Source organism: Solea solea, chromosome 18, assembly GCF_958295425.1.
Source record: "Solea solea chromosome 18, fSolSol10.1, whole genome shotgun sequence".
NCBI lineage: Eukaryota > Metazoa > Chordata > Actinopteri > Pleuronectiformes > Soleidae > Solea > Solea solea.
This window is the reverse complement of record NC_081151.1, coordinates 20,764,443-20,887,818: the sequence shown is the minus strand read 5'-3', so window position 1 is coordinate 20,887,818 and position 123,376 is coordinate 20,764,443. Positions and strand designations below refer to the sequence as shown.

General features: G+C 41.7%; 10 protein-coding genes across 22 annotated transcripts; 5 read left to right on the top strand and 5 right to left on the bottom strand.

Moving 5' to 3' along the window:
* Positions 1 to 2,165: 2,165 nt before the first annotated feature.
* Positions 2,166 to 13,131, bottom strand: tonsl (tonsoku-like, DNA repair protein). Its single transcript, XM_058616292.1, has 28 exons — positions 12,772 to 13,131; positions 12,572 to 12,667; positions 11,772 to 11,914; positions 11,485 to 11,668; positions 11,264 to 11,393; positions 10,589 to 10,760; positions 10,380 to 10,494; positions 10,134 to 10,285; positions 9,898 to 10,050; positions 9,569 to 9,694; positions 9,256 to 9,457; positions 8,282 to 8,337; positions 8,089 to 8,178; positions 7,867 to 7,939; positions 7,560 to 7,723; positions 7,259 to 7,382; positions 6,914 to 7,155; positions 6,363 to 6,819; positions 6,071 to 6,282; positions 5,495 to 5,604; positions 5,245 to 5,401; positions 5,087 to 5,165; positions 4,690 to 4,997; positions 3,977 to 4,148; positions 3,495 to 3,670; positions 3,327 to 3,400; positions 2,781 to 2,914; positions 2,166 to 2,650 (listed from the first exon to the last, which is right to left on the bottom strand). Exons 1-28 carry the CDS (start codon positions 12,794 to 12,796, stop codon positions 2,433 to 2,435), a joined length of 4,344 nt encoding a protein of 1,447 aa, XP_058472275.1. The 5' UTR covers positions 12,797 to 13,131; the 3' UTR covers positions 2,166 to 2,432.
* A 716-nt stretch (positions 13,132 to 13,847) lies between these two features.
* Positions 13,848 to 27,235, top strand: LOC131445262 (gamma-aminobutyric acid receptor subunit rho-1-like). The gene is made up of 10 exons (XM_058616213.1): positions 13,848 to 15,861; positions 19,703 to 19,750; positions 19,968 to 20,074; positions 20,793 to 20,860; positions 21,031 to 21,254; positions 21,681 to 21,763; positions 22,661 to 22,801; positions 23,555 to 23,707; positions 25,061 to 25,257; positions 26,578 to 27,235. Exons 1-10 carry the CDS (start codon positions 15,755 to 15,757, stop codon positions 26,878 to 26,880), a joined length of 1,431 nt encoding a protein of 476 aa, XP_058472196.1. The 5' UTR covers positions 13,848 to 15,754; the 3' UTR covers positions 26,881 to 27,235.
* Positions 27,236 to 28,201: 966 nt separating this feature from the next.
* LOC131445264 (peptidase M20 domain-containing protein 2-like) lies at positions 28,202 to 54,648 on the bottom strand. Its single transcript, XM_058616216.1, has 9 exons — positions 54,539 to 54,648; positions 52,610 to 52,680; positions 33,015 to 33,490; positions 32,176 to 32,324; positions 31,962 to 32,104; positions 30,101 to 30,255; positions 29,632 to 29,758; positions 29,429 to 29,536; positions 28,202 to 29,268 (listed from the first exon to the last, which is right to left on the bottom strand). The coding sequence occupies exons 3-9, from the start codon at positions 33,462 to 33,464 to the stop codon at positions 29,129 to 29,131; spliced, it is 1,272 nt and encodes a 423-aa protein (XP_058472199.1). The 5' UTR covers positions 33,465 to 33,490; positions 52,610 to 52,680; positions 54,539 to 54,648; the 3' UTR covers positions 28,202 to 29,128.
* Positions 51,313 to 58,295, top strand: LOC131445263 (cannabinoid receptor type 1B-like). 2 transcript variants are annotated; one of them, XM_058616215.1, is made up of 2 exons: positions 51,313 to 51,724; positions 56,025 to 58,295. In XM_058616215.1, exon 2 carries the CDS (start codon positions 56,100 to 56,102, stop codon positions 57,528 to 57,530), a length of 1,431 nt encoding a protein of 476 aa, XP_058472198.1. In that variant the 5' UTR covers positions 51,313 to 51,724; positions 56,025 to 56,099; the 3' UTR covers positions 57,531 to 58,295. The 2 variants fall into 2 exon arrangements, with proteins under 2 accessions (XP_058472198.1, XP_058472197.1); XM_058616214.1 differs by lacking the exon at positions 51,313 to 51,724 and adding an exon at positions 55,112 to 55,385.
* A 563-nt stretch (positions 58,296 to 58,858) lies between these two features.
* LOC131445265 (akirin-2-like) lies at positions 58,859 to 62,162 on the top strand. The gene is made up of 6 exons (XM_058616217.1): positions 58,859 to 59,039; positions 59,298 to 59,513; positions 60,520 to 60,663; positions 60,775 to 60,924; positions 61,327 to 61,398; positions 61,517 to 62,162. Exons 2-6 carry the CDS (start codon positions 59,342 to 59,344, stop codon positions 61,525 to 61,527), a joined length of 549 nt encoding a protein of 182 aa, XP_058472200.1. The 5' UTR covers positions 58,859 to 59,039; positions 59,298 to 59,341; the 3' UTR covers positions 61,528 to 62,162.
* A 214-nt stretch (positions 62,163 to 62,376) lies between these two features.
* orc3 (origin recognition complex, subunit 3) lies at positions 62,377 to 70,613 on the bottom strand. Of its 3 annotated transcripts, XM_058616210.1 has the most exons (21): positions 70,450 to 70,613; positions 70,284 to 70,335; positions 70,063 to 70,160; positions 69,272 to 69,410; positions 69,032 to 69,136; positions 68,772 to 68,926; positions 67,980 to 68,119; positions 67,349 to 67,508; positions 67,103 to 67,216; positions 66,199 to 66,332; positions 65,939 to 66,002; positions 65,749 to 65,865; positions 65,568 to 65,647; positions 65,267 to 65,400; positions 64,626 to 64,726; positions 64,417 to 64,514; positions 64,184 to 64,325; positions 63,971 to 64,087; positions 63,697 to 63,776; positions 62,944 to 63,052; positions 62,377 to 62,457 (listed from the first exon to the last, which is right to left on the bottom strand). In XM_058616210.1, the coding sequence occupies exons 1-20, from the start codon at positions 70,471 to 70,473 to the stop codon at positions 62,947 to 62,949; spliced, it is 2,160 nt and encodes a 719-aa protein (XP_058472193.1). In that variant the 5' UTR covers positions 70,474 to 70,613; the 3' UTR covers positions 62,377 to 62,457; positions 62,944 to 62,946. The 3 variants fall into 3 exon arrangements, with proteins under 3 accessions (XP_058472193.1, XP_058472192.1, XP_058472194.1); XM_058616209.1 differs by lacking the exon at positions 62,377 to 62,457 and having other exon boundaries at positions 62,877 to 63,052; XM_058616211.1 differs by lacking the exon at positions 62,377 to 62,457 and having other exon boundaries at positions 62,877 to 63,052; positions 64,626 to 64,723.
* A 647-nt stretch (positions 70,614 to 71,260) lies between these two features.
* Positions 71,261 to 83,076, bottom strand: znf292a (zinc finger protein 292a). Its single transcript, XM_058615120.1, has 8 exons — positions 82,890 to 83,076; positions 80,060 to 80,214; positions 79,337 to 79,415; positions 78,999 to 79,134; positions 78,695 to 78,897; positions 78,440 to 78,576; positions 77,928 to 78,069; positions 71,261 to 77,821 (listed from the first exon to the last, which is right to left on the bottom strand). The coding sequence occupies exons 1-8, from the start codon at positions 83,037 to 83,039 to the stop codon at positions 71,696 to 71,698; spliced, it is 7,128 nt and encodes a 2,375-aa protein (XP_058471103.1). The 5' UTR covers positions 83,040 to 83,076; the 3' UTR covers positions 71,261 to 71,695.
* Positions 83,077 to 84,477: 1,401 nt separating this feature from the next.
* cga (glycoprotein hormones, alpha polypeptide) lies at positions 84,478 to 87,160 on the bottom strand. Its single transcript, XM_058615605.1, has 4 exons — positions 87,088 to 87,160; positions 86,896 to 87,007; positions 86,608 to 86,792; positions 84,478 to 84,817 (listed from the first exon to the last, which is right to left on the bottom strand). The coding sequence occupies exons 1-4, from the start codon at positions 87,112 to 87,114 to the stop codon at positions 84,743 to 84,745; spliced, it is 399 nt and encodes a 132-aa protein (XP_058471588.1). The 5' UTR covers positions 87,115 to 87,160; the 3' UTR covers positions 84,478 to 84,742.
* A 4,266-nt stretch (positions 87,161 to 91,426) lies between these two features.
* On the top strand, positions 91,427 to 99,309 carry LOC131444389 (heterogeneous nuclear ribonucleoprotein Q). Of its 4 annotated transcripts, none has more exons than XM_058614655.1 (12): positions 91,427 to 91,585; positions 93,291 to 93,450; positions 94,410 to 94,528; positions 94,711 to 94,818; positions 94,935 to 95,048; positions 95,382 to 95,558; positions 95,740 to 95,875; positions 96,086 to 96,291; positions 96,406 to 96,555; positions 96,663 to 96,784; positions 96,899 to 97,227; positions 97,789 to 99,309. In XM_058614655.1, exons 2-12 carry the CDS (start codon positions 93,303 to 93,305, stop codon positions 97,812 to 97,814), a joined length of 1,635 nt encoding a protein of 544 aa, XP_058470638.1. In that variant the 5' UTR covers positions 91,427 to 91,585; positions 93,291 to 93,302; the 3' UTR covers positions 97,815 to 99,309. The 4 variants fall into 4 exon arrangements, with proteins under 4 accessions (XP_058470638.1, XP_058470636.1, XP_058470640.1 ...); XM_058614653.1 differs by having other exon boundaries at positions 97,786 to 99,309; XM_058614654.1 differs by lacking the exon at positions 91,427 to 91,585 and adding an exon at positions 92,610 to 92,771 and having other exon boundaries at positions 97,786 to 99,309.
* A 233-nt stretch (positions 99,310 to 99,542) lies between these two features.
* LOC131444387 (sorting nexin-14-like) lies at positions 99,543 to 113,447 on the top strand. Of its 7 annotated transcripts, none has more exons than XM_058614647.1 (30): positions 99,543 to 100,468; positions 100,563 to 100,683; positions 101,246 to 101,319; positions 101,709 to 101,787; positions 101,875 to 101,918; positions 102,016 to 102,103; positions 102,190 to 102,274; positions 102,414 to 102,570; positions 102,768 to 102,843; positions 102,972 to 103,016; positions 103,106 to 103,186; positions 103,368 to 103,482; positions 103,581 to 103,736; positions 103,849 to 103,973; positions 104,578 to 104,636; positions 105,065 to 105,091; positions 106,188 to 106,337; positions 106,969 to 107,101; positions 107,857 to 108,043; positions 108,574 to 108,657; positions 109,537 to 109,637; positions 109,920 to 110,031; positions 110,229 to 110,269; positions 111,209 to 111,328; positions 111,419 to 111,542; positions 111,844 to 112,008; positions 112,734 to 112,829; positions 112,937 to 113,028; positions 113,125 to 113,181; positions 113,285 to 113,447. In XM_058614647.1, the coding sequence occupies exons 1-30, from the start codon at positions 100,332 to 100,334 to the stop codon at positions 113,321 to 113,323; spliced, it is 2,970 nt and encodes a 989-aa protein (XP_058470630.1). In that variant the 5' UTR covers positions 99,543 to 100,331; the 3' UTR covers positions 113,324 to 113,447. The 7 variants fall into 7 exon arrangements, with proteins under 7 accessions (XP_058470630.1, XP_058470629.1, XP_058470632.1 ...); XM_058614646.1 differs by having other exon boundaries at positions 113,267 to 113,447; XM_058614649.1 differs by having other exon boundaries at positions 113,125 to 113,201.
* Positions 113,448 to 123,376: the final 9,929 nt, after the last annotated feature.

The following is a 123,376-nucleotide window of genomic DNA, read 5'->3' as shown; positions in this document are numbered from 1 at the left end:
GTGACGTGTTGTGCCCTTCACAGTGTGGTCGGTCCACGGGAGAAGCTTGGAGATCAGCATCGACAACGAGCAGGATGATGGGGAGGTCACCGTGGGGGTCGGCAAGGTAACCAGACTGCTTTTCTCTCAAGAATCCAGATTCAGCACTCAAATATCCCTGCTTTTTGCTATATATACATATATATATGTATATATATGTATATATATATATATATATATATATATATATACATATATATGTATATATACATACTTATACAGATATTTGCAGTAACTTTAGGTGTTTAGGTTTAAAATTACAGTTAATTAACTTAGATTCTCTTAACTAAGATTAAATTAATATTATGTTTTTTTATGACAATTTATTGAATTTTTTTTTACATACAATTTTCTGCATATTTTTCTGTATTTTAAGGCAAAGTAATAACAGCAAATTTACAGATACTAGCAGTAGTTATTTACATGTAATTAACCTAAAATGTGATGTAGTTTCCATAAAATTGCAGGTCATTAAGCATGTATGGTTAATATTTTTATTATTATTATTATGTATTAAAATGTATTATTTTTAGAAGTAATAAGTAGCATTTTACAGACACACAAGTAATTTAGTGTACATTACGGTATAAAGACAATTTAAAATATATTATTTTACAAAAAAAGTGCACTGCAAATTTTTACAGAAAGCAGTAATTCATTAATGAATTTAGTTGGTTTTTTTTACCATTTTGATGGTATTGTGTTAGTGGACACTGTGGAAATAGAACACTATTCAAACATTAATAATTTTTCCCCTGTTACACATTTGCATACATAGATACTACAGTTAATAGAGTTTAAATATGGTCATTATTTCATTGTTAACTGCACCGTAATTCACAGGAGGAATAAAATAATGGAAAGGCATTGTATTCTGTCAAAAACAAGTGTTAAAAGTACACATTGTGCAGGTTCCAGGTTTGTGCTGGGTGTGTAAGTGGACTTTAAACAAGGCGAAGAAAGTCATCGGAGCCAACGCGACCGCAGAGGTGAAACACGACGTCTGCAAGTCTGAACACTTTGAAATCTGGAGCAATAATTTTAATAATGTTGCTTTTTTTGTTCGTCTTACAGGGTGTGAAAGCCAAATTATTAAGCATCTGCAATGAAATTGGCATCCTCAAACCCCTGTGCCGCAAATTCGTCAAAGGCCACCTCGGAGAATTAGTCGTGGAGCTCACGACCACCGACGACGTGAGGACGATCTGTGTGAACGTCAAAGCCTGCAAGTGAGTTCCTCGCACCCGACTCACAGCCGAGATTATAGGAAAAAACAAAGTATTTATAAACTCCAGTTTTCTATTACAATAAAGGACAAGTAATCCAAATAGATGTGCCTCAACCTTTAGTATGAAAAGAGCCATTTTTGTTCTCTCTCCCCCCAAATCAGTTGTATCTGGAGCTGCAAAATCTATCATAAAGATACATTTTACAATGTTTTTTACACAGAGTGTTGCATTTAGGAAATTTAAAATACATTTCAATGCTTTTTTATACCCAAACTCTTATAAATTGGAGAGAAAAACTACCTAAAATGAATAAAACTAAAAGCAGCCCTACTATGAAATAAATAAGACAATATTTGGATTTTATGTATTTTTATAAAACATTATTATATTGGTATATTACAGACATTTTTGCATGATAAGTACTTAAGATTATTAACGTTGTCATTCTCTATTGTCACCCACTGCTTTTTTCTTTCAGCTAATTGTTTTCTTCTCTGGTGTTTTCTCTTTTAGGCCAAAGGAGGAGGCGGAGCTCGTCGTCCGTGCTGAACGTCAAGAATCACAGACAGAAGTAGAGATTAATTTCTTCTGATATTGTATAGATTAAAAAGAAAATCTGGTTACATCTGTAAGAAAATAAGGATTCAGCCAGGAAGTATGATTGCTTTGTGGACGTCAGTGACGATAAATAAAACTGCATCTAGAAAGATTTCATTTGTTTTTTTTGGTCACATTTATTCTCCACTTAAAATATAAATATATATATATATATATATATATATGCTGTATATATATAAAATATTTATATAATATATATAAATATACACAAATGTATACATATACACAATTTGTATGTTAAAACAGATATTTTTTCCTTAAAAGATCAGAAAGGCAAAAGCACTTTAATACTTTATTTAATCAAATCATACACAATAATCCAACGTGTCGAGCACAAAGACGATAAATAATGTACAAAAGACACAAAACATACGATGGATTCACATTTACCATCAGCGTCTATACATGCACATGACGTGTGTCACTGACATTTAAGGGAGCAGCCTTTAAGTCACCTTTAAGTGAACATTTAAAGGAAGAAGCAGTGTCTTTGGGACTTTGGTAAAAGCCGGCGCAGCAGATTTTTCCTTTCCTTTGCCTCCATCTTCACGAGGAGGAGGAGGCCACAACAGAGAGCAGGCACTTGGCCCTCCGGTCAACGACGTGTCCGCGCGACCGCCCTCCGTCGCTGCCGTCGCCCCAGCTCTGCTTTAAAGCCTGTCTGTCCAGTTTGTTCAGTCCCTGCGAGCAAAGACGGAGGTCTTTGACCAGCTCTGACAAACCGTCCAGACCTGCGCTGTCCCACGGGCCCCACACCTGGCAACCTGAGGACAAAATCCACACGCCCAACAGTTCTCATGTGATCATGGTTCTCTGTGAATATCTACCATAAAAATCCCTTTATGAACAAAACTCTCGAGTACATTTCACTAAGGCTTGCAGCACAGTGCATACCTTGAAGGTTCAGCAGCGTCAGAGGCCGAGAAGCCTCCCTGAGAGAGTGCAGGACGCTGTCAAGTCCAGCCGACGTGACCGACGGGTTTCCTGACAAGTTTAAACTCAGCAGAGAGGGACACGCAGGGAGGCACCTGGAGGAAAATCAACAACAACAACAAAACAATCGCACAGAGAACCAGAGGGAAATAATGCCGCTTTTCCACTACATGGTCCCAGCAAGACTCGCTTTGGAACGGCACGTTTTTCCATTAGCGATAGTACCTTTTTTTTTTTTAAGTACCTGCTCAGGTGAGGTTACTATCACGTCAGATTCCGAAAACGTGCGTTAATCTCCAACATTTAGCAAAGGAAATGTCTAAAATCTCAATATTTAACAGAGGAGTCTGGTGTATTTAGCGTCAGAAGTACTGAACGAATCCTTTTTCATGCACCGATTCTAACGATTCATTTACACCGAAAACACCCACTAGTTTGCGCGTCCCGTGTATAAATCGGAGTCAGCGATGACTCCGCCCCCAGCAACACACACACACACACACCTACCTGGCCAAGGTGGCTACACTGCTGTCCGTTAGTCCGTTTGCTGCCAGACTCAGGTGGGTCAGCGAACAGTCGTCCTGCAAATTCAAGATAATCCCAACATAATCCTAAATTCCATGTAAACCACAATGATGACATCATAATGAATAATGTGTGTGTGTGTGTGTGTACCTGGGACAGGGCTTTGGTGAGGTGGTCCAGTGCTGGACAGTCAGCAGAACCTCTGTGGACGGCAGACAGGTCCAAGTGTGTGAGGCAGTGGAGAGGGAGGGTCTTCAACACCAGCTCAAAGCCCGTGGAGCCCAGTGCATTGTGGGCCAAACACACGGATTTGAGGTGGCCTGTGCCTTTAACATCAAAAATAAAAACTTTCAAAAGATATACTACTATACCGTTAATAAATGTTCATTAACAGGTCAATAATACAAAAAGTTTGTATTATACTGTTTAAAGGGCTGTTTCGCCCATTTTTGTGAAGAAAAAACTTAAAATAATGATGTTTGCTTAATTTACATTCTATTACTTAATTGTTTCTGTCAATTATAATACATTCATTGACAGAAACACGATGAAGGAAGTGACTTTGATGTCATTTTTTTACAACACAGAGTGAAGAGCCCAGTGACCACAGAGCTCGTCAGGAAACCCGTTACCCGTCAGAGCGCCGGCCAGCAGCAGTCGATGCTGCTGCAGGAAGCGCGCGGTGAGACCACAGGCCTGCAGAGACAGCTTGGCCAACAGGGGACAGCAGGACAGCAGGCAGGACAGAGACTCGGACACGCCGTCGCCCAGCGGGTTCATGCCGAGGTCCAGCTCCTCCAGGCTCTGCGAGAGGAGAAGCAGCACGGCAGATGTTCTCAATCACAAGACGTGTGCATTTCGGGGAAGGACAAATGTGGTTTTCACATCATCGAACTCATGAGCTGCAACAACGAGACGTGTGAAAAGAGCAACGGTCTTCCGAGTAACTGGTGAGGAACAAGAAGTTCCAACCATAGCTTACGGCTAACCTCAGAAAGAACCAAGATTTCCACAAAACATTCAAATGCTCTTTCATGTCTCCTGAATTTAACACTAAATAAAGCCCCGAAACTGTTGAGACGCCTCAGTTACATCATCTCCTCTGCTCACAGTCATGCAGACGGCCCAAAAAACCTCAACCGCATTCTGCACGAAACCATTTTTGATCTCGTCTTGGTGTCGTAACCAAATCGAAGCCACGCAGGAATTAAAAAACGAGCAAAAATCGGCTTTGGACATCGTCTGTTTTGGAGGAACTGCTCATACTGCACATTTAAAAACAGTATAATGTTATTACACATATTTCTAAAGTGCTATAATGTCAATAAATGTGTGCAGATTTTACCGGAAACGCAGCGTGGCTCTGTCCCTTCAAGGAATCCACCGCCTTCCCCAGCCCCTCCCCCGTTACGCGATTGGCCGAAATGTCCAGCAGGCGCAGGCGCGGCATCGTGACGACCGTGGCGACCAGCTCGGGGAGGAGGTCGTCGCCGAGGCGGTTGCCGGAGAGTCTCAGCTCGGTGAGGCTGGCCTGAAGCTTCAGGGCGCGCAGCAGCGGGTTGAGGGAGGACGGCGGCAAACTGAGGCCGCACACCGACACCGACGAGCTGCCGTCCTGCACCTCGCACAGCCGGCTCACGCGCTTGTTCTCGTCTGCGGGGACACAAAGGAACCGTCACCTCTCCTCACACACACACACACACAACTACTGACGCGACTGTGTCGTCGAGCGTGTCGCTCACCCGCTGCCAGGCTGTCGCAGGCCTTCTTGTATCGCTCGGGGAGCGGAGGAAGATCCCAGGAGCACACCTCGGCCAACACCTGCAACACACACCTCTCATTTAAAAGCTGCAGGTACGGGAAAAGGGGCAAGAGGGCGTGTCCTCAACACCGGCCTCACCTCCTCGTTGGTGTGCAGGACGGCCAGCAGCAGGTCCTGCGGGCAGAGGAGAGCGCCCTCCTTCTGCAGCGAGAGGCGAGGCAGGAGGCCGCGCTTCTGATAGTAGCGCTGAGCCGCCTGCTCGCACAGCCACGACACGGTGCGCGAGTCTGCCGCGCTGAAACACAGAGGAGAGGATGAGAAGATACAGGGGTTACCTCCCTTACACTTACGGAACACGGCGACTAAAATCGCTTCATTCTAAACAAACCTTTGCGGAACTGGAATTAGGAAAACGTCCTCCTGAACTCTGACCCGCATTCTGATGGGCGGAGGCAGCGGCGTTGACACGGGGGCGGCGGCCAAGGTTTGAGAAGGAGCCTGAAATATGGGAGTTAAAAATGAAAATCACTTAAAGTCACTGCTCAAGTGCCTGAAGTCACTCACGGAAAACACATTTGCAAATCAAATAAACAAAAATACAGCCGTGAAGTTCCATGACGCAGAGATGTCGTATCAAACCGCAACGACTTTGACTACTTGTGTCTAATAATGACAAAATATCCCTCCCAAACCATTAAAAACTGAGATTAAAATGCAGATTTGGAACATTATAGCGTGCAGCGTGACTAATGCCCTTTAGGATTTAAAAAAAAAAGGAAAGAAAAACTGCTTAAAATGGCACCACGTCGTCTCGATCAGTTCCAGCCTCATTAATAACCGTCTCACAGCAGTCGGTGCCGTCCTTTATAATAAACTCGGAATGTAATCTGTCAGATCTTTAACTCTTTAACGACTTTGAATTCATCAATTTTCAGTGCTTTTCACGCTCTATACATAATCTGACCTGCACGTGTATGCGAGGATGAGGATGAGGAGGCGTCGCCGGTCTCATGTCATCATCATCATCTGTGACGTTGGGACTGTGTGACCTGTTGACCTCTCGCCTGCCCAGCCTCACCATCCCGGGCATCTGAGTCATTTTGACCTGGTGCGGCTTCAGAGCGCCGTTCTTTTTCAGAGAGTGACTCCTGCTGGAGGAGGAGGGAACTGCGAGAGCTAAACAGAAAAGGGAAAAACAATTAGTCAGAAGATAAATTTGAATGATTATATGATATAATATAATAGAAAACACAGACCTCGAGAGGTTGCGTCAGAGTTTGAGCTTCTGTTTTGACTCCAGGCCGCTTCCATCCCATTCTGCTCAACCCGAAGCCTCCTCTTCTTCTTGGGCTGAACTTCCCCTAAATCGTCCTCCAACCAGTCGTCGGCCACGAACTCCTCCTCGGGAACCAGAGCCGCTCTGCTGCTGGACGACACGGCGGGCGTGCTGGAGAACTGGGGCTGCGACAGACCCTGGAGGAGCGTCTTGGAGCTGCCCAAGCCTCGGATGGCGCTGTGGTACTCCTCCCGCGCGAAGACGGACGGCGCGGGGTCTTCTCTGACACTGGCCGAGGCGGGGACGGCGCTCGCCTCTCTGCTTGGTGGAACGTCCTTCTGAGTCGGGGCCGATGAGAAACTGTGCCTGGGCCGGACTGGACGCAGAGGACTGACAGGGCCGTCGGAGTCACTCTCCTCTGAGCAGCTGTTGTTATTCTGAGGGGAAACAACATAAATAATGCACTCTGATTTAAGATTTAGTTTGTGTAACCTCAATAAATCAAAATTGAAAGTATTCATCAGTCAGTACCCCATACAGAACAGCAGAATCCGTTCCCCTGGTTCGATGACGCCGCGTGAAACCGTTGCTCTGCCGCCGTTTCGGGCTGGCCGGCAGCGCCTTTGCTTCGGAGGTTCTGCTCAGCTGAGGCCACTCTTGACCGGAGGAGAGGCCCCCGCCGGAGGACACCAGCGGCTGCGAGTTCTCCGCATCAAACAGCTGGCTGTCCTGCAGGGCGTCGAAAGGCTTGGCTGGAGCTGGAGCGGCGGGCACTGAAGCATCAGACACAGATAACAAGAAAAAAACCAGCGTTTAAGAGGATTTTCCCTCAAAAAAAAAAAAAGGGGAGAAAACATGACGAGAGCCTCGCCTCACCTCCGCCTGCAAGTACTTTCCTCAGTAGTCTCTCAGTAGTGACACACTCCTTTTTGGCCTCGTGGTCCAGCTCTCTGTTGTACGTCCTCTGCCACTGACGCAGCGTGTCCATCGCCATCTCGCCCTGAGGCGCAAACAGAAAACCACGCAGTGAGGGGATTTCTACACAAATTCAGACGTGGACGGTTCACAAAAGTCCAAATTATGATTATTTAAATGTTAAATAGTGTGAAATAAAGTAGAGATATTCATACAAAAGCAGGGAATAGGGGAATATTCTGTTAAAAACACACACACACACCTTGGAGTTGCGCAGCGTGACCGACGCCCCTCGTTCCATCAGGAGCCGTGCAACGTGAAAATTGCCACAGGCGAGGGCATCGTGAAGAGGAGTCACGCCGTCACATAAGGGACCGCCGGGGTCGTTGATGTTGGCGCCGCGCTCCAGCAGCACGGCTACAACGTCTGCACAAGAGACACAAAAAAAAAAAAGGTACGAAAATGGAAGAGAATCTTTTTCCGTCTTGTCGTATATAAACATTTGCATCATTAAAAATTAAACATGTTTGCATGAAACAAGCTTTAAACTCCAATCCTAAAACAGTTACCATGGTGACCGTGGTTGCAGGCCTCGTGCAGAGGAGTCCAGCCACAGTAGTCCCTGGGGTTCACTGGGTGACCCTGACATACAGAGAACAATCGTAATCACACACTGTTTTGACATTTTTTATTCATGAACGTGGATTTTTTTGGTGCAGTAAATATTTGGAAGAAGCTCTAAAAGTGCAGCGCGTCGTCTGTTTTCATTATCGACCGCGTTTCCCCCTCACCTGTTCCACCAGGTACTGGACTTGCTTCAGGTTCCCGTCGATGCACGCTCTGTGCAGCGATGTCTCGCCCTTCTCGTTCCTCTTGTTCCACTGAAGCAAGGAGGCGACAGGAAACATGAAGAGGTCAGAGGGTGAAACAGTTGAGTGTGTGAGGTGTGTGCAAAGTAAACCGAGTCACTGATGAATGCCTCACCCTTCCAGCCTTTCTCCGCCCTGACACCATTTTGTCATAACCCTCCAAATCATCATCTGGAAAACACGATACGATACGGTATCAGCACAAATCATACATACTTTAATGACTTATTTTATAGGCTTGATCAAGTGATATTACTTAAACAGAGAACAATAGTCAGCAACAGTAGGTCTGAGAAAAACTGACCCATTTATTATTAACCAATGGGTTACATCAATTTTAACCTTCAACATAAGAATATTCCATTTTTTGCCATGTTAATTTCATACAGTCTATGGTTAATTTCATCAGGAGGAAAGTACCAAGTGCTAATGGGGGTGTTTTCAGAGCACCCGTGTTTCACAGGTAACAGCGTGTCTTCAGCGAACACCCCCCTTGTTTTTACTATTTTGGATTAGCCCAACCCACACAGGGTGAGTGAGGTAAAACCCGCAGGTAAAACCCGGATAGAAGTGCTGGAGCGGAGTGGACTGCTTGTATCGGAGCGCTTATATTTAGATTTTTAAGGCAGTCTGATATAATCCGATACTTGTTTTTTGGCTGATATCAGACAGATATCTAATATCGGACCTTTATCCGATATAAATATCGGACCGATATCCGATATCAATATCGGACCGATATCCGATATCAATATCTGATCGGGACATCCCTAGTAAAACATCTATGTTGGTGCCAGTATCTCGACAGAGATACCTACCTGAATTGATATCCGATATCAATATCAGACTGATATCTGTTTCAATATCGGACCGATATCCGATATCAATATCGGATCGGGACATCCCTAGTAAAACATCTATGTTGGTGCCAGTATCTCGACAGAGACACCTACCTGAATTGATATCCGATATCAATATCAGACTGATATCTGATATCAATATCAGACCGATATCCGATATTAATATCGGATCGGGACATCCCTAGTAATACATCTATGTCGGTGCCAGAATCTCGACAGAGCGGCCTACCTGAATCGGAGAGGACGACGTCGCTGTCATCCAGAGCTTCGCTGTTGTCCATCTCCTCCTCTTCTTCGTCTTCCTCGCCGTCACTCCCATCTGGACTCCAGCCCTCCGCGGCGCAGAGTTCCCGTAGCCTCGCCTCGGTGTCCTCCGCACCGGACGCTCCGCTTCGCCTCTGCGACGCCAGCCACAGCCTCAACACGCGTTTCTGCGCGATGGAACGAGAGGACGAGCTCAAACAGGAACCACAGTGCTATTTCATTTCTACCTTTAGGTAATAAATGTATAGCATTTATTAAAGACGCTCGTTTGACTTCACCTGGAGCCGGGCCTGTCCAGACTTCTGAGCGCAGCGGAAAGCCGTACTGTAGCTGTCGCTGATGTCCTCGCAGGCACTGCCGCTTTCCTCCTGAGCTACTGCGATGTTTGTCCATGTGCTGCACTCCTGACAGACACGGATGCAGGAATTAGAGTCCGAAGTAAACTAATCAGGAGTTTAGAAATGTGAGATTTACAAAAGATTTATTCCATTAGGAGAAAACGAGAAATCCTCTCCCGTTTATTTTGGCAAGTTTAAGCACAATAAACTGATTCCAAGTCTTACTCTCTTATTTAAAGACATAATCATGGAGTGTTGGTCATCTATACCTCAGAAGAGTTGCCCTGTCTTAAGGCCAGCTCTTGTCTGTAGTGATCCACTGCCTTGCCGTGTTGTCTCAGGTCAGTGTAGGTCGCCGCCAGCGACACGTGGATCACCGCCAGCTCCCGCGCAGGCTTCCCCAGAGCCTCAGCGCCCTTCAGCTGCACCAGGGTGACATTAATTCAACGGTCTAACCATCACCATTCACATTAATAATGTGTGCGCGTCTTTTAACGTCTCTCACTTGTGCTTGATAGGCGTCCAGAGCTTTGCTGTAGCAGCCGACCTTGCAGCAGAGGTCGCCGAGCTGCTCCGACAGCTCCACAGTCTGATGGGAGCTGAGTTTTTTGCCCTGATCTTCCCCCAGCTCTTCCTCCAATTTACAGCCCTTGTCCGCTGCGAGAGTGGAGGAATCCGATCATGACTCATCACCTCATAAACCATTAAAAACACACACACTGTATAATCGACACGACTTTTGATGCATCACCATATTTGAAAACCTTCTTCACCGCCTGCCGGTCAAGCGGCTGCTGGGAACCGAGCAAGACGGCTTTCTTCAGAGATCGTCTGGCTGCTACAAAATCGCCCAGAGACAGCTGCACCTGTGGAGTCACGCCGCAGACACACAAACTCACTCTTACTGCAAAGAGGGAGGAGGAGAACAAGGAGAGCCCCGGGGGTCGAGTTCGTCCGTACCTTGCCGATGCAGTGAAAGCACTCACTCTCGCCGAATTTGTCCTTAATCTTGCGGGCACACTCTTTGGCTTGCTCCAGGCAGCGCACAGAGTTCGAGCGCTGACCATTACGGAAGTAGATGTTGCCCAGGTTGAAGTTTGCACGGTAGAGATCCTCCAGCAACTGGCTCTTCCTTCAGAGGATTAAATACAGATCAATTATAACACTCTGTGTTAAGCATTTTAAACAGATACAGTGAGATTGAGGTTTTCCATTACAATAGAGTAGAGCTACAACTAGCGATTATTTTTCATCGCTTAATCTGTCGATTATTTTCTCGATTAACCGTTTGGTCCAAAATGATTCACTTTTAATGATTTCTTTGTTATTCATCTTCAAACCGAGGAATGGATTTTCATAATAAAATGGATTCATTTAGTAAATTGATTAATAATCGATTCATTGTTTCAGCTCTACAATATAGTACTTCCCAAAAGTTGGCGGAGTCATCACAGCACGGCTGCCTGAAATTGCCGTGACTTCATTTTATATGTGACAAACACAAACTAGTGACTTGTAAAGCAGTTTTTTTCGATGTAATGAATCATTAGAATCAGTTAATTAGTGACGGCACTCTGTCGGGCTAGTGGAAACACACCATCGGACATATGAACGTATAGTTTAGGGTCTTCATACTCAGCGATAAAGACACTTCTCCGGATGAACTCGCTGCAGCGTTTGGGCTCCCCCAGGTGATCGCAGACCAGGCCAAGATTGAGGAACAGGCGAGCCTTCATCTCGTTAATTTCTCGCTGCGGCACTGACCCTTTAGTTAAGACGGGTAGAAAAATGTTAATAAAATTTTTTTTTTTAAATATGAAGAAAGAACACTCTCCCCATGAACACTCAACACACACCTTCTAGACGATCATCTACAACAGACAGGCTCTTCCTGAAAGCATCCTCAGCTTTCTCTAAACTGCTCCTCGACTGGTCCGATTCATAACGGAAGAGGTAGGTTCGACCGATCGTGGCCAGCGCCCTTTGCTCCTCGGCGTAATCTCGAACAGAACGAGCCAAGTCCAGGTGGCACTTCTGGTGCTGAAAAAACAATAAAATAAACACTCATGTGGTGCTGCATTCCCTACAGGCCCAGATTTGAAGAGAGTGCTTTAACGGCCATAAGGTACACCAGTTGACTTACTTTCAACGCAGCCTCGATATTTCCCATCTCCGCGCAGCACTCGCCTATCTTACGGTGGGCCACGGCCCGTCCGATCACGTCGTTCAGCACCTCGGACAGCGCCAACTCCTGCTGATGTTCTCTGATGGCAGCCTCATAATCACCTGAGAACCCAGAAGCTCAGACTGAACATAGTGGCCGGACAAGCGGTCAGAACGAGGGCAATTAAGTCACATTAACCCACAAGAAAAGCAGCGAACATGGAGCATGCACAACAATTAGTGTTGTTATAAGATAAGATAAGCCTTCATTTATACAAAGAGAGGGGAAGGTATATACATATACATGAAGAAAATCTGCTTTTTCATATGGAGATATTTCACAAATCTGAGGCACAATATCCTTAGCAGGTAAACATGGATAGATAGATAAGCTTCATTGTCTGTCCCCAATCTCTCAAGAAACTGACAGGATAATAAACAGTGTTTATAATAAAAAAAGGTTTAAACAGATAAACTCTTAGGAATGATGCAGCTGCAACTACTTATTTCATTTCTATATCACTATTGGTGTTCAAAACAACAGTAACATTCAATCAGACCTCTACATATTTCTCATTCCAAAAATGAATATCAAGATATTTTGGCATTAAATTGATGCCCCAGTCCCAATATTTACATTATAAATGCACACACACACTCACTCATGTCTCATATAAGCCCCAAAAGAGAAACTAATACTAGACCGATGGCATTAATTGAGCACGCATGCGCGCTTGTGTGTTGTTGTATCATCATGGACGCTAATAAAGACGCACGTACCATTTCTGGACAGCAGCTCTCCGAGCTGATTGCAGATGTTCGCCTCCTCTCTCAAGTTGCTGCTGCTCTGCGCTTTGCTCTTCGCCTTCTGCAGCTCTGTAGACGTGATCGCCACACGCTTAATATGTATCTGACATTGTTTAAGTCGCACAAACACGGCCTGCAGTAAACAAACAAACAAACAAACAAACAGTACTTACGCTTTATCTCGCGCGAGGAGCTCATCTTGATTCGGCTCCGCGGACGCTCGCGCTGTTACAGACGAACACTTTACGGACGAGCTTGAAAGTGACACAGTTAACCACCTTCTTCACTTCATGTTCACTCGTACGACTCAGTGTCCTTGTTGTCTTCACTCGATCGCGGCCAGAGTCTCGCTAATGAAAGCGCTTCAAATCAGACATGTCCAGTCTTCGCAAAACCCCGCCATTACTCGTGAGCCAATGACTTCGCTGCTTCTCACGGGTGTCCATTTTTGCCCTCAGTGAAGCTCTCAGGCACAACTTCCGCCTTTATTTGATGAGAATTTAAGAGGTCGTTTGTGGTAACGTCTTACTACGGCTGTACTACTAACAATTAAACATATTTTAGTAAAACGACGACATGGCAAATACTCCCAATAACCATGACGTTGCTTGTCTTGCCTGACAGACCAACAACCGGGTTAAAAAAATAATAAAGCGTTGTGTCGGCGAGACCGTTCATTGGCTAATAATACTGACGTCAGACCATAAGCACGGAAGTACCTCCTCCACAACAACAGCAGCAACAAGCAGTAGTTTCTGAGTAGTTTTATCGGAAAATTACAAAACAACACACATTTATTATCTGACTTATACTATAGTATAGTATAGTACAGTATATACTATATACTATAGTATAGTATAGTGCAGTATAGTATAGTATAGTATAGTATAGTCTAGTAGTGGAAAGAGTACTCAAATATTTTACTCAAGTAAAAGTACCACTATTTTGATAACATTTTACTTAAGTACAAGTAAAAGTACTGGTTTTAAAAATGTACTCAAGTTAAAGTAAAAAGGTAGCTTGTTTAAAATGTACTTAGATACATTTTTAATTAAGGCAAACCTTTACAGATTAAAGTGCTGACAAAATAAAATACCTATCAGTCAAAATGGGTCAAAGGTCACAAATGCTTTAGCTTTCTCACTCACTGAGGGACTTTAATTAATGCCAGTTCATCTATCCTCATCATTCCCTGAAAAGAAGAGAATAGAGGTAGGACCGGATAAGCATGTGCTTCATCCTACTCCTTTTTGAACAATATTATTTTATTTTTTATTATGATATTCTAAATAAACACGCATTCATTCATTCATTCAATATCACTTAAATAAATAATTATTGACATAATAGAGGGTTACAAAACAAACACATCACCTAAAATGTCCAATCCCATCTAAAGTAAAGGACATACAGTTACAATGCTTATACAGCTGCCGAAACCTTACAGAAAATATGACATTTTGAAGCAGATAATTGTGGATTTTATCCTGAAAACACTGAAGCTACTTCAGTTTTGTTAGGATACTTGCATTTCATGCACCATTCCATTGATATGTTTCAAAAAAGCATTATTTTCTGTAGGGTAAAATGTCAATATTTTCATATTTCTGGGGAGATATTGTCATAAAAGCACATGGAAACCCTGTCTGTCCTGTTTTAATGGTGAATTAAAGTCCCATGCCAATCTTGCAAAACATCATCAATATTCCAGGTGGTGGTGCTGCAGCAACTATTTTAATTCAATACACTGACAACTTATAATAAGAAATCATTTTACATGATGCAGCTTTGCAACTTTCCCTAGAAAACAACTGCAAATTATGAATTATTCAATTTGTTTTACGACAAATTAAGCACCAGCGCATCAAACATGTTTGACTGTCAACAGAAACTATAAATTCTTAAATAAATAAAGGCTTAAATAGGCTTTGTGTGTGTGTAAAATTATATTCAGTGTCAGTATTCTGTTGTTAGTTTTAAATCTTCTTCTTTTTTCATAATTCACTTGTCTGCTGTCCGCGCTGGGAAACATCCACAAATGTCAAAACACGAGCGCTGCTTCGTTTCCAGACTGACGTCCGCGTGGATGTAACCCAAATTCTGTGATCTTATAATCCAACTGTTCAGCTCGCTGGAAAAAATAAGGGCAGGGGACGGAAGGTGACGTCAGCGCGGAGACACTTTTTGATTGGCTTATTCACACGGGTGGCATGTGTTGACGGACAAATAGTGGCGCAGCCCTCGGTGCGGTGCTTTATTAAGAAAACACACCCATTATTTGCCCTCTTTGAGGTTTCTTTTGTGAGGGCAGGCGGAGCGGTGTGTGGAGATTAGACAATAAGACTCTCTCTCGCTGCCTATTGTGTGCAGATGCCTTTTTGGTCTTTAATTTAAACATCATTTGACAAAAAAAAGAGGGACAATAATCTCATGCTCTATTGGTTTAATCTACATATATACAGTAGATATGCTATGTTATATTTTCCTCAGTTATTTAGACTTGAAAATGGGCAGTTTATTCTTAGTTTGTTAAAAAATAAAGCCCCCAAATCTGTGTCAGAAAGAAATTTTACATGAGCAAATCACAAGTTTTAATGCTGGAAACATTTTTTTATTTAATGCCAGATGCACGGCTGCAGCATCAGGAGGAGCTGCCTTTGTTTCACACACACAGCCTCCTCTCAGCCTGTGGGAGTGTGTGTGTGTGTGTGTGTGTGTGTGTAGCTCTAAACCGTTGACCTTACAAATGAGCATGCTGCTGCATCACTGTGAGAATTGGTGTTTCTGGGCGGTGCAAAGTGGAGTAGAGCGCATCAGAGTGCAGGATGTGTGAGCACAGCAGCGCACAGAGAGGCAGACACACTCACTGCTGGAGGGATCAAATCTGCACCATCTGACGCTCAAGGATTTATGGGTTTAGTCAAAATTGCTTTTCCCCACTGTGGAGATTAAGCACCGTAGGATGTTTTCCACTCAGGCCGTAGAATAGCTGCTGCTGCCGCTGCCGCTGCTACTGTTGCTGTGTTTTCTTCCCCCTCTTATCAGCTCCAGTGATGGAGAAGGGAACGACTGAGGAAGGTAACGTGCTTCAAGCCCCGGTGGCTAGAAGATTCTGAGTGACAGGAGAGGAGGTGCGTCCTCTGGGGAATGTAAACCATGCAGGTGGACGCTGCTCTTGTGCTCGCCTGTGTCTGGCTCATGGGGGCGACGGGGACGGTGGCCCGAACAAGGGGTCACAAGCTCGAGACCTACAAACAAACGAGGTAAAGGCAAAGAAGTCGTTATTAACGTGTGAGAGGTGAACACTTAGACATCCTGTCTTTGCAAAAATCTTAATTATTTTACATGTTAAAGCTCTTTTTTTTCTGATTTTCTAATAAACATTTCCCTAGACTTCCACATCTTTTAAAAGTGAATACTGCTTAGTATGATGATGCAGAATGTAAAACTTTCATTATTCTGTTACAGATGTTTTTTTTACAGCTTACACAATGTTGATCTGTGTTTCCTGTGTCACCTGTGTTGCTCCCTCCCCCCCAAAAAAACGGGACTTATTCAGACAGCAGATTGGAGAGCAGAGAGGGAGACCTAAATCCCCACATCTATTTATGTACTACTGGTGAATACTGTGTTCTTCCCCCCCCCCACACACACACAGCTGCTGCGGGGCCAGCTAGAGGCTGTTTTTTTGCAAAGGCAACAGTTGTCATCAATGTCATTGTGGCATTTTCAGACCATTATTCAGGCTAATTGCTGCCTTGTTAATGCATCCCCGGGATTTAACTGATTTAAATGGAAGTGAAATGTGAGGGAATCATTAAAGTCCACTTCTTTTGCGTTGAACACCAGAGGTGAATTAGACGGGATTGCATTAGATTAAATGCCTCTGGCATTGCTGCTTAAGTATTTAAACGGGCAATCTAATGCACGGTAATGATTCTTCTGACACGCCAAAGCACTTTGTGCGCCTGATCTTTTTTTTATAGGAATTGTGATATCTCTTAAACATACGACGAGTATTAATATACGCAGCAAATCAGTTAAATAAATAAGTCTAATTTGAAATAGAATCATGGCGTGGTTAAATGTCATGTTTGATTCAACTCACAGTCCATCACCACAAAGTACTCAAATGCACCATCACCCCTCGCCTTTAGATGTCATTTCTCATGGTGTAACTGCTGTTATTCATAGATCAGAGACGGCGTCTAGCCGCACCAGTCTGCTCACTATTAAGATTCTCACTCAGTTTACTGGACGTGTTAACATGTGCATGACACGCCTGCAGCTGCCTGTACGTCAAGGGAAACATGTGAGGAGTCTGCTCGCACTGAGGGGCTCGTGTGTCGAATTACTCGTCATCTTAAGTGATCTCATCTCACCCCTAATGGGATTAATATGATGACTGACGATAAGAGGAGCACAATAGTGATCATCTGTGGGAAATCTGCAAAGGACAATTCAGCACAAGTGGCTGAAGGCTGTGATTTCTAAAATCCCATTGTCAACTTCTTACCAAAAACCCGCGCTCTTCCCTCCCCAAGTCGTTAAAAATCCTCACACATCACTCGTCTCCGTGCTGACACACACAGCCTGTGAATACAAATCAAGTGCAAATCTCTGATTCCTCTTCCAGCAGGGGGGGGGGGGAATCTCATGTACTTAAAAGTGAGACTCATCTCCTCGCTGTTGCCTCCACATCACTCCACTCCTCCTCCGCTCGCTGCTGCTGCTGCTGCTGCCTTGCAGTGTGAAATTGCAGAAGTGGCTGGATGTTGTCAGTGTGGGCTGCGGGAGTTTGCTCTATATTTAAATGATTTTTTCACTCACTGCCTTCGGGAGCGAGAGTGGAGCGGCGGTGGATTTGTGCGAGACTGCACAGTCCCACACAAGAATAAACATCTAAAGGAAAGGAATCGTTTTTTGGAAGTTGCTGCTTTTTGATGATAAATCTAAATCTCTGCTTGTATTTATCTCCTTGGCTTTTTCGATAACACATAAATATCAACAGGCATACAAATCTGGGTCTGACGTAAGAAGAATGCTGAATATCGTTGCGACAAAACAAGAAACTAAACCAAAATAATTAAAATGAATTGGAGGTGTGATGCATTTATGTTTGGTGAACAGTGAAAGTCCATCCATGGGTTGTTACGACATTTTGGGGGGGTTCTCAAACAGTGGTACGCGAGTGTGTAGAAAATTAGAGTCACCTTATCTCTTGCTCCATCTTAATCTAATTTCACTGTACCAGTGTGTGAAGTATATGTGAGGAAGAGGAGGATAAAAAGAGAGCAAATGATCTTATTGTGAATAAATGACCTATTTACACCTCTGTATTTTAACAATGGCCGATAATGGTGTTATAATTTGAGAGCTCAATATTTTCTAAAGGTGGTTCTTACTGTACTGAACTACATAAATCACAAAAAGCTAACTTGGTCTGCTATTCTCCTCTCACAGTTATGTTGTTGAAATATATTTGTTTTTTAACATTAACTACAGCGTTACAGTGTAATTTAATTAATTATAATCTTCAGCATGGCTACAGCTAAATCCAGACAAAGAGAATAGTATGAAACACATTTGAAAGCTACTGCTCATTGCGCTAGCCTAGCTTAGCAGAGTAGCTCCAAGTATCCATCAATTTTGACTCACGTGGAGACAATTTTCTCTTTAATTGCATCTTAAAATGTGCTTACGTGCGGTCCACCTGTTATGTCAACGTATATTGTGAGCCTGTATCAAGTTTAAACACTGTTTTTCACTTTTGTGGCAAACGTTAGACGAGATGCAGCCATGTAACTAGCCTAGCTTAGCAAACTAGCTCTAAGTATCCATCAATTTTGACTCATGTGGAGACAATTTTCTCTTTAATTGCGTCTTAAAATGTGCTTACGTGCGGTCCACCTGTTATGTCAACGTATATTGTGAGCCTGTATCAAGGTTAAACACTGTTTCTCACTTTTGTGGCAAACGTTAGGCGAGATGCAGCCATGTAACTAGCCTAGCTTAGCAAACTAGCTCTAAGTATCCATCAATTTTGACTCATGTGGAGACAATTTTCTCTTTAATTGCATCTTAAAATGTGCTTATGTGCGGTCCACCAACGTATATTGTGAGCCTGTATCAAGGTTAATCACCTTTTCTCTCAACTTTTGTGGCAAACGTTAGGCGAGATGCAGCCATGTAACTAGCCTAGCTTAGCAAACTAGCTCTAAGTATCCATCAATTTTGACTCACGTGGAGACAATTTTCTCTTTAATTGCGTCTTAAAATGTGCTTACGTGCGGTCCACCTGTTATGTCAACGTATATTGTGAGCCTGTATCAAGTTTAAACACTTTTTCTTTCAACTTTTGTGGCAAACGTTAGGCCAGACGCAGCCGCTGCAGCGATACAGACACAAAGCAGCAGAAACACACATCAGGCCACCAAGAGCAGAACAGTGTGCAGACAAGCAGTCGGCTGTGTGGTGTCGTCAGGCAGAGAGTGGATTGGAGAGGCCTTTCTGCCAAGAGGATTAGGAACCAGCTGCTGGATGGTTGCAGATGAGTAGCACTCATCGCAGCACTACAGCGAGCATCCAGAGAAACCTGCCTCTCTCCCACTGTTTGATTTTGTTCTTTTTTTTTTCCCCTCTTTCTGTTTTTGGATCAGTCCCTTCATCTTGCCCTCTTTCCCACTTCCTCCCGGGTATTGACTTAATGCTTGTCTGTGGCTGTCACAGGGATTTGGCCTCGTCCGTCACATCAGGCTCGACTTGTGCGGCTTTTGGCATCGTCTCCTGCTGCTTGTGGACTCACAGTGGTGCTAGAAAAGACATGAACGTGTGCAGAGGCACGTCTTAAAAAGAGCAGACTTGCTACAAACGGCATGCGATGAGGAAAAGCTATGTTGTCCTTTGTGGAGAGAAAATGGTATAAATCATGAATCACAACTGACTATGAATGAAACTGAAATTTCTTTTTTAAGCACACTGGATTGCATCACATAAAATTAAAATGGGAAAAGGACATAACTGCATTGACGAGGTTACCTGTATGCAATGTCATATATGAGTTATTTATTTATTTATGTTGTTTGTATCTATTTTAATTACTAGATCGAGAAGAGAGACCAAAGTGGAGGGTGGAGGTCACAAACCCGGAAGGTACATTTTAATACACATCGGTGCAGTGTGTAGGATTTAGCAATATCTGTTGATGATTTTATATTCAGTTTTTTCCAAATGGATAATTTAACCGAGATCCTACACACTGGACCTTTAATAGAAATGATGCCCCGATTAAAGGCGACATTAATCAGCTTGTTAAACATGCACACAAAGGCTCATTGATTGATTTTGTTGTTGTTTTTGAATCCCACAGCCCCATTTACAAAAGAAGTCCAGACATGACAAAATCCCTGATGACAAAATCCGAGCAACTCCTGAGAATAGATGACCACGATTTCACAATGAGGCCTGCATTTGGAGGTGAGCAAAATCTGTTGTCTTTCATTAACTCACAGTAAACTGTGACATGCTGGTCAAATCAGTGGGATAAGATCTATGAGCCTTAAGCTCCCGGAGACACTTAATGACTCCAGCCAGACAAGCTGTGCTGGAGTTTCCAATCGCAGCTCAGTGTATTGAAATCACAGGAGTGTGAATACATCACTGCACGTATGTATATTAGAGGGATTTGAACTGCAGGATTATGCAGCGATAAAGACACACACGCTTTTGTTTTCAAGATTATGATGCAAAATATACTGTATTTATAATAGTTTTGGCCATCTTTAACCCTTTACATTAAAATATTAGTGTTTTGGAAGATATAACAAGACTTTTTTTGCTTTGGTTACATTTTTCAAAGGAAATCAAGGCCCCTGAAGGTACCATATATGGTTCCTTGCCTGTATAAGTATAAGAAAATACAAGAAAAACATTATTTTACAACATTATAGAACGTTTTAGAACAGTGTTTCCTAATCCTGGTTCTTGGGGACCCCTGCACTGCATTTTTTAAATAATAAGTTGCTGATTTCCATCATTTGTCTTTCAGATTTTATCATAGGAAGTTACCAAATATAGTTATTTACACAGTAAAGGGTTAAGAACTAGAGCAGGATTTTATCCACCGCCGCATCAAAAGTAGAGACATAGACTCAGTTTCTGAGTTAATGCATTAATATGACATCATTTTTCTCAGGTCCGCCAATTCCTGTTGGAGTAGATGTTCAGGTAGAAAGTCTGGACACCATCTCTGAAGTGGACATGGTGAGTATTTCCTCCGTAGGTCATAAAACAAGACGCACCAACAACACCAAAACACTGTCACACAGGATTATTATACTTCACAGCCACTAATATACGATTGTACTTTTGCCAAAGTAGGATTTTTGGTCATGAAGCATCGTTGTATTGCTGTTCTTGGCTCCTTCCTGCAGGACTTTACCATGACGCTGTACCTGCGTCACTACTGGAAGGACGAGCGGCTGTCGTTCCCGAGCACCAACAACCAGAGCATGACCTTTGACAGTCGGCTGGTGAAGAAGATCTGGGTCCCTGACATGTTCTTCGTCCATTCAAAGCGCTCTTTCATTCACGACACCACCACGGACAACGTCATGCTGAGGGTGTATCCCGACGGCAACGTCCTCTACAGTCTTAGGTAAACACATGGCCACACAGCCAAGATCTAGTCATTTATCAACAAAAACAAAAAACCACATAGCAGAACCTCTGGGGAGCCAAAGGTCACCACTGATTTGCAGTGCGTCAGTTTCACAGTAGGCGAAAGGTGCGTGGAACAATATTTAATAAGCATAATCAGTGTAGCATACAAATGTGAAGGCTAATCAGAGAATTCCTGCCACTTGCCACCCTGACGTGTGCCAGTTTACCGCGGGGAGCTTTTAAAACATCCATTTAATCAGGGAAGTCATTTATATTCACAAAGACGGCATGACATTAGATCACCGCAGGGAAGTATTGACGGCATCGCTTTACTTCTCCTCATTTGTTTTACTCAAGTGTTTCCATACAGTTGTGGATTTGTCCTCGCAGAAGTTAACTCGACGCGCTGATTTCCCTGCAGAGTCACCGTCACTGCGATGTGCAATATGGACCTGAGCCGCTTCCCGCTGGACACCCAAACCTGCTCGCTGGAGATTGAGAGCTGTGAGTACATTTTATTATTTAGGAATATTGTGTTGCAACCGTTTCGGCCAGACAGGCCCATTTTCTCGACCTCGGCTGGAAAACACGTCGACTCATCCATCCATGACGGCTGTGAAGTGCTTTGAGTAACTGCTCTAGTAATCGGTTGGTCCATAAAGTGTCAGAAAAGGTTAAATGTTGGAAATGACGACGTTCTCGAATGTCTTGTTTCGTCCGCAAACCAAAATGATTCCGTTTTTCAATTATTTCTTTGTTCTATGGAGCAAAGAAACCAGATTATATTCACATTTAAGAAGCTGAAACAATCAGAAATCTTGTTTTAATCATGAAAAAATCTTCCAACCGATTAATCGATTACCAAAATAGTTGTAATGCACATGTAGGCCTAATATTTTTTGAAATTGCAGTATGGAGTATAGGTTATTATGCTATAATTTTACTGGTCCGGCCCACTTGAGATGAAATTATTATGCTGTTTGTGACCCCTGAACACCTCTGCTCTAGACTCTATAAAGCAACACGTGTATATTGTTATCCTGTTCCTAGACTGACACTAATGCAAAGAATATTCAATTTATTGTGCTATGGTTAGGGCCAAAGTATGCGTCTTAAAATCCTCAAACACATCATAGCGTGGGAGAACATTCTTCAAAGAATAAAAATCTCAAATTTTAATCTCCCTTTCCTCTCAACTTCACTCACGGTGAGCCTCTAAAAAAACCTTCAGAGACATATTGTGCCGTGAACATGGGCGTCTCGGGGATTGCTACCGGGAGCGTTGTTATATTTGATCTTTGTTTTCCGCCCACACACACACACACACACGCAGCGTTGTTCAAACTCAATCTCACCCTGAATTGGTTTGTTACAGACTTACTTTTTACTTTTTCCTACCAGACGCGTACACTGACGACGACCTGATGTTGTACTGGAAGAAAGGAAACGAATCCCTGAACACCGACGACAGGATATCGCTGTCCCAGTTCCTCATCCAGAAATTTCACACCACCACAAAGCTGGCTTTCTACAGCAGCACAGGTACTGCCGTCCACAACGCCACCACTTGTTGTCAAAGTATAGCATAGTATGTTGTCAAAAACTATAAAATAAAACTTCATAGTATATTGTCAAAAACTATAAAATAAAAGGTCATAGTATAGTATGTCGTCAAAAACTATAAAATAAAACTTCATAGTATATTGTCAAAAACTATAAAATAAAAGGTCATAGTATAGTATGTCGTCAAAAACTATAAAATAAAACTTCATAGTATAGTATGTTGTCAAAAACTCTAAAATAAAACTTCATAGTACAGTATATTGTCAAAAACTCTGAAATAAAAGGTCATAGTATAGTATGTTGTCAAAAACTCTGAAATAAAAGGTCATAGTATAGTATGTTGTCAAAAACTCTAAAATAAAACTTCATAGTATAGTATGTTGTCAAAAACTCTAAAATAAAACTTCATAGTATATTGTCAAAAACTATAAAATAAAAGGTCATAGTATAGTATATTATCAAAAACTCTAAAATAAAACTTCATAGTATAGTATGTTGTCAAAAACTATAAAATAAAACTTCATAGTATAGTATACTGTCAAAAACTAGTTCCTCAAGACTGTGCTCATATTTAATCCTTAAAGTGAAAGAAAACAAATCAAACTATTGTCAACCATTTGGCCTCGGCTGCCAACTCCAGACCACATGTCACTCATGTCACTCATGTCACAGGATTGTGCGTCTCTGCCATAATAGCATTGTGTGTGACAGTGCTATTTCCTCTCCCTACAGGCTGGTACAACCGTTTGTACATCCACTTCACCCTGCGGCGACACATCTTCTTTTTCCTGCTGCAGACCTACTTCCCCGCCACTCTGATGGTCATGCTGTCCTGGGTGTCCTTCTGGATCGATCGCAGAGCCGTCCCAGCCAGGGTGCCGCTGGGTGAGCTGAGATTGTGGAAACCTGACGATACTATAGGACGATTGTATTGATTGTTTGTATATAGTGTGAGCTCAATGTAAAAGGCAGGGAAGTGCAGCCGAGCAGTATGATTCGTTCTACATGTCCTTTTTCATTTCATCAGACCTCTTTTTAAGACGAGGCTGCACCAATGTCCTAAAACACTGACTAAGATTATATTAACATGCATTATTGTTGACAAAGAAAAAGAAAAAAAGACGAGACCAAAATGTTTTGCATGGAATAAAAACTCTCTTTTTTTTTCGTCAACAAAATGTGGAGACAGATATCCAGCTGTTACGCCTGCTAAATATTCAGAATGAGTTCATGTGCAGCTTGATTTTCGGTACGTGCTGTTGTCCTTCTGCCAGAGCCACGGCTTTTGAATTGTTGGAATTGGTTGAAAATAGAAAAACTACACTCAAGTCAGAAATAGTTCCTCACTTGTAAATGTGTCTCTCAAATGATTTCTAAAAAGCAACTAAGATACCTTGAGTTCTTGTTTAAAAGTTACTTAGTAACTTTTTTAAATCTCATCATTCACCTGTCCGTCCTCATCAGTCACCTGTCTGTCCTCATCATTCACCTGTCTGTCCTCTTCATTTACCCATCTGTCCTTTTCATTCACCTGTCTGTCCTCTTCATTTACCCATCTGTCCTCTTTGTTCACCTGTCTGTCCTCTTCATTTACCCATCTGTCCTCTTCATTCACCTGTCCGTCCTCTTCATTCACCTGTCTGTCCTCATCATTCACCTGTGTGTCCTCATCATTCACCTGTCTGTCCTCACCATTCACCTGTCTGTCCTCATAATTCACCCGTCTGTCCTCTTTATTCACCTGTGTCCTCACCATTCACCTGTCTGTCCTCATAATTCACCTGTCTGTCCTCTTTTTTCACCTGTGTCCTCACCATTCACCTGTCTGTCCTCATAATTCACCCGTCTGTCCTCTTTATTCACCTGTGTGTCCTCATAATTCACCCGTCTGTCCTCTTCATTCACCTGTGTGTCCTCACCATTCCCCTGTCTGTCCTCATCATTCTATGCCAAAGTTTCCGGTTACATTTAAAACATAGTAAAGCACAGTACTTAAAGAAAAAACATACTTACAAAACATATATACAATTTTAAAAATGACACAAAAAACCTACTCAATTACAGTAACGCGAGTAAATGTAACTCGTTACTTTGCACCTCTGTATATAACAGTGTAATATTTTCTCTGGTGGTTCTTAGTATAAACATTTGAGAGCCATGCACTGTCCTAGTTTAATTCTGGAAACGCTGGTGTCCTTTTATACAACTGTCTTTGTTATTTAACACCCCGCCCTTCAGGCATCACCACAGTGCTGACCATGTCCACCATCATCACTGGGGTCAACGCCTCCATGCCGCGGGTCTCCTACATCAAGGCAGTGGACATTTACCTCTGGGTCAGTTTTGTCTTTGTCTTCCTGTCGGTGATAGAGTACGCGGCGGTCAACTATCTCTCCACGGTACAGGAGAGGAAAGAGAGGAAGCTGAGAGAGAGAGTAAGTAATGCTGTGTTTCCTGTCTACCTTTTTTACATCGACTGCAATTAAAAAGCTAAAAGTTCATTTAGATGATGTTGAGCTCTTGATGATTCAGTTTTGATTCCATATATTGTTCCAAAGAACAAAAGAAGTTGATTTCCATTTCAGTTTAGACGACATATTACATAAGAGGGAAACTGTGGCTGGCCTTTGTTAAATATAAATAATCCGCTGCTAAACGACCTGAATATTCCTACACTATGTCATTTTGGGGTCTGCTAATGATGCTTTGATGTTTTTGCATCAATAATTAAAGAAAAACTATACTTTTCAATACTCGGGATTTAAAATTAATGTGACATGATTTGCTGTTGTGACATAAAATTATTACATTCTATACTTTCTAATTATAAGTGAGAAGTATAGGGCCAGTATAAGTTAAGGCATATTACAAGAAAAAAGTCAATTTTATGAGAATATAGTCCTAATATTATGAGAATAAAGTCATAATATTTTAAAAAAAAGACATAATATTACAAGAAAAAAGTAAATTTTATGAGAATATAGTCCTAATATTATGAGAATAAAGTCATAATATTTAAAAAAAAAAAGGCATAATATTACAAGAGAAAAGTCAATTTTATGAGAATATAGTCCTAATATTATGAGAATAAAGTCATAATATTAAAAAAAAGGCATAATATTACGAGAAAAGGGTCACTTTGACGAGAATATAGTCGTAATATTATGGGAATAAAGTCGTAATTTCCCGAGAATAAAGTTTCTTTTTTTTATCATTTATCATATCATCTAATGTATTATTATTATTATTATTATTATTAATATTAAATAGCAGCAGCACACACACGTAACCAGCGTTATCCTCACAGTCGAATAGAGACCGTGTTGGAACAGAGAAAATCATTAGAGCTCTTTCTAAATCACACAACACAAACAAGGCTGACCTGATTTTCTAATTAAATAGCTTAGCCGTTAAAATATATCTAACTGTTAGAAACATGATGAAATTATTATTATTTTAGAGCATAATTTTTTTAAATTGGGCTCCCTTAGAGCTGCTTACAGGGCTATTACACTGCTATTCTTCCTCTGCCAAATGCTGCAACATATGGAGCCAAATTGCCCATGCACCCCGAGGAGCGTCTCATCTGCACAAACATCCTTCAAGAGATGTGTCAACCCGAAATCTTCTAATAGCCCGCGAGCAAACACACAAACCGATGTATTTATGTTTAAGTGAACGTTGTATCTTCCCTGAAAAAGTAGCTGCTGCCAAATGACACAAACTGTTCTGTGTTCTTGTTACGACCTCTTAAGTTGCCATGTACGTGTGGCATCAGCAACCCAGACGACATGATGATCGACCCCCAGATCACTGGCTACGGCACGATGGACGTCAACACCACAGGGAATTATGGGATGCCCGAGAACGGCAGCCGTCAGGAGCGAATCTTGGCCCAGGTGGCGCTGAACGACCCGCAGATCACGGGCCAGGTGAAGCCGCCCAGAGGCTACGTGAATATTTGGATTGACACCCACGCCATAGACAAGTACTCGCGGGTGGTCTTTCCCGGTGCTTACATCCTCTTCAACATCATCTACTGGTCCATCTACTCTTAACACGGGATATCTGCGGGAGTCGTGTACGACGGGGACTCCAGGAACTCATTTTGTTCGCGTTTTTTTTCCGCGTTCGTCAGACGCTGAAAATGCTCATAAGAAACTGTGGAGACCACGGACAGACTGGTGATCACCGCCTTCTTGACTCACACCTGAAGTCATAGTTCTGTCCGTCCGTCAAGTCTGTGTGGTTTTATGTTTTAACTGTCGTGTTGTTGACGGGGACGTTTCGATGTTGCGAGAAAACCGACGACCGCGAACAATTCAGTGACAACGAAACTGAAAATGGATTTCTGCTGATGTTGTTTCTTTTTGCATTATATGAACAAGATGTGACAATCAATTTAAAAAACAACATTGAACAGGATAGTGTAAAAGTTTGGATGCATTCTATTGACGAGATGGATGGAAACCTCCAAAGTGCGCAAGTTAATGAGCGAAAACATCGAAATGAACCATTTTATCGATGTTCGCCTGGACTCTCGTTCGTTACTGTTGTGTTATATCTCCTGTGAAATGACAAAATGTTTTTATAAATCAATTACGTTCTTATGTTTTGTTTTTTTTAAAGAAATGTGTGGCTATACCTTTACAAAACAAAAAAATCAGATAAGCTTAAGTCTTCTTTTGCGTCGCGTGAGTATGATTCAGTACATGTTACATTATATTTGTAAACTTTATATCAATTTTGATGTTGACGTCATAACAGCAACACATTTAGTGTGATTTAGAGTCCAGAGGGGACAAAAGCAGGTCTATTAAGATCCCTGTTGTAGTCATGTTAAAACAATCAAAACAATCAATACTTCTTAAGTGTCCCTATTTCTTTTCTTTTTTTATACAGCTGAAGCTTGTTCCTGTTGTCGTGAGGCTTTAAAGGTTCGCCGTGACCTGCTCGTTGCTCGTTTTTTGTCGTCTTTTACAAGCTACACGGTTTTACTGGGTGAATACATTTTTGATGGCTCATAAAAATGTATTAACCAAAAAAAAAAAGGCATATACATTCAATTGAATTCTTTCGAGATGTTATTATGTGAGAAAAGCTCAATAAATGTTTTTGTTTTCTAAAAATGTGCAAATTATTTTTTTTGTTTTTTTTAAGCTATTCAAACACATAAGAAAGTTTGTCAGAAGAAGAACTTTGTGAGGTTTCATCAGCCCCTCAAAATCTCCATTACCTGCTCTCACATCATATGGTTTAACAGTATTATGGGATAAGCTGTCACAGTGAGTATACATTGGATTGGTAACAGCTTCAGGGTTTTTCTTCACTCTCTGGCAGCCATATTCTCTAATACCATTAAACTCGCTGAGGGGGAAGTATTTTTTAATTCTTTTATTTTATTATTTACTTCTCCCTTTGTAATAATGCTTGTCAACTTCATCCTTGCAAAGTACAGCGAAGCTCTTCTTTTTTTCCCTCAGGGAAAACGTGGGCGATCAGAAAAGCTACTGTTTTTTTGCAGAGCTGTAACGTGATTTTTTTTTCCACAAATCAAAAGATTAGAAACATTCAATTAGGCATTCAAGGAAAGCGCCAAACAGTGCGATCATTACTATAGTAGTGGCTTAAATGACATATTCCGTGTTTCCACTAGCTCGCCTCGGGACGTCATAACCAGGGAAAACGCCGTGCACTGATTGGTCAGAGTTAGAAACACTTAACAATCCTGAAAACGTGGGTTAATCTCCAACATTTAGCGAAGGAAGTGTCTAAAAATCTGTGTATTTAGCGACAGCCATGCAGAAATAACTCATTATAGCTTGATATGAAGTGGTGGGCCACAGGAAGTCATCTGGAGGGCCACATGTGGCACGCGGGCTGCATTTTTGAAACCTTGTATATATGCATGTTCATATAGCATGTATTTTGTCTGTGCCCGGGGGGGCTTGAGGTTTATGCATGATAAGAGCATTGCTGCAGCAGAACAACAGCATGAAAAGGATTTTCAACATCAAAAAAGAGATGCCGGCTGAATATGTCCCGCTGAAAGCAATAATAATTCTAATAATAATAATGATAATCTATCCCCAGATGCAATAATCTAAAAATTGCCGTCTAAACTAAATAGTAATTAAATGCAAAGCATGAGGGAACCATAGATCATGAGTATCCGAAGCAAATGTAATGACAGCATAGCAGTATTTCACTGCTGTTAAGAGATTTAAAAAAAGATTACTATTACAAAAATGTCATGTCTATCCATCCACTGTGTTGAAATATTAAACAAGACCCAAATGTTGTAAGTTATCTCTCGTGTTTTTGTTTGGCCAGGCCGAAGTCCTCTCTCACTTGCCTGAGCAGATCGGGACAGCAGACTACGTCCACAGCTGTCATCGCCAGAGCTTTGGCTGTCCTCAGGGTGTACAACTGGGCCACTTCAGCTCCTAGCACAGGAAAGGGCGAGAAAAGTAAAGCTTCAGCGAGCTAGTAAGAGACTAAACCAGGAACATGAAGTGACCTGAAAGGAGATGATTGCTGAAAAAAACGTCTGATTAAAATGAAATTCCCACATCTGCTCCTGACATAAGTGCGCGGCTGTCATACCGGCTGCCTCGGTGTATTCCTCCGTGTGGTTAAGTGCATTCGTGCCGATGTAGAAGAAAGGATGGATGCCGGGGACAATGGAGGACACGTTGCCAAAATCCGTGGAACCTGCCAGATAATGGTACACTCACTGTAATGATTTTTTAATTTTCTTCTGCACAGAAGAAAAAGACCCAGATTATGATTGTTTTTCTTCTACCTACCGGAGAAGGTGTCTGGTTGCTCTGGGAACTGAATTCCCAAATCCTTCCCATTACTTTCATAGAGGTTTGCCAGTGTGGCATTAGGCAGGATGTTATGGAACGCATGGTATGGATAGGTTATCTCCACCTAAGAGGAAACAACTTATTTTCCTAAAATGCATACAACATTGTAAAGTGTTGCATTATACAATATATGAAGCCAAAACACACATTTGCACTGTGGGTTAAAATGTGCCGAAAGGAAGTGCAGATGTAGGAGAAAAGCAGCCTGAAGATAATGATGAGTTATGTAAGAGCAGCGCTGCACTTGAACATAATTACAAGAATGTGTTAGAAAAGGGCAAGGTTACATAACAGCCGAGTCGGCTCCGACGTTGCATTTCACCTCTAAACCACAAGTTTGTCTGTTCTCGTGTCTGTTAATATTCATGCCGGGGACACAAAGTGGAATATTTTTAGTCAAGCTCACCCGGCAACCAGTTGCCATAGCAGCTGCCCGGAAGCAACCCTCTGCTTTGTTCTTGAGGTCGCACAGATCCTTAACCAGTGGCGTGCGCAAGTAGAACTCTAACTCAGAGTAGTCGGGGATAATGTTGGGCCTCATCCCTCCGTGTTTGATGATGCCTGGAAGTCAAGAAGATGCAGACAGTGATGAGACACACACAAAAGAAATGGATCTGAAACTCAAAACCAAACAGTTACACAACACATTCAAGTCCACACAACTTAAGTAGGTGGGTAGTTTGGTAGGTAGCTCAATGCTACACAGACAAGAAATGGATCTGAAACTCCAAACAATTACACAACTCATTCAGGTCGACACCGCTTAAGTAGTTTAGTAGGTAGTTCGGTAGTTGGGTGGGTAGGTAGGTAGTTTGGTGGTTGTTCTGTAGGTAGGTAGGTAAATAGTATGGTAAGTAGATAAGTAGGTAAGTAGTTTGGTAGGCAGTTGTGTAGGTAAGTAGTTTGGTAGGTAGTTAAGTAGTTTGGTAGGTAGTTGGGTAGGTAGGTAAGTAGTTTGGTAGGTAAGTAGTTTGGTAGGTAGTTCTGTAGGTAGGTAGTTGGGTAGGTAACTCGTTTGGTAGGTAGTTTGGAACGTAGTTCAGTAGGTAGTTTGGTTGGTAGGTAAGTAGTTTGGTAGGTATGTAGTTCTTTAGTTAGGTAAGTAGGTAGGTAGGTAGGTAGGTAGGTAAGTAGTTTGGTAGGTAGGTAGTTTGGTGGTTGTTCTGTAGGTAGGTAAGTAGTTTGGTAGATAGTTCTGTAGGTAGGTAAGTAGTTTGGTAGATAGTTCTGTAGGTAGGTAAGTAGTTTGGTGGGTAAGTAAGTTGTTTGGTAGGTAGTTTGGAAGGTAGTTCAGGAGGTAGTTGGGTAGGTAAGTAGTTTGGTAGGTAAGTAGTTTGGTAGGTAGGTAAGTAGTTCTGTAGGTAGGTAAGTAGTTTGGTAGGTAGGTAAGTAGTTCTGTAGGTAGATAAGTAGTTTGGTGGGTAGGTAAGTTGTTTGGTAGGTAGTTCAGGAGGTAGTTGGGTAGATAAGTAGTTTGGTAGTAGGTAAGTAGTTATGTAGGTAGGTAAGTAGTTTGGTGGGTAAGTAAGTTGTTTGGTAGGTAGTTTGGAAGGTAGATCAGGAGGTAGTTGGGTAGGTAAGTAGTTTGGTAGGTAGGTAAGTAGTTCTGTAGGTAGGTAAGTAGTTTGGTGGGTAGGTAAGTTGTTTGGTAGGTAGTTCAGGAGGTAGTTGGGTAGATAAGTAGTTTGGTAGGTAGGTAAGTAGTTCTGTAGGTAGGTAAGTAGTTTGGTAGGTAGGTAGTTAGTGTGGTAGGTAGTTTGGAAGGTAGTTCAGTAGGTAGTTGGGTAGGTAGGTGGTAGGCAGGTATTTCAGTAGGTAGTTGGGTAGGTAGCTATCTCAATGATGTGCAACACAGACAAGAAATTGATCTAAAACTCGAAACAGGTCGGTAGGATGGATGGATGGATGAGGTCATGTTTTAGCACTATTTACATTAAAATACAAAACAAACACTGTGGATAAGCGTAACACAGATATTTCTAAATGTAGCATTGTTCACTTGTAGACTGGCGATCTGTCTAGGGTGTACCTCGCCTTTCGCCCAATGTTCGCCCAATTCCCCCCCCGCGACCCTCATGTGGAGGATAAAGTGGTAGAGGATGAGTGAGTGAGTGTACACTTTAGGTTTAAACATGTTGATGGACGTTGTCGCTGGTGGGATCACATCACAACACTGTGTCTACTTTTGTCAGTTGCTGCTTCTCGGGTCAAGATAAAGTCAGAATTAGAGCTACTGCTCACACAGTGTGTGTGTCTCTACTCCTCACCATGAAGCATCCACTCTGGTTTCAGCTGCTGTCTGAGCACAGAGACGTTGTTGTAGGCGAGAACTGCAGCATCCAGAGCGTTCACCCCCTCCCACGGGTACGCGGCAGCATGAGACGCTTTCCCGTGGTACTTCACTGACACCCTGTGTGACATCAACACGCAGGTTTGAGGGTTGTCTGCAGTACAGTGTGGTTGTGAACACGTTAAACTTACACATCGAGCGCAACACAAGGCAGGAAGGAGACATCCTGCTGAGCTGGGTGAGCCAGAAAGACGAGGTCGAGGTCTGCGAAGGCCCCCGCCTTAATCAGGTCGATCTTCCCTCCAGTAGTCTCCTCTGCAGGAGTCCCGAGAACAGTTATCTGGTATGGAGTCCTTAATTCAGTCATTTCTCATTTTGACATGTGTGTTACTGGATTCTTCAGCCATTCTAGTTTAATTACCTCAGATGGTAAGAAAAAGAAACAAGCACCAGAGGGCATTGTGGGTCAGATATAATCAGTCTGCCAGGTTTTGTGGTCTATTGCTCGTTCTCCTTGACTTCACAGTGACCTCTGACAGCTTGAAAACTGGTGCCATCGATTTTCTTTCCTTGGTGTAAACAAACTCTTTACACCATAGTTTTTTTTTTTTTTTACCACATCTGACTGTTTGAAGACAATATTTTAATATAATAAAGAACAAATTCCACTACACCTATCTTTTCCCTTTCAGAACAAAAAATAGATTAAAGAGACATTTAGCCCAAACAGCATTGTTCATATTGTGTGTGTGTGTTTGTGGCAGATTTAGATGCCTTGAAAAACAAAAAAAAAGGCAATGGTTAAGTTCATACTCTGTACATTTCAAACTTACACTTTAATAAGAAGCTATTATAATTAATAATGTGATATAATTATAGTAATTACCTTTCACTCCCACTAATCACCGTGAGAAATGTCATTGGGAGCTCTGGTAGACCATGTATCGTGTCGTATCGTGTCGTATCGTGAGGTACCCCGCGATTCCCGCCCCTTTGTATACACTGTACCTGGAGTGTGTTATTTATTTACCTTCACTGGGACAGCTAGTTCAGTCTCGTTCTCTTGTAAAGCAGCTTTCAGCCCCACAGCGGCCGCAGCGCCCACCTCTGCTATCAGGTTGTGCCCGCAGGCATGACCCAAACCCGGCAGCGCGTCATACTCGCACAGGAAGCCCACGTTCAGTACCGGCTCACCCTCTCCCTCGCCGCCGCCCGCTGGACCCCAGCTGGCCCGGAAAGCGGTCGGCAGCTTGTAGTGACTTTGGACCGTCCAGGTTTGCGCCTCCTCCTGAGAGAAGAAGCGGACCAGCGTGTCGTGCGCGTATGTCTCCTCGCCGTCCAGTTCCGGACGGCTCCAGATGTCCGAGCTCAGAGTGGACAGCTCGGCTCTGAGGGCATCTATGCGCCGCTGCAGGGTGTCCTTCATCTGCTGCTTCCGGGTGTCCATGTGTCCTAATGGTCTGTGAACGCACCACTCCATGTAGATCTAGTATTAAGTATGGTGGCCTGGAAGTGCAAACCAGTATTTTTTTTTTACTTAAGGGAAAGATTCATTTTACATCATGAATACATTTTTATTTTGACTTATGAACAGTTCCCAAAAAGTTCCACTTGACCGGCCCCTCCCCTCCTCATGTGACTCAGTGGCCCCCAGGTTATTTGCGTTTGAGATCCTGTTTTTGGGCAACATATCAAATGTTCAAACAGTCTGTCAACTTTTTATATCACACGCCCTGTGTGTTTAAGACTCTAATCTGAGAACATGAAAATGTTTTTAAATCCAGGCTTATTCTAAGTCAATGCAACCCTGAAACTGACATTTCTAAATGTCCCACACGATACCTTTAACAAAACATCGGTCCTAAAGGGAGTAGTTTACATTTGAAACTTTATTTTCTTCACTCAACAAACACTGAGCAATCACAGTGAACACGATCTGGATTATAGTATTTAATATCACCTCATTTCCTCTGCAAGATGTAGTATACCATTTTTCCTTCTCTCAAACTCAAAGAATCATTCATGCCATTGCGTCTTTTCATCACACACACAGATTTGTAAGATTACATCTTGCAAATTTAAATGGGTTTTTACAGCACCTGCTTATATTTTCAGGTTCTTCTAAGGCTTTAATTAGTTTTTGTTGAGAAGAAGCGTCAGGCACGTCTTCTGTGCTTGTGGTAATACCAAAACAGACGAAACATTGCAAAATAAATTGTGCAGGCCTATGTTTACCTCTATTTTAACGCTTGTAATTTGCTGTGGGAATAATACACAACTCCCTCTATGGACATCCTGGGGGGGGTGTGTTTATAGGTCACATATTCAGGCTTTAAAAATGCATTTTTGTTGTCTTCTTGAGTGCTGTTGAGTCAAAGTTGGTGAAAATAATTGTTTTCCCATCAGATTGCCTAGGTTGCGCTTAAAAAAAGGATATAAGACACTCTATATTGCACATTCTTATAGCCTCTGTATATACTGTACTTTTGGAAAAACCTTCCTCTAAACTTAGAGTTTCTGTCTCTCAGAACCCACAGCCATGCATTGTTTTTGAGGTTTTCTTTGCTTTAACACACCCAAAAAAAACCTCTTAAAAAAAACATCTAAAACTGACTCCCACTGAGGTAAGGCTCGGATCGCCCTCTGCTGGATAGGATCACACACCTGCAGTCTGTAATAAAATAACTATAACAAAGTGTATCCAGCCTGTTTTTTTTTTACATAAAACCCAGTTGTCACAACACATACACAGTAGTGTAGAAAATATAGAATAAGAAATATGTCCCCATGCTGCTCTCTTACAAATAAACAGTAGGTGATGAATGAGTGAAGTGGAAACAGGGACTCTGTTATCACACTAGAGGGACCCAGAGGGACATGCGTGGACAACAGGCTCTTCTTGCACTGTGGTCAGGAGTTGGAATGAATCAGTATTCTGCAGCTTTTCATCTTTTACCTTCAGTTTTTCACAAGATGAACAAAAGAAGAAGGAATTTCACAGGTAACCTTGGTGATTATATAAAGGCTGTTTTATATATGTTTTATTTTTTTTCCCCCTATTGCCTGTAGCTATTCAGTTGACTGCACACATGCGGCAAACAATGCGTTTCCCTCGCTGAGGATGAACTGTGACGTGGCCCTGAAAAACAAGGTCAATTAGTGCTGAATGAATAAAGACAAAGCTGCGCAGCTGTCACACACCCAGTGTGTGTGTGTGTGTGTGTGTGTGAGTGAGAGAGAGAGAGCAGGTGTACATGTATGTGTTTTGTGTCTGTATTTTAGTTGGGGGGTTAATTGGGGGCGGTTGTCACAGGAGGAGACATGTTGAACAGCCGACACTAACGCTGCCTCCTGACATGTCCTGTCTGTCAGCTTGCCTTTACGCCCCACTGATGATGCTGACACAATGACACTCTCCACAGTGTATCAATTAAGTGACATCAAATGTGTCGCCCCATTGTCTTACGCGGGAGATTTGCCTCACGGGAGCATGTGCATAATTTCACATGATTACACATGTGTTTGGCCTCACTTGTTGGCCCGTGCCTCCACAAACAAACCAAAGAAATAAACACAATCATGGGTAAAATACCCATGATTGGAGTATTAGAATAATTTATTGGAATAAACTCGTAAATTACAAGAATAAACTTGTAATATTACGAGAATAAACATGTAATATTAAAAAAAAGGTGATATTACGAGAATAAAATCGTAATATTAGGAGAATAAAGTCATAAATTACGAGAAGAAGTCATAATATTTTGAAAATAAACTCATCATTTTAAAAAAGTCGCAATGTTACGAAAAAGTTGTAAACTGCTTGAATAAAGCTGTGATATTAAGAGAATAAAGTCGGAAAATTACAAGAATAAAGTCGTAAATTACGAGAATAAAGTCGTAAATTATGAGAATAAAGTCGTAATATTATGATAATAAAGTCGTTAATTACAAGAATGAAGTCGTAAACTACGAGAATGAAGTCATAAATTACGAGAATAAAGTCGTAAATTACGAGAATAAAGTCGTAAATTACGAGAATAAAGTTGTAATATTATGATAATAAAGTCGTAAATTACAAGAATGAAGTCGTAAACTACGACAATGAAGTCATAAATTACGAGAATAAAGTCGTAAATTACGAGAATAAAGTCGTAAATTATGATAATAAAGTCGTAAATTACAAGAATGAAGTCGTAATATTATGAGAATAAAGTCGTAATATTATGAGAATAAAGTCGTAATATTATGAGAATGAAGTCATAATATTACGAGAATAAAGTCGTAATATTATGAGAATAAATTCGTAATATTATGAGAATGAAGTCATAAATTACGAGAATAAAGTCATAATATTATGGGAATAAAGTCGGAATATTATGAGAATAAAGTCAGAATATTATGAGAATAAAGTCATAATATTACGAGAATACAGTCCTAATATTATTATAATATTTTGTGAATTTATATTTGGGCTTCATAAATAAGGAAATAATTGCTCTTTTTGTCACATCAGCACCACATTATCATCAGCAAAGAAAGAATCACGCAGAGAAAATCATCTCTTTTGTGGAGGAGGAAATGGGCATACATTTTAAAATTAAATGAAATAATGATACAAAATCTCGTAATATTACGACTTTATTCTCGAAAGATGAAATCTTCTGTTCTTTGTTGTCGTATGAACAGGCAGTGCATGTCATCTTAACAAAAACCATTTCAGCTGCAGAGAAGGATCCTGACATATTCTAAATGATGCTGCAAAGACAAACCTCCCCTGACACACTGAGCACATGATACATGTATGATAGCATGTGCTGAATATTTCAGGCAGCATAGATATTTTACACCGAGCCGGTACTCGTCGCACAGAGCGGGAGAAATGCATGAGTTATGATATATATATATACATGCAGGCAGCAGCAGGACGCCCCACAGGAAGCCTGGCTTGACAGTTACAATGAATGGACGAGCCTCTGATGACAGCATGTCTCTGAGACGGGAGATGGGGGGAAAAACAATGAATAATGCCTGTGTGTTTGTGCATTTGTGTAAACTGAGAGTGTGATCCACATATGAATGTGTCTCTGCCTCTGCTACAGCTTTAACCCTTTAACACCGACGCCTCAAATGTCTTTCTGGACTTTTTTTGCTTATTTTAACCATAAAAGGGCCAGAAAATGATCCTGTGACTCAGTGCTTTTGAACCATTTTTTTCCAGAATAACTTCCAATATCTGGCAGTTAAAAAAAAAAAGTGCATTATCAATTTAAAATGTTTCCCGAAAATGTCACAAATTGTCATAATACAAAATATCTTACTACTGTTGCAAAAAAGATTGACGTTTCCTGAAAAATGTGGTAATGTTACAAAATATCTTGCTACGTCACAAAACAATTTACGTTTCTGAAAAACTTCCCAAAATGTCGTTAAGTTTCTAAATATCTTGCTAAGTCAGAACAAATTATTTAAGTTTCCGAAAAGCTTCACAAAATGTCATAATGTCAAAAGATATTTTGTCACAAAAACGTCACAAAAAATGATTTACGTTTCCGAACAACGTCACAAAATGTCGTACAATTGTTATTTACAATTTACTGCATGTTAAAATAGAGAATTAACAATTTAAAATGAAGAAAAAACACTACATTTGAACAGTATACCACATATTTAAAATAACATTTGTTTGGTGACAAAGACTTTGCTGATTTGCTGGCTTCCTGCAACAGCGTGAGTGAAATTACCGTAATAACCACACGGTTTAACGTGCAAATTCTCAGCTTTCAGAAACAGTAAGAATTTTTCCGATAGCACAAACTGTTGCGTAATTACGGTGAAATACGAAGTGCTCTTGCGCAAACGTGTCATCTGCAATACGCTCGGTGTCAAAGGGTTCAAATATGGAATCCCCACATTGATCCAAGAACATCAGGAATTCTATATAAAATGTCACACATGTCAAACCGTATTTTCTTTTATCAAAATGTCATCCTTCATTTTTCATGTACTTCTCTTTTCCCGTCTTAATAATCATCTTACATGCAAACCGCAACTCATTGTCCGTCCTGACAAGCTGTTGATGAGCTCTGATTTTGAAACATGAGATTCAAGGCGGCTAAAGGAAACTGACAAGTGTATCTGTCGTTCACGCTTGCTCCGTCCTGTCAGCATCACTGAAAAACAAAATACCTCCGGAAATTCAGCCTGCGATGTTTGAAATTGCACGGGAAGCTGTCTCGTAGAATATATCCCTGAGGCCTCGGGAGCGTGTCCATGTGTGCTTGTATTTGTTACCTCTTCACGACACTTTCTGGCATAAACACTGACCTTCTCGGGACCAGTAGTCGTCATGGAGACCCAAACCTGGTCCTTGTGAGGCAGAATCTTATGGATTATGGATAATGTTCCGTTTTGGCTTCTTTATGCTGTTCAAATGAATCAGTGTCTTGTGAAGACTCGCTGTACAAACCTGTGTGTGTGTGTGTGTGTTGACAGTTCCGTTTCCGTCATTACTGTCACACCAGTGCCCACAACGTGCTGCTGCTGCTGTGTTCGCCAAGCTGGAATACATTAACACCTCAGTTTATCAAGTCCTGATGCACCTTCAGGGGCTGGAGAGGAAGTGGGAAACGATTTGTTCCTGTTTTTCTGACGTACGATCGATCGTGACTGTCTGCGGCAACAAAATTAAAAAAGAAAATTCATTTTAAAACATGGAAATTGTGGTGAAATTGTCCAATCTGTTTATATTTTGATTTTTTTCAAAAAGTTTTTTTATAAGTCTGTTTTTGCAAGATATTTTTTTCGGGTCTGTTTTTACAAGATTTATTTTTTTCAGGGTCAGTTTTTACAAGATTTTTCTTTTTTGCTTGTTCCTCAACGCATCCAACAGAAGCTGGTTGCAATATGCTTCTGTAGACAAGAAGCTCCAGGACGATCATGCAGCCCTCCTGTCCAGTGGGATCCAGTATTTTTAACAATCTCCTGATTGTTTCCCGTGTCACGACGTAGCCATCATTTAATATCCATGAAACACACCCTATTTTACTCAAATGATCTTGAAGAAACACTGCAACCTCCAGCAGATCCGAGTGTTCTTTCCTCCCGAGGTGCCTGCACAAAGTCGACAAACTGATAACAATTCAATATTTTTTTAAAGAGAGGATAATCTTCCAATACAAAGTAAAACTGGATTAAACTAGAACAACTGGCATCTTTGCTTTCAATTCAGCGATCAAGACGGGGTGCTTCTCCACTTCAATCTCATTCACTCAGAAAAACTGTTATTGTAGAGCAAAAAAGGCTCTAAACTTAATGGACAATTTTGGAAAAGTGACAATACACAGTGCCGTGTATGACCACCAAACAACAAGGCAATGACTCAGCACGCCACAAAAGCCAACATCACTCTTTCTTTTTCTCTTTCCCCCTTTTATCTTAAGTCCCATTTTTCGAGCAGTGAAGTGCAGACAGCTGCCCCCGCCGCTTCGGAGGGAGCCCCCGCCGCAGCAGTGCCCTTTCATAGTTTGACAGCGCTGAAAAGGCTGCTGTCTCCCCAAATAACATCAGCCTTTGTGGGCAGCGCGGTGAACAGTGGGAGTACGAGTCATCCCTCGACCCTCAGACGAGCCAGTCAGCAGGGCGCGTGCAAAGTGGAGCCGAGAGTGCAGCTTTGAAAAATGTTGCCTCGCCTCGTTTGTGCTGCTGAACAACTAATAGTTTAGTGTCATTTAATGGCGTGAGAGAATAGAAATATGTATATGCTACATACAAATGCAAGACTTTTCTTGAAATATATACTTATTTTTTTAACGAGGGAGGAGCCGATATGATACTGGTCAAAATCAATGGATCAGATGTCAGACAGATAAAAATTGATTCCCGGCTCCGCTAGTCTACATGCCGATGTGTCTTTGGACAAGACACTTAACCCCACGTTGCTCCTGACTGCAGCGTGTGAATGGGTATGAAAGATGAGCAATAGGAATTTGCTGTGTGAATGTATCAATAAAGTTGACTGATGCTGGTTTTAGTGCAGCCGATAATTGACGCTGATGGGGTTTTTTAGCCCATAAATTTAGCCAATGTGATAAAATGTAACTGTTATGATCATGATAACAAATAATACTATATACATGTTCAATAAAATGAATGTATGAAGTAAAGCTACCATTTCCTAATAGACTTCTGTTAAAAAATGCTAAATAATAATTGTTCAATTATGGCATTTATCCATTTCTCTACCTCTAGTTATGTTATTATTGATCATTTACATAAATACAGGCAGTTTCTGTGCAGTTTATTACTGTTTTTTTAAAGGATTTGATCAGTCTTGTATAAAGAAAATGACTTGGGTAGAAGTTGAAGTCACTTTTTTATAATATTACGTATGTAAACGTCTAAAAAGGTACATGACATTTACTGTACTTAAGTAACAAAAGTCATTTTATGATACAAAATGTACTTAGGTTTTTGAAGTAAAAGTTTGAGTGGTCATCATATATATATAAATACAGACCATTGACCAATATTTGTTGGATATCTTTGAAAAAGCTTGAAATGGCACAATTGCGTTCTTTACAGCTTCATAGTTTAAAAAGGTCTAAAATGACTGTATCAGTATCAGTCTACTTTTTTACACTAGTCACTGAGAAGAAGGTGTAATTAAAAAACCCTCACGGAAGCATGTTACTGCAACATATCCTGGGTTGTGTATGGCATTAGTACTTCACACACTCTGCACTTAATTTGTCGTCTGCAAAAAATTCCCTCGTCGGCTTCCTGGGGGGCAGGATTAGTTTCAGTTTGTCGCTCCAGAGGAGGGAATCAACACCTCCCCTCTCCTCTCCTCTCCTCTCTTCAGAGGAACCCCCAGCTCTGATAATTGCCACGAGCAGAAAGAGTTTAAATAAAACATGGACCGTGATGCTGGTGCGACTGAGGCGCCCAAATGTCTGCAGGGAGGACAGAGATCAAGCACGGATCAGTGTTTCTCTCTCCTGTCTACTCAACCTTTAAAAGGGACAGTGTGACAGTCTGGGATGAAACATGAGGGGAGCTGCTGTCAAATAAAAAAGTACAGGAAGTATTGGTTTGATTGATCCTCATCATACCTGATACATAAGCATATATATTATTTATATAAACGAGTGTCACTATGTCAATGTCATATTTATTTATAAAGCATGTTTAAAACAACCACAGTTGACCAAAGTGCTTAAGAGTATTGATCAGACGACAATGAATCAAATAGATTAAGTGAAAAGCCAAAGAGAAGAAGTGAGTGACATAATAATAATAATAATAATAATATTGTAATTGCATGTGCTCATCTGGATAGAGAGGAAGACTTTTTGTGTTTTGGATTTTGATTTCTAGAATACTTTATCCTTTTTTCATGCATCTTGTTAAAGATTTATGCCAGCCTGTGCATTTTTGACCGTTCCAAATTTTTATTTGTAGTCTATTGTAAACAGTGTTAACTAAAAAATACTCACAGTAGCACACCTAGGCACAAAAATGTCCCCACTGAAACGCGTTCAAATCAGTATTTTTTGATGCATCGTGACAAAAACTTAAGGCAATTTAAGGGATAAAAACTTTAAAAAATATTTCATGTTTAATATATATGATGACAACTGTTGTAAATAAAAATAAATATTTATACAACTCTAATAGCTTAATTTCTTCATTATGAGCACATTTTGTTCACGTCAATGTGAGTATTTTATGAAATATGACATAAATACACAAATGTTTCTGTTAATCTTTCACATAATTTGCCAGAATGCAATAATCAAACCAAAAATATTGTGGGTTTTTTAGAGCATAAAATTAAGGTGCATCATGACAAAAACTTTCATTAATATTGTATATGTATTTTGTATTGCATGCATTTTTTATGAGCGCATTTTGGTGTTCTAAGTGTGTTAAGGTGAGTATTTTATGAAATATGCATGCATTTTGCATGAATTATATTGAAAATAATCAATTTATTGTGTTTTTTTAGACCATAAAATGAAGGTACATCAAGACAACAAATTGGCAATTTAAGGGTTAATATTTTACATGTATGGAAAGGACCTTTTTGATGATCTAGATGTGTTAACGTAACCTTTTTGGAGGCACATCTAAAGGTTAAGTATAGGGGAATTTGCAGATGTTTAAATTAAAATTTTGACCTGTCCAACAGAAAAAATACCCAGTCTTCTTTAGGGTAACATGAATGTATTGACCCAGGTTATTAATGACACAATCGCCATTACATTAACTGCAATAATTTTGTACCTAAATACCTTAAATCTTACAGGCTACATACATCTATGCGCATTCAACAAAGCACGCCCCAGTGTTTGGACTTCACTCTGTGTCTCTCAACCTGGAGTCGGCCAGCATGTCAGGGAGAAAAGCTTAAAAGTGTTAATTGGAAGTTCTCCCGTGGGAACTCGTAGGCGTCGTCCTCGTCCTCTGTGTTTATCGGCTAACGGGATTGTCATGGTTCTCTCAGATCCATTGCTGAACCCTGAACAATGAACATACTTAATACCCACCCCACCCCCAAACTCTTGTGACCTGTTGTGCATAAATAACACTTAAACAATAAAAAAGCTGATGCAACTGGATTAATTGTACAACAAATGGAGTGTTGTGTTGTGTCTGTGTTTGGCTGCTGACGCTCCCGATTTCAGTTGTCTCCGTAAAATGTTTGCTTGTAAGAAAAAAAGAAAGCTGAAAAAGCAATGCCAAATAATAACAACAATAATAACAATTTAGACAAAGTTTTGCTTTTGATGTGTCTAGGACAAACTATTGTGTGTTTTATGTCGTTACGACAAACGTCGTGCAAAGTTTCAAGAGTTTTTATGCGTTTTTACGCGCTAACCCCCTCAAAAATAGCCGCAAGGCCACGGAATAATAATAATCTGAAGGATAACAATAGGTTCCTATAGCTGTTTCGGCCCCTAGCGTTCATGCTCGGGCCCTAATAACAATAGAGCACAATAAATACACAACGGAATAATTAGGGATACACAATGCTATCGGCGTGATATTACATATGATGGTGAACACAATGACACAAAGCCTTGTCGCTTCACGGTACAGGAATTAATGATTGAACATGTAATTATTACTTTGGAGATATGAAATTTGTAATCAACCAAAAGCAGGAAGCACTTTTCACAAAAGGCTGTGTGTGTGTGTGTGTGTGTGTGTGTGTGTGTCTGACACTGCCGCTGCTGTGAGAGGCGTCCTGTGGTGAGAGAGCCTGTCCTCACATCCTGTGTGTGAAGACGGGAACACAAACCAAAAGGCTGTTGAATGAGACTTAGTGGTGAATGAAGTGTACGAGCTGGAAATAACGTCAACATTTAGCTCCAAACAATGTTAAAAAAAGTGCTGTGAACCTAATTGTTAAATTTTAAATCTAAATATTAAATGTTAAACATAAATGCAAAATAGAAATAGAAATGTTAAATGTCCTTGTAATAGCAACACCCTATTTCTGGCTCCTTCCAAGACAGCAAGAAACTTGGGTGTCATGATTGACGACCAGTTGACCTTTTCCAGATCATGTTGCCTTGGTCGTCCGCTCATGTTGCGTTGCCCTATTCAGTATAAGAAGAATCAGGCCGTACCTAACCCAACAGGCCTCCCGACCTGCGCTGTGAGGCTCCCGCTACAGATGGGTCCAGAACGTGTCGGCTGCGGCAAGTCTGGTCTTCAATCAGCCTAAAAGGGCACATGTCACCCCTCCTTTCATTGCGCTCAACTGGCTACCGTTAGCCACCTGCATCAAATTCTAATCACTGATCCCTGCTCCCAACCTACTTAAATGCTCTCTGAAAGGCTTATGTTACCCCTCGACGACTCAGTTCATCAAAGGATTGTCGCAACACCCCGCACAAGACAATCCAGACTCAATGACCTACCGAGCCCTACCCTGTCTATCTTCAAGAAGCTCTTGAAGACCCAAGAGCATCTTCTGTCCTACCGCTTCTCCTTCTGCTCTTGAAGACCCAAGAGCATCTTCTGTCCTACCGCTTCTCCTTCTGCTCTTGAAGACCCAAGAGCATCTTCTGTCCTACCGCTTCTCCTTCTGCTCTTGAAGACCCAAGAGCATCTTCTGTCCTACCGCTTCTCCTTCTGCACTTGTCTCCTTCTACACTTTGTCAGTCCTCTGTGTTAAAGGGTTAAATCGTAATCCCACTGGCAGTCGATAAGATCCAAAGTTGCTAAAAATAAAATCACTGTTTTTGCTGCAAAAAAACGAAATGATAATGACATCGACGTTAGCTCCGTTAAGCAGATGGATCTTTAGACGCTAGTCACACACCTCAGGGAGACGGGAGGAGAAATAAATTGCCACTAATGCGTTTATAGCGGCGCATTAAGGATTTCACATGACTTTCATTCTCTAATGATTATGGTCAAAAACCTGTCAGCTGTAATAATATAATATTTGTCCGCCTGTCCCGAGATCCCACAGCTCATATATCACCGAGATAATTGAAACACCTCAGACCTCACACTGTGCTTTCACACACACACACACACACACACACACACACACACACACACACACAGATACTTCACGTTCAGTGATTGTGAAACAGCAATAATCTGGGATGGATTGGATAATATGCTGATTGCATTGTGGGAACAGGTGTTGCCCGCGTGACACGTCATTAATCAATTCAAACTTAACAATGAACTCCTGACTCTGGCGGTCGTGACATTTGACCTCGTCCCCTGAACGCACATCTGAGGTGAAGTAACGAGAGGCCAGAGCGGCTACAGAAACGCCACACTACATTTTTGTTGTTTTGTGTGAGTGAGAGTGGAACCGCAGAGCTGTGGACAAATCTTAACCTTATGTTACACATCTTGATTGTTTATATAGACTGAATAGGGGCTATTATTCTCTGCTGCTGCTTGTATAAACGACATTGTAGTTCTATAAACATGTCATCACTGACTCAGAACTGCCCTGTCTAAACGTATAACTTGATACAACTGTTATATATCTGCTCCTGGTCTCTACCTCACCTCCCTCTTGTCCTTTCTCTGCTCCTCTCCTCTGTCCTGCATTTTTCCTTTCACCACAACCTGTCTCGGCACATGGCCGCACATCTTTGAGTCTGGTTCAGTCAGAGATTGTGATGCCTAGTGTTTGCTCATTGTGTGACTTGTTGGGTTTCTCTGCGCTCTATAATGCTGTCTATGTACAGAGCCTTGAGATGTCGTGATTTGCAATACAAATAAAATTGAATTGAATTCTCTGTACGAACACAGCATAAAACATGCAGGAAAGGGCTCTAAAATGTTCTATAATAATATTCCTTTCACTTAATTTGTGTTTTTCTTGTATATTTTTTCATTTCCAAGAATTTCAATGAGCGCCCTGCAAAGGTTTAAGCAGTGAGTCTTTGTGACGTTGGGTACTAACCCTTTAATTAAACCACAAGTATTCAAGTATTGGATGCCCATGTCCCGAGCAAAACAACGTGGAGTAAATGAAAGCTCTGGGGTTTGTTTTTTACAAAGCATTAGAAGAAAACAGAGGTGACATTGCATAGAAAAGCTTTAGCTAGAACAACAAATTACACCAAAGGGGCTTTAATGCTGCACACCAGGCTCTGCTGAATGCAGAATAAAGGTAGGAGGAGAGAAAGCAAGAAACTATCAAGGCTCAAAGGATGACAATCCCGACACATTGATTGGTCCAAACAATAACACCGCTGTCGTCAAAGTGTGCATATTTAGTTCCACTTGAGAGTTTCTGCACATCATTAATGTCGTAATCATGACCTTGACTAGTTTCGGCACCTCAGAGTCTCCATGGTGATTCACCACACGTACTGAGACCTTCACGTCCAAGGCAGCTTTGAAAAGGGAAATGGCTTCAATGTTCTTTGTTTAATAACGTGGCTATATACAGTAGTTGTAGGCGATGTGTGCATAGTAGAGTGACTACAGGTTGAAGAACAAATGAAGGAGCAATTTCTTTACTAATCACAGACTGATCCTCAGTATTAAATCCACTTATGAGTAAGCCAAAAGTCAGTAAAAGCACAAGCTGTGAGTTGATAAAAAATTGTGCACTGGGGGATGTTTTGAGGTGTCGAGTGAAGGAATGACGCCGTGTGCGCTAAGTTCAGCAGGATGGCTGGCGGCCGGCTGCCAGCAGGGTTGTTTATCCTCTGCAGCCATCGATCTATTTTCCAGGCCAGATGGCTGTGATTACTTTAGGAGGGGAGATGTGAGCTCAATCTGACAAGGATTACAATCAAATCTGTCCTCACGTGCTATTAAAAATCGACTTCTTCAATTCACGCAGCCGCCGCCGTGCTTTTGGTCAGAGTCGGATCGTGGTCCACTCTTTGACCCTGCAGCGGACCGGGACGTGTGGAAATGAAATGTTGCAGTGGCAGATTTACCTAAGGAGCCAGTGAAATAAAAAGCACAAACAGGCATTCATCTTCTGCCGCTTTATCCTCCCCATGAGGGTCACGACAGGTCGCCAGTCCCATCACAGGGGCCACACAGAGACAAGCAAATATCTACTCTCACACCTATGGTCAATTAAGGTCAAGTAGAAGTGTGGAAAAACTTGCCAACATTTGAAATAGTCTATGTGGAAACTAGTTTGGTGCTTTTCCACTGAGCCGACACTATGCGTGCCGGCCACCGATCGGTCAGAGAGTGTCTGACCAAAAGATCCAGAGAGAGAGCTGGATGGAGCCACCCAGGAGGTCCCGGGGAAGTGTCTGGAAACATATAAACACTACTGAATGACTACCAGCATTCATTCCCAAATGTTTCCCTTTTTTTTGCAGTGCTGTCACTAAATACACCAGACTCCTCTGTTAAATGATTGAGATTTTAGATATTTCTTTTTCTAAATGTTGGAGAATAACGCAAGTTTTCAGGATTTTTAACCTCCCGATTGCCAACTTAACTTTAAGGGTTGTGGTTAAGGGTTATGTGCAATACACCTATGGGCTCATTTATGTATTTATGCATGTACTTTAAGGTATTCATCACTATCTTTTAAGCCCAGTTCAGCTCATTGCATGTCGCATTGTGTTTTTAATATAGCACTTTCTCTTCCACATGCCAGTTTCCTCATGCACTTTGGATTTGTGTTTTTTATCTGTAATATTTCACTATCCATTTATTAGTTGATAATTAATTTTTTTCCTGCTCTGCATAACAATCTTGGAAAAAAACAAATCAAATTTCAATATAAAAACGTGTGCACTGCTTTAAAACAGCGCTGACAATTTCATGCATTGGTACTTTGTTCTGGTTGAGCAGATTATTTGCAGAACTGGTGCTAATATAACATCATATCCATCTTCATCAGACTTCATTCAGCCTCTGTTTGTGCTTAAATCAAACATCATTACATGAATAGATTAAAGGATTCTCACTTAAATGACTGTGTTATAACCAGACACATTATAATGTCTGGTACAAAGATGGGAGACTAATAGAAACATCCAGAGAGAACGTTTGTAATTTAATGAGGCAATTTTGGTTTCATTCTCTTAACACTGTCCAACAACTGTCAGCGCTTAATGCTTCATCTGCTGCAAATGCTTTGCCATTATTCACAATGTCAGACAAACGGAGTCAAACTGCTCTTCGCTGCTCACCACAAGTGCATTCAGATTAATGGCGTGTTTCAGCAAGAAGGCATCGCTGCAAACACAGCAAAAGCCGATTTTTCCGTCTTTGCAGCGTTTGCATATCTCTCAAAACACATCTCTGAGCAGGAAAACCACAGAAAAACAAATCCCATTCCTGTTTCAGACAGAAACAAAAATGACAACTAATTTGTGGCGACATCTCTTCATCCTGTGACATACAGCACTAAAAGCTGACGCACAAACTGTGTTTCTGTAATGAAAAAAAACAACTCTGGGGATGTGAGAGCACTCTGGATGCATCTGCCAGTAATGGGGGAACAAACATGATGGAGTGAGCAGAATGAGAATGGATAAGTGGTTTGGTGGCAATGAAATGTTTTCATGGAGGCAAAAATGTAGGAATCATGATTTAACTGAGATACTTTCACACGCAGCTGTGACGGAGACACACGCTATATGTATATAGTGTTATCTATATATAGTCTTACTGAGTTTACTTTCCTTTTGTTCATAGACAGACAGACAGACACACAGACAGGTTAGTTGGACAGGGGCCGACAGACAGACAGGTAGGTTAGATGGACGGGTGGACAGACAGGCGGGCAGACAGATGGACGGCAGACAGACAGACAGACAGGTTAGTTGGACAGACAAGTAGGTTATATGGGCGGGCAGACGGACAGGCAGGTTAGATGGGCAGACAGACAAACAGACAGGTTAGTTGGTCGGACAGACAGACAGACAGACAGACAGACAGACAGGTTAGATGGACGGACGGGCAGGCAGAAAGACAGGTTAGATGGACGGCGGACAGACAGACAGACAGACAGACAGGTTAGTTGGACGGACAGCTTAGATGGACGGCAGACAGACAGACAGGTTAGTTGGAAAGACGGATGGACAGACGGGTAGGTTAGTTGGACGGTCAGGCAGATGGACAGACAAACAGGTTAGATGGGCAGGCAGGCAGACAGACAGACAGGTTAGATGGATGGCGGACAGACAGACAGGTTAGTAGGACAGACAGGTAGGTTAGATGGACGGTCAGGCAGACGGACAGACAGACAGGTTAGATGGACGGGCAGGCAGACACAGGTTAGATGGACGGCGGACAGACAGACAGGTTAGTTGGACAGACGGATGGACAGACAGGTAGGTTAGTTGGACGGTCGGGCGGACAGACAGACAGGTTAGACGGACGGACAGACAGACAGACAGGCTAGTTGGATGGACAGACAAGTAGGTTAGATGGACAGTCAGGCAGATGGACTGACAGACAGGTTAGATGGGCGGGCAGGCAGACAGACAGGTTAGATGGACAGACGGACGGACAGACAGACAGGTTAGTTGGATGGACAGACAGGTAGTTTAGATGGACAGACGGGCCTGTGGACTGTGGAGAAGTGTAAGCACAGATGTTTCTAAAAAAAAAGGAAAGCGTACTGTAATTATAAAATGTGTGTTAGAAACAAAGACACGAGCTGACAGAAGTGGGTCATGTGATTACAGCCGGTGTTCAGGCAGTCAGGTCAGTTTAAGTCTCCTGTCAGTGTGTGTGGAGCTCTGCAGCTGCAAGCACATCCTCTGAATTATCCTCCGACGGTGAAAAGTGATTCCACTTGGTACACGTTGTACCTGTGTAGAGCTGGACTTTCATGAGTGTAATCTTTAGTCATGAAGGCGACCTCTCCAGAGGTCACACGCACATTATTCTTCTAAGCTGCACAGCTGCCTGAGAAATCCATCTGTGCCTGTGGCATTTACTGTGCACCGTGTTTCCACGAGGGAAAGTTCACTGAACCAGGGGCTAAGTCTGTGTGATCACTGTGTTCTACAGAATCCAAAAACAGGTCTTTATAAATCCAAATGGTGCGTGAAGGGGATTCTGCCCACTGACTATTACGCTGTTCCTCTGTCTGTTCCACACCGAGAAAATCAACCGTTTCTTCACCGGTAATTAATGCCAATCCACGTACTTTATTTATCATCAGTCAAAGACATGCATTAGATCAGGGGTGTCAAACTCAAATGACCTGGGGGCCGGTGCGCATCTAGGCTGGTCGAGAGGGGGCCAAAAACAGCTGTTCAGTAGCCGTCGGGATATGTACAGAAGAGTCATTTTAAGCTCATATCTCATGTAAAAAAATGTTTTTAAAGAAACAGAAAAAAAATAAACTAAACTAAACTAAATAACACAATATTCCATCATGATGTCGTAATAAAGATATTCAAAGTAAAGTTCAAAGTAAGAGTTTCAAAGTAAAAGGGCTTGTTTTCGACACGGAATGATGTATAATTTATTATGCAAAACAACCCTCATATTATCAAGTAAATAATAATAACACTGACAACTGTAAGGTAGGTAGGTCAGTAGGATGGATGATGGATGAATAAGTAGGTAGGTAGGTTAGATGGTTGATGATGGATAGGTAGGTAGGTAGGTAGGATGATGGATTGATGGATTGGTAGGATGATGGATGGATGGATAGGTAGGTAGGTAGATTAGATGGATGATGGATGGATGGATGGATAGGTAGGTAGGTAGGTAGGTAGGTAGGTAGATTAGATGGATGATGGATGGATGGATGGATAGGTAGGTAGGTAGGTAGGTCAGTAGGATGGATGTTGGATGAATAAGTAGGTAGGTAGGTTAGATGGTTGATGATGGATAGGTAGGTAGGTAGGTAGGATGATGGATGGATGGATTGGTAGGATGATGGATGGATGGATAGGTAGGTAGGTAGATTAGATAGATGATGATGATGATAGGTAGGTAGGTAGTAGGTAGGTAGGTAGGTAGGTAGGTAGGTAGGTAGATTAGATGGATGATGGATGGATGGATGGATGGATGGATGGATAGGTAGGTAGGTAGGTAGGTAGATAGGTAGGTTAGATGGATGATGATGGATAGGTAGGTAGGTATATACGGTGGATGATGGATGATAGGTAGGTAGGTAGGTAGGTAGGTAGGTAGGTAGGTAGATTAGATGAATGATGATGGATAGGTAGGTAGATTAGATGGATGATGGATGGATAGGTAGGTAGGTAGATTAGATTGATGATGATGGATAGGTATGTAGGTAGATTAGATGGATGATGGATGGATAGGTAGGTGGGTAGGTAGGTAGGTAGATTAGATGAATGATGATGGATAGGTAGGTAGATTAGATGGATGATGGATGGATAGGTAGGTAGGTAGGTAGGTAGGTAGATTAGATGGATGATGATGGATAGGTATGTAGGTATATTAGGTGGATGATGGATGGATAGGTAGGTAGGTAGGTAGGTAGATTAGATGAATGATGATGGATAGGTAGGTAGATTAGATGGATGGATAGGTAGGTAGTTAGGTAGGTAGATTAGATGATGATGGTGGATAGGTATGTAAGTAGATTAGATGGATGATGGATGGATAGGTAGGTAGATTAGATGGATGATGGATGGATAGGTAGGTACGTAGGTAGGTTAGATGGATGATGGATGGATAGGCAGGTAGGTAGATTAGATGGATGATGGATGGATAGGTAGGTACGTAGGTAGGTTAGATGGATGATGGATGGATAGGCAGGTAGGTAGGTTAGATGGATGATGGATGGATAGGCAGGTAGGTAGGTTAGATGGATGATGGATGATAGGTAGGTAGATTAGATGGATGATAAATGGATAGGTAGGTAGGTAGGTACGTAGGTAGGTTAGATGGATGATAGGTAGGTAGGTAGGTAGGTAGGTAGGTAGGTACTTTGGATGGATGATGGATGGATAGGCAGGTAGGTAGGTAGGTTAGATGGATGATGGATGATAGGTAGGTAGGTAGGTTAGATGGAAAGATAGATTAGGTTGTTTTTTCTAAGAATGAATTGAGTCACAGAAGGCACCAAGTCACACCTTTTTCATCTCTGTGCTGTGCTGCTGATCCTGCGTGCCCAAGTTCTGACACAGGGAGCATTCACACGTTATGACTCCTTGTTCCTCTGATGGAGCCGTTACATCGTTGGAAAGCAGACCAGCAGACACCTTTAATTTGTTGAATGAAGCCATGGTGGAGCTCTGATGAAGTGATGACGAGGACACAGATGGCTGATGATAGGTGATAATGCACAAACCTCTTTTTTCTGAGCGCGTGTGCATGAGATGAACAAACGTGAAACACTGAATCCATTTTGACTAAACAGTTATAGTTGGTCTTTGTCTGTGCTGAAAAACAATTTGACGTTGTTGCCTCCTTGGCAACAACGAGGAGAACAGAATACAGAAGTGGCAAATTAAGAAAGTGTCAGAGCTGCCACTGCTCAGACCGCCCCGCTCTCTATTTATGCATCTTTTCCTCCTCGTACTCCCTCCTTCACACATTCTTCCAACATCTTGACACATGGCAACATGGTGTGTGAGTGTGCGTAACCTCTATATTTCAAGCCCCCGAAAAAACACTTTTTCGCTGAAAAATAATTTGTCGATTGTGCAGAAATCTGTTTGAAATAGTACAATTAAGTCACAGGCTTTTCATTGAGGGTGTCAAGTTTGGAAGGACTCTGTGTCTGTGTTGTGTGCAGAGTAATGATTTCATAATGTAGGCAGCAGCCACTTACGTAGCAGTTGACTGCACATGGATGCAGATCAATATGAGATATGAGATGCATTGTGGTGTTTTTCCTAAATCCCACTAAGATCAATCACTCTAAATCGCCAGTGAAGACAGATGGATCATTACTGAAGAGTGGACGTCTGCACATGGTTGTTTCAGTCATATGAAGGTCTTTTTGTCCTTGTTTGTTTGTTTCATTTTGAGCAGACTTGATGATTGTCATGGCGTCTTTACAGGTCTTAATAAAAAATCAATCAATCAGGCCAGATAAAATGTGAAAAACTTTGTTTTGGCACGTGTGGGCTGGAAAATCAGGAACTTTGAGCAGAACACTCTGAATTGCAGAGAAGGAAGAAACGAACTTAAGAGCTAATTTACCGAGACACTTACCGCACAACGCTCTTGGAAAGATGTCAAATTCACCCGCGCAGTTCTGGCACGTCCTTTGTGAAGGTTACACCCTGCCAAGATACAAAGGTATAAAGATTTAACCATCAATAATATATGGTGTAAAAAGTACAATGTTTCCCTTTGGGTACCCTTAGAATGGACAATGGAGAGACCTCTAAGAGTGTTCTAAGCGTTCAGTTATTCTGCTCATCACCTGTGGAACAAACTTCCTGAACACCTGAGGTCAGTTCATTTAAATCTGGCCTGAAAACATTATTATTTACTGCAGCTTTTTCTTAAATCCTTAAATAATCATCTAAGTTATCAATTAATTATTGTCTTTTTTAAATGCACCTTGTACTGGCAAATCCCACTTTTCTCTATCATGACTATTTTCATTTTAATGTCTAAGCCTCAAAATGTCTGCCTGGACTTCTTTTGCTTATTTTAACCATAAAAGGGCCATAAAAATCACATTTTTCCAGAATAACTTTCAATGTCTGGCAGTTGTTCACAATTTGCTGCATGTTAAAATAGTGTATTAACAATTTAAAATGAAGAAAAACAACACAATCAACAAAGATTTTGAGTTTTTGTCTCAATGTGCAAAAACAGGCCAAAGAAATTGAAACTAATAGGCATTTATCCAACTTTTTTCCCTTTCTGGCGACAAGGGCGCTGATTCGCCGCTTTCCTGCAAAAGTGCAAGTGAAATTACCGTAATAACCACATGTTGGCTTTCAGAAACCGTCCGAATTTGCGTAATAACGGTGATGCAAAGTGCGCATTTTCACTGCCTTGCTTTTATTCTGCGGTTTTCCCTCGTGTACTTTGAGTTGCCTTGTGTATAAATAGTGCGACACAAATAAACTTGCCTCGCCTTTTGTCATCACAGACAATCGCGCATGTTAAAATCTCCCGCTTTGTGGCTGACAATTAAATAATTACCGTGAGGGATGTGGATCGCACTGCTGTAACACATGAGTCAAAAACACGTCCCGATTAAAGACGCTGCCACGAAACAGACACTTAATATTGAATTACATGCACATTAACTCGTCTTGTTTGGAAGACGTGCCGCTCGCGCTGTTCCGTCTCTGCGTGAACTTGCTCGTGGAAATTATATATTCTATCAATGGCTTTTTGAATCGGCTTCAAGTGTGGCATAATTAGTTGGCTGACTCTGCGGCCGCCTCTGTTCAGCCAGAACTGGAGGCACTGGCATTGTGCGCCGTGCATTTCATTGTTGTCCCATGGTGTTTCACTGCCAAATGTCATGTATTTTCCACAACAAGATACATGTAATTTGGGAGGTAGATCCTCTGGGAGTGCATAGTGGAAATAATTGTGCAGCTGCACAGGACCGGGATAAAGGACTCTTAAAGGGAAAGTGTGGTCGCACGACGAGGTATTGACACATTGTCAACTCGGAGTTTGCCGAACATGCAGCACGCTGCTGTTTTCACTGACGCGGCCAGGGACTTTGACACTCGCTGTCACTGACAACAACACACCACAGCGACCCGAAGACACACGCAGAAGGACCTGTGCTCCGGGCCTGTGGGGGGCGCTGTCGTGCAGCTCTACGACCAGTCATTACGATACATTTTTACATTATTAAAAGATCATGGTCATGTTGAACGAAAGGAGAACATTTTCCCTTCCTGTAACCCCACAGTTTTTATGCTCAGTGTTTTAATATGGCCGTAGCTCGCTCGAAATTTTGTGGTCAAGCGGCCGTCACATGACCATGACCAAACACAATCTATCTATCCATACAACGTCTAGACTTCTACCGCTTTCAATCTCGGAAAATACTCAAACAGTCTGCAGAAAGTGATCGGAAGGGATTATAAAGTGTAGTTAATTGGGGTTGAGTTGGTTCATCTAAGTGAATCAAACCTCTAGTCTTTTATTGACTTTATTTACCTCCAAACAAGAATAGACCTGTGTAGACTCCCCCGCACCAACGTTCTTAGAGGAATTGAGTTGTTGTTGATCCACTGCAGCCTCCACACATGACTTTGGTGTTTGAAATCCTAGGTTTGGACCACCACAAAAATATATTTTTGAAATCGAGTCATAAAAATGTTATTGTTATATTTATTTGGCAAAAAACTGAATTCACCTTTTCTCTGATAAGTCAGAAATTGCCTAAGGAATGCAAGTAAATCACTATAATCTGTAATAATAACATGCTTTACTATTTTTTTTCAGTTTTTCTATGGAAAATTTGTAAATTATAATGTTCATCGCAATAATAATTATATTGTAGAATTAAAAACATAATTTCGGTCAAAGAGCTTCAATAGAAACATAAACATTGTTTTAATAATATCCTACTATAGCTCTATAGACATAGATATATATATATGGATTGTATACATATCATAATGTGTATAATAATCCAAACTATTGTTATGTTGTGAATAATGGGCGTGGTGTGGGTCCACTAACACCTCAGACCACGTGACCAGGAGGCGCACAAAACACTCACACACTCACACACACACCGGCTGTCTGCTTGGCTCTTTACTGTAGTTCACAGTGACAGTGTGTGTGTGTGTGCGCGCGCCTGTGTGTGTGTGTGTGTGTGGATGTTTCACCCGGAAATCATCAAAACAACAACAACAAAAAACAACAAGTGTGATTATTACAGTGTGCGTGTGTCGGCGCAGACCGAGGACATTTACGCAGCGGTTTTTTTTCCCGTCCAGTTCACGTGAAAGTGCGTGTTTTTGCCTCGTGGATCAGTGTCGGTGGCGAGAAATTCAAGGTAGGTTTAAAAAAAAAATCCTTATTACTTTTAATCTCCTCCTGTTTTTCACTAGTCTTTACTCGTTTAATAATGTTATTCATGGTGGTGCGTGAAGATTATCCAGACACAAGCATTTGGAAATTAAAAAAAACAATAATTATTATATCTATATTGAATTATTGACATGTATATCTCGTGTCATGTTTAAATGATCCGACATAAAACATCGTGTTCCAAAAACTCACAACACAACAGGAATTATTAATAATAATTCATCATTGCTGGGATGAAGAAGATTTAAATGGCTCATTGGACAGATTTATTTGTCTTGACTCTGCTTTTCTGATGTGTAATTAATCCCTGATTTAAAAGCTTAATGACCTACTTTAATTAATAAGGAAGCCCCTGGTTGTCCTACATACTTAATGCAGTGATTTCCCCCGAGGCTGCACAGGTTTGTCATCAACTGTTCACTTTCCCACTATTGTCTGCGATGCATCTGTTGTGGAGTCAGCTGGCTCAGTGCACACATGAATACACATCAACAACACAAAGTGCACTGGGATATTTTTCCATTTTTCCCACATTGAAGAGCATTTATTCAAGTCTTTAAGGAGAGGATGTCTCTTTTTTTCCCCCTCTCTTCTTTCTTTATAGATGTCCTTCTTCGTGGCCCACACACCTCTCCTCCTCTGAGCCGAGCGTCTCCTCATCTCCTCATCAACACCAGCTATGAAGTTGGCGCTGCGCAGGATAGCCGGCACCACCATGAGCACGCTGACAACAGGTGTCCAGTATCTCGGCTCCAACGACGCCGGCTACGACGACGCCTCCGTGGACTCCAGCCTGATCAAGGGCAAACTCCAGTTTGAGAAACCTCGCCTGTCCTCGGTCGGTTACCCCCTCCCGGCACTTGTCCCTGGAAATAAGGAGGTCATTTACCGGGGCCTCTCTATCTTCCCCACCAACATATCAGACGTTCTGCTGGGTAATGGCACGTCTGTGGAGAGCGGAGGAGGAGCGGCACAGTGCGGGGAGAACCTTGGAGATAACATGGAGTGCTTTATGATTCTGACTCCTGGTCAGCAGCTCGCGGTGGCCATCTTAGCCCTCACCCTGGGCACGTTTACAGTGCTGGAGAACCTCATGGTGCTGTGCGTGATCCTGCACTCTCATACGCTTCGGTCCCGGCCCTCCTACCACTTCATAGCCAGCCTGGCTGTCGCCGATCTCATAGGGAGCATCATTTTTGTCTACAGCTTCCTGGACTTCCACGTCCTCCACCGGAAGGACAGTCAAAATGTTTTCCTCTTCAAGTTGGCCGGCGTCATCGCCTCCTTCACCGCGTCCGTGGGGAGTCTGTTCCTCACGGCGATCGACCGGTACATCTCCATCCACAGGCCCATGGCGTACAAGCGCATCGTGACGAAGACTAAGGCCATCATAGCCTTCACCGTGATGTGGACGATCTCCATCGTGATTTCCCTGCTGCCGCTGCTCGGCTGGAACTGCAAGCGCCTCAACTCCATCTGCTCAGACATCTTCCCCCTGATTGACGAGAATTATCTGATGTTCTGGATTGGAATGACGACCATCTTGGTCCTGTTCATCATCTACGCGTACATGTTCATCCTCTGGAAGTCCCACCACCACGCTGTCCGCATGATGAGCCGCAGCTCCCAGAGAAGCGTGATTGTCTACACCGCAGAGGGGACCAGGGTTCAGACGATAAGGGGCGAGCAGGCGCGGATGGACCTCCGCCTGGCCAAAACCCTAGTTCTGATCCTGGTGGCCCTCATCATCTGCTGGGGCCCACTCTTGGCCATCATGGTCTACGACCTTTTCGGGAAGGTGAACAACATCATCAAGACCGTGTTTGCCTTCTGCAGCATGCTGTGTCTGCTCAACTCCACTGTGAACCCCGTGATCTACGCCATGAGGAGCAAGGACCTGCGCAGGGCCTTCCTCAACATCTGCCACGTGTGCCGGGGAGTGACGCAGCCTCTGGACAACAGCGCCGAGAGCGACTGGAACAGCAGGAGTGCCAGAGGCACGGTGGGCGGGGCGGGGAAAGACGGAGCCGGCTGCGTTAACACCCAAGTCAAAGTAGCCCAGGTTACTGTCTCTGGAGTAACCGTGACTAATAACGCAGAGGCAGTTTGAAGAGATGCAGCTGCTCTGCTCTGGTTAACTGTGAAGTAAACGTAGTGTAGAAAAAGCCCCAACTCCAAGTGCATTGTTCTGTGACTGTGAAACGTGCCAAAAACATGAGAAACTAATCCTAATGGCAAGGTTTTTACTGCTTTAAATCTTAAATCTGTGTTATTAATGTCACGTTGTGCTATTGCTGTTGTAAAAAAAACAAAACAGTTTTAGGTGGATTTGATAGCATTTCGTTCAGGAAATAACAGTTTAATTTGCTCCCATTCTTTTCAACCACTGAAAACAGATGTGCTGTACTTTTGAACAGTACTTTTGTTTTTATTGTGGCAGTAAGGTGAGGTAGCTGTCTGTATTCATGCGTTACGTAAGTAAACATTTAATTAGTGATATGAAATCTGCTACTGGTGGTTTTGTAAGACCATGATATTGTGAAGTTTGATAGTTCTTCAGTGTTATTTATTTAATTATTTATTTATTTCATTATTGACTACTTTTTCTGTACAAAAACGCTGACATATAAATAGCTTTTTCGGAACTTCAGCCAGCCGGCATATTTTGACTGTAACAAAGCTGCTTATGACATGTGCTTACAAAGCTTTCTGTGTGTGTGTGTGTGTGTGAATTGACACTGCCATGTTTTTGTACGGCATCTCTTGTGCCATTGTGACCCATAAAAGTGTGTACAACCGAGGTTGTATTGTTTTGTTGTTGTTGTTTTTTATAATTGTAAGCATACTTGTTTTTCGAATAAAAACATGAAACCACTCCTTTTAGAATCTGCAGCTTATTTACAAGTATTTACTATATGGAAAATGGATATTATTTGAGGCAAAAGTATACTTCTGTAAGAGCAGGGAGACGCCACAAGTGATATGCAGTTTAAACTTTGTTTGTGCTTTAAGGCCTCCTTCTTCTTCTGTAATGTTGTATTTGCAGTGATTCTCATCCATATCTGTGCACCCTATTGTTCCTTTGTGACAATAACTGGAATAAAATGAATGGACAATTTAGCATTAATTCCTTGTTTTTTTTTTTGAGTTGTGAACACTGAAGTAATATTTCATGTGTAACACTGCCCTCCTGTGGAGGTGGCGCGTCAACGTTTTCTCTCCGTTATTGCAGAGCCATAGGTTTAGGATAGGATTAACTCGACACTACTTTTATTAATTCAATCACATTAAATTTAAAAAAAAAAATGCGAACTTTTCAGTAATGTCAGTATTTTCTACGCCGAAGTCCAAACTTTAAATTATATGAACTATATTAAAGTATAGGTATGAGCCCCACAATGCACCGCGGTGCGTTTCACACGTGACGTCACTAACCGTAGAAGCCGACAGCTCTGTGTCAAAAAACAAGCAGCGAAGTTGTGCTCGGCTAGCGTCGCTACCTCACGGCAGACAGTTGGCCGATCGTCGCCGCAACTTTTGCGAAGCAACTTTGAAAAGAAAGGAAGAACAACGTTGTTGAGCGCAGTAGCCACGGCCCCGACTTTCCCCACCACAACGGGTAAGAAGGAGCTTTATTCACATACGTACTTCTCCGACCGGCAGTAGCCCCACAGCTAACGTTAGCTTTGTTTTCTTTTTTGATTGTTGGCTAGCGAGCACAGCTAACGTTAGCTTGCTAGCGAATATTGTAAAAGCCCAGCTGCGCAGCATTCTTGTCATGCCCTACTCTTAACTCTTAACTAATGACAGTGAATACACTTGACTAACGGGGATAAGGACTTACAAACGCCGTCGTGTCGTTCCTGTTTTGTTCCAGCATCTTGCACCGTCCCTTCCTTCTCCCTTTAACAAAATAAAGTCATGGCGTGCGGAGCCACCCTGAAGAGGACCATGGATTTTGATCCGCTGATGAGTCCCACTTCACCGAAAAGACGAAGATGCGTCCCCGTGTCCACATCCGCCTCATCCCCTAGGAAATATCTCCGCATGGAACCCTCGCCATTTGGGGAGTCCTCGTCCAGGCTGAGCGCAGGTACAGAGGGTTTTTTTTCCTGCATGTTGCTCTGCTACTCAGTGCCGAGGCATTAGCAACATGTTGAGAGGTCAGTGTCGCACAGAAAGCCCTTAATTATGGGGCCACAATTAAGGAATAACAACTGCAAGGTCTCGGGGGCATTTGCTATGTAAGCTAGGCAGTTTTCACAACTGGAAAATAATCATTTACAAGGAAATATGATGTTCCTGTGTAACTCGTCCTTCCTGGTTGTTTTTAATAATCAGGTAGAAAACGTGATGGTTTGGACACTTAACTGTCAAGTGTAGGGCTTTAAATAAATATAAGGATGACGATTAAGAACATCGTATAAAATAATTGTAAATATGTAAATATTTGGTGATGGGATAAAGTATAGTGTTTTTTAAATGATTGAAACACGTTTTCTGGTTTCTTTGCTCTGTATAACAAAGAAATCATTAAAACTGAGACATTTTGGTTTGTGGACAAAACAAAGACATTTGAGAACATCATCATTTCTAGGTTTAAAAAATCTTGATCAACACTTTTCTGACATTTTATGGACAGAGCACTAACTCGATTAATTATGGAAGTGGTTGTTAGTTGTGGCCGTAGTTAAGTGTAATGCAAAATTGTCCTGGTTTAAAATGTTGAGCAAAATCAATGGGAAGCCTCGGAAACTTAGGGACATGTATACTGCGAGGTCTATGGTGTAAAGTGCATTTTAATTGTTAGATATTTAAAGTGTAAAAGTACATTTAACTGCCTCATATTGAACTCCAAGCTCCAGCTTCCGGTCTTTGTTTGTTGTTGTAATTTGTCTTAGTTTTTATGTCTAAACAAAGATCTCTTTCCTAATCATGGACAATTAAGTTTAACTTAGAGCAACACAAATACAAACCAGGAAACAAGTATTCTTTTACAGGGAAACTAGACCCCGCTTTTTTGTCTTGACCAGATGACTTATTTCTGTTTTTTGTTTTTTTTTCTGTGCGTGTGTGTGTGTGTGCTTTTGTCCCTCCAGAACAAATCCTCAACAGCATCAAGCAGGAGTACAAACGCATTCAAAAGCGGAAGCATCTAGACGGAGGCTACCAACAGTCAGAATGCTGCTATTCTCCAGAATCCCCATCCCAGTCATCTACTATGAATGTTTCCAGCATGCCAGGTCAGCAGAGAACATAAACCCAGTCTACAGAAGAGTTCATTAGGGAAATACTGTGACATGATCATAATTTCTACATCCGCGGTGGGTCTAATGTCGTTTCTATCTCAATAGGAACGTCTTCTGGGGGCGTTTCTCCGACTAGAAAAGAACAGCCGCTGTTCACCCTCAGACAAGTCGGCATGATCTGTGAACGCCTGCTGAAAGAAAGGGAAGAGAAGGTGCGGGAGGAGTACGAGGAGACGATGACCTCGAAACTGGCAGGTTTGTATATTTGTTTGCAAAGATACAAAGAAACACAGCGAACACACAGTTTAACTTCTACGGTGTTGACAAATAATAATAATAATAATAGGAAATTGTCGTCTTGACTTCCACACAAAGATAATTTATGATCAAATCACAAATGTAGGTAAACCAAACTGACTTATTTTCTTCATAAAAGTATTAAATATCTTTGAAAATTTGATTACACAAAGGATTATCAGCTCTGATATGCAGTGGTCTTATTTGATAGCAACTCAATCATTTCTATATGCTTAAAAGAGAAATTGCCTGTTGTAATTTAGTTCATATCGGTATTTAGTTATTTCCAGGGGTGTTTTTAAGAGGAAAGATCATTGTGTTTTGACGTAATAGTAACTGTGATTTCCTTTTACGTTTCAGAACAATATGACACCTTTGTGAAGTTCACACACGATCAGTTAATGCGACGATTTGGGGAGCAGCCTGCCAGCTGTGAGTTCCTTTTAATTCTTTGTGCCGTTAGTGTTTGAACGCTGCCCTTTTTCTCCTTCTTTTTTTTAAAATTTGAAGTAACAAAGTCGTGTGTTTCTGCTTCTTCTCTCTGCCGCAGACGTTTCCTGAGTGCGACACACGGGACACCTCTGCAAGACAGCCTTTCTCTTGCTGCAAGCGATCATGTGATATTTCGGAGAAAGGACACAAAGCTCTCGTCATCGTAAAAGATTCAGTTTAGCTAGTTTAAATGAAACTTTTCTTACTGTGCCATATTTCTGTCTTTGGGCAAAGGTTTATATGAAGCTGTTGTCAGTTGCTACCACTCTGCCGTACGCAACTCGGTCCCAATGTAAAGTAACGGACCCGATCACTACCAGTGGCCTATGTTCCTCCTGCTGTACACATCTACAGTTATCTCACTTTTGTAATGATTCCCAGCATTCCAGGCTTTTGTCACTCGTTTCTCTTTGTTACTTGTAAATACATTTACACAGCGTAGAGTTTTCAAACAGGGTTTGCTGGTCAATCTGAAAGGAGGTGGACGGAACAGTTGAAACAGAGAGTGTTTGCAGTTTGTCCTCTGTTGCTTTTTTTTTATTCTTTTTTTTTTTTTTAAATTGAGCATAACGTGGGCTGATTGTTTTCCCTTCTTTCTCCCTACCAGTGTTTTATTTATTTAGACTTTTTTTGTTTTGCTGGTATCATTTTTGAAACCAATGTACTTATTGGAAAAACAATAAATCTTTAAAGAGTTCACAATTGCTTTGGTGCATGATGGTTATTTGGGGTCGTCTGTGCTTGAGTGAAGCCATATTTTGGTTTCTCTAAAGTGGGGGTGGCTCCCGAGCTTTCTGATTAAAATGACGGTCCTTCCAATCATAGATTATGGTGATGTAATTTACAGATCTGCTCCTAAATCCTCTATAAACTGGATATCACTTACCATGCCACCAATCACTTTGTTTCTGGGATTCCCTTTAACAGTCACCACTGCAGATTATATTCCCGGGTCACCTGGCGCCCTCTCTTCATTCTCGCCGACAAACACATTGGTTTCTGTTAATTTATAAAACTTAAATTGGTAAAACTCAATCTTATCTTCACATGTCAGTTTTCTGCTGCATATGACTCATGAATCATCGGCAACAGACGCTAAAAATCAGTTTGTTCGTTCCACTTTGTTCTTTTAAAAATGTAGTGAGGGCAACAGTTTGTGAATGTTACACCTGCTTTAACCATTTTTATTCAACATGCGACTGTTATGCAGCGTTTTTGTTGTTTTTGGGCTGTTCACGTGCCCGCTTGTTGTGCTGACTCTTGCCTGAGGTAAAATAAATTTAAAAAATGTAGTTTTGTTTTCAGTAAACCAACTATATTGCTAAGTCCCTCTTCATGTTTGCAAGATGCAACATTTTCACCCTTCTTTTTTAGAAGAAAAAACCCCACATATTGCTAAAATAGAAATGCGTGTCGCATACTGTCAAATATTTTATTAGAAGATTAAAGATCCAAAGTGCCACTTCTTCACGTCTCTGAGCGCACCTGTCAGCAGCCGCCCCAGGTGAGCCGAGCCACGTGGTCCGTTTTCTGCTTGGTCGACTTGATGAAGCCCAGGAACTCCAGCTCAGACACGGCTCGAATGAAACGAGCGCTAAAGAGACAGAGCTGAGGAACCAAGAACGTCTCAAACGTGGACAGAAATATACAAACTGCACGATTTTCAAGATGCAAAAAGGCCTGAATAAGTAGTGTGTGTGTGTGTGTGTCATAAAAACCCCAACAAAAGATGCCATTTTAGGCTAAACAAGGAGTCTCCAATAATCATAGAAACAGGATAGAAACAGTACAGGACATTTATACAACGGAACAATTGACCTTTTCCCTGAGACATGCGGCTAAGTAGCGTGAATATTTCTGGGGAAACTGGAGATACAACCTTCTGTGAATCTCAAAATGTTTTGCCTGACCTGAGGTGACCCTGTCTGTTGTTCATTTGTTTGTCTGTTTTGCTATTTTCTGTCTTTTCATGTTGTAAAAAAACCAAAAATAAATGATAAAAAGGATACCATAATAATAATAATAATAATAATAATAATAATAATAATAAATAACCCTCATGAGATACATCACATTGTTTGTGAGCCAGAAGTCTCAGGAGCTCAATCTCAACAATAAACCCCAATAAAAGACGAGAGGTTTCGTCAGTTTTCGTTAACTATAATAACCTTGGTCCAGGTTTCTATTAATTTCAGAGCGACCTTGTAACAAGGTTCCCTTATGATTGTGGAAGGATACTGTTTGACTTCGTCCACTTTCCCGAACTCATCGGACTCTTGATCTTTGCCCTCAGCGGCAGAAACCACGGTGGCGTAGGCCTGAAAAACAACACACACACACACACACACACACATCATCATTTTTGATCAATAATATGACACGCGCTGATTTTCAGGATCAATTCCACAGGAAAAGGTAAAGATGAAAGGTTACAAACACAAACACCACATAGCTCCTTGAGAGAAGTTAGGTTGTTTATCAAGTGTGTGTGTGTGTGTGTGTGTGAACTCACCTCCAGCCAGTCATACAGGTTGATCAGCCTGCCGCACTCCAGGTGGAGCTTGTACGCGATGCAGATGTCAGGAGCAGCGCTTGAGACGGACCCGTCCTCCGTCTTCAGGTTGTCATTCTGAGAGAGACGACAATGCAGCAATGATCTCACACACTTTTATAAAAAAACAAAAAAACACACACATACACACACACTTGATGAGGTGCGACATACCTGAATATAATAGTAGGGACTGCTGAGAGCGGCTTGAATGGAGGTACGAGGCGTAGCGTTGAGGTGGCGCCTCACAGTGGCAGACGAGCTGAAGTAGCAGACTTCGTTCAGTGTCTGAGACTCCGGGGGAGACAAGTGGCTCCTGGTTGAGACAGAGAGAGAAGTTTTTGTTATTGTTTATTGCACAAAACTCCATGACAGTTTCAGCGGAGCAGAAAGGCGATTAGTTTCACCTCACTAATGCGTCGATAAACTCCAGCGCCTCGTTTCGCAGGACCTCAAACGGACTCCGTTTCTTGGATCTCAGTGACTCGTTCATCTCCAGCAGCGTCTGAGAGACATGAGATGTGCAATTAATATACATATACATATACACACATATATATATATATATATATATATATAAACACAGTGAGTATATATAAACACTGGTGAGAGTTACCTTCTGCAGCTGGAAGAGATCGGTTTTCTTTTGAAGGTTCTTCACTGGAGAGGTGATGCTCTCCACAACTGTGGGGACAGTTTCCACAGCTGCTGCTGCTGCTGTGAAGAACAGAACAAGACAAGAACTCGCAGGGAGGCTGGGTTTGGGGTGTCAAACATACGGCCCGCGGGCCAGAACCGGCACACCAGAAGAAACAATCCGGCCCACAAGATGAATTTGTGTAAACGACTGTTGTAAGAACGCTGCCGGGTAATACGGGCAGGGAGACGGAGAGAGAGAATGTGTGAAGAGAGAGAAGCCGGCGTACGGGCAGAGTTAGCATTAGTCACTATGAAGCGGGGTAAACCCAAGCCTATTGAGAGAAATAAACACTCAGACTCTTCCAGATCCAGCTGAGTGTCCGCCTGTTCATCCCCTATCTGTAGAAGTAAGGGGCGTAAAGGGCTTCCCTGTCGCAGAGCAGGAAAGTGAACCCTACATTGAAGATAATCAACTACAATTATCTAGTTATACATACAGTCATTCCTAATTTGTCCCCTAGCTCCCCCTTTAGTTTCAGGAACACTACATGTGTAATACTACTTGCACAGCTATGTTCCAAGATAGACAGATACGTCGATTAATGCCCGACTACTTACTATCCAGCTGCTTAAACTTGGCGAGGAGCTCCTCCAGCTGGACAAAAGCGGCATTCATCTTCTTTGACTTGACCGTCTGTAGATTCTCTGCACACCTCTGGAGCAGAGTGATCAGCTCATCTTTCGCCAGCATCCTGGAAGCAAGAACACCGAGAACAAGGGAGGATGTTAATCTCTGAATCTCGGTTTGGTCTGGGCGTCAAACCCTGTTTTACCATTATCATGCAATGACCACAAAAACATTAAAACCAGAGGGGTTTTCTGCTGGATTATCACACATACATGAATCACTGAGGCTTACTTCAGAAGCTTCATGGCTGACTGGTAATCCTCATTCTCCCAAACGTTCTTCTCGAGGCAAATTAAATGGAGCTCCCTGATCTGCAGCACAAATATGACTTCAGTGTCACATAAGCACCTGATTCAACACCTTGTTATCCTTGGTTATTTTTGACATTAAAAAAAAAAAGGCGAGTTCTTGCCTGTTTTCCAAGAGGATACCGAGGTAACGTCGAGGCCAGGGTGTGGAGACACCTCAGGACGGGGTAATAGTTCTTGTGGTATTTGTGAAGGTCCTTCATCAGCTTCTGACACGCCTCCTAAAAAACAAAACAAGTCAGCTCAGGTGTCCATCTGGTGCCTCTGGTGCAGCGATAAAAACAAAGTATGTACCTTTAAATGACCGTCATCCTGCAGCAGGTTGACCTGCTCCTGCTGTTCCTGTTTCTCAACATACCTGGGGAAAAACATTTGAAATAGTAAAAAAAACACAAACTATGACACACACTAATCCACTGCGTGGGTAAAAGTGCATATTTGAAATGTTTTAATGCTAATTAAGAAGGTGTGTGATGATTCTGACAAGTTGTGAAGAAGTCATTGCACTTTTTAGGTAAAAAAAAAACCCCAAAAAACCTGATTGTGTTTGGTACCTCTTGAATGACGGCAGCTTTCTGACTCTCTCCAGGTTTGCGTGACTGAGCTGCATCAAGTTGCGTCGCGCCTCCTTCTTCTTACAACACAAAACACTCAGCGGCTGCGAGTGAAAATGCTCCAGCAGAGCCAACTGCACACGGTCAGAGCAGACACACACACACACACACACACACGTGAGAAACACATCCTCAGACAAGTCGACAACTACAGGATTTAGTCCTGACTTTTGAGTTAGCTTTGTCGTCGTAAATGCTTAGTTTTAGTGTTCGTTTTTTTGTAATATGGAGTATTTGCTGTGGTGCAAGATGCAAAAAGGTCATAGTAAGTGTTGTGTGTCACAAAAACCCAACAAAAGATGACATTTTAAAAATGTACGCGGACAAACGAACAAGAAGTTAGACTGAAAATGTGCATCAATGTGCTGAGGTTGGATGCAGTTAGTGTGAAAAGTAACAGGCACAGTAACAGACTAAAGACGCACATGAACATAACATAAATAATAATAAATAACCCTGATGAGACACAACTACTAACAACATAATGAATGTTAACAAATAAACTTGAATTTTTTTTATAATTTTTATAATTTATAATTTATTTGTTATAAATGAAAATAAAACCTTTCAAAATTGCTGGAAGAGAAAAAATAAATACACTTCATATGAACCCAAAAGGATTGTGTAACGACAAAAAACGAAGCACATTTTTGCTACAATTTTAGTTCAGTTTCAGTCAGTTATCTAGTTTTTTTATTTTTATTTCAGTTAAATTGAAAAAAAAAAATTCAATTTTAGTTTCCGTTATTCCGTTTTCGGCAACTATAATAATAACAATAATAATAACAATAATAATAATAATAATAATAGTAATAATAATAATAATGACAACCGTGCTCCGTACCTGAATGCCCTTGATGAAGTTCCTCACGGAGAAGTCGTGATAGAGGAAGATGCTGATCAGCACCTGCATCACTTTGCCACTGAGCTTGAAGGGGAAGTGGTGCGTCAGAATCAACTGCACACAGACGTAAGAAAAACAAAAAAGAAATGCATGTAAAAGCAAATCCCATGATCTCACAACTTTTTAAGAAACTGTTGTCATTCCAACAACAACATTTGTGTTCCCGCTCTTTGTGTGAGAAACTACCTTGTCTATAACGGTGGCCAGGTGCTGAGTGCAGGACAGAGACTGAAAGAGTTGTATGCACAGCAGCGAGGACACCGAGTGCGGCAGCATGTGCTGGACGGTGCTGGGCGACGTGGCGATGCCGAAGATGAACATCAATGGGAGACGCTGGACGTACAGACTGAGGAACAGAGTTGTGTTCATGGAGAGACGGTGTTTCACAGAACAGAATCACAGTAAATGTAATGTAGTAATGTTTCCTCAGGACAGAGTAATGTACGACTACATAATCTCTTTGACTGGTTTCATTCCTTAAAAAAAACAACAGTCAAGTTCTTCCAGTTTCTAAAATGAATCCATTTCCTAGAGGATGAGGTCCGGCCTCATGTGGAGGAGTTTAAGTATCTCGGGGTGTCGTTCACGAGTGAGAGAAGGATAAAACACCTAATTAATCAATTCACCAGGAAAATAAACATTTATCATACTAAAATGTGACAATAGTGATGGACTTTCTTGACATTACACTACAGGAAGTAAGACGACTTAATTCGCTGCTATTTTACTTTCATTGTCATTATGTTTCCAGTGGCTATAATAAAATAAAATGTTTTCATTCAAATAAAATGAAAAGCAGTGACATCGTGGTGGTTACCTGCAGATGAGTATGAAGTTTTGAAGAACTCTTGGATTAAAAGCCTCCAAGTCCTTGAATATAATCACCACGGGAGGCTGTTGTTGCTCATCTTTGGTGGGAGAAGTGCGCTTTTTTCCAGGAGTACCAGTGCTGGATTTCTTAAAACACACACACACACACACACACACACACAAATCATTAGTTTTATTGTTTTCAGGTGAGCAAACTTATTGTATTTTGCCAAAACTTGGCAGACATGCTCTCAGCAGCATTGTAAACATCTGCAGAAAAATCACTTGGGTCAGGGGTCATAGAGACTTAGCGATCAGGTGGTTAAAAAGGTTTATTTTGCTCCCAAGCAGAACAATAAGGTACTCAAAATCTTTCATACCCTCAGCTATCAGACAACTAAACTTGGATTGGAGTCAATTTTACAAATTTTAACTAAATTTGGTAATATTTGGGTAAATATTACTCATTTTTACTAAATTAGGTAATCTTTGGGGTCAGTTTTACTAATATTTTCTAAATTTGGTAGTATTTGGGTCAATTTTACTCATTTTTACTAAATCTGGTCATCTTTGGGGTCAATTTCACTAATTTTAGTAACCTTATTTATTAATTTTCTTCTTTTTCTCCCTTCTTTCTTATGTCCCTGTTGTCTTACACCCAGTGCCTGATCTGCTGTATGTGTATATGTTGGCATTGTGTATGTGTGAACTGATGATGATTGTAAATAAAGTTGAATAAAGTTTTCTGAATCTGAATCTGAATCTGAATGTGTAAGCCAGCTACACGGCTCGGCCTCACCTTTGTTTTTGCGTCGTACCAGTCACAGAGTGTACCGAGGGAGCAGTGTGTGCTCTTGTGCAGCTGCTCAGCCTCCTCCTCCTCTTCTTCATCATCCAGGACAACAACTGCACCCGTTAACCTCTCCAGCACTCTCTTCATCAAGTGCTTCAGTGCTGTGATGTGATGTGATAAAAACAGAAAAACACACTTGGAAAAACTCTTTGAAAAAAATGTTGTTTACTTCAAAATCCAGCTCTGAGGATGAGGTGGCGCCTTACTTCCACACTCTTTGGCCTGCACAGAAGCCACATAAGGAGTGACGGACTGCTGGAGCAGCTCAGACAGACTCTGGAAGGTCATGTCATGATCTGGGACATTTACACCTACAGAGCACATGGTAGGGAAAAGAAAATCAGACTGAAATATACCAGATCAGGCTTAAAGAAAAACCTCGAATCCATGAAAAATGTTCTAAAACGGCTGAATTTTGCAACGAGAGTCAATGAGCGTCTGTTTACCGAGTACGAGCGCCGCCGTGGGAATCTCACTGGCTCTCATCTTTGATGCCCAGTCACTGTGTTGACGCGTGGACGAGCACTTCCTGGTTAAATCCAACAAGCTGTCCAGAACGTTCCTGTTGAGTTCGTCCTGTAAAACCTGACACAAAGACGAGTGTGCTGTGATGTTAAAAACCAGATAAAGACGTGAACATATTCCTTAAGATAGCGAAAAACTTAAACTGACATAGATTTTATTTGATAACTATTTTGTTAAGGGGCTAAAATCTACTTGTCCATGTTTGTAAGCCACTCACTCTCCCACACCAAAGTCCATAGAGAAAATCAGCGTTTTTAACATCACAGCACATAAGAGTTGTTGATCCACTGCTGCCTCCGTCAGTAAGTTCAAATGTCTTATTTGTGAACATATTCTTAAGATATCGTAGACTTAAATTGACTCACTTTATTAGGGGAGTGTTTTGTTAGCCATGTTTGACCGTCCGTGTCACAAACCCCTTTAAATTATGGTCAACGATGAAGACAGTTGGATAGAGATGAAATATTGAATGAAATGAAAACTCTACAATCATTGTGCTGTATTACTGAATTATAGAGGTCTTATTTTAGTTCGTTTTCAACTATGTTAGTATAAATTAAGTTGGACAATAATATGCATTTTACATTAATTTCTGTGTATCTTTACTCAAAAACACTACATCATATTTCCCGAGATCATTAAATAGGCTGTGAAATGTTCATAAAATTCAATAATTCCATAATACGACGACATTTTCTTTGAGTATATTCACCTCTGTGTCTGTTTTCATTCTGTCCCACAGATGCTGACAGAGTTGAAATCGCACGTCACTGTTTTCAGCATCTTCACATCCGTCCGTGAAGTAGTCCTCTGTCACAAATAATAATGTCACTTATATATATACACACACGTATACATGTATACATATACACTATATCTGAAATATGTGGCAAGATAGAGAGTGTTAGATAGTTCTCCATTAAGTAAACTCACCGAGAGTGAGCGACCTTCTCTTCTTAGCGGTTGGCTTAAAAACAAAACAGCCCTGAAAGAAGCACAAGCGAAATGTCACTAACAATGATTATACACAACTAAAACGGGTAAAACTTCGATAATAGTGATATTTATTCAGTTACGGAATTTAAAAACACCACATTACCTTTGACACGGATGAAGTCGACATCTCATGAAACAGTCACGTCAGCTTTAGGTTTGTATTTTTGCACTGAAAACTTTAAATTTTAATAAATTCTATTTAATAATATGAAAGACAGCGACGCAGCCACTTCCCGCCAATGTGACGTGCCCGGAAGAGGTGGTGTTCAGCTGCAACTGGTCATTTCCGGTGTGTTCACATTATTTCTGTTGAACGTGATAACAAAACTATACACTGCGTGTCAAAGACCTAAATTGAAATGTTGAATAAAAAAAACAACACGTTGGAACCGTTAATTTATTTCCTACGTCGAATCACTGTTGTTATCACCGCAGTAGAATATTTTAATTTCATTTTTTTTTTTAGAATTGCTGTTCTTGAACACAACTCACTCCGTTAATAAACAGGACAACAAACAGTTATAAAATTGTTAAAATAGTGTCACGCTTTCGTGTATTTATTGTAATGTTGCATATTCAGCTTCACCATTCAATAATGTACTTGTATGTATAAATATAATGTATACTTCACCCTACAGGCCTTTTATTTCAGCCGTTTAATATTAAGTGTACATTTTTATTTACTTAGTAGTTTGGATTCTTTGCTGTGCATTTATTGTAAACGTATTTAGCCAGATATGCTTTCCTTTTGAAGAAACAATCATCTTTACATGTTCTGTAATTATTTATCATTTAATCTCTTCTCTTTCTTTTTGCATCTGCAGAACAGTGCATAAATATATGTATCACTGAAACACACACACACACACAAAACCAATCACAACCATAACAATATTTTACATTAAGAAACAATAGCGTTTTAAAAAGTAACATTTTATTGAACACTTTGTGGAAGACATGTAAATATTACAGATAGGTCTACTAGTGTTGAAAAAGGATGAAATAAATACAAACAGAACTTGAAATCCCATAGGGATATATAAAAACATAGTTTTTCTTTAAAAGTCTCCATTTAGCAAAAGAAAAAAAAAACATCTTCAGTACTAAGCATAAATACAAACAAGTTTCTAAAATCTATGCCCTAAAGATTACCTGGTTATTATAACTAACATACATACTTAAAATCATCCGAGACATTTTTTCATTGAGTATAAAATAGGCCAATTCCTGGTTAACTGTGTGACCAATATTGTTAACAGTTGGAACTCTGACGCGTTAAAAACAAACCATTCTGCAGCATAACTTCTCAAATCCTGAGTGACAATGAGTTCAAAACAATATATATCGGGCTATGATCCGCTGTAAAGCCACTTTTTTATTTTGACAATGGGCTTCATGTCTTGTAGCTGCTTTAGTAAAAGTTCAGCACCGTCTGAAAATGTTTTATCCATGACAATCTTAACGTTACTCACTGACTTGAGATTTAGGGGATTTCTAAAGTCTACAAGATTCCCACAGCCTCTAAATTCATCGGCCGTTCTACTTCTCGTCGCGGACCTCTGCTTTACAGTTTGATGTCTTTTCGACGGCAGTTCGGAACTAGATTTGTCATTTAATTTACGTTTGGAAGATTGGGTCTCTGAGGTTTCCAAGAACTTTAGAAAGGAGTCCTCCAGTCCTAAAGGCTTGAAAGACCCTGACATAATCACATCGTCGTGTTGTTCTTGGGCTGCGGGGGTACCAGGATTTGAGTTCTCTCTTGAACTGTTACCAGTCAAACGGTTCCTAAGCGTCTGCATTCTCTCCGGACAAGCTGGTGTAGGATGCGCAGGTTTTCTGGGTCGGCCTCTTTTCGTGGCCCCTTCAGTCCCCGTGGAAGCTTGAGATTCTGCACTATCGTCGTTGGACAGCTTGCTGTCTTCTTGGCTCATCCTATCGAGTTCATCCGTTTTCTGGTCACCGGCCATTTCCGCGTCCTCCGGGTCCGTCTCCTCGGAGGAACTCGACGCGCCCTCCGATTTGTTTGACTCTTTGAACCTGGAGCGCGAGTACTTTTTGCAGAAGATGAACTGACTCCTCTGGTCTTCAATGTATCGCTCTGTGAGGCCGTGAGTGACGTAGTGCTTAAATATGTGTCTTTCAGCGCGCTCGACTGCATCGCAGCCTATGATCATGCACGGGTACTGCAGAGCGGACTTCTTGGTGCACATCGCCGATGCCTCCTCGTGAGTTTTTAGTGTCGGTTTACCAAAACTAGTCCAATGCTCGATGGACTTTGCTTCTTTCTTTTTAGAGTTTTTCTTTTTCAGTTTTAATTTGTTCTCTACATTTTCTTTCCCGTTAACCCCTTGGAAAAGCCCCGCCGTTTTAGTCCTCCGTCCGTCACTCGCTCTGGGATCGTAGACATAATCGTGCTTTTTTAAAAGGTGGCGGAGGAGGTTTGACTTTGTGGTATAAATGCGCTCACAGTCGCCATATTCACACTTGTACGTCGGGTCGACCGAGCCGCTCTCGGAGATGGCGATTTCCTTGTGGTAATTTTTAATGTGCTCAATGTACTTCTCAACACAGGTGAAGGGGAGGGAGCACTCGGACCTGTCACAGTTAAAAGTCCCTAAGTTCATGCTGGCCATCATGGTGGTCGCCTTGTCCCGAGTGAACTTGTGGAGTAAAAGGTAATGCTGCACTAACTTTGTGACTCCCATGAACACCCTTGAACAGTTTTTCACCTGACACCTGACCTCGTTATCATTCACTATGTTCTCCTGATCGTTGTTCACACTCATCCTTTCGGCATCGTCGTCATCGTCGTCGTCGGCCTCAGCCTCGGCTTTAGTGGCCGACAGCGCCGCCTGGTGCATGGCCCTGTAGTGGAGAATCAAATTTTGCTGAATGGTGAATGCAGCGGTGCATCCTTCATGAACACAGCGGTACGGTCGGTACGGACTGAACGCATTGTCTGTATCACACATTTTGAGGCTCAGCCTTCTCTGGAACTTCTCCTTCCTTTGTGATTCATCCTTTGTCGGTGTGTTTTTGGAGCTGCCTGGTTTCTCCGGGGAGGACGAAGCGGATGCAGAGGAATTGCTCGATGCTGCGTCCGATTTTCCTCGCTGCTCCTTGGCTTTGCCAATTGGACTGAGTTTCTCTTTTAAATTAGATTTATGCCTCACATCTGGACTCCTGTTTACAACAGCCACTCTAGGCTGCTCTGGGGTGCCTTCAGGGACAGGTGTGGCCTCACCAAACGACCCATCGTTGAAATAGTGTTGCGGTGAAGGCAGTCTCGTAACTGTTGATGACTCAGGTGTGAAGCCCTCTTTTACTGCATCTCCCGGCGTGGTGATTTGATGAACTTCTGGATTGTTTCTGTTTTCTGTCTGAGGTGCAATTGCAATGTCAAGTGGTTCTTGTTTTATAGCAAGCATTATAGGTACAGGCTGCGATGTGCGGCTGGTATTGGCATCGGTGGGCGTCGGGCCGTTAAATGCATCATCTTTATTAAGTTTAAACGCACGCCTGTTGCGAGCGCTGATCTTTAGCTTCTGGATTTCCGCCTTTGACAGACGATGGACTTTTTCATAGTGAATTTTCAACCCTGTGGTTCTGGTGAATGTTTTGGGACACACCTGACAAGGGTACGGCGACAGTTTGCACGGTGTCCTTTTCAATTCCTCGATCATTTCGTGAGTGAAGTCGTGCATTTTGGTTAAGTGTTTGAATAGCGCCTCCTTTGTCATGAATGAGCACTCACACTCCTCCTGCTCACATTTAAAGGGCTTAGCTACCTTTTCAGGGAGCCTGTCGTCACTTTTACTCTGGACTTTACTTTTGGCGGTGTCGCGGTGACTGACGTTTTGCTCTAAGGAGAGCGCATTCCGCATCTTCTCCTGAGCGGCCTCGATCAAATCCATCCTTTGAAAGGCATGTGAAATTTCCATCAGGTGATCCTCTTGGTGAGTTACACCAAGGCCTGGATTAGCCAACTCCACGGCCTTTTCTTGCTGGTTTTCAGGGGGAGCCGTGAAGGAGTTGGAATAGTCCATTATATTTGTACTGTGGGGCTCCTGTTTCAACACCATGGGTGAAGTCAGAGACGTGAAGCTAGAAGACTCCTGTGAGAAATCCCCATTTGGCATGTTATATACTGCTCCGTTAGTGTCCGGGACATGCGGGTCATTGAGGAAATCAAGAAACGATGTGGGCAGATCAGCCGTCAGGTCTATTTCGTCTAAAGGTTTGCACTGCGAGCGTTTAGATAAATGACCACCAAGCGATTTGGTGCTAGTGAACTCTCTGAAGCATCTCCTGCAAATGACTTTGCCGTCCTTAATGATGGCTGGCCATTTGGCTCGCTTGCTCAACTTGCTGCGTTTGCCTTTCTGCGCGTCAGAGTCGCCGCCCTTGTCATCTGGGGTGTGAGCTTCGGGTTCGGCTTCGGGACAGTCCTCGTCGCAAGGGAAATCTGTCTGCGTGACACTTTGTGGACTGAGCATACCATCCACAGAGTTGTCCATCTGGTCGTAACAAGGAGAGGACAGACTCTCCGTTTTAATGATTCTAGGAGTGAGTTTTAAGTCACCCTGAACCTCTGGGCTTAGACATTTCATGGGAATATTAACAGGTGAGCCTTGAGTAAGACAAGAGTTCTCACTATGAGCATATGTAGTGTGGAAACTTCCTTCTGTGAGGCTATCAACTGTTGATATATCATCTCTATTATCCAGCTGTCCACTTACACTTGCACTGTGTTTTCTCACATCTATGTCTCCACTAGTATCAGGGTGCAAAAGTCCATACTGATGCCCTCCGTTGTGCATTTGGCCTCCATTATCAAGCATAAGAGAACTAGACACATACTGCGACATTAAACTGGAGTCTGAAGGAGCCTGTGACATATTGGGGCCAATTGTAGCTGCCATTGAATGATCTCTATCATGTGGAATAGGTGCCGTGGTTTGGTAAGGGTCTACCTGCCACTGTGGGTAGCTGCGAGAGGAGTAGTCGTTCATGTTAAAAGTGTCTGAATAGCAGTTATTCATGGGAGGTGAGGACCACGGCTGGGTCAAATCCGACTGCATCATTCCACTGGGACTCTGCTGGTTTCCCCACGACGGATACAGTGTGGGATTCACCATTGGAGTGATGGGCACAGGCTCCATTGATCCAGGATAACACTGAGCAGGTGAGCTGGAACATCCCACTGGGTAATCCATTTGCTGCTGCATCCTGGGTTTGTTGCATAGTACTCCTGGCCGACTGGCCGACCTGTTGCCCATGTTTGGTGACTGACTCGGTGAAGTCGGTCGTCCCGGCTTCTTTTTTGCCGTAATTTTGGCCACTTTGTTGTATTTCTTTGCCAACTTCCAGTCTTCAAATATTTCCGGGTGCTGCTTCTTCACATGCCTCGAAAGACTTTTGTTTGTACTGTATGCCCTTGTGCAGTCTTTATATGGACAGCAATGCAGGTTATCGTCACTGACAGCAGCAACAGCGGCAGCTGGCGCGCTGGAAGGGTATCCTTGCACCGAGGAAGGAATTTCTGTCTTGATTTGACTCGGAGACATGATCTGCGGTATCTCTTTCTTAACTTCGTGAACATGTACAGTATTATTCCCCGCTCCAGGCTGATGTGTCACAGGGTTTGCTGAACTAGACGCAGGATTTTCAGAGGGAATCTCATCTGGCCCCGCTACAGTTTGCTGCACCTGTGGAGCGTCCCCTGGTGGTTTCCCATCAGCTGGTTCTGCACAGGGGTTTGTCAATGGAGTGTAGCATTTCTCTGGTTCTGTCATTTCAGTACCTAACGCTTGATTCAGCATGCTTTCAACGGAGTGTTTCACTCTCACGGGAACGGGCTCGTTACTGACCTCTGGTGACCTGCACGGTGATGTGTTAGCATTTGATGCTTCCTTTGCCTCTGTGCTAATCTTTTCGTGGCAGACAAGAGCAGAGCCTGTGTCGTCTTTGCTCGGGGTGCTTTCGGGGGGCGGCGCGACGCTTGGAGTGACGGGAGGGTTTTGATTCACCGTGGGCAAATTGTTTACGGCGTTATTTGTAGAATGGATCCCTTGGTGAGACAGGAAATGAGACTGTGAGTAGAATATTTTACCACAGTTTTCCACTTGACAGGTGTAGGTAAGGTAATGCTGAGCCTCGTGATCGTACAACAGGTAGGCCTCACTGAAAACTTGGCCACAGTTCGGAAACATGCATTGAGCTTTAAATTCTGGGTGTGTTTTTCTATGCATGAGGAGCTCAGAATTGGAGTTAAAGTTGGCCTTACAATCCAACTGTATGCAGATGTACGGTTTGCTACCACAATGCATCTGCAAGTGATCGTTCAGATGCCGGACGTTGACAAACTGTCGCCGGCAATACTGGCACACCACTTTCTGCTTTTGTATCTCTAAGAATCTCATGGCCTCGTCATCATCCTTGTGAGATCGGACGTGAGCCATGAGGTTACGGAAAAACTTGAAAGCCTTGGAACAATTTTTAACAGGACAGAAGCAGTCTTGACTTATCTGTGGGTCGGACGTAGTTTGTTCTATCTTAACAGGAGTCGCCAACTGGTCCCCAGCTTGAGGTTCAACTTTAACAGGGCTAATGTTTGTCTTGACAGCCACCTTTGAATTTTTTGCTGGACTTTTAGGGGACTGAGGTGGTTTGGGTGCTTTTCTAGCAGCTTTCATTGCAGCTAGTCTCTCTTTGCAGGACTGCTTGACATGTGATGCTACATGTGGCTCTAAAACCTCCCGGCTTTCAAAACCGTCAGCACAAATTGGACAAAGGTACATTCCGTCTTTGAAATGCTTCTGAGCGTGGCGAACGATTCTGTGGCCCAGGAACTCCTTATCACACAAAACACAATACTGCATGTAGGCTCGCCAGTTTCGGAAGCGCGCCGAAACGAATCCCTGTTCCCGAAGTTTTTTAGCTTCTCTGTTTTTCTCTTTCTCATCTGAGATTTCATTGAGTTCGTTTGTAGTGGTCAACAGAAAATCCTCAAGTTCCCCATATTCGGGAAGTTTGCTAACTGCACTTTCCACCTCTTGTTCATCCGTGTCATTGAGCGTGTCAATGGACGACACGATAGACGCCTCGTCCCCCATCAGTGCCAAGCAGTTGCGTTTCAATGTTTTCCAGTCCCAGAACTCTGGGTCAAAAGGCCACTGTGTCTTCAAGGCCAGCAGTAGCTCGCAGCGTAAAGAATTTGGTACTCGTAGACTCCCGTCCTCCTCGGGTTTTTGGTCAGGTTCGTTGTACAGCGACTCCACGGCATAATACGAGTCGACAGTAGGCTGCAGGAGGAACTCTGTCAGCTGGCATGCGCGCTTCACCTCTAGATCAGTCGGCAAGAGGCAGGAAATTGTCTTGCAGATGGTCGATTTACTGTCCTTATGGTCACTGGAGGTCATTTTCAGCGCTTGAATGCACATTTCCACACACACCGGAAGCCCAACTTCTCCAACCTGGGGAAAATTTGATAAAAAGAGAGGAGAATGTAATTGATTTTAAGGACATATTAATAAACGTAAAGTAACAGTAAAGTAGTGATGTGCACGGCCGCTTTCTCACCTCGTTCTGGATTACTTTGATGAGAAACAGAATGTGGCAGACACTTCGGCAGAGAAGAGCCATCTCTTTGCTGTGCCCAAGGAAAGTCTCAGCGGATGACTCTAAACGCATGAGTAGTTTACTCCAGAACAGTGTGAGTTCCCTGGAAAACATCACATAGATTTTGCTGATTAATTTATGAATAATCAAAAAAGTCGGTGATCAACCGACTGCTGCAGCTCAATTTGAAACGAAAACATACACGTATTCAGGTTGCAGCACAAATCTAAACTTGTACTTGTGTGTTAACAAGCCTGTTGCTGATGCTCAGTGAGTGAATCTTCCCTAGAGTATTAAACTACTGAGCAACATTCAAATATCAAGGAGTGAGATCTTTGTGCACATATTTATCACAGAGATTTCTCTCTTTTTTGGAATAAAGTCAACTGCACAACACGTTCGCTACAACCAAGAGTAAAAATGTGTCATTTTTAGGGGTTGAAAAGAAATATATATCCGAAACAAAGACTCACCAGGCACAGTAAACATCTCCTTGAAGAAGCTGTCGCTTGAGAAAAGCAGAGCACAGACAGAGCGCTCCTTTCTCGTCTCCCTCCGACTCCAAGTTACAGATCATTTCGAGAGCATCTTTACAGTCTATTGAGGCAATCTGTTGTGAAGAAAAGTTCACATTAAACTCAATAATTGACGCATTTAACTATAATGTTGATATAGATATATTAAAAAATGAGTCATGCTCTACGGTTTAATGAGTGTCATTCCTTCACCTCTTCCATTAGCTGCTCTTGGTTTTTTGCCATGCAGATGCAGAGCAAGTAGGTCTGTTTGAAGTTCCCTTTTCCTTCATATCCCGGATACTCTGAGCACATCTTTGCGAGCACAGCGGCCTTATCGACGCTGTCCACTTTGATCAGGTGCTTCACTCGCATGTTGAGCAGCGTGGGGCCTTCCAATTCAAGATACTCGTGAACTAAGAGAAAGAAGACAAGACGTCAGGAACTCCCCGAGAGGCAGCTCAGGCGACAATGACATACACACTATTACACAATTACAACAGCTTAGAGAACCTACTTTGCTCCATTTGAGGGATTTGATTAGACAGGATGCAACTTAGTGTGGTGTTGGACCAGACGCCATCCTGCTGTGCCAGAACCGCGAGCAGGCAAAGCTGTGTGCTCCCACTTTCTTGCAAAAGGCTGTGTGCCAACTGCAACAGAAGAAAGAATAAATGTGTAGTAACAAAACCAGTGAGTCACACAGACAACTACAACTCCGCCAATGACTCTTTTTTTTACGACTTCAACGCTGAGATAACCCAAAATCCTCTCATAAGTCACCAAAACCAAACAATTTTGTCATGGCTTATAACTGCAGAAATAAGTTAGAGAAGCAGCACACGGGATACTGACCTTCATGGAGGACTGAAACTCCTCCCATAAGGCACCAGGGACATTGTGGGGCAGTAAGAGCAGCAGCTCCGCACAGCTCCTGTGAACAGCAACACAGTCGTTTGTCACGGGCTGGATATGGGTCAAGGATGTGCACCGGCTTCACAGATTGAGGTTAACCGTACGAGAATAAGTGTGAACCAAATGCAGCACCGTGACGTCGGTTTGACATTTTGGGAAAACAGAATTGAAAAGGGGAAGAGGGAGTGAAAACACATGGATCTAGCACGACGTTTGTCTGTGTTGCTGTGTGTGTTATTACCAATTCATGATTATTAACGATTATCAGACAGAAATGAGAGAATTATGATTTACATCCTTTAAACTAATGACTGGCCATTTGTCTCCTTTAATTCTACTCACGTCCAGACTACATCTCTATTCTGTACGACAGCTTCATGGTCTTGGTGTTTGCAAATTGTTTAAAATGCCCAAATTTACTCTCACTCTTAAACAGAGTGCATATTAAATTCAATGTTTGAAGAGATTATACCCAGTTTTTAGGAAGTCTGCTCAAAGACACGACGACAAGAGTAGAAAAATCAAGTATGTTATGTTGTCTTTGTTATTTTGTGCCACTTTAAATAATAAAGTCGAAGCTACATCTACCGCCATTAAACCTGGCCAGTACATTTATGTAAGGAAATGATACCCCTCTGGCGGCATTCAAGAGTTTCCACTCACAGTGCTAACTTTTCAAGTAGGAGTGGGACGTTTTCACATTCGGAGGAGAGACAGGAGGCAGCCTTAGCGAAGCTGAGGATGGCCACAGTGTAGACCTCCAGCAAAGGCAGAGGATCTTCGTCAGTTTTCCAACGGCCAGCATGTTCCACGAGGACCTGGAGAGAAAAGAAAGTTAAGATATATGTAAAAAAAAATATCTTTGCTTGTAAAAAAAAACAAAGAACTTTTAGACATTGTTTCGCCCTCCGAGTAAATGTGATTACTAATTTGAAACCCTGGTTCGCAAAGAATGTACACCCGAGTATATGCATACAAACTTGCTGTACTTTGTCATTTTTGGCTCCGACAGTAAAAGGAAATTTTTCTGGCTTCAACTGTTTGGCAACGGACGGGTGCCAAAAAAAACAAGAAACGTGTCAGGCAAGAAAAGAAGATCCAACGTTCGCATTATTACGACCATGATGCCAACAATGCAAATTCATTCAAACAACTTTATTACCAAGAAAAAAATCATGCTGTCATAAACTACCAAAGAAATAAAGGTTTAACCATTTATATTCTGACAAACAAAGTCATCTATTACTATTTCATATATCATCATTATTCAAAATATACATCCGCGCAGATTCGACCATAAATGTTTAAGTTGAGCAATTTTGTGCAAATTTGTTTTAATGTAAATGTATATTATTACTGTGTTATATTTGTGCAGATGTGTGAGAAACAAAGATGCTCTCTTCCGTCTGCAGAATAAGACGATAACTAAAACTGCAGGATGAGCTCAGCCTGCAAACACAGCATGCAAAAACAACAAAAGAGACAAAGTTATGCGGCTTTTTTTCAAACAAGAAAAATCATCCTCGGGGGGCCTAAACCAGGGGTCTGCAACCTGTGGCTCCTCAGCGCCTCTGCAGTGGCTCCCTGTAGCTTCCCCACTATGTTTATTTTTATTTTATTTTCATGAACACTAAACATGAACTACATAAAACCTTACATTTTATTTTATTAATTCTCCAAAAGAATCAACATAGTTCTGCGTTTTATTTCGAGGTAGGCCAACACATGCCCCATCACATCATGAGTTTGGTGTTTCTCCTTTGTTAACAGGTACAAACAGTAGTAAACAGTCAACAGTTTTCTATTTGTAGTTGTTAAATATCATAAATCCAACTAACTATTTTTTGTTTGTTTACGTATAGTATATCTATACGTGTATATATATATCTATGTCTCTTTTAAAACCTTTTAAACCTTCTGTGACCACCCTGTACTTCTCATTATCGTAACTCCTAAAACGTTTGTGATTTCTAGAAAATTCTAAATTGTTGTGCAAAAAGCCTGGTAATGACCCATTTATTTGAAATCAGGTGCATTGGAGCAGAGAAACGTCTAAAACATGCAGGGCAGTGGGTCCCCAGGACCAGGATTCGGGGACCCTGCTCTGGGGAGTACCACACAAAATAAAAACTCCAAAAACAGGCAGAGGTTCAAATTGTAAATGTTAAATTGTTTGTTTATGTCATTTTAGAGTTCCTATTTTGTAATAAACGTGTAAAAGCCAAATTTGTTTGTCTTTTATTCCTTTTAAATGTTATTGCACAGTCAAAACAAACCATTAATATTGAACAAATGCCAGATATTGAAAGTCAGTTGACAATTATATAGCCATAAAATCTAAATAAATCCAGGTTATAATTACGGTCATAAGAGGGTTAATACTAAAGCTTGCACACGCCTGATCTAAGCACTAAAATTCATCTTTTGTTTTACTTTAAAAACAGTTTATTCCTGCAACTGTTCTCTTTCCACACAAATCTCCATCATGGCATCAAAGCGCAAAAAACTGCAACTTTTTTGCTGCTGCTGCTGAAACCTTCTCCCCTCTGTGATAACTTTATGGCTGAGTGAATTCCACACTGAGGCACAAACACAGCCGTTATCATCTCGTAGGTGAATGGAGACCAAAAGCCTCAGATTTAGGTGGTCGGGGCAAATTAATGAGGATGGATGCGTAATGGAGTCAGTGACCAGCGTAGCCTCACTTTCCCTTTTAAATCACTGCCTGCCTCAGCAGCCTCAGCTGCGGGCTTGTCGCTCGCTCGCTCGCTGCTACTCTAGACATTAGAATTTCACATCTTTTTTCCCCCTCATTTCTGACGCGAACTATTATGTGACCGTAATGCAATGAAACACCTTCCCTCGTGTGGTGGATTAATTGGTGCAAAAGGCCCGGGCTAGCACCTTGGCAGAAAAAAAAAAAAAAAAAAAGAGCCATTGATCCATCGGTACAATAAAACAAGCTTCAACCAAAGTCACCCGATTTTACACCAAAACTAAAACTTCCAACAAACCGCACATGTGGCGTTATAGCGCTGCTATTACAGTCACCGCGGCGTGTAATTCAGTGCATATATCCATGCACAAATCTCGCTAATGTAGCCCTTTTTTTTTTTTTTTTTTGCACAGCATGACCACTGCACAGGACAGGGGGACCCTGCATACCAGCTAGTTAGCTTATTTGGCCTGGAAAATACGAGTAATGTGTGCCCACTGCGCGCACAGCGGTGCCACTCCGCGCCACACGGACACTTTAGACTTATATAAGAACGTGCAGCAGGCAAACATCACTTCGCGAGCATGTGAAAAACCAAACGCGGGGAGTTTTTTTTCTCCTCCTCTCTCTCCCCCCATCTTGAAATGCCAGGGCAGCTAGCTCGGCAGCTAGCTACCGTAGCTACATTGTTGTAGCAAACGTAGACGCGCATCCTCGGCCAGGAAGCCAGAGGGGCTGCAGCCTGCCCGGGGATGAGCAGCACGAGAGCGGCCTAACCTGGCAAAACTCCTGGCAGAAATGCAGCGAGGCTTCCAGTGCGGACTGCGAGCTCCCTTTCAAAGCGGCGGTCAGCGCCTGGAAGCGCTCCCGTAGCTCCACGATGGCTTTCGGTGTGTCATATTCCTTTTCTGTCTCCCCCTCCGCCATCTTCACAACAATCACGACCGCGGACGCACAGATGTTACGCTGCCAGACTGGCACACGCACGCGCACGCAGTGGTGGGGAGGGGGAGGGGGATGAGCAGGGGTCTGGGAGGGGGGGGGTGGGGTTCACGGGGTGCAACACACATTCACCCCGATGTCAACAAAGCATTCACAGCCTCACACCACACCAGCAAATCTGAGGGATTTTTTCCACTGAACACCTCCATGAAATGCAGTCCAAACTATTGCAAGCATCATAAATCACATTTTTATATATACAGGATGTATATATATATATATATATATATATATATATATATATGTGTATGCACAAAAACTGCACTTTGTAGTTTTATATATTTTACTTGCACACACTTGTAGTTTTATATTTTGTTGGGTTTTACATTTCATTGTGTCTTATTAAGTGTAAAGTCTTTTGTTGTGTCTTATTAAGTGTAAAGTCTTTTGTTGTGTCTTATTAAGTGTAAAGTCTTTTGTTGTGTCTTATTAAGTGTTAAGTCTTTTGTTGTGTCTTATTAAGTGTTAAGTCTTTTGTTGTGTCTTATTAAGTGTTAAGTCTTTTGTTGTGTCTTATTAAGTGTAAAGTCTTTTGTTGTGTCTTATTAAGTGTAAAGTCTTTTGTTGTGTCTTATTAAGTGTTAAGTCTTTTGTTGTGTCTTATTAAGTGTTAAGTCTTTTGTTGTGTCTTATTAAGTGTAAAGTCTTTTGTTGTGTCTTATTAAGTGTTAAGTATTTTGTTGTGTCTTATTAAGTGTTAAGTCTTTTGTTGTGTCTTATTAAGTGTTAAGTCTTTTGTTGTGTCTTATTTAAGTGTCAAGTCTTTTGTTGTGTCTTTTTTAAGGGTTAAGCCTTTCGTTATGTTTTATTTAAGTGGTAAGTCTTTCGTTATTTTTGCTATTTTATTGTTTTTACCTAAAGCCGGGAGTCTCTGCAAAAATTACATATGTATATGTGTATATATATATATATATATATACATATATACTGTATATATATATATATGCCCAGAAATCGAAGTTCACTGTGTGACTTCCATTCTATTGTTAGTGTCTGTCATGTGTGCATCTGTGAAACATGTTCATAATACTATAATACTGTGTAATATCATGCCTATAACTTTTAATTGCTGATGTGTACTTAATGTTTATGTTTTTTAATGTAGGATGTTTGTATTTTGCATTGTGTTTTATGGATTTTTGACGTTTGACACTTTTGATGCCGCTCTTTGGCCAGTTGTGTTGTTTTTTTTTCTGAATTGAATCAGAAGGTGGTGATTCAATTAAATCCTCTACACATCAACATTTTCAAAGAATTTCTCAACTTTTTTCTTTTGTTAAGGCCTGAATAAGTAAGTACACTCTATTCCTTTAAGTCTTAAACATATACAAATGAAATGCAACATCTGGGTTCATATGTTTATTTGCTTTCTATGATACAGTTAGTCATCTATCAATGCAACAAAAAAATCATGGTCTAATTACACACCACAGGCACTGAACTGCTACAAAAATATCATCTGGCAATTTGAGAACATACATACATACATATATATATATAGATATATAGATATATATATACTGAAAGAGTAAAGAAGAAGACGAAGAAGGAGAGCTTTTGCACATTAAAACACACAGAGGTCGTCGTGGGGCCGAGCGCTGCCGAGTGGTCTCCGGTTCTCTCGTTGGTCAAATCTTGTGGAAAAAACAGGTGCTGCAGTGGCAGTCTGTGTGGTTCTTCACCCGGATGCCGGCCACCTCCGTCTGCCAGAGCCAGCAGATGAGGAGGAAGAAAGGAATACGGTCGTCAGTGGACAGCGACAAGTGCAACGTGTACAGGGTGTGTGATCAAATCTGAGCAGTGAGAGTTTGAAGGGGTTGAAAACATCTGCACTTTCTAACTTTCTTTAAATCTTTAAATAAACTAAACATTAGTGAGAATATGTGACATGCACGTGTACAGGTCTACATGTTGTTGTTCTACACATAAGCTTTTGGAGGGGTTCGGGTTATGGATCTCGTTGGTATGACCTGTGCACTTCTGCACTATCTCTCTTTTTTTACTCTCTTTTAATAACCTGTTTTTATCTTTTATGTTATAAATATATTATTATTATTATTGTATATAAAAGAAGACTTAAAACTCATCTTTTTACTCTAGCCTTCAACTAGCTCCTTTGTATTCCTCCCTGTGTTGTGTTTTATTTGTATTTTTAGCTTTATTTTAAAGTTAAAACAGTTGTATTTGCTTTTTAAATGTTATTTTCCTTTTATTGTGAAGCCCTCTGAGCTGCAATCCTTGTATGGCGCTATACAAATAAAGTTTATTGTACTGCAACTATTTGTACTATCTGTGCTGCTATCTATCATGACCAGGACTCCCTGGAAGAAGAGTTCTTGTATCTCAATGGGACACTTCCTGGCTAAATAAAGGATACATCAATAAAAGATGTTAAAGTATGCAGGTCGGCTGAATGCGTTTGAAATAAGGGAGGCAACAAAAAAGCTGGGCTTCTGTAAATTATTCACCACATATTTAATTAATAGTCAGTGGGGAGGAAAGAAGGGAAAATAAAACTCTGCTACATCAATCTGTATTTGTTTTTGTGTGAAATATTGGAGAATGTGACCTCTTTGGACCTCTTGAACAATTACTTAAATGAAACCATCTGAGAACATGTGACAAACAGGCTCCATTTAGACATTGTAAAGGATCTCAAGCCCAAAAAAAACACTTGGAACTACTGGTTTACTCTTGCATTTGTTTTGGCTTTGCATGCCGTTTTTAACCCTTAGAGAACAGAGCATTCAAGCTGCTTTTTTCCATCACTATGTTTAAATGTGTTGTATATACAGAGGCTATAAGAATGTGCAATATAGATTTTAATGTATCATTTTCTTCAGCACATCCTAGGCAATCTGATAAAAACCAACTATATAAACACAGCTGAGCAGAAAGTACTCAAAATGCTTAAAATGGGATTGAATTTGGGAAATATGTAACAATTCAAAGTTCTTTTGGCTCGTTTTTATGAACAAAAACGGTCAAATTGTGTGACTTCTGCACAATTATTGCTACTTTATGTCACTATACCAAAAAATGCGACATAAAATTAATCATAACTTTGACTCATCAACACATAATGAGACAAAAAAACCCTACATTTTTAAAGCCTGAATATGTGACCTACAAACACACACCCCCAGGATGTCCATATAAGGACTTGTGTATTATTCCCACGGCAAATTACCATGGGTGCACCTGCGGCACAGATCAGTAGTTATAAGTTATAAGTTCCTGAACTAAAATAAAAACTTGGTGTCCACGTTGTCAGTTCCAGGACTTAAGTGAACAGTGTCCATGCTCTAAAGCTCTGCCTTGTGTTGCACTGCCAAAACAGCCACGAATAAATCAATTCTGCCATAACACTATCGGTTAATAGTGCCGCGTGACCTTATTTAAACCAGATTGCAGTTGCAGTGAACGCAGCATTGGCCACACAAGTCCTCATCTGCTATTCTACTCGACTGATGTGTCTGCCCCTGCACCGTACCTCGTAGCTGTGCTTGGCGACACAGCACGTCGCCTCTGACGTGATGTTCTTGGGGATCGGCATGGTCTGCATCGCCTTGAGCGGCGTCGGGTACGCTCTGGAGAAGCAGCAGCCCTTGCACTGGTAGACGGGATGCTCCCTGGAGAACAAATGGCTCTTTCTCAGGGTGCATTTCTCACAGCCCGCTATAGAGAGAGCAAAAAGAAGAACTGTGAGTGGCAATATTCAGTACACGAGAGGAGACGCCGTTTTAGATCTATGCTTTGTGACATTTAATTGAGTCCTTACTGTCTGGTAGTTCAATGTTGGGGTACGAATCAGCTATGTAAAGAAAAAAAGACAATAGAAGAAGAGACAGCCCCACTGATTTTACCGAACCCACTGTTGTTGTAGCGGCTGCCTGTGGAGACAAAGAGAAAACATTCAGTTAAAATATCGACTCAGTCAAACAGCGGAGCCACAAGTGGAGATCATCATTACCATGTTGAGAGAAAGTGTCCCCTTCATCGTGCGTCTGTGCAGGGCTCCTGATACTGAGGACCTCTGCCTCAGTCCCGCTCGTTTTATACCCGAGGCCCTGAAGAGTGAGACACCATTAACCTTATCAACCATCTCCACGACCACTTTTTCCATCCACTTCATTAATCCGTTGTGGCACAAACTGATAAGAACAAATGTCAGAAAGTCAAAACATACTTCCATCGGCAGAGCACAATGACTACGGATGATACACGTAATCCCGGGGTTTTGGTTGCCTGGTAACCAAGGGTTATTATTATTTGTCAAGGGAGGGTCATTGGTTTAGGATTTTCTTGGCAATTTTGATTAGCAGCAGCTGGAACGTTTGTTCCTGTTTAATTCTGTAAGTGGCCTGAGAGCATTGTAATTAGATTTCTGCAGAGCATTTCACAAGCGTGAAAGCAAGAAATGTCACCTTTGCAAACCCTAAAGTCTTCTAAAGAAAGTGATGCTACACTTTTAATGGGTTAAAAGAGTGTAGACCAGCTGTTTTTTAACCTTATAGGATAACATAAATACACAATAAACCCATTTGAACCTAAATAAAATGATTTCTGATGCTTAGTTTTAGGATGCTGTAGTGAATGCCTTCGTTTCAGCGCAGTGGAGGACAGTTCTGCATAAATGGAGGACTATTTAATCGCTGGCGATCTTCAGGGGGGAACCCATCTGTTCTCGTTCAAACATCTGAAATGTCAAGGATGAATATGGATTTATTTTGTGTTTCATGCGTCCTGTTTACTTACTTCCTGTAAGTTCCCAAGTCCTGCGTCCTTGGTTGTGCTGGTGATAAATCCTGCGCCTACGACTGACTTGTAATTCAATACAGAGATGTGTGTGTGTGTGTGTGCGCGCACAGATTTTTGTTACCTCTTTATGACCTTTTCTGGTATTAACACTTACCTTTCCCGGAACAGTAGCCCTTGTGGGGACTAAGAGGCCCGGTCCTGCAAAGGCAGGGCCTCATTGCTGAAGCCCAGGTTGAAGTTCGGGGAATTGAGTTAAGGTTAGGGTTCTGCATCAACTGGTTAAGGTTAGGGGTAAGTCAGTGCAGATTCCTAACAAGGATACCCACACAAACCTGTGTGTGTGTGTGTGCACTGTATATCATATTTGTACTACATTTGTACTCCCACATGTACTTTTACTGATATTGAACGCACATTTGCATGTTCTCCCCCCTGTGTGGGTTGCAGATTTATCGATTAGGTAAATTGGACACTCTAAACTGAGCATATAGGTGCAAGTGTGAGTGAGAGTGGATGGTTGTTTGTCTCTATGTGGCCTTGTGATGGACTGGCGACCTGTCCAGGCCCCGCCTTCCGCCCTAGGTCAGCTGGGATTGGCACCAGCGCCTCGCCACGACCCTCATATGGAGGATAGAAGTGTTAGAAGATGAATGAATGAATGAATGAAGGAACACGCATTTCTATCAGTCTGTATCTCCATTTGTGTTATAATACGTCCTTCATAGGCACTAAAAAACAAAAATGCATTTGAACATTAAAGACAATGTCAATCATAATTAAACTGACATGAAATATCTGGTTTCATCTTTTAATAACATGGGATCAGGAAGAAAGAAAGAAAGAAAGAAAGAAAGAAAGAAAGAAAGAAAGAAAACACCACCATGATGGTACAAACTTCTGGTGAACTCTCTGGGACGCTGGTGTCACTGTCAACACAGGTAATGTCAATCCAGACGAAAGAGCCAGAGAGACATTGTGAGGTTAGTAGGTCATGTCTGCCCTCAGCTCGAAGCCGAGGTGCTCTGGATTACATCACGACAAAGCCACAAACGCGCCAGACACCCGAGAGTGGGTCAAGTCAGGAGCTGAGATCTATTTTTCAAAATCTAACGACGCTAATATTTACTGAAAGACGTCCAGAGAATGCTTGACTTGGGGAACCACTCCCAGCTCAGTGCATCGAACCTGAAATTGAATTTTCCCTCATTGTTGAAAATAATGTGGACATCTGACATAGTAATTAAAATATCTCACTTTTTGGACCAGTGTATGATTTAGTGGTCCACCTGTTTATTGTCGTATCGCTTCACCACTTGATCATACGGCGACCAAACATCAGGAGAGTGAATTTATATTCTTAAATTCCACTATCCATCTCATTTTCTGCATCTAACCTTTATCCTTTCTTCAGAGCAGATGGAAGGATCTTGTTGGTATGACCTGGATACCTCTGCATTTTATTACATCTCTCTTTTTTTACTCTCTTTTAATAACCTCCTTTTCTGTCGTGAGTTATATATCTGAAATTGTCTCTTTTCTGTAACTATTTGTACGGTCTGCGCTGCAAGAAGAGATCTTGTATCTCAATGGGACCTTCCAGCCTAAATAAAGGATAAATAAAAAATAACGCACTTCAAATTGTATATTCCTATGTGGTAGTTGCTGTATTTTTCCAGCAAGTAGAGACAAAGATAAGGAATGTGGGGAAAAAAGACTACGTTTTCACCAACATATAAAAACATAAAACAACAAATCCCCAAAAAACTAATCTGTTTTATATGAAATACTACATTTAGCCTCAGCTACACAGGAATTATGATATCATTGATGTCAGTCACTTGAAACCTACATAGTTATTAGGAAGAATGCCGCTGCCCTTTTTACTCATGATTATTATTATTATGAATAATTATGCCTCGAAATAGGTTTCTGGCGTACGTTCCTTGGAACTAGAAACAGTGCTTTTGACAGGCCATCCATTTTTCTGTTACTTACACCTAAGGAACCGCACCTCTGTGATTGTTAAGCAGACGTGAGAAACATGATCCCCATTTGACTTTTTATGGCACCAAAGTGAGGTTTCTTTTATAGTTTATAGCAGAGGCATTCTACACGTACCCGCGGCAAGTTGTGCTGACATTTATTTTGTCATTTTTGTGCCTTTTGGGTCAGCACCCATGAGCATGCCAGTGCCTTGGTTTGAGCAGTCCTTTTATAGCTCCAGCTCAGACGCTGCAGACAGAGTTTTGGCCAGTGCCCCAAAACCTGCAGAAGAATTCTTTACAATCTTGGCACCTGCTGCCTATTGTTTTAGAGCTGATGCTTTACTTGTGTCTTGTAGAGGAGCACATGCCTGTGAAAACGATCTAAAATATCACATATCTAGGACTTGGATGAACGGGTCATGAATGTCTCGTCCTATAAATTTCACCTGCATGAAATTTGAGAGTATTTGTTTTATTCTTTTTTTTTTTATATAAATACAGGCATATGTGTTATATTTTACAACACGTCAGTTGCGTGTCTACGACACACTTTGGATTCATATTTACAGAGTGAGAAAAGGAGTCGAAATCTAAAGGAAACCATTCTGTAGCTCCGCTCCTCAACACCTGCATAAGATATCCCTCAAACTCTTCCAGCAGTCACCATCCAGCTGTTAATGCGCTATAACTGCCGGGGCTGTTGGAGTCAGTTTCCTGTTAAACGTTTTATTATTTTAGCCATGAGTCAAACACTGGGCCCATGATTCAGAGTCGTGATGAAGATTGCAGACAACTTGATCCCATATACTGCATGGTTTTTATTATGATCAGTAAAGTGTGTCGCACACAATTCTCAAGGATCAAGAGTTTAAAAAAAAGATATAATGTGAGATCAGAAAGTTTAAACAGATGGGGGTTTTTTTTATTTACAACTTTCCAACGCAATTCCAACAATTTACACCCTACACAAACATTATTACTGTGACATTTCAGTAAGACACTGTTCCCACTTATCTCATCAGTGATCACTGCTGACATACAGTGTTCCTTGAGTGTTTAAATTCGTGAAAAGAGTGCCACAGTGTGGTGAAAAGTGGTACAAGGTTGAGCACTCTGCTGTAAACTGCTTGAATAATGGAAGTGTTGTCCTCATAATATGCTGTCGTAAACATGTACCGTGGCATAATTCTACCATGCAGTTACAATAACATAAATTATTATTATTATTGTTGTAATTCATTGGTGGTTGTATTTTCCCGTTAGTAATAATAATAATAATAATAATAATAATGATGATAAAATTGTATCTTTTTTGTGAGAAATCCCTGTTTTCTTTGGTGATAACTTATTTGTGTAGGTGAGTTTGTGTTGTGGTCATCATATTTGTTGCATTGGGCTGTTGAACGGGCCACACCTGTATTCGACACGTAAACATGGCAGTTGTGTGAGTAATAATGATGGGTGCTGTGGATAACCTTCTGCCTGTGTGTCTCTGCTGCTGCTCTACTGTAAAATGCATACAAGGCAAGCCCGTGCAGGGCTGTCCAAGAAACCCCATCGACGAGACAAAACTCGAGGCGTGAACGTGGCAGCCATTTTACATCATCAAGAGTGAATGACTGGAGCCGGACCAGTGCCGGGAGTTTTACACTTTTTCTGTATTTTAAATACCACATTTATCTTCCTAAATAACCAACACCATACTCGTTGGTGAGCCAACGGCAGGTAGGGCGAATGCTACTAATTGGTCACGCGATTTGTGTGTAATTGATAGCTAAAAAGTCTGAATCGTGCGGCGCTGTTTCAAACAATGTGGAAACTGGTGGTGGTAGGGAACGAGATCTCCAGACCGGCTTTTTGAAAATGGACTCTTCCTATGTGGCGGCACGCTGACAAACCACGCATATAGCAAGCTGCCCCTCTCGCTCTCGGGGCGTCGGTGGACTTAATTACAATTTGAAGTCGCGGTTTTGTCATTTATTTATGTCCGTGCGGACAAGTGGCGATATAACAATGGCCTCGCTGAAATCCCGTCCGAATTAGCATTGCTAGCCGAAGCTAGCCCATTTTGACAGATCGTGGAATTGACATGCTCATTGTCATTGTATGCTAACCGTAGCTAGCTGGCGTGGCTAGTTATCTTTGGCGTAAATTAGCAATCCTCCGTAACTGATATACTAACTGTCATTCTTTGTGTCTTATAACACACTGGGCGTCTGTGCATTTATAGAATACGCATACGGGCGTATCATATTATTATGCTTAAGAAAAAAATCTCTAGTTAGCTTGGTTGCTACAACATTAGCTGTGCAAACTAGCCCGCGAGCTAGCCTCAACGTGTGCGAGTCAGTCCCTCTCATAAATCTAACGCCATAGTCGTCGGGTAAATTAATCGAATGCGAGTACTTAATATACGCTGTAGAATAACTTTTATAGGTGGAATCTACGGGGGACTTCAGTTACTTTAAACAATTTACATAGAGTTCTAACCTCAGAGATGACACGTGCTTACCGATATGATGCCATTAATTAGCATTCAGTATCTGTTGTACTACATATACAAGCCTATATTAACCGAAATGTAATAACAGCTGCGTTAATATTATGTCAAAACCTCGCATTGCTGTCCACGTTTTGCTGAGTCCAGATTCAGCTATGTGACCGGGGCTCGGTTAGATTGCCGCCATCCACGAATTTCTGCCCCAGTATCTATCAATACAAACGGGGGGGGGGGGGGGAATATTTGGGTCGGTCATTAACGGGATAATGGTTTGAGTATTTGCTTGTGTGACATAAGTGTCAATAAACAAAATGGGTGCACACTCAGTGGTCAGTCACCGGAAACCGGGACTCACTCTGATGGAGCACGTGTATCAGCTATCTAGCTTGTGCTGAAGTCAGCAGTGAGAAGGTAAGCTAACATGTAATTTAGAGACTAAAGCAAACAAGGCTTCTGCTGCAGCAGCTATCCAGCGGGCTGAGATACAGGCAGTAGTAAGTGATCTTGCCTCCAGCCAAGTTGCTCAGAACAAACGAGAAAATAAAATGCTGCAAGATGGACACAAAGTCTGTAGTTCAACAGTTTTTACATTTATATTGGCGATATGGTATGTGCATTGTCTGCTTCTGGGTAATCGTTCTCAATATTAACCCATACTGGGTTCTACCTCATGCAAGCTGAAAGCAGTATTGAGTAGGGATACTGTGTCATAGTGTCTTAACCACATGACCACATTAACTTGTTTAAAACAGCGTAACATGTTGATTGTAATGTGAGCACAGCTCTGTATCCAAGATCATTAATGGTCCTATACGTATTTGCATAAAGTGTGTATTTGTTTGCCTGACATGTCAGACTATACACTCTCCTGAACAAATCCCAAGTCTTGCCCTTGACCCAGGATTAATTTGGCTCATTGCATTCATACAGATTTCTGGAGACATGGCCACAGAACATATTAATGGAAATGGTCCAGAAGAACCAATGGATACCTCTGCTGCAGTTACCCATTCTGAGCACTTCCAGACTTTATTAGAAGCTGGTTTACCACAGAAAGTTGCTGAAAAACTAGATGAAATTTACATAGCAGGTAAGGCACAATGAATACACTTGCATATTCAAATATGCATTTTTTTGTTTTATCAATTTTTGCATGTACTGTCATTTTATCACATTTTGAATGGGGGAATTGGTTTCCTGAAGCAACTTTTTGTGGTTTCCCACCAAAATGGGTACTGCAGTGCTACAAAATATATTACACATAAATGGTGTGAGAATGTGTATATGACTGCATTTGCATTCCCAACATGGTTGCATGATCACCGGTGTCGGGGTGAATATGTCTTTTTGTAGGAGTGTCTTTTGTCATCCGGTCCAACATTCAATTCTATGAAATTTACTCACATTGCTTTAAATTAATGCTGGGTGATGTAGAGGGTGAAATTATGTCTGCTGCAGCCATAAGTATCTCATGTTTTGGTGGGACCTGACGTTTCTTCTGGGGTGAGCTGCAGAAACAAAATTTCGGGGGTCATTTTAGTTTTGTTTGGCTAGTTGGATCTAGAGAAGTAGTAGTCTGAAAAGTAGCCTTTTCAGCCAGATGGGACTCAAGCAGAAACAATGGCGGCAGCTGTCTGGTGTGCGGCTGCATGGGACAGGTGACGGCCTCTCCATGGAGGAGAATGCTGACTGGCTCATCAGAAACTCCCGGCCATAGTGTAGAGGGGCATTGGCATATCAAGTTGCACCATCACATCTGTTGTGATTAGTTCCTGCAAAAACATGGTGGTTAGAGAATAATGTGCAGCCTGACTACTGAAAACTGCTAAATTCAATCTGGCCAGTCCTACTTATTCCTTATATCTTCCTATTAGTTATCATTACAGATTATTACAGAATATCAGTCATATAAATGGGCTCACATGTAAACCACTATCTTTTATCCCTTAATTTGTTCTAATTTTTTTTTCTCCTTGAATCACAGGATAAATGGGAAAAGTTTCTGGTCATAGCTCCTCATTTCTCTCTCTGTTGTCCCCCTTTCTCCAGGTTTGGTGTCACACTGTGACTTAGATGATCGAGCGATTGAGGCTCTGAAAGAGTTCAACGAGGACGGTGCTGTGCAAGTCCTTTTGCAATTCAAGGACAGTGACCTCTCACATGTTCAGGTATGCATATCTAACTGTTGCCTGAAGCTTTAAAACAAAGTGGGTGATTGTCCTGTATGTCAATAATATATAGTGACTTGTTGTTGCACAACATGTTTCAGTATCTACAAGATATACTCTTGCTGTCTTGTGTAACAGATTCCTCGTGATAATGACATGAAATTGTTTTGTGATGCTTTCAGAATAAAAGTGCCTTTCTTTGTGGCGTGATGAAGACGTACAGACATAGAGAGAAACAAGGGACCAAAGTGTCAGAAACCATTAAAGGACCAGATGAAGCCAAAATCAAAGTAAGACCTTCAGGCCGTTATGTCTTTCAATGCAGAGATGTGTGTTACATACTTTGAAATTTTATTGAGCTTTTTTTTTTCCTTTTTTCTTTTTAAATTGGCTTTTCTGTCATCAGGCTTTGCTGGAAAGAACTGGCTACACACTTGATGTCACAACAGGCCAGAGGAAGTATGGCGGTCCCCCACCAGAGTCTACCCCCTCGGGGGCACAACCCACCATCGGTACAGAGGTACAAAATGTTTACGTTTTATCTAAATGTTGTCCATCTCTCGCCTTCACTTAACATTTGAGAATGAACGGTTTCTCGTTCATACCATGTTTCCTCTCCACCTGACAGATATTTGTGTCCAAATGATGACATCATATAATGTGCTGGAATGACTTTTGTCACTATGAAGGTTACCGCTAAGATCTGAATGGACACTCCATGTAGCTCATCTGTCATTTATCAATTTTCTTTTTTGTATAGTGAATAAAGTCACTTAACTTGTCCCCCCTTCTCACTTAACATTTCAGAATGAACAGTTTCTCGCTCATACCATGTTTCCTCTCTACCTGACAGATATTTGTAGGCAAAATCCCCAGAGATCTTTTTGAGGATGAGCTCGTCCCACTGTTTGAGAAAGCTGGTCCCATCAGGGACCTGCGTCTGATGATGGATCCCTACAGTGGCCTGAACCGAGGCTACGCCTTTGTCACTTTCTGCACTAAAGAAGCTGCACAGCAGGCTGTCAAATTGGTATGTTTACTGCCATCATCGCCAGAAAGATTAGGTGTGATAAATTGTAGTGACCTTTGAGACATAATATTGGTATATTAAATGATGCACAAGGGTGCAAAATCACAACCATATCTAGTTAACATTGGCTGCATTCTGCCCGTTTGGTCCCTTGCCTAAATGATCCTCCTTCCTTCTGCAGTGCAACAACAGTGAAATTCGACCGGGTAAACATATCGGTGTGTGCATCTCTGTGGCCAATAATAGGCTGTTTGTTGGCTCCATACCCAAGAGTAAAACAAAAGAGCAGATTGTTGAAGAATTTGCAAAAGTTACAGGTGAGTGTGGGCTATCATTTGATTTAGCTAATTTGTTCACATTGTGTCCATATGATGACATCATATAATGTGCCGGAATGACTTTTGTCACTATGAAGATTACCGCTAAGACCTGACTGGACACTCCATGTAGCTCATTGATCAATGTTTTATTTTTTTTTGTATAGTGAATAAAGTCACTTAACCTGTCCCCTTCTCTTTTCTCTGTAGAGGGTCTAAATGATGTCATATTGTACCACCAGCCAGATGATAAGAAAAAGAATAGAGGGTTTTGTTTCCTGGAGTATGAAGACCATAAGACAGCAGCTCAGGCCCGTCGCCGGTTGATGAGTGGCAAGGTGAAGGTGTGGGGAAACGTGGTGACTGTGGAATGGGCTGATCCCATTGAAGACCCAGATCCAGAGGTCATGGCCAAGGTAAGGCACAGAGCCAAGTTCATCAGTAGCAGGCTGGTTTTTTTCTCCCTTGTTCCTTCAGTATTATTTGTTTTTTTCTTTAACAAACACAAGCCTTCTTTTTCCTTTTACTAGGTCAAGGTGCTGTTTGTGAGGAACCTAGCAAGCACTGTAACAGAGGAGATACTTGAAAAGGCCTTTAGTCAGTTTGGCAAGTTGGAGCGGGTGAAGAAATTGAAAGACTATGCTTTCATCCACTTTGAAGAGAGAGATGGTGCTGTGAAGGTATGGGCAGAGGAATAAAACTAGCCCGCCCTTTGACACAAAATATATATGCTTAACCTTATTGCAGTGATATTCATCATAGTATCCTGTCCTGTTTGGTTTCATAGGCTTTGGCTGATCTCAATGGCAAAGAGCTTGAAGGAGAAAACATTGAAATTGTCTTCGCCAAACCCCCTGACCAGAAGAGGAAAGAGCGCAAAGCTCAGAGGCAAGCAGCTAAAACACAAATGTGAGGGCAATAATGCAGTTTTTTTTTCTTACTCGTAATAAAAAAAAAAAAAAAATGTAAGCGTTGCTTTAAGGCAAAAAGCCATATTTAAGTTGAGCCTGTGTATCCTTTTAGGTATGATGAATACTATTACTATGGGCCTCCCCACATGCCACCACCAGCAAGAGGCAGAGGCCGAGGAGGGCGGGGAGGGTATTCTTACCCTCCTGATTACTATGGTTATGAAGACTATTACGATTACTATGGATACGATTACCACAACTACCGGGGTGGCTATGATGACCCATACTATGGCTATGAAGACTTCCAGGGGACTGGGAGAGGACGAGGTGCAAGGGGAACAGTGCGTGGTGGTACCAGTCAGACCAGGGGCCGTGGTACTGTCACGGCGAGGGGCCGGCTTATTAACTTCTCCCAGCGAGGAGGCCCTGGAACAAGCAGAGGTAAATAACGTGTGTAACATTGAATTTGTCACAGTGGTGATGTGGCTTGATTTTGCTGTTCCAGACAACTGCTCTAACAGTTTGTTTGTAAAAGTTACATTGTTAGGAGTTTATTTTTTGTTTTAAGTCAAAACGTTTTATAATTTTTCAAAGTTGACTGTCCAGGTCAGTAAAATGACATATTAAATGAAAGCAGCTGTCAAGTTAATCCCGCAACCTATGCTGCTGGTATGGATTGAAGTGATCCTACAAATAAGGCCATACAAGAAATGTACACAATATTTTTTTTTAAATTTGAACGGGTACACCTGCCTATTTGCCTCATAACTAATCCCTGGTGGGTGTCATCTTTCAGAACAGCCAGTCGGCTTGTTGCTGCCAGCAGATGGAGGTCACAACATATTGTATTTTTAAGGAGGCCAGCTGAGTCCCACCATGGTGGCACAAGGCTGTCTTGAGTCTGAATGTTGTGGAATTCGTTCTGTAGCTTGCTGTTTGATGAGGAATTCTTGTGTTGTTGATTTCTAATTGTAATAGTCTTTCCTCTCATTGGTCCAGCAGGAAAACGGGGCCGAGGGCGGTCCTGACCTGTCACAGTGGATACTGACTTGATGTGTGGGGTTAACACCGTAAGCTGCAATGGATGTTGAAACAAAGAAGAGCATGATGAAAAGGTCCAATGATATTCCAGCCTTACAGAAGAAGCATCACCCCCCCCCCCCCCATATTTTTCTTTTTTTTTTTTCTTTCTGAAACTGCCACCTTAAAAAGATGACTAGAGGATTTTGGATACTTGCCACAGCCTCTTTGTCCTGAGTCCCTGTACCCAGCCCTGATATACAGGGCTCCTTGTATTGCCCTTACAATCCACCCCTTCCCTGTCCCTGAACATGCCATTTTTTAAAAATAATTATTGAAGAATTTGCACTTTTTTAAGTTCTTAGGTTTGAAGTGGCTCAAAGGAGCTTGATGCTATTGTATATTTTTGTGCTAATCGCAATTTTTATTGTCGGAATATCCATGTTAATCTTAATCGTTTGATCTGGATGTTTGAAAGAGAACATTTGCAGGTTTTTAGGGTGTACCCACCTGGCATGGATAAGTCAGGCATTCCAGGAAAGTGGTTCTTTTCAGAACTTGTCTTTAAAGGGTTGGTTGACTACCTCAGTACCGAGGACTAAACTACCCGGCCTGTACTGTAAATAGGGAAACTATATTGATGAAAGCAGGGCTTGTTTTCAAACAAAATATGCACAAGAGCTGCAGCATAAAAGTGATGTACTTAATGTAAAATAGTCATTTTTGCTGCTGCTCTGACACTGCAAACAGTCAAACTGGGCATGCAAAACGATCTCATATGATGAGTCTGAACAAGCCCTGCTTTTATCCTATTTTGTACTGAATTAGCTGCCTTGCTTCTTCAGAGTATGTAGTTACTGGTTGTATAGTTTTTTCGGATAAAAAAAATGTTACTTTTGTAAAGGCTTCTTCACAGGCATCCAACTGCCTTTGATTAAAAAAAAAATAAGAACAAAAATAAAGCCCTGCAGTGTCCCTTTTGTGCCACTGTATCATTCAGGTGGGTTTGTTTTTATATTGACAATTAATTTTCAACTTCATAATAATGTCAAACAACTTAATCCAAACCTTGAACAGTGTAAGATCATGTTAAGAAATGATTCCTTCCCAGCTCCAAAGATGGCAACCATGTAGAACATCGAGTTAATCTTGATTGGATAGCTGAATTATCCTGTTGCACAGCCAGTGAGCATGTGTTTAACGGTGGCTGCTTTGATTTTGGTGAGGAGTCATAGTCGCACAGTGGTGGCAAGGGATACTGCAGTGAATGATTTCTCTTTCCAGGTATAGCAGACAGGAAACTGTGCCCTTCAAACCCAGTTTTCTATACAGTTAACTCCCTCAATAAACTCGTAACAACCACCTTTTGAAAAAAAGATGTTAGCAGTTTTAAACCATTGTTGGTGGCCAACAACGTTTTTTGCATTCCTGCAAATAAATTGTTTTATACTGTAAAATGGAGGTGAGTGTAACTTATTTTTGTAATAAAGTTTTTGATTTCTATCTGTGTCTTTATGATGTGCTCCGTTTGTTTTAAAAATGTGCTTTTGATGAATGTTTAAAAAAACGAAATAAGAGTTAATTTTACAATAATACGTTTTACTACAAAATAAAGCCAAGTCAGCATTACACGGACACAACTACCTGCAACAAAAAAACACCACCTGCGGGCAATGAAGCGTTGACAGAACGGCGCGATATGTAAGAGTGACGTCACGACTGTGCACGAGGGGTTGCGTTGGGTTACGTGCGTCTCGGGAGGGACCTTACTTGCTAATGCTAGGCTAGCGGGTAAACGATGCTCTGAATTGGGGGCAACTGGTCAATAACGGTGGGAAATGGCACGTTTTTCTCTTCCATGCGTCCTCGGTATACACTAGCGGCTAAACGATACTCCCCCCCGCATGGTGGAGAGACGCCTCTCCTTTTACTGGGAGTGTATTACATTTTGAGACCAAGCGGTTTTTTTGCGCAAGTATCGTCGCTGTTACACTTGTATGCCTGTAAACGAGAAACGCCAGTGTTTTCTACTGCTGTCCGTGGAAACGCAGCAACGGAGGTGACATCACACGCTGACGGGCAGGGAGAGCGTACAGAGGAAAGGTGGACCCCAGAAATGACAGCTGGAGCGCCGCAAAGCTAAACACTGAGTGGCCGAAGTCCGGAGAGATAGCTCGGGGGTCTGTGCTCTGCAGATGCCGCCGCGGTACTGCCGCTAATCTCACTGTGGTTACACAGCTGTACGTGTTCTGCACCTCGATTTGACCCGAATCATACAAAACACGCAGCCTGCGCCGCCTTTCTGCAAATTCATGATGGTGTCGCTGCTGGACTACACCGTTCATAATCAGTGAGTAACTGCTGGTGTTGATGGCGTAAAGAAAAAACGAAGCTGTCGCTAAAAAATGACGAAATGATGGTGCTCGAAGGTCGCTGCTGCAGTGCACACCCTTAGTCAGGCAGCCCCAGTGTAGTGTTCGTTATTTCCCAGTAATATGCAGTGAGATACATGTGCACAGTTGAGGATGGGATGCATCAGAGATCGTCTACGAAAACTGAGGCGCGGGATAAAAGTGGACCGGGTCAGAGAGCTGGGCCGACAGTATCCCGTCTTCTGCTTCCTGCTGTTGGTCCTGCTGCTGTCCACTGTGCTTTTAAGCAGGTGAGCACACTGTTCTTCTTACATCTTACACTTTACATCCAGGAGTGCTTCAATGTCTTTTTTTAATTGCAGTGCACTTGTTATGGTTTCACAGATATATCCACATTATTATCGTGTTTTGGTCCTTCCTGGCTGGAGTTGCCACTTTCTACTGCTCTTTGGGACCTGAGTCTTTGCTACCCAATGTCTTAGTCTCCATCAAACCAAAGATCAAGGTGGGTCAGCAATGGGCCATAACGGATTGGGTGCAATATCTAATTGTGATTTTTCTTACAGACATTGTGCCTGTGATGTGTGTTTTTTGTTGTTGTAAAACTTCAGGTTTAATATTCATTGTGTTGTAGTTTCAAAACAGGATTGAACATTACAAAATGACATCATCCAAATATGAACCATTCTGCTCTAATACACCAATAACTTAATTTACTTAATATATGAATCCTTCCTATTCACATGTATTCATAATTGCTTTCATGTAAAATATCATGGTTTACAAGAGTAAAAAGATCCATGTTGCTATAACTTATCACCCATATCCAATTATAACAGTCATCCAATGCAGTTTCCCCCACCAAAATCTGATTATGTCCTCCTCAGTCCACACCCTACATCCTCAGAATGTCATCAAAATCTGTTGTTTACTTTTTGAGTTGTGCTGCTCACAGACAGACAAACAAATGAGCACAGAAAGGTAGGTTGAAAACAGAGAAAATAAGAGGCACAATAATGGCAGGACCCCCATAACTGTTGTTCATCTTTATAAACGCTCTCTTGCAGTCGTACCAACAGGAGTTGTTCCCACTGGGACACAGCTGTGCCGTGTGTGGAAAAATCAAGTGCAAAAGGCACAGGTGAGTGAGTGAGTGAGTGACCTGATTACTGAGTAGGACAAAGGGATAGAAGCTGTGAGTGTACAGTGTTTTATTGTCACCTTATCTGTTGTGTCAACAATAGCTGTGCTGAATTGATTAAGTCTTGCAACACACTGAGTACCAATGCTACATTGTCTACTACTAACACTGGCTTTACTTATACAGGTAACAGACAGTGTAAATCAAATAAAACGACTTAGAAACTATGCTAAACTGGCACAATTGTTGTTTTTCTTTCATGACAATTGCGTTTGTCTATATACACATTAGGTTCTCATGAACGTGCTTGTATTATTACATTATAAAAGATGTTTTACCACCCTCTAGTGGTCAGTCAAGATTCTAATGCTTATTTTTTTAATTGCTAGACCGACCCTATTACTGGAAAATTATCAGCCGTGGCTTGACCTGAAAATTCCCTCAAAGGTTGACGCTTCTCTGTCAGAGGTAATTCAGGCATGGATTATTTTCAAACTGCCATTTGATTCATTCATCGACATTTTAATCTAATGAAAAGGATGTTTTTCTCCTTAGATTCTGGAGCTTGTTCTTGAAAATTTTGTGTATCCTTGGTATAGGTAAGCTAGTTTTCTGTACTTAGTTTTTTCTGTCATGTGAGACATAATATGTGTTACACTGAGTGACAATGGCTTTTTTTTATTTTTTTATTTTTAGAGACATCACCGATGATGAAGCGTTTGTGGACGAGCTGAGAGTGACTTTGCGTTTCTTTGCGGCTGTGTTAATCCGCCGCACCCAGAAGGTGACAACCTGTACTGTACACGTCAAAATCCCTGAAATCCTGATTGACTTGCTTATTTTTTAATACCTTTTAATTTTTTTACTCAGGTGGATGTGGCGTCCCTCATCACACAAAAGCTTCTGAAAGTGTCCATGAAGCACATTGAAATAATAAGCAAAGCCAGACAGAAAGGTATTGCTGACTACAACCACCCACAGTCTATGTGTCACTTTGAAGTGAAACGGTACATTCCAGCACACATGGAAATGAAAAGCCATTGTGTGAGTCAGTACATGAAAACATAGACTTAGCCTGTTTGCTTTTTTTGTAGTAAAGAACAGTGAGTGTCTTCAGCAAGCTGCCCTGGAGGAATATGGTCCTGACCTTCACGTGGCCCTCCGCAGTCGCAGAGATGAGCTTCTCTACCTCAGAAAGCTGACAGAGATGCTATTCCCTTACATTCTGCCACCTAAGGCTACAGACTGCAGGTAACTCATGTCACCAATAGTAATAGTTAGAATAAGTAATAGTCATTTATCCAAATGGGTCACAAACCATGACCCCATCTGCACATTTTGTCGTCTAAGAAAATGTCTGGAAGTATAAACACAACACAGATGTCGATAAGGATCGTTTGTTTTCCACTTCCTTATTTCCTGCTCCCTTGTCTCCTCACTCCTTTCAGATCTCTTACTCTGTTAATAAGAGAAGTCTTGGCCGGTTCTGTCTTCCTTCCTTCAATGGACTACTTGGCTGATCCTGTGAGTTTAGACACACAGTGGGGTGGATTTATATTTAGCGTGCATGTTTACTGATGTTATCGTGAGCAAGATGTGCTCTTTTAGTACAAAAAAAAAAAAGTAACCGACAGTATTTATTTTCCTTTCAGGACACAGTGAATCATTTAATTTTGATATTCATCGACAAGTCCCCTGTAAGTATGCTTTTAACCCGTGTGCTCTAATTATATGTGTGTCTTAAAGTCATTGCTGAAAATGTCTGTTATCTACTTTGTCCATCAAGCCTGAAGAAGCCACAGAGCCTACTTCAACACTGGTTCCTTTCTTGCAAAAGTATTCTGATACTCGCAACAAAAAGCCCTCAGTAGGTTATTTCCCTCTCGTGTAAAAGCGTTTAGTGATGAAATGTTATTTTCTAATCACTACATAAATGCATGCAACATCCAATCAAATCAAATAAGCCACGAGATACTGCATGTACATCTATTATTTACTGCAGTCCCAGTATGCAGAGTGTGTTCACGCTTCTCTTCCTCTCTCAACAGGTGCTGAAGCTCGAGTTGAAGGAAATCAGAGAACAACAAGACCTTCTCTTTCGTTTCATGAACTTTTTGAAGCAAGAGGGGGCCGTTCACGTGCTTCAGTTCTGCCTTTCCGTTGGTAAGGTTTCAAAAGAGGCCTTTTTGAAGTTGTCGAAGCTGTGATGTCAACCTAACTAAAGACACTTTGTGTAAAAATGTTTTTACTTCACTTCTCAGAGGAATTCAATGACAAGATACTGCGCCCGGAGCTGTCGGACTCGGAGAAGATGCTGCTTCACGAGGAGGTGAAGAAGATCTTCGAGACCTACTGTTTGGACGAGAGTGTCGACAAGATCCGCTTCGACCCCTTTATCGTGGAAGAAATACGCAATAGTGTGTTATGGATTACCTCACAGTGATTCTAATTGATTGGGAAGTGCATATATATATGTATAATTCTGGATATAATTTGATTAACAAATGTATTTTGCGTTTCACTTCCCAGTCACAGACGGCCCATATGAAGAGGTGGTGAAACTGCAGACCATGAGGTGTTTATTTGAAGCCTATGAGCACGTCCTGTCCCTCCTGGAGAATGTTTTCACCCCCATGTTCTGTCACAGTGATGAGGTTCGTACCGTGTCGCACTGTTTAACTGCATGTGTCTGAGACTTTATTAACCAAATGTTTTGTTCTGTATTACGTCTCTTGTTATTTTCTTTCTTTCCAAATATGATTGTATTAGTGCAGACCTTATATTAATATCATGCTGATTTTTTAAATTTTATTTGTGCCAGATGTAACAAAGCTACATCTTTTTTTTTTTTTCCTAACCCTTTTTTTTTAAAGAGTTCATTGACTCTCTTGCGGAATTATCCTCATCCGATGTCTCAACCACCAACCGCTATCGTCCGTGTCATCAGTACTAGAGGCGCAACTGGCCAATGAGCTGCAGCTGGCTTAGTGCCAAGCTGCCATGCGATTTCACCCCTTAGAGGCTGTTTCATTGAATACAGCTTGGTGTTCCACAGCAGAACACTGTCCTGCATGAATAGTATGTCTGGAAAATAAAATCATCTGACATTATTAGATTATTTTTCCACACGTTCTTCCCCCAGATGAATTGTGCGGTCATGATTTTTATTTATTCTATTTAAATACAGCAATTTACATCAGAATTAAACTATGCTGTGTCTGATTGTGCGATAATTTCTGATTTCATGTCACCTTTCAGTACTTTCGCCAGCTCTTACGAGGCGCTGAGTCACCGGCAAGGAATTCCAAGATGAGCAGGTAGGCGTCACTGATCATTTAGTATCAAATGTGCAATTAAAACACAGAATGCTTAACATTTATTTATTAAGAGAAAATTAATTAGTGTTATCTGAAGTTCCCATAATTTAAAATAGTACTGATATTATATACATATTTAGAAATGTTTGCAATTCTCTGTATTGATGATGATGACTGCAATATGAAGAATATAAAGTATAAATACACAAATAAATATGAAGCCACACAACCAATTTTATCTCAATATAGACTTACAATAGGCATAAATTAGCAATACAATTTATATATACTTTATTTTGCATCATGATCGTTGATTTAAAGGTAAACTGAGTTGAGCACAGAGATAGAATGTCATGTTTCTATCCTGGGGTGCGGTGTGTATGAGGCCACGGTGCCCTGCCACTAACTCCTTGTGCATATTGTTCCAGAAATAGCCTCAGTTTGGATGACATTCGGTGAGTATATGGCATCAGTGTGCTGATCAAAAACAGTGGCTGGCTGAGCAGTGCTGCTGCTGCACGCAAGATTCAAAATACACTCCATTCTTGCCTGACTGGTCTACAGAGGGAGATTTACTTTACAAATCCACTTGGGGTTCATTTCAATCAGGGAGTTCAGTCCAATAAGCTCTAGTTGATGATAATACATCATTTCATTGGGGGATGCTATTTAACCGTTACATACTGCACCTGTTTAATTTATTTTAATTTAATTTAATAGACAAAATGTATCTTAAACACCAGTGTAACACCCGTTGTACTCTTCTTCTCTTGTTTACGTAACTTCTGATATTTCCCCTTTTTTTTTACATTTATAAACAAAACATGAATTATTTGAATATAATACAGCAGTGTCACTTCAGTTAAATAGTTTAGTTCAAAATCAATAAAAGGTAATGAAATAAAATAAAACCACATGACACATGCTGGCTCATTTACAGTACATGAGCTTCACTCTTTCCTCCATCCATCCATTTTCTACCACTTTATCCTCCACATTCAAACACAGAATGTTGTTATATCCTGCCATAAGAATAAATTAATTATTTTAACAAGGTCCACACCAGCATAATAATAGCACGAGTGATGATTCATCATCAGGCTACTCAAGAGTCGTGCTACTGAACACATGCAAAGGTCAAAGTTCAGTTGCAGCAAACTTAAGATTGCATGCAGAGCAAAACATCTGGGGATGACAGTTGACTGGCTCCATGTTTCAGTTCTTCTGGTTATGAAAGTACTCGTGTTATTAACTGATTCATTAAGGAAGAATTTAAAAAGGAGCATCAGTCATGCCACTCAAAGGAGACAGAAGAAATAGTAATAATACTGACCAACTAGGAGCCTAAACTCCCTCCATGTCTGCGATGCACTAACACCACCACCCTCTTCCACTGTGCCTGCTATCCATAAATGTATTTCCACCACCATGCTGTGTCTGTGACTCTATGTCCACTCTTGATTCTGCAACCTCCATACTGCCTGCCCTGGTATGATCCATGGTCCTCTCCCTCCTCTTGCCCACGGGAACCTGACCCTGGTCTGCTCATAGTCCTTGGGACTGGAGCCCCGAGTCCCCGTCCTCACTGTTCACGGCCTCTGGCAGCACTTCACCTGCATCTTTTAATTCCCTCCATGTCCAGTCCACAAACTTCACAACCTTCCCATACGGCTCGCTATCCCACCGCCACTCATCGCCCAAGTAAGTCAGGGTCCATCCGTGTGTCGCAGGCTGCTCAGTGTGATGTCCTGCTGTCCTGCTGTCCTGCTGTCCACTGTCGTCCAGTGTGACCCCAGTCTCAGTCAGACGCCTGCATGATGGGACTGCTGCATGGGATCCTGTTTTTATTTGTCATGTGTCCCCTCGTCCGACTCTGTTGTGCTGTTCAGACAAACAACGCCCTATTGTTTTTTGACCATGATGACTTTTCAGTGTGAAGTCTATTCAGAATGACACTAAGCCTTTTTTTTTTGTTTAACTTAAACTCACTGGGACTCACACAGAGCACCTGTGATGTTGTGCATGTTTCCTGATCCCTGATTGCTGTGTTGAGCTTTTTGGCCCTGCAGCAATTTTAACAAACAACCAAATATTGTGAGATGACTGAATTAACTTTTTTTTTTGGCTTTGGCTACTTTGGTTTTACTTTTACTTGAGCCTTTTCCTCCTGTGTTCAATCATCATTTAAATGCAGTATGCTGCTCCTTCTGTCCCATTTCCTTGTCCACATTATCTTTGTTGTAACCTCTATGAAGTTGTGTCTTCAGCACATGCACATCTCCCCCCCCCCCAGCGTGCATCATCTAACAAATGCATCATTTTTGGCCTGCAGGAACACGTCGAAGCGGGGCGAGTCTTTTGGGATCAGCCGCATTGGCAGCAAGATCAAAGGAGTGTTCAAGAGCACAACCATGGAGGGAGCCATGCTGCCATCATATGGCTTAGTAGAGGGAGAAGATGATATGGTAAGGCAACGTACACATAATCCAAACTGTTGTCATGACAATAGGTCTCTGCTAGACTCGAGTCTGGATTTAAACATAAATGAATGTCAATTATTCCGAGGTGTGACATTTCAATCAAAGCACTGTGTTGTTACTATCACCACCACTTGGGGGCATTGGTGGGTAAAGAAAGTAAATGTATCAAGTCTGTTTCCCCTGTGTGACCTCTAGAGTACGAATAGAATAGAACAGAATTACCTCTGCTGTCCGTCATAATGTCTGCTTATCATAAATTAGCAGTTTCGTGGGATCCAAGCACTATGAAAAACAAGAAAATCACATGTAAATAGGACATTTTTCCCCGACCATATTGTATGAACAGATTTAGTAACCGATCTTCTGTGCATGGTGCAGCCAAACAGGATTTTGTAGCAGACGGTATCATACTTTTTCTTACATTTTTCATCCTGTACTCGCTGGATGAGGACATCCTGTGTTTGCTTTTTAGTTTCCCTTTTTTGTTTGCTGAGTCATACAGTATTTCTAACATCTACAGCACGTCTATGGCTTTATAAGCTGCAAACTGACAAAGAGAACACACATAAAATGAGACCGACGTACACATTAACAACTCAAATTGTAAATAAGTTTGAATTTAACAGTTGAACTCGGAAGAACCAAGAAAAGGAGGTTGTTCTACCTGGTGTTTTGAAAGAGCAGCACTTGACCACTGTACTCCGCTTGTCCTTAACCTCCCTCACTGTCTTCCATTCAAGGTGGAGGAGGCCATGATGGTGCTGGAGGACGACTCGCCCATGGAGGCAGCCTCTACACCCAGCACCCCTCGAAACCTCTCAGCCTGGAACATCACAATCCCTTACATCGATTTCTACGACGACGATGTGAAGAGGGAGAGGATTCCCGTGTTCTGTATTGATGTGGAGCGCAATGACAGGAAGGCAGGTGAGGCCTAAAGGACCCGTCCTTCTGCCTCAGTTAGTGTGATCGCTCACAGTTTTACTTATAAACTATAATGTCTTTCATTCCGATAAATAAAATACCAGAAATCAGCATGCACATTAAGTATTAATCTTATTCTATCTACTTCATTTTAACATTTTTATAAGTGATTCAAACTTCATTTTTATCCCAAAAGAGACTTGAAATTAAGTGTATTCCTCATTAGCAGTGATTTTAATGAAGATTGCTGGGTTTTTTTTATACATTGCTTCCATCTATACAACAGAACACATCACATTCAGTCTTTCCAAACTACATATTCTTTTGGCAACTCCTCTTTAATCTGTGTGTGCAGCTTGAGGCTTCTTTGCACAAGTGTGAGGCATTCAGGGGATGTCTGTAAATTGTAGTTACCGAAAGCATCGCTCCACAGTGCACACGCCTCTGCTATCAGGTGCCACGCTACAGGTCATTTCTCAAACTGTCGCAAACAGGAAGTTAACGTTGTCGCTGTCTGTCTTGTTTGTGTGCAGTGGGACACGAGACGGAACACTGGTCTGTGTACAGGAGATACCTGGAGTTCTATGTGCTCGAATCAAAGCTCACCGAGTTCCATGGTAAGTTTTCTGCGTTTCGTTTCTCCAATTTAAAAGGAAGCGACCTCTGCACTGAGATCTGGACTTTAAAGAAATGCCAACGTAACCAGGAGATCTTTTAAAAGTGGACAGGGAGCAGAGCTTAAAATGTTACAGAGAACAAACTATACAGTGCTAATGAAGAAGTTAAACACCTCAAAATCACTTTGGCTGTGATATATTTGAACAGCCCTCATTTGCTATATATAATGCACATTACATGCCGATTAAGGCACCAACATATCAAAACTGAGGAGTTCACAGATCCACAGATCCTTCAACAAAGGGTGATGCTAGAAGATCCAAGAGAAGCAATTTTACACACACACTGGCATGTTATTCTGGACATAACCATCTCAGGAGCGGGTTAGGTGTGCAAGACAAGTTGCCATGGCAATGCTTTATCTCCTGGTAAGATGTGATCCACTGTCACAAAATGACCTAATTTACTGCAAACCCTGCTTTGTCGTTGAGGCATCTGTTTTGTTATGTTTTGTTTTTTTCTTTATTCATTGCCATGAAAGAGACATTTACCGTCTAAAACAGTCTCATGGATTCCAAAGAGTTTCCAGATCGTTGCATCCAAGGGTGCGGTTTTAATCATTAAATTTCAAGTTTAAAAAAAAAAAAAAAAAAAATGGTAGGAGATGGGGGTCAGCGGGGGAAAGCAGAGCAGGGAATGAAAGCCGGGCAGCGAAAGGGGTCAGATGACTGAGTAGCAGGCAGAGGGATGAGGGGCACTGGCGACTGGTGACCCCGATGAATCAATATGGGACTCGCACAACCTCGCAACTGCTGTTCTCTTTTCCCGTTAATACTCTCTGTGAACTCTCACACGGCCCAAACCCCCTCCCCCCGTAGGCTCGTTTCCAGACGCACAGTTGCCTTCGAAGAGGATCATCGGCCCGAAGAATTACGAGTTCCTCACATCGAAGCGGGAAGAGTTTCAGGTGTACCTTCAGGTCGGTGTTTGAGAAGATGCTTAAGACTTCTTCTTTCATTTTATGTGACTCCTGTCCAGACCACGCACTGTTCTTTAGTGAACACTCTGCAGCCTCTCAGCAGAGGAAGTGGGCTCCTGTAATTGTGCCAATATCTCACCAAAACCTTTATGTACTTAACGGTAACTGCGTTTTTATGACTGACATTCATCTTAAATAACAGTAGCAATGGAGGATAAGTGCAGATTTAATTCAGTTCGTTATGTATTTTTAATTCATTATGCTTTTGTGTTTCCTCTGCAGAAACTTCTGCAGCACCCAGAGCTGAGTAACAGTCAACTCCTGGCCGACTTCCTGTCTCCTCACAGTATGGAGTCTCAATTCCTGGACAAGATGTTACCCGACGTGAACCTGGGTAAAGTATACAGTGCATTCTGGCTGAATGAGACGTAGAGAGTAAAGATAAAGGCCAGCGAGATGGATGGGGTTTTATTTTGCAGAAAATTGCCAAAGACACTGGGAAAATGTTTGATCAGCTTGACTTTGGGTTTCTGTTGAATGATACTGCGACAGATCCATACATCACTGAGATAAAGTGTTTGTGATTCACAGGGAAAATCATCAAGTCAGTTCCCAGCAAACTGATAAAAGAGGTAAGGAACGTACTGCCTCTGTCACTCCATATCTATATTTGACCCTTTTTATGCGTCTGATTTATCTGATTCTCAAGCTAGGACAAATAAATCTTGAAGAGAAGTAATACATCACAACTTATCCATTCAATGTTTGCTTTTTTATTATTATTATTGTGTCATGCACAATAAATATGCCCAGCCCAAAAGGGTTTACAGGGTGCCATCATTTAAAGATACAGAGAAGCAAGCCAAAGAAGAACATATATTTTATATAAAATAAACCTCCATGACATGTTATCGAGGGAAGGCTTCCTATTCTTACCTGAGCAAATTAAGACCTTTGAACTATTCATTTCTTCAAATTTGCTTTAGTACAAGATTCTTGATTTGAATATACTGTATTTGCAATTTTGGTTTTATCAAAAAAAATTTTTGCCATTTTTCTTCAAATCTGGATATTAATTCACTCTAAATTGTGTTCATGCTGCATGATAAATAATTGCGTTATATATATATAGATATATATATATATATATATCTATTTATATATATATATATATAGATATATATATATATATATATATATATATATATATAAGTATCCTCTAGATATATATCCTCTAGAACAGAGGTCTCAAACTTGCGGCCCTCCAATTGATTTCCTGAAGTTTTTTAAGGCAAAGATTGATTTTATATCATAAATAAATTTTTTATATGTTATATATTGTTCCGTATCAACACTTGTTTTGACATTCTGTGAAATATCCAAAATATTGGTTCTGCAGTTGCTTTTTCCCCAAAAAGTTGGACTTTTTTTTAACTTGAGCAGCCCCCTCCTGACCAGACTCAATGCTCAGTGGCCCCCAGGTCACTTGAGTTTATAGACCCCCTGCTCTAGAATCTCTTAAGTCCACTCTGGATGTTGTGATTTATACTGATATTTTGCTTTTTCACCAGAAAGGTCAGCACCTGGAGCCTTTCATCCAGTCGTTCTTCAATTCCTGTGAATCTCCCAAACCCAAACCGAGCCGACCTGAGCTCACCATCCTGAGCCCCACATCGGAAAACGATAAAAAGGTTGGCAATCTGAATTTAAGTCACTCAAAGCAGAAAATGTCTTTAGTTCTGGTTTACAGTGCTGAACCCGCCCCCCCTTCTCTCTTGTAGCTCTTCAATGACCTGTTCAAAAACAACGCCAGCCGATCAGAATTGACTGAGAAAAGACACAATCAGAACTACTTCTTGGAAATGATCACTGTTGACGGGTTGTACGACTACTTAATGTATGTGGGTAAGTGGAGTTTGTTCATCGCAATCTGCCCATCGTCTCACCCCATTTATAAAAAATACTTTATTAATATTATTATTGACGACGACAATGTTTCTGTGGCACTCTCTTTTAAATGTAGTAATAAAACTCGGTGTTCCTTTTTCTTATAGAAGCAGTGACGTTTATTAAAGATGTAGAGCAGAATTATAGGCTCATGGTCATGGCCGTGACGAGTACACCACTGGACGGCTGATGTTTTTATTCCCCCTCCCCCCCATCCTCTCTTGTTCCTCTCTTTTCTCTCGTTCTTCATGGTTGTCAGGCCGAGTTGTCTTCCATATCCCTGACTGGCTGCACCACCTGCTAATGGCTGGCAGGATCCTGTTCAAGAACACTCTGGAGACTTACACAGACTACTACCTTCAGTACAAACTGGACCAGGTGGTCCAGGAGCACCGGCTCGTCTCACTCATTACCCTGCTGAGAGGTACACGGCAGGCAATTACATCAACGATATGGGGACACATTTTTAGTTTAGTTTTACTCTTATCATAACACTGTTTTGCCATGAACTGCCTGAAAATGAGCAGCTAATTATTCTTATTTATATAGACATTTAGTTTGCATGTTCTCCCCGGGTTCTCCGGTTTCCTCCCACAGTCCAAAAACATGCAGATTTGGGGATTTGGCAACCCTCATGTGGAGGATAAAGTGGTAGGAGATGGATGGATGGATTATTTATATCGCACTTTTCCTAACAACGTTACAAAGTGCTTAACGGGTAAAACCAAGTAGGTTCAATACAAAGTGCATAACAATCTTTTTTGGGGGCAAAACAAAGGGATTCTGTGAGCAACAAATTGTTAAGAAAGTCAATAAGCATTGTAAGCTCTTCTGAGCACATGGAGGATTTCCTCTGCTTCCATCACCTGCCTCTAAAACAAACCCGCGTTTCAAGTCTTTCATTGGCTAATAGATTTTTATTTGTTTGTATTCATGATTAGATGTTGTGTATGTGAATGTCGGGCTTCTCTGCAACAAATTGCCCCATAGGGAAAAATAAAGTTGTATTGCATAAGAAGTAGTAAAAGAAACGTGGTCAAAATCAGTCACGTTGTCGACTTAAAGAATACATACTTCAAAAAGAATAAGAACAGTGTATAATAAGTACATGCAAATGATTCATTTCCTAAATCTTTTCACTTTTTCTAGACACCGTCTTCTGTGAGAGCAGCCCACCGCGCTCCGCCCAAGACAAGCAGAACAGGGCGAAGAAGACGTTCGAGGAGATGATGAGCTACATTCCAGGTATTCATTTTTGAAAATGGTCCTTTCCACTCACAAGACAAATGCACTGATGAGACCGAACAGCCCGATTTCATAAATACATTCATAAGCCATTTATCTTCTATCAGACTTGCTGGGGAAGTGTATCGGAGAAGAGGCCAAGTACGAAGGAGTGCGTCTGCTCTTTGAAGGATTGCAACAGCCGGTTCTCAACAAACAGGTACACACACACACACACACACAAGTGTCTCCTGAGTATATGTCTCACATAGGACTGAGATACAAGTAACGACTTTCTTTTATTTACCTTCCTCAGCTCACATATGTGCTACTGGACATCACCATCCAAGAACTTTTTCCAGAGCTGAACAAGGTGAACTGATGCTCTAAACTGTATGTGATCATGTAAAAAAACTAACAAAAAAGAACATTTCAAATGTTTTTTTGTGTTCACTAAGAGTTTATTTCCTCTGCAGGGACAGAAAGAGACCACTGTGATGGCTCCATGGATGTAAGAAGAACAACAAGTGTTCATCGGAGACGGGCTTAACAACGTCGTGACACATTCATTTATCCTCATCCTACCGCCTGCTGTAAATAGCATTTTTTTTTTGTAAAATAAATTATTCCCATAAATGATGAACAATGTTCCTCGTGTCTTTATGTCTCAGTAAAAGTACTTGTGTTCTGGCGAGCGTGCTGCAGTATTGACACTTTTATTATTTTGTGAAATTGCCGTTCTAAACAATACGTAGTCAATTCAAACAATATTTTAATATCGCAGCAGTGATAGTAAGTGTTACCTCACATCGATGATAAAAGTACTGTATATCTAAAAGTACCATTTTCTGTGTAGAGGAAGATACCAACTAATATATAGCCAAAAAGCTTAATTTCATTTACAGATTGTTGGTGTGTTTTTCTGTTTTTTTTTCACTAGCAACAATTAGCCTTTGTAATTTGGTGAAAATACTCACATTACTAAGGTGATAATTCTTGAAAAATATCAGGTTATTACTTTAAAGTTAAAGAAATGATCTCGAGAGACTTGGTTAATTCTTTGCACTGTCAAAATGTTTTCCGTACATTTCAGTGAAGCATTGTCCTTGAATGTAGGCAGTGTGGTCACTGCTTCAATTCCTTTACGTCCCTTAATATAATAACACGTATATAAATTAACATATATACGTGTGTGTATGTGTACGTTTCTTCATTTTTAAGCCATTCTTAGTATATAAGTGATTGATCTGTGGGATCAAACAAGTTTCTTCACTTGGACAGTGAGTCGACCCTGACGCCGTCTCGCCTTCCAGTTCACCTTGAAGGCAGCGAGACGCAGTTATATAAGAGTCCTCGTTCATTTATCACAGTGTTTAAAGCACAATCACAGGGTCAGGGACGAGCATAAATTCACCAGCAACCGTGCAAGGCTGCGCGCCCTCGTAAAGACAGACGAGCTCCTCAGCGGCCACAACAGAGCGCACAAGCTCCATGTTTACGATGCACTTTGGAGGAAACTCAAATGTCCATATCGTCTGCAAGAACAATGACAGCTCCGTTTAGTCTTTATGGCATTTCCGATCTGCGTGTGGCTCAAAAACAGTGCTCTGTGCTACTTTTGAATATTTAATTGATGCGACTCGTGAAATGAGTGGGCTATGTTGGTCAAAGACACTGCACAGCGATCAGCGGTGAGAGGTCACGTGATGAAAATGGATTAAAAGACCTTTAATTGTCAAGTCACGTCAACTTTATTTCCAGTGCACATTTCGAAAAACAATCAAGGTTTGACTTGAAAGTGCTCTACAGACTTGAAGGCACAGAGGTGGGTCTTTAAAAGCCATTTAATCAATTTCCATGGGTAACTCGTTCCAAGGTTTAGGGGCAGCTACAAAAAAGGCCCGGGATTTGGGCACTAAAATGTAAAAGCAACCTGTTTTTAGACCTCAGAGCTCGGGACGGAGTGTGAAAGGAAAGGAGGATAAAGAGGGGTATAGATGTGCCAAACTGTTAAGAGCTATAATAAACCAGCAATAAAGATTAGAAACGACTAGGAAGCCGGTGGAGAGAGGAGTGACACAGGTGTGATGTGTTCTCTCTCTTCTTTTTTCCAGCGTTGTGGATCACTTTGGTAATGACATTTTTTTTCTTATGCACAAATTATTTGTACATGTTCAGTTATTTTATAGAAACACAGGATGTTGAGAATGATGACGTGATGACGGCCCTCGATGAAAAGAGAAGACATGACCATCCGTGTAAAATATTCATCATAATTAACGAGACGATCCATATTTTAGTCTACAGGAAAGGGATGGACCGACAGACAGGCAGACAGACAGACAGACAGACTGTCCAGAGAGCCAAGCTTGAGATGGAAATTTCTAGGGTGTAGCACCTTTTGAAAGCTCTTCCTCATCCTGTCTTTCATTAATAATAGTCTGCACTTCCTCACTTATGTTGTTTGAAAACACATTTGAATGAGACATTAAGGCAAGTTTAATATAGGACGAGGATGAATGTGAATCGCTGAGGATCGAGAACAATTATTGACCCTTAGTGCTCACGCGGCACAGGTCTATGCCGCAGGTGCACCCTGGGTAATTTGGATGTGGACATCCTGGGTGTGTATGTTTATAGGTCACATATTCAGGCTTTTTAAAAAAAGCTTTTTTTCTGTCTTCTTATGTGAAACTATTTAAGAAATATTCACATTTAAGAAGCTGAAAAATCACAGAAACAAGAAAATATTCACAATGTTATGATTCTTTTCATATATTCCAATTTTAGTAGTGATATAAAGTAGCGATAATTGTGCATAAGTCATGATTTTAAACATTTTTTAGTACTTTTTGCTCAGGTGTGTTTATATGGTTGGCGATAATTTAAATAAAATGTCATCAGATTGTCTATGTTGTGCTGAAAAAAGGATATAAAACACTCTATAGTGCACATTCCTATAGCCTCTGTATATACTGTAATGGGGAAAAGCAGCCATAATTCTAGATTATGTGATTATACATCACTTTGACGTTACCTCATTATTTACACCACACACACACACACACACACACACACACACACACCTGATTCAAATAAACAGCTCGTTACCAGGCTTCTGCCAGAGCTCGTTAACGAGCTGACAATTTGAATCAGGTGTGTTGGAGCAGGGCAAACCTCTGAAAAAGGTTTGAAAGAAGCGCGGCTCTCGAGTGCAGTCAGAGAGGTTTCAGAGGTTGGAGCACTGTGAGTACGACTAACTTCATTAATATCAGAATTTACCAACACATAATGAAGGCCCAGGGCTCACTTAGGTTACAGTCTGACAGAAACAATAAACAGAGGTTGACAATCCAAACAGTGTTGATACGACCATGTAAAGAGTAAATATTCAAGGTTATGAGATACTTTTTTCTTTGTTTATGGCATTTCTTATCATCAACCTTGCTGCTGAGTTTTTATGTTTCACTTTGTTCCATGAATTTGTTAAAAACTGATTTATCTGAGGACCGAAACACAGGTCATTCAAACAGAAAACAGTTACTTTAAAAAAATAAGTAAACACCACAGTTAAATATGGAAGAGGATAAGGGCCACACAGGAAAAAAATATTTGGGTTCTGACTTTATTTTTTAAGAGTTTTGAGTTTAAAGTCAGAAATTCTGTGTTTAAAGTCAGAAATTCTGCGTTTAAGGTCAGAAATTCTGCGTTTAAGGTCAGAAATTCTGAGAATAAGGTCAGAAATTCTGAGAATAAGGTCAGAAATTCTGAGTTTAAAGTCAGAAATTCTGCGTTTAAAGTCAGAAATTCTGCGTTTAAGGTCAGAAATTCTGCGTTTAAGGTCAGAAATTCTGCGTTTAAGGTCAGAAATTCTGAGAATAAGGTCAGAAATTCTGAGAATAAGGTCAGAAATTCTGAGTTTAAAGTCAGAAATTCTGCGTTTAAAGTCAGAAATTCTGCGTTTAAGGTCAGAAATTCTGCGTTTAAGGTCAGAAATTCTGAGAATAAGGTCAGAAATTCTGAGAATAAGGTCAGAAATTCTGAGTTTAAAGTCAGAAATTCTGCGTTTAAAGTCAGAAATTCTGCGTTTAAGGTCAGAAATTCTGCGTTTAAGGTCAGAAATTCTGCGTTTAAAGTCAGAAATTCTGCGTCTAAAGTCAGAAATTCTGCGTTTAAAGTCAGAAATACTGAGAATAAGGTCAGACACTTTTATGTGATGTTTTAACATTTCCTGTCACATCTTAAGCCTAAAGTGAAGCCGCCATAGAGACATTTAAAGGGTGTGCAGCAAATCTGTGTATCGCATTAGCTGAATGAATTATTTAACAAAACTGAAACTTTTAAAAAGCAGCTTCTTGCCACTGAGCGGCAGAGATCCTTTATCTGGGGAAAGTCAAACGAGACAAAGTACAATGGAGAGCGAGAATAAATCATGACAGACTGCGGTTTAAGCGCTAATGTCTCCACTGAGGAGACTAAAAATAGACAGATGTCAGATGTGAGTGTGGACAGATAAGGACACTGTAACCTTCCTAAACCTTGTTTGAGTCACCTTGTTGAGTCCTTCCATTTTAGTTAATTGCACCTGATAGAATAGGATGTCAATTTTGTAAGTTAAAACTTGGTTGAAACTTATTTGCATATTTTGAGCTTTTTTGAGGCTGCATTTATCCAGCAATGACCTTCCTCTTATTGGAGGTACAGGCTTCCAAGGGCAAAGTCTAATAGATTTCTTCAAAGTGCGATTATTCATGCACTTAATCAATCAGCCAAATCCTCTGTGACACTTTAAGCAGCACTGTATCAGTTTTGCTCATTTGGTTTGTTTATTTATTTATTTATTTATTGCCGGGATATTTCTGACATTTTTTTTTGTTAAAGGTCGAGTCGGAGAAACAGTTGGAGCAGGCTACAGTCCAAGCCCCGCCTTTACTTCAGACTTCCCTCCGAAGCCACGCCTCCAGAGCACAGGGACACGCAACGAACATGGATTCACGAGCGCGGCACGGCATCCGTAACCTGCGGTAAGTTTTTTTTGGGATTTTTATTCAAATGACAACGTGATGATGATGATGATAAACAACAAATACCCTAAAAAGGTCACAAAGACTAAAGTCATCGAAACAGAGCCACCATGGCATCATCTGAGGGTCTTTTCTTTGCGACCAACACCTGTGGTTGTCATCTTTTCTGCCATTTTGTTGCTGGATTGAACAAAGTGGCATAATCTCTGGCGCTGTCTTCTGAGTATGTGCGATTAGTGCAAATAATCTCCCACTTCCACCTTTAAACAAACACTAATGTGGCTGACTTTTGTCAAGTTGCTTACAATATCTTGTCTTCTGTGTCCTTCCTTACTGTATGTCTTGTGTCTTTCTCACCCCTGTTGAAAACCCAAATTTCCCCCCTTGAGGGACAATATATTTTTAAATTCCACTTAAAGTAGGCGTGATCATTTCAACTTATTAGAAAGGAAAGAATGTGGATTGTCGGAGGCTGGATGGACCGATTTAGAAAGGTCAGAGGAGGATGACAGCAACCAACCACTGGTCATTGCTGTCACAGTTCATTTTTTTATTATTATTATTATTACATCTTTATTATTTCATACTCTTCCAATATACCTTCCCTGGAATTTATAAAGGACGCTTACTATTTGAGGCAGCCATGGATCAGTAGTCTTCTTCCGTTTGGGAGTTTGATTCCCTGCTCCACTAGACTACATGATGATGTGTCCCTGGTCACAACATCCCATTTCACCAGGCATATGAATGGTGTAATAGAGGGAAAAGCACTGTATGAAAAGTGTGGTGTAAAGCAGTTTGTAAGACCATCAAGACTGGAAAAGTGCAATAAAACTACAGAGCATTTATTTATTTATTGCTGCTGTGACGCTGCAGATTTCCCCGTAGAAGGACTAGAGAGAGGACAGTCTTGTTTTACTGGGCCCCAACAGGCGGAAGTCGAAGGGGTGAAAGTGCTCGAGTGTGTGTGTGTGTGTGTTAAAAGTTGCATTCGCTCTCACTTTTACAGTTTTCCACAAATCAACAGGATTCACAGAGTGACATGCTACAGTATCACAGTATAACAGGTTGCATCTGGTGCAGTTAGACACTGTTGACACAGTTAAACAGATGGTGTTGTACTTTGTGGGATTGAAGCGCGCACACACACACACACGTGCACACAGAGAGAGAGAGAGTGAATCGGAGTTTCTCGGAGCCTTTCAGAAACACCAAATCCCTCTGCTGCTCCGCTGGTGCTGCCACTGGAGGCTGAAACCACTTTACTTGTGCAGCGCCTCGCTGTGATAACATGATCTTTTATGTCGACTGAACTTTCCGCTAATGCACTTCTGATAAAGATGGCTGACTGTGTGCTTTCTGCTTGATGGAAGTGGGTCTTCTTCATGGACAGTGAGGGGTGGGGGTTAGTATTTACCCCATAAATCACCTGTTCTTGCTCTCTCTGCATATGACTGACCTGAAATGAAGCAGCGGCTACAGCTACTAGCCTGCGTTTACTGGCTGTGCTCTTGAACGCTCCTATTTGGCCATAACTATATAAACTATATTTAGCTTTATAACACAGTCGCACCAAGCTCTTGTCGTCATTTCTTTGCAGAGGCAGCAGCCAAATGTGGCTTTGAACATGGAACAATAAAAAATGGGGGGGAAAAAAGATTAACTTGTAGTTGCAATTTGCAAAATGTGTTGTTTTAAAATGGTGATTTTCATGTAAGTCTTTCAGCCCAACCGGCGAGGCGTATCTGCAGGCTCCAACGAGAACTTTCTGAAGTACTCTCGCACATGACTCGCGTCATACGACGGTACGTCTCGTTACCTTGCCTTTCCAGAGAAACTGCTGACAAGGTGATGCATTTCACGACGCTTTTTCCCCGGCGTCGACTCTGTGCCCCGTCTTGCTCGATCACCTCTCCTCCTCGCACTCCACGCCCCATCACCCGCCCCCACCAGCACACTCAAGTGTGCTATTAGCACTTGTCTGCCCACTGAGGACCGAGACGGTCGCCTCCTCTCGCTGTCACCTTGTCTCCTTTAGCACGCAAACCCACACACAGACGGCTTATACCTCCAGGAGGCAGCATTTTACACGCTCTCATAATGAAGTCCTAATCTTTGCCTCAAATCTCCAAGCACCGTGTCACTCGCAGTGTTTGCGTTCTATACCATGGGGTAATCTCCCCTTAATTGTTCAAATGAGGCCATCTGTGCTGGGAGAATGATGTGCATTATGCACAAGCGCGGTGATGTCACCGTCGCATCATCGCCCCGATTGCACGGATTGCAGAGACCAGCTTCAGCTTGTAAAAGTGCTAATAAAACTCCCACTGCCTGCTGCCACTCCCCCCCCCCCCCCCGGACCATTTAGATTATAAAAGGACACCCCCACTTCCACTACAGCAACACCATCGTCACCGATTAACTCTTGAGCACCTAAGCCTCAAAATGGGGAAGAAGGGCCAGAAAGTGTCCTGTAACTAAGAGCTTTTGTCCATTTCTCCAGAATAACTTGACGTTTGAATTGATGTGCAACTTCCCAGCGTTCAGAAACTGTTGGAATTGTTCCGATAGCGCTTGTGCAAACGTGTTAAAGGGTTAATTTCCCCTCTCACATGTTTGACCCCAGTTTAACCCTGATTCTCCCCGACATTTAACGTACATAACATCTTTACTCTGTCGTCCTCACAGCCAGGGTCTCCCAAAAAGGAGGACACGAGCCCTCCTCCAAAAAAGAAGGAAAAGAAGTGGCACAGTCCTGTACTTGATGTCATCAGCTCCTTCACACGATCGTTAGATGTAGAAAGTCATAACCCAAAAAAAGCCTTCAGTTGTAAATGGAGGCCCACATTTCGCCCCAATACATTTTTAGCAGAGGGCCTCCGAGAGCTGACTGGCGGAGCAGAAAGCACCATATGTTTGTGTGAGTGTGTGGGGCGGGTGCGCCGCAGTGGGGACGCCTCCTTCAACTCCTTCAACTCAACATGTGTCCTATATTCTGATTCTCTCATTGTACTTCAGCGCAGCCTTGAGATTATACGCAGCGGCGGGAAAAGTCACCCTGAAGTGAAAAAGTAGCAATGTCCTCCGACACGGTATAAAGGAAAAGAAAAGAAAGTTAAAGTCCTGTTTCAAGTAGGAGAACTTAAAGGGGAATTCTGCTCTTTTTCAACCGACATGAAATAACTCAAAAATGACTCGGTGTATGATTATGATACATTATTACTCACATATGCTTCATAATGACACCTAATTACACTGTCCATCCATCCACCTACCTGTCTGTCCGTCATCCATCCATCTACCTGTCCGTCCATCCATCCATCCATCCATCCACCTACCTGTCTGTCTGTGCTTCCGTCCATCCATCCACCTATCCATCTGTCTGTCCGTCCATCCAGTCATCCATCCATCATCCACCTACCTGTCCATCCATCCACCTATCATCTGTCGGTCCATACATCCGTCCATCCCCCTACCTGTCCGTCCATCCTTCCGTCCATCCACCTACCTGTCCGTCTGTCCATCATCCGTCTGTCCGTCATCCATCCATCCACCTACCTGTCCGTCCGTCATCCATCCATCTACCTGTCTGTCTGTCCATCATCCGTCTGTCCGTCATCCATCCATCCACCTACCTGTCCGTCCGTCATCCATCCATCTACCTGTCTGTCTGTCCGTCCGTCATCCATCCATCTACCTGTCTGTCTGTCCGTCCGTCATCCATCCACCTACCTGTCTGTCTGTCCATCCATCATCCATCCACCTACCTGTCTGTCATCCATCCACCTGTCTGTCATCCATCCATCCACCTGTCTGTCATCCATCCACCTGTCTGTCTGTCCATCCATCCACCTACCTGTCCGTCCGTCATCCATCCACTTGTCTGTCTGTCCGTCCATCCATCCATCTATCCATCCATCCACCTACCTGTCTGTCTGTGCTTCCGTCCATCCATCCACCTATCCGTCTGTCTGTCCGTCCATCCAGTCATCCACCTACCTATCCATCCACCTATCATCTGTCGGTCCATACATCCATCCGTCCCCCTACCTGTCCATCCATCCTACTGACAATCCATCCATCTGTCCATCCACCTACCTGTCCGTCTGTCCATCCATCCGTCTGTCCGTCATCCATCCATCCATCCACCTACCTGTCCGTCTGCCCTTCCATCCATTCATCCACCTACCTGTCTGTCCATCCACCTTCCTGTCCGCCCTTCTGTCCTTCCGGCCATCATCCACCTACCTGTCTGTCCGTCCATCCATCCACCTACCTGTCCATCCGTTCATCCATCCATCCACCTACCTGTCCATCTGTCCGTCTATCTGCATTTCAGCTTAATCTTAAGTAGTTTATCTAAATGTTCACCGTTCACGCTACAGTGAGAAATTGTAGGTTATTGTATTAATGATGATGATGATGATAATAAGCATAATAAGCTCTTACGTCACATAATTGACCTGTGAATGTTCAGGGACAGAGAAACAGCTGTTCGTACCCTAATGAACGTGATTCAGGTCCTGTTTTGGGACACGACCTCGGTGAATCCAGATCTCCTCCAGCTTCACCTCTGCACAGGTGTCTCAGGTACTTCAGGATCCAAATTCCAAACATGTCTGACCCGGCTGCTCCGCGTCATTATTCCACGTCTCGCCTCATACATGTGGATAAGAGAAAGCCCTTCCCCACAGCGATGGTTTTTGAGAAGGTGAAGAAGTGAATCTCCATAACAACAAGGGATCTGCCCTGATTTGGATTTGCCCTATTTGGTTTTCAGCGTCTGCAGCTTTAGAAATAGACGACAACAACAACACGGAAAGGCTGCCAACGAAAATAACGTGCTGAATGTTCTTTTCAGTTCGTGAAGGTGTTGTGTCTTCACTTTGCTGTGAGGAACACAGTCTACTCTTCATTTTCCAGAATACTCTACAGTGATATTTCAAGTTTTTTGGCGTAATTCAGTGTTTACAAAGTGGGGGGTTTAGCAGCTGGAGAGAGAGGTGGGAAAACGGTCCTGAGATTTGATCTGACACATCTGATCATGCATCATATGTCCTTGGTGCTCACGCGGCACAGGTCTGTGCTTATAGGTCACATATTCAGGCTTTGAAAAATGCATTTTTGTCGTCGTCTTATGTGTTGTTGAGTCAAAGTTATGATTCATTATGACATCATTATGTGAGTATAGTATTTAATTCTGCTCTGCTCATTCAGATCTGACGTTTTGCCGCATTTCCACAAATCCGTCACGATTTACTCCACCTCAGCCAAGTGTGAAAAACAAAAGCAGAAAGAAAACACCTTCTTTCTAAGTGGCAAATCTGCATTAAGTTATCACTTAGGTCCACAGTTTACGTCAGTTTCACTGAACCGCGCGTTGTTTTTGTTTAATAACAGATGGTCTCGCTGCGTTTGGTTCATTCTCACGTTGGCATCGTGTTCAGGTGCAGGCAGTAGAGAGAAAAAAAGTCTGTAAAAATAAAATAAAGTCAGTGTGTGTTTATCTGCTCAGCTGCAGAGCTTTTAACTGCTGATAGCGGC

Coding starts and splice junctions, on each gene's coding strand:
- tonsl (XM_058616292.1), bottom strand. CDS start 12,796: ATGAGCTCCTCGCGCGAGATAAAGC. Junction 11,669..11,771: donor ATATCGAGGCTGCGTTGAAA/GTAAGTCAACTG, acceptor TTGTTTTTTCAG/CACCAGAAGTGCCACCTGGA. Junction 10,286..10,379: donor GAAGAAGGTTTTCAAATATG/GTGATGCATCAA, acceptor CCACTCTCGCAG/CGGACAAGGGCTGTAAATTG.
- LOC131445262 (XM_058616213.1), top strand. CDS start 15,755: ATGCAGGTGGACGCTGCTCTTGTGCTCGCCTGTGTCTGGCTCATGGGG. Junction 22,802..23,554: donor GGCTTTCTACAGCAGCACAG/GTACTGCCGTCC, acceptor CTCTCCCTACAG/GCTGGTACAACCGTTTGTAC. Junction 23,708..25,060: donor CCCAGCCAGGGTGCCGCTGG/GTGAGCTGAGAT, acceptor CCCGCCCTTCAG/GCATCACCACAGTGCTGACC.
- LOC131445264 (XM_058616216.1), bottom strand. CDS start 33,464: ATGGAGTGGTGCGTTCACAGACCATTAGGACACATGGACACCCGGAAG. Junction 32,325..33,014: donor AACTAGCTGTCCCAGTGAAG/GTAAATAAATAA, acceptor ACTCCATACCAG/ATAACTGTTCTCGGGACTCC. Junction 29,759..30,100: donor CTATGGCAACTGGTTGCCGG/GTGAGCTTGACT, acceptor GTTTCCTCTTAG/GTGGAGATAACCTATCCATA.
- LOC131445263 (XM_058616215.1), top strand. CDS start 56,100: ATGAAGTTGGCGCTGCGCAGGATAGCCGGCACCACCATGAGCACGCTG.
- LOC131445265 (XM_058616217.1), top strand. CDS start 59,342: ATGGCGTGCGGAGCCACCCTGAAGAGGACCATGGATTTTGATCCGCTG. Junction 60,664..60,774: donor GAATGTTTCCAGCATGCCAG/GTCAGCAGAGAA, acceptor CTATCTCAATAG/GAACGTCTTCTGGGGGCGTT. Junction 60,925..61,326: donor GATGACCTCGAAACTGGCAG/GTTTGTATATTT, acceptor TTTACGTTTCAG/AACAATATGACACCTTTGTG.
- orc3 (XM_058616210.1), bottom strand. CDS start 70,473: ATGTCGACTTCATCCGTGTCAAAG. Junction 66,333..67,102: donor ACTTCATCAAGGGCATTCAG/GTACGGAGCACG, acceptor GACCGTGTGCAG/TTGGCTCTGCTGGAGCATTT. Junction 63,777..63,970: donor ACCTGTATGACTGGCTGGAG/GTGAGTTCACAC, acceptor GTTGTTTTTCAG/GCCTACGCCACCGTGGTTTC.
- znf292a (XM_058615120.1), bottom strand. CDS start 83,039: ATGGCGGAGGGGGAGACAGAAAAGGAATATGACACACCGAAAGCCATC. Junction 79,416..80,059: donor CTACTTGAAAAGTTAGCACT/GTGAGTGGAAAC, acceptor TGCTGTTCACAG/GAGCTGTGCGGAGCTGCTGC. Junction 79,135..79,336: donor AGTTTCAGTCCTCCATGAAG/GTCAGTATCCCG, acceptor CTTCTGTTGCAG/TTGGCACACAGCCTTTTGCA.
- cga (XM_058615605.1), bottom strand. CDS start 87,114: ATGAAGGGGACACTTTCTCTCAACATG. Junction 87,008..87,087: donor GGACACTTTCTCTCAACATG/GTAATGATGATC, acceptor TTGTCTCCACAG/GCAGCCGCTACAACAACAGT. Junction 86,793..86,895: donor CAACATTGAACTACCAGACA/GTAAGGACTCAA, acceptor CTCTCTCTATAG/CGGGCTGTGAGAAATGCACC.
- LOC131444389 (XM_058614653.1), top strand. CDS start 93,303: ATGGCCACAGAACATATTAATGGAAATGGTCCAGAAGAACCAATGGAT. Junction 95,049..95,381: donor AACCCACCATCGGTACAGAG/GTACAAAATGTT, acceptor TCTACCTGACAG/ATATTTGTAGGCAAAATCCC. Junction 97,228..97,785: donor AGGCCCTGGAACAAGCAGAG/GTAAATAACGTG, acceptor TCATTGGTCCAG/CAGGAAAACGGGGCCGAGGG.
- LOC131444387 (XM_058614646.1), top strand. CDS start 100,332: ATGGGATGCATCAGAGATCGTCTACGAAAACTGAGGCGCGGGATAAAA. Junction 105,092..106,187: donor CTCAGTTTGGATGACATTCG/GTGAGTATATGG, acceptor GTCTGCTCATAG/TCCTTGGGACTGGAGCCCCG. Junction 113,182..113,266: donor TTTTTCCAGAGCTGAACAAG/GTGAACTGATGC, acceptor GTGTTCACTAAG/AGTTTATTTCCTCTGCAGGG.